Below are 144,179 nucleotides of genomic sequence, written 5' to 3'. Positions count from 1 at the left end.
GTTTTGGTGATTATGAAAAAAGCTACTATAAATATTCATGTGACACTTTTTAACTCATTTGGGCAAATACCATTCAGTTTAAGTTTTTAACTCATTTGGATAAATACCAAGGAGTGTGGTTGCTGAGTCATACAGTAAGAGTATGTTTAGTTTTGTATGAAACTACCAAACTGTCTTTCAAAGTGGCTGTACCACATGAATGACTTTTTTATAGGAGAGATTATTGTGTGGCCTCTTTAAAAAGCAAAATAATACCTTTGTGAAATCTTACCAACTTCCCTATTAGGGATGCAAATCTGATTTTCTCTTCAGGTAGTAGAAGGAAATAATAAAGCAGGGAGGACAGGTAGAGGTGTTCTCTGCTCAAGACACCCCCAAACCTTTCTAGCACAAAACAAAGATTTAATCATAAGTGGGAATTTCTGAAAAGAGCTTAGTGTTTATGTCTGTTTTCATCTTAACCTCAGCTATTAATTAACACCCTACTGGCAAGTAAACTTTGAGACTCTGACCTGAGGCAAATCTTGTATTTCCAAAACTTTGTGAACAGTATTGTTGGTAGTTTCTAAATATATATTCACAGAAAAGAACAGCAGAAGGTAATGCTGCATTGTAGGAAAGGTATTAATTTTCTTCTCCTAGCTTTTCAGTCAGTGAGGATGGATTTTAAATCCTTTTCCATCCTCTTAAAAAAAATCTCTACAAAGAGAAACAGATGGAGGTGGAGTCAAGATGGCGCTGTGTGGAGACACGGAGTTAGCGTCTCCCTACAACTAGGGTGCTTGCTGGCCACTGGTGGGGGACTCTGACACCCAAGGAGATGGGAGGAACCCCAAAGTGAACTGGCAGCTTGCGGGATCTTGGTTCACGAGCCTGGGGTCGGGCTGAAGCTCCTGTGGTGGGAGCTCTGAGTCCAAACCACTGGACTAACAGAGAACCTCAGACCCCAGGGAATATCCATCAGAGTGAGGTCTCACGGAGTTCCTCATCTCAGCACCAAGACACAGCTCTACCAATAGCCTACAAACCCCAGTGTTGGAAGCCTCAGGCCAAACAACCAGTAAGACAGGAACACAATCCCACTCATTAAAAAAAAAAAAAATGAGACGGCAAAAAAATATGTCACAGATGAAGGAACAAGGTAAAAACTTACAAGACCAAATAAATGAAGAGGAAGTAGGCAATCTACCTGAACAAGAATTCAGAGTAATGATAGTAAAGATGATCCAGAATCTCAGAAATAGAATGGAGGCACGGACTGGGAAAATACAAGAAATATTTAACAAAGATCTAGAAGAACTAAAGAACAAACAAACAGAGATGAACAACACAATAACTGAAATGGAAAATACACTACAAGGAATCAATAACAGAATAACTGAGGCAGAAGAACGAATAAGTGAGCTAGAAGACAGAATGGTGGAAATAACTGCCGAGGAGTGGAATAACGAAAAAAGAATGAAAAGAATTGAAGACAATCTCAGAGACCTCTGGGACAACACTGAACGCACCAACATTTGAATCATAGGGGTCCCAGAAGAAGAAGAGAAAAAGAAAGGGTCTGAGAAAATATTTGAAGAGACTATGGTTGAAAACTTCCCTAACATGGGAAAGGAAATATTCACCCAAGTCCAGGAAGCACAGAGAGTACCATACGGGGTAAACCCTAGGAAAAACACACCAAGACACATATTAATCAAAATAACAAAAATTAAATTTAAAGAAAACATATTAAAAGCAGCAAGGGAAAAACAAAAAGTAACATACAAAGGAATCCCCATAAGGTTATCAGCTGATTTTTCAACAGAAACTCTGCAGGTCAGAAGGGAGTGGCATGATATACTTAAAGTGACGAAAGAGAAAAACCTACAACCAAGATTACTCCACCCAGCAAGAATCTCATTCAGATTCAATGAAGTCAAAAGCTTTTCAGACAAGCAAAAGCTAACAGAATTCAGCACCACCAAACCAGCTTTACAACAAATGCTAAAGAAACTTCTCTAAGTGGGAAACACAAGAGAAGAAAAAGACCCACAAAAACAAACCCAAAACAATTAAGAAAATGGTAATAGGAACATACATATCGATAATAACCTTGAATGTAAATGGGTTAAATGCCCCAACCGAAAGACACAGACTGACTGAATGGATACAAAAACAAGACTCATATATATGCTATCTACAAGAGACCCACTTCAGACCTAGGGACACATACAGACTGAAAGTGAAGGGATGGAAAAAGATATTCCATGTAAATGGAAATCAAAAGAAAGCTGGAGTAGCAATACTCGTATCAGATAAAATAGACTTTAAAATAAAGACGGTTACAAGAAATAAGGAGGGACACTACATAACGATCAAAAGATCAATCCAAGAAGAAGATATAACAATTATAAATGTTTTTGCACCCAACATAGGAGCAACTCAATACATAAGGCAAATGCTAACAACTGTGAAAGGAGAAATTGACAGCAACACAATAATAGTAGGGGACTTTGACATCCCACTTACACCAATGGACGGATCATCCAAACAGAAAATAAATAAGGAAACACAAGCTTTAAATGACACCATAGACCAGATAGACCTAATTGATATTTATAGAACATTCCACCCAAAAGTGGCAGACTACACTTTCTTCTCAAGTGCACATGGAACATCCTCCAGGATAGATCACATCTTGGGTCACAAATCAAGCCTCGGAAAATTTAAGAAAATTGAAATTGTATCAAGCATCTTTTCCGACAACAACGCTATAAGATTGGAAATCAATTACAGGAAAAAAACTGTAAGAAACACAAATACATGGAGGCTAAACAGTGCGCTACTAAATAACCAAGAGATCACTGACGAAATCAAAGAAGAAATCAAAAAGTACATAGAAACAAATGACAATGAAAACATGATGACCCAAAACCTATGGGATGCAGCAAAAGCATTTCTAAGAGTGAAGTTTATAGCAATACAATCCTACCTCAAGAAACAAGAAAAATCTCAAATAAACAATCTAACTGCATACTTAAAACAACTAGAGAAAGAAGAACAAAGAAAACCCAAAGTCTGTAGAAGGAAAGAAATCATAAATAAATAAATGAGCAGAAATAAATGAAATAGAAACAAAGAAAACAGTAGCAAAGATGAATAAAACTAAAAGCTGCTTCTTTGAGAAGATAAACAAAATGGATAAACCCTTAGCCAGACTCATCAAGAAAAAAAGGGAGAAGACTCAACTCTATAAAATTAGAAATGAAAAAGGGGAAATCACAACTGACACTGCAGAAATACAAAGGATTATAAGAGACTACTACAAGCAACTATATGCCAATAAAATGGACAACCATGAAGAAATGGACACATTCTTGGAAAGGTACAATTTTCCAAGACTGAACCAGGAAGAATTAGAAAATATAAACAGACCTATCACAAGTAATGAAATTGAAACCATAATTAAAAGTCTTCCAACAAACAAAAGTCCAGGACCAGATGGCTTCACTGGCGAATTCTATCAAACATTTAGAGAAGAGCTAACCCCGATGCTTGTCAAACTCTTCCAAAAAATTGCAGAGGGAGAAAAACTCTCAAATTCATTCTATGAAGGCACAATAACCCTGATACAAAAACCAGAAAAAGATATCACAAAAAAAGAAAATTATAGACCAATATCACTGATGAACATAGATGCAAAAATCCTCAACAAAATACTAGCAAACAGAATCCAACAGCATGTGAAAAGGATCATACACCATGATCAAGTGGGATTTATCCCAGGGATGAAAGAATTCTTCAATATATGCAAATCAATCAATGTGATACACCACATTAACAAATTAAGGAATAAAAACCATATGATCATCTCAATAGATGCAGGAAATGTTTTTGACAAAATTCAACACCCATTTATGATAAAAACTCTCCAGAAAATGGGCATAGAGAGAACCTACTTCAACATAATAAAGGTCATATATGACAAACCCACAGCAAGCATCATACTCAATGGTGAAAAACTGAAAGCATATCCACTAAGATCAGGAACAAGACAAGGATGTCCACTCTCACCACTCTTATTCAACATAGTTTTGGAAGTCCTCGCCACAGCAATCAGAGAAGAAAAAAAAAAATAAATGGAGTACAAATTGGAAAAGAAGAAGTAAAACTGTCACTGTTTGCCGATGACATGATACTATACATAGAAAATCCTAAAGATGCCACCAGAAAACTACTAGAACTAATCAATGAATTTGGTAAGGTTGCAGGATACAAAATTAATGCACAGAAATCTCTGGCATTCCTATACACCAACAACGAAAAATCAAAAAGAGAAATTAAGGAAACACTCCCATTTACAATGGCAACAAAAAGAATAAAAAACCTAGGAATAAACCTGCTTAAGGAGGCGAAAGACTCAGAAAACTATAAAGCACTGATGAAAGAAATCAAAGATGACATAAGCAGATGGAGAAATATACCATGTTCTTGGATTGGAAGAATCAGTATTGTGAAAATGATGATACTATACAAAGCAATCTACAGATTCAGTGCAATCTCTATCAAACTACCAATGGCATTCTTCACAGAATTAGAACAAAAAAATTTTCAATTCGTATGAAACACAGAAGACCCTGAATAGCCAAAGCAATCTTGAGAAAGAAAAACGGAGTTGGAGGAATCAGGCTCTCCGACTTCAAACTATAGTACAAAGCTACAGTAATCAAGACAGTATGGTACAAAAACAGAAATGTAGATCAATGGTACAAGGTAGAATGCCCAGAGATAAACCCATGCAGATATGGGCACCTAAATTATGACAAAGGAGGCAAGAACATACAATGGCAAAAAGACAGCCTCTTCAATAAGTGGTGCTGGGAAAACTAGACAGCTACATGTAAAAGAATGAAATTAGAACACTCCCTAACACCATACACAAAAATAAACTCCAAATGGATTAAAGACCTAAATATAAGACCAGACACTATAAATCTCTTAGAGGAAAACATAGGAAAAACACTCTTTGACATAAACCACAGCAAGATCTTTTTTTTTTTTTTTAAACATCTTTATTGAAGTATAATTGCTTTACAATGGTGTGTTAGTTTCTAAGATCTTTTTTGACCCACTTCCTAGAGTAATGGAAATTAAAAAAAAAAATAAACAAATGGGACTTAATTAAACTTAAAAGCTTTTGCACAGCAAAGGAAACCATAAACAAGACAAAAACACAACCCTCAGAATGGGAGAAAATATTTGCAAATGAAACAATAGACAAAGGATTAATCTCCAAAATATACAAACAGCTCATGGAGCTCAATATCAAAAAAACAAACAACCCAGTTAAAAAACGGGCAGAAGATCTAAATAGACATTCCACCAAGGAAGACATACAGTTGGCCAAAAGGCACATGAAAAGATGCTCAACATCACGAATTATTAGAAAAATAAAAATCAAAACTACAGTGAGGTATCACCTCACGCCAGTCAGAATGGCCATTATCAAAAAATCTAGAAACAATAAATGCTGGAAAGGGTGTGGTGAAAAGGGAACCCTCCTGCACTGTTGGTGGAAATGTAAATTGATACAGCCACTATGGAGAACAGTATGGAGGTTCCTTAAAAAACTAAAAATAGAACTACCATGTGACCCAGCAATCCCACTACTGGGCATATACCCTGAGAAAACCATAATTCAAAAAGAGACATGTACCACAATGTTCATTGCAGCACTATTTACAATAGCCAGGACATGGAAGCAACCTAAATGTCCATTGACAGATGAATGGATAAAGAAGATGTGGCACACATATAGAATGGAATGTTACTCGGCCATAAAAAGAAACAAAATTGAGTTATTTGTAGTGAGGTGGATGGACCTAGAGTCTGTCATACAGAGTGAAGGAAGTCAGAAAGAGAAAAACAAATACCGTATGCTAACACATATCTACGGAATCTAAAAAAAAAAAAAAAATGGTACTGATGAACCTAGTTGCAGAGCAGGAATAAAGATGTAGACATAGAGAATGGACTTGAGGACATGGGGTAGGAGGGGGAAGCTGGGGCAAAGTGAGAGTAGCATCAACATATATACACTACCGAATGTAAAACAGTTGGCTGGTGGGAAGCAGCAGCATAGCACAGGGAGATGCTCGGTGCTTTGCGATGACCTAGAGCGGTGGGATAGGGAGGCTGGGAGGGAAGCTCAAGAGGCAGGGGATATGGGGACATGTGTACGCATATGGCTGATTCTGTTTGATGTGCAACAGAAACTAACACAGTATTGTGAAGCGATTATACTCCAATAAAGATCTATTGGAAAAAAAAAAAAGAGAAATAGATGGTCTACCCCACCCAGCACATCAGTTTTACTGGTTACTCTTAGACAAAGCTTCCAACACAAAAGACTCATGCCGATTTACTAAAAATACTGCATAATTATAATATGCATGTTCCTCTACAAAGTGTAAAGGAACTGAGGTGTTTTCTAGTTTTATTTTAAAGTACCGTTGTCATCAATAAAAGAAGATTTTACTTCAAAACTGAGGCGAGATCAACTGCTTTTTCTTCAAACTATAAAAGTAAAGCATGTTGAGTGTAATAATTTTAAGAATGTGGAAAAATATTAAGAATGTGAGAAAAACCACCCCAGATTTCAACACCTAGAAATAATCACTATTAATATTTTGAGTAACATACTTCCAGGTGTCTTTCAACATATAGGCTTATAAAGTAAGGATAATATTATATAAGTTGTTCAGTAATCTGTTTTTTAAAATCTGTGTTATGTTCTATACTTCTTTCCACGGTAAATACAGACGTAATTAATCATCATCATTTTTTATGGTTGCATAGTATTCCATTGAATGTTTATATTATAATTTATTTTATAAATCTCTTATTGATTAACAATTAGCTTATTCTAATTTCTTAGTTTTATATGCAAATGTTATATACCTATAAAATATTTTTTTAGGATTTATTTTATTATCTTCTTCAGATAAATTACTAGCAGTGTAATTATCAAGTTAAACTTGTATAGTGTATTGAGGTTGCCATATTTTGCCATACTGCCCTCCAAAAGATTTGTACCAGCCTAACTCTTACCAACATGAAAGAGTTGGCATTTTCTCAACAACTCACCAACCATGGGCATTTGATAGGTTAAAAAAGTACTTATAGGTGAAAAATTATATTTCAATGATATGCCTACTTACATTTATTTAAATTTGAAGTGAAGCATATTTTCATTTGCCTGTTGACCATTTGTTTTAATTTTGTCCTTTGCCCATATTCCTATTAGATAATGTTTTTCTAATTGAATGAAGATCTCACTCTATATTAAACTAAGCAAAATGAGTTTATTGAATTTTTAAAGGAGCTGCTTTTCTTACATTTCAGTTTGGAAGCCTCAAATTTTATATTTTATCCCTAACTGTACAGGCAAATTACTAAAATTCTGCTTTAAAAATGCATATTGCTAGGACAAAATGATTCAAAAGGCTTTCGTTTCTACTGTCAAAAGAGAGTTCAGATGACAGTTGTAAAAAAATAATTTCTAATAGTCACTTTCTGACAAATTCAGTTATTCACTAGCGGTGAAAATCAAGGCAAACCAAAGAACACAAAACTAATTTATGTATGTATATACACCACTTTCAGTGTATGGTCCCTGTGAATTCTTTTTTGCACTCTAAAATGATAGCATGTAATGGCTACTCTCTGTATCACTTACAGAAAAGAACTGGAACTCAAGAAGTAAATTAGCACGAGAGCATGCTCCCTTTGTGAAAATCACAGAGCCACCTGTGTCCCCAGTTATGCTTAATTAGGTACTCCACGTCACCCCCGGGAGAGCAATCCACCCTAAATTAATGCTTCTACATTGTTTCCTGAGGAACATGGTAAATTCAGACATCTACTCAACTAAGTCTCCAGGTTCCACATTATTCCAGAGGCCCTAAAGAATGTGATGTACAGGCAGATGAAAGCTTTTCTTATTCTCTCTGAGCCTAGAAAATAAGTAGGTGCCATCCTCCGAGGTCTCTTGAGAAGAGTCAAAAAATAGAGAGCAGAAGTATATCATATGTGGGTTTGTTGCCACTGGATGGATTTTTTGGTTAGTTTTTCAACCTATCAAGGATGTACTACAATATATGCATATTTCCTGTCTGTATAGAAATATTGAGTAGAGATTTAGGCTTATATTCTCGATTATCAAGAAACAGATCTACAACAAAATTTCTTAGCCTTTATTAACTGTAAAGGAACACACCTCATGGAGACAGGAAGCATCTTATTTAATCGGGCTCTGTTTTTCATCCCTTTCCAGTAGAAAAGCTGAGCTCTTTACTCAGTGCATATGCATAGGATCATTCTGCTCTTGAAAAGCATAGGATCATTCATCCTGGTCAAGCCACAAGTAATACAAAATGAAAAATGAAACTGTGAATTTCTTCTTTCTCTAATTGTCTTTTAGAGAAAGGATGTGTGGAGGAGGTGTCAAACGTTTGTATAAAATCAGAAAAAAGAAGTGATTTTTGTGTTTGTGTAAAAGCCTGTCTTATTCATATGTTCACTATTGGTTTTATGAGAATATCTTATTTCCCAGTTAGATTGCAAACTCCTCTTGGGCAGCGACTTTATCTCATAATTTTCTTGTATTCTCTCACAGCATATACAATGAGTATTTGCTTATAGATTGCTTTACAAGGCTTTGGGGAAATGAGCTAAACATGTCTACAGTTATGTGACAGAATTTATTCATAATAAAATAGTATCTTGAAGAAGATATTATAAACTCTATTAAAGAATTCTGCAAGACAGGGTGTATCTCAAAATAATTTAAAAAGACATATTTAATAGTTTTCACAGACTATAGTGAATCTCCACTGAAAAGAGGCCATTATACATTCTTTGTGTATGTGTGTGTCTGCATGCATTCCCTATCATGGTGTAAAATCAATTTTAATCCCAGACATGATAAATAATTAAGGATAGAAACACAGCATTATATAAGTTTGATTCCTAGGTAAAAATACATTATTGAAAACCTTTATTTTTCCTGCAAAAACAGCAATCAAATAGAAAGCTGACCATCAGCTATTTGTTCTTCTATAAAAGGCTGCCATTAGATATATCTCTAAAGCCAAACTGGAATTTCAAGTTTCATTAGCCTCTCTCTTTAACTACAACCCTTTATATTCAGAGGACCCAAGAGCGTTTATGTTCCTGAAATACACACCCACACACCTACACTCGCTTCTAGATAACAGGTGATTAAATGACATTTTACTGCATGCGTTTTTCAAACAGAATTGTTTCATTTAGATGCTTATATAAATCAGTCATAATCTGAAGTTTTCATAATTATTTGCATTAATGTCAGGATCCTATATGGACAATTAATAATGGGTAAAGATGTGGAATGCTCTGTTAAATACATAATAATTTTTAAAATATTTTAATACATTTTTATGCTGTAATAACTATTTTCAATAAATGTATTCATTAGCCTACATAATGAATTATGAGTTAATTTTGCATAAAATATGTCGACTAGATTTGAACACCAACATTCTAAAATAAAAATAATAGACTATGATTCTTATAACTAGTACAGTATAATATGAGCATTTCCAAACATAAGTTTTGGTGGTCAGGATTTTTTTTTTTAATGGGAATCTACAAGACACACAGAGAAAAAAAAGAGGTAGTAATAATCAATGATTTGTATGATCTGCTTTTGCCCAAACAGTCCATTCTCTGTCAATTAAACAAACAGATTCCGTGTTTCTGTTATCTTAGAATAATTATAATGATATTAGTTTTTACTAAGCACTTATGTGCCAGGTGCTATGCTAGCTCATTGAATCCTTAGAATAACACTACAAAGTAGGTATTACTATAACTACCTTACAGGTGAAGAAACCAAAGCTTAGGAAGGTTAAATAACTTGCCCAAGGTCACAGAGCTGGTGAATGGGACACCTGAGATTCAAATCTAGTTGCTCTAGCTTCATAGCCTCTGCCCTTAGCTCTTATTTATTACTTCAGAAAATACTTCTTGGGCATATACTATGTGTCAGGCACTCTACCATATACTGAGGATAAAGTAGTCAACTAGAAAATTCCTGATCTCAATGGGGTTTAGCAGGAGAGACAAACAACAAAAAATTTAAAAGACGAATGACTAAAATAATTACATTTGTGTGAAGTGCTGTAGCACAGGCATATATCTCCTGGGAATGAGGCATTGCTGAGTTAGATGGTTCTCCCTAACATAACTGGGACATCTAGTTTATGCAGTAACAACTCTTTGATATTCTGCTGTCCTGCAATGTCTCCATTCTCAAGGAGGTTGAAGTAACAGAATACAGAAGAGTCTTTAATGTGTATTACTCACAAGTCTATCAGTGGCACTATCTCTCCAACCGTAAGGGAAATTAGAGGAATATATGCCTGGATGGATGAGCCACATTTTATATCAGAAGTTTGCTGCCAGCCTCAGGAGTCACGCCACCCCTCAAAGTGGCCAGAGTGGGTCTCAGATCCACCTGGTAGACTGGGTCAGACTTTTTAAGTTGTACACCAGGACAGATGGCTATCACTCGATGGAGACAACCCAATTACTATCCCATTTATGGCTTATTTTATGATTTTATGGAGGCCTCATTTTGGAATAAGTTCCAGTTGCATCTTGTGGCACTTCTAAGAACACTGTCAGTCAGACTCATGTCTCCATTTTTACCTGAGACTCTTTCCTCACTTGCAGTACACACCTCATGACATACCAATACACAGGATTGCTTTTAATCACTTGACTTGAACGGGTCCCTTATATATGTATTACTGGAAGTCTCCTTATACATAAGTTTCATTAGTAGCCTTAAAAATACCCATTACCACCCAAGGAAGCAAATCCAAATGGTTTCCACATGGGCTCTAGACCTTAGTACCTTTGTGATATTTCAGGAAACAAGTCAAAGCAGTTGTACGCAATTCATCTCTTGAATTTTGTACCACTAGGAAGGTGTATTAATTTGCTAGGGCAGTCCTAGCAAAGTAGCACAGAGTGGGTATGACAGAAGTTTGTTTCCTTACAGTTCTGGTGGCTAGAAATCTGAGATCAAGGTGTCAGTACAGTTCGTTTCTTCTGAGGCCTCTTTCCTGGCTTGTTGCTCGCTGTCATGCCTCTGTGCCTTCACATGGTTTTCTGTGTGTGCGTGTGTATGTGTCCCAATTTTCTCTTCTTATAAAGACACCAGTTATGTTGGATTAGGGCCCACCCCTAATGACCTCATGTTAACTTAATTACCTCTTTAAAGGCCCTATCTCCAAATATAGTCACATTCTGAGGTACTGGGAGTTAGGACTTCAACATGTGAACCTGGAGGGAGAGGGGGGCACAAGAGAGCCCATAACAGGAGAGTTTACAAGAAATGAGAGTGAACCCAGTCCAGTCTACCATTCACTTACAGAGTACAGTGGTTTATGGTAACTCCTCAACTCCTAATAGCTCCTAAGTATGGCCCAAGAGCGACACTGGGATCCTCTCCCTACCCCTCTACAGAGGGCAGCTTCCCCTAGCACAGTGCTTGCTAGAGAGGCGTGTACACTGCTGGACAGGAAGCTAGGTGGTATAAATAACATTGAATCACTTTGTGAAAGTGATTTCATTCCCTTGCAGTTCTTCTGAAGAAGTCCATGGGCAGTCTGGGTTTGTTGGTCACGTTTTTAACGCTTGCTAATTCCTCCCTACCCACTCCCTGCCTTCTTTTCCGTCCACAAACGGAAATCAGGCCTCAGGCTCAAGAGCCTTTGGCAAGCACCAGCATCTAGCCCTAACTAAATACTGTTTTTGTTGCATATTTGTTTTCAGTGAATTCATGAGGTCACCCACCATTGCATTTGTGGCAAGTGATTCTGTTTTCCATTTAAAATCGTGATATGTGTTTTATTTAACATAAAGTATTTAAGTTAAAAAAAAGTGAGTCAGTTCAAAGAAAAACATTAATGATAGCACAGGTGGTAGGCAGATATGAAAAAACCATGAAGGTGGTCTACAAGAGAACTGAAGTCTTAGAAATGCGGCTCTAACATGTAAGATAAGCAGAGATATTGGTCTTACCAACTCTTGAGTTGTTCACTAGGGACACTCCTTAGAAAAATGGTACTTCTAGCTCCACCCTGAGCCTCCACTGCCAGTATTGTGGTCAACTCTTGCTGCCAGGGGCCTGGTCCACTTTCCAAAGTGACATGACTTCTCCACCAGAACCCAAGAGGAGACAGGGTGGGACAGAGCTACCTACCTCTTTTTGTCTCCTAGAAACTCCTCCATATCTAGCATCTAATCAATCTCTACCCACAGGACCGAAGTTCACTCTCTGGATCCTTTCCCTTTTATTTTAGTTCCAAACTTGATGTAAAGCCCTAATCTCAATTAACAAGCAGCTAATAACAGAAGTTTAGTGCAGACACATGTAGACAAAGTATTTTTGACTTGGATCTGAAAACTTCCAGGAAATTCCAGTACATATCTGATTCATAATTCTTTCCCATGCTTGTTTCCTCTGTCACACTTTTGTTTTACAATTTGGAGTTTCATTCCTAGCTTTCCATCTGGATTTCTGGTTTAATACTAACTTTAAGACTCAGGTAGTTCATATAGGAGGCTAGGCTTATGTTTGTGTTGGACATTCTAGCTTTGTAAATGTTTGTAAAATATTTTATTTGCAAGAGTAAACTATCTGCCCACTAGAGACTGCCTAAATGATCTATCGTGTAACTCTATGATGGTTTTAGAAGAATTATTAATACATGGGGGAAGTGTTCATGGTATAATAAACAAAGAAAGCAGGTTACAAAAACAGCATTTCTGGTAAAGTACTACTTTTTAAAAGCATTATATATACATATTACAATTTATTCGTCTATAATTGGAAGACTATGCCATAATGTTATCAATGGTTCTTTAGCTAGAGGGATTATGAGGATTTAAAATTTTGTTCTTTATATGTTTCTATATGTTCTTAGTTTTTTTTTTTGGACTATACTTTTTTTTGCAATTTTGAAAATTGAGGAATAGTTGATGTACAATATTATGCAAGTTTTAGGTGTATAACATAGTGATTCACAATTTTTAAAGGTTATACTCCATTTATAGTTACTATAAAATATCAGCTATGTTCCCCATGTTATACAATATACCCCTGTAGCTTATTTATTTTATATGTAGTAGTTTGTACCTCTTAATACCCTACCCCTCTCTTGCCCCTCCCTTCTTCCCTCTCCCCACTGGTAACCGCTAGTTTGTTCTCTGAATCTGTGAGTCTGTTTCTTTTTTTTTTATATTCACTGGTTTTATTTTTTGGATTCCATGTCCAAGTAACATCATACAGTATTTGTCTTTCTCTGGCTGACTTATTTCACTTAGCTTAATACCCTCCAAGTCCATCTTTCTTGTAGCAAATAGCAAAATTTCATTCTTTTTTATGGCTGAGTAGTATTCCATAGTGTGTGTGTGTGTATAACTATATCTATATCTATATATTTATATAGAGATGTAGGTATATATCTCATATTCTTTATCCATTCATCTGTTGATGGACAGTTGGCAATTGTAAATAATGCTGCTATAAACATTGGGGTACACGTATCTTTTCAAATTAGTGTTTTCAATTTTTTCAGATATATACCCAGGAGTGGGATTGCTGGGTCATATTGTAGTTCTATTTTTAGTATTTTGAGAAACCTCCATACTGTTTTCCACAGTGGCTGCACCAATTTCCATCCTTACCAACAGTCTTTGAAGTTTATATGTTCTCAATTTTCTGCATTGAATTTTTATTTTGTTTAAAATTTGAAAAAGAAATCATTAAATTTTAAATTAGCTCACGTAAAAAAAAAATTCCCCTATTCAAATGTTTCCAAGATGAAGTCTATACAATGTAAAAAGGTGACCACTGCTGGTCAGGGCTTTTTGAGAAATTATTTTTGCCTTATTTTTGAGAAAGGGATGGCAATGCTACAGTTACTCCTGAACCATCCTCTACCAAAGAGACACAGTCTTAGGTGAGATACAGGGTCAACAAAACAAAACAAGTTAGGCTGCTTTCCTTGTCACTAGGTTAGGTGAAATCTGGTTTTTTGCCTTTTTTTTTTTTGAAGAGATTTTTTAAAAAAAACCCAGTAATAGCCTTTATCACGGGATTTGTGAAACCAAAACAGCAAGTGAAAAGAGGCTGACATCAGGATGAAATATGAATAACCAGCTACATTATTTTATTCCTTTACAACCATTTATTTTGGCCCCTCACATTAAGAAGATTTTTCTACAGCCATGGTTCTCAATAATTTTAATGTCTTCATCCATCAGATCCAACAAGGCTCCCAAGAGTAACTAATTTTCAATGGGACAAGGAAGAGAGCCTCATACAGGTGCAAATCAGAATAGGGAAGGGAATTTAACTTCAATAAAAATTGTTTTAGATGCTTCTAATATCCCCCTACTTGGATGATTACTGCTTTATATTGTTTTGTTGCCTTTAACTGAATATTTAGTTCAACACCACAGGCAATTACCTATGAAAAAAAAAGCTTTATTCTGCTAAACATTGTTAGTGCTACTCCATTCTCCATTCTCCCTTCCTAACTGTATCCTATCTTGCTGTCCTGTCTCTGCAAACCATGTGCTTCAGCGAAAGGTGACTTCATCTCCAGCCTCCGGGCTAGGCCTGGCTGGTTGAAAGCTAATCTCAAACTCTTGCAACAGTGTCTGGTTTAGGAATAGGGTATAGACAAGTCAGCTGTGGCATTCCCCTGGCCATAGGATTGTTCAGAAATGAGCCCGAGGGACAGTGTGAGCCCATGAGATTCCAGCTGCTTAAAAAGGAATGTCCTTACTGTTAGGAGAAAGGCCCCCCAAAAAGATGCTGTTTCTCTGGAAATCATTCTGTGTTGTTACAGTCTCTCCCCAGTGAGGGATACTGACCTGAGGATGAAATAACTCAAAACGAAGAGCACAAGTGATGGACTTGTAGGGATTGCACGAACCCTGAAGCTCTCCCTACTTCTAAAGTACCAAGTACAAACATTTCCTTATGCTATAAACCAGTTGGGGTCAAGTTTTCCACTTCTTGAAGCTGAAAGCATACAGATACTTATACAACATATGGAATATTGAAGGATTCCACAACATATTGTTTTATAATTTTAGTGTGAACTGTTTCACTTCATAGGCTGGAATAATAGGGAAAGAGAAGCTGCTTGAGTCTCTGTAATTATCGATTTAAGTTAATCACTTTAAATAGCATCTGAAATATTAATTCTAAAAGTTTCCATTAAATACAGCATAATAATATAGCTGGTTATAAGAGACGAGGGCTTTTAGCAATCACAAAATGCCAAAGATCTTAAAGCAAATCTCAGTAATAGGATTTGTGCTTAAACTATGTTTTACCTGTAATGTCCTTGAGATCTAATCTTAAAACATCAATGCTGATAAGAAGTGATTAAGATACATCTCTTCCTGAATAATGTATGTACCACATCATCAAATTGAAGAATTACATTGAAGAGGGAGTTCAATAACTATTTATAATATTACAAACATAATCCTTATGTTTTTAAAAAGTGGTCCCTTTTCAGATAATTCATTTATTCCTTTAACTTTATTGAAATATTTAAAAATAACATCAAAAATACAAAAATAGAAGCAAGTAACCTTTAGAAATGAACTTAACTTTTTCCTTCTTTGGTGAAATTTCATGTTTTGTTCCATAGCTCGGATGTCTAGGAAATCAGTATTTTTAAGGGTATGAGGAGAGGGGGAGGTGATAAAAAACAGATGCAAGGTAATCCACATGGTTGTTTTCTAGCAGAAATGTAACTGCATTGAAAGTATATGCTTTTGGAGATTACTTAGGTGCCAAAATAATTGTGGAAAACTTGTGCTATATTTTGATAGAAAATCTTCTGACCTTCAAAGATGCTTATTTTGGGGTTTCTATGTTCTCTCCATTAAACTCAGCAGTATTTATTCTGCAGACTACACATCCATAGGCTCTTTGGCATCCATCCTCCATGATTTACCTATACTTAACCTGTTGGATTCATAATTCCTACGTATTATAATAGCATGTGGCCACAGAGGAAATAAAGTATTCAAGCTAGCTAAATACTGATCATGTAGATTTAAATTGATTTCTATTTTGCTGCTATAAGAAAGTAGAAAAAAGATAGAGCTTCATCAAAAGAGAAAGTTCTCAAATTAAGGGAAATGTATTAAATTAACTCTCTTCTTTTTTTGTGTTTGGTGGTTCATGTATGAGATTTTAGAATGGAAAGCAGTATCTGATAAGGTACAAACAGCTAATATAAGCAGGTTCGTAGGTTCTGTTTCCAAAAACCTGTAACATTTTAATCCAATGAGATTTTGTTTTGGGGGGAGGACTTGTAAACAAAATGTCCCAATGACTGAAATTTTGACAAAAGTAAATAACGTATCTGGATGTTATTATCTTTGAATATAACCATGGTTGATTTGAGGGGAGGGAGAGAAAAAAATGTATGGAATAATTGCCTCATTACCGGGTATCAGATTAAATTGTTTGATTTAAATGGATGTGAAGGTAATGAATACAAGGAACTGCTATGAAGTTCTACCTTTTCTTATCAAAATGGTAACATTAGGCACCCATACTCATGAGAACCAGGCTGGGTAGGGAGAAAGCTAACTGATCTAGGCAGAAACCCTTCAGGGGAAAGGACAAGAAGAAAAGAAACCTGGCCACCTGTGTAAGATGAGCACTCCCTAAGCTCTACTCTGAGAAGTGGTAAATTAACTATTTGGATGGGCTGATAATTGGGGCCATTGCAATGCATTTGTTATACCATTTAATACTTTTTAAATGGAAGCAAATTCAAGCCCTGGAATCTCTGCTCCGTTTTGCTAAAACTTAGAAGCTTACTTTAATTCAAAAAAAAAAAAAAAAAAACACCAGTGAACTTGACTGAACATAGATATATGATAAATTTATTCAATTCCTCTGATTAAGTTCAGAGGTAAATTTTCCAAGATAGACGGCAATGTGAATTTGGGTATTTGAAATTTGAAGAAACTCCTGGGAATCTTATGGTTCTGTTTTGGTCAAGGTAAGAAACAGGAGAAAGTCCTTGAAAACTTCTGATTGCTACATTAAAAAAATTGAAGTATAAAAGTTTGACAAAAGTAAGATACTAGCTAAATATAACAAAATAATATTATAGCATTTTATTTGGAAGAAATGAATATTCCAAGAAAATGTTTAACATTTTGATAAATTTACTTTATAATAGAGGATATTAGTCAAATAGGTCATGTCACGTTAGGTTTAGAGTCCATCTACTGGCTAAAATCCGTTGTAGTTTTGTCCATTCATTCAACAAATATTTATTAAATGCCTACTGTGTGCCAAGCACTATTCTAGACCCTGGGGATAGAAAGTAGAACAAACAAGATCCTGTCTCATGGAACTTAATTAATAGATTGTACTTCATTGGCATGTATTCTACTAATATAATGACTTGTTAATTTAAACAAGGATTTGGGATGTGCTGTATCAAAACAGTGTTAACATTCCCAACAAGAAAATAATAGCAAACAAGTAGTAAAATATCTTTTTAACTTCTCCCTGCTGAATAGACATCATTTTGGCATGTACATATTCCTTGATAGAGATGACAGAAACCAGTTTGTTAATAAACACTGCTGGATGGTGGCCAAAACTATAATATTCCATATCTTGATACAATGCAAATGTTGTTTAACTAAGAATTATTAGAACTGGTTGATAAACACATACTTTTTAAAATGTATTTCGAAAATACGTCTCATTGTGTCTATAACTATTGGTTTAAATTCTGCAGAAGTCTAGATTTTAAAATAGTTCTTTTTTCTTATTTTAAGTATCCTTCTCACTCCCTAATGGAGTAATCCTCTTTCCTTGTCAGGCTTCTTGAGAACACTAATGAAACATAGAATTTAATATTATATCTTTTTTTCCTTTTCTTCAATTTTTCCTCTTTCTCCTCTTAACACGTGTAGAATAATCACTTTTTCAAGGGTAACTCACTGACTCTCATCCCTGACGTCCTTGCAAAATCATCTCTTTATTGTCATCTTAGCCTTTGAGCCTTTCCCAAAGCACCACTGTAGGTCTTTCTTCTCTCCTGTAGTCCAGTAAATCATTTCTTTTCATATTGTTAAAAAATTGCTGAAACTAAATGGATTACACAGTGTTTTTAATGTATCAGAGAATGGTTGGTACAATCTGATCAAGAAAATTTCACAGCTACATTCACAGCTACATGTATTCACCTCTGTCCTCTGCACATGTACGAATTACATCTCTATTACTCTCTATCACTGATGCAGATATAATTCTATGATTGTTGTACATTTGGCTTGTTTACTTAATAAGAGTCTATTGAGCCTCTACTACAAATTTACTCAGCACTCTTCCAGGCACTAGCAATAGGACAATGAACAAAATAGACATGTTTTCTAACTTACTGGAATTTACATTAACTGATATTTGGAAGATGGTATATTTCTGGTTACCGTTAGGATAAGCCACTCAATGTTAATGTTGCAGTTTTTAGCCCAAAATTTTTTTTTTTTAAATCACTGCTTTTTACTTTGTAGTCAGCTCTCATCTGGGACATTAATTATTTTTATGATAAAAAAACAATTCACAATTGTGAAAATTAACAAAGTGCACTAATATTCCGTTATCACACTCAACTATCCTAAGAGTACCTCTCAGCTGAAAATGTCCAACCATTTAAATCTGGCGTAACTAGAATATCAAAGTCAACCTTCCTAAGAACTTCATTCACTGCATTGAAATAACAACGATTTCAACATATAATTAGGATGACTTTAATCTTCTCTAACCACATGGAGTGTCATGTGGAAGTAGGATATTACTTCCCCTTGGACATTGTATTTCCTCCTTTCACTATTGCAAACATCTTTAAAGGTGAATCTAGCTCAAGAATGTAAGTGAGGGGCTTTTCAAAGGGTCCACTAAATTACCCACTAACTGGAGAGGAGGGTTAACATGGACGGAGTCTGGGTGGGGTGAAGGCCGACCGTGTAGTCCAAAACAAACTTCTTTGAAGTGTTATGTTCTATCTTTAAAAATCATGCAAAATGTTTATTGTATCCATATAGTTTCATGCTTGTTTTAACATAAAAAACATGTTTTCATTTCTCACCACTGATTAACATTGTTGCCCCACAATGTGATATAGAAATTTCTACTCCAGAGTTCTGGCACAGTTCCATGTTCTCAGGTCATATGTGTACCCCAGTTTGAGAATCACTACGGTAGCTTAACAGAAGCACTCAGAGGACCTGACCTCTGATTGTTATCAAATTGTTCAAGTTATCCAACTTCAGATTTTCCTATCTGTTGAAAAGTGGTAAAAACCCTGCTTTATTCTCCATAATGTTGCTGGAAAGATCAGAAGAGTCAATAGAATATTATTATTATTATTATCATCATCATCATCATCACCATGATCATCATCAAATGACTGGTTTGTTCAACAATCAGAACTTAGGTCAGGGTACAAATATGAAATGGTTCCATTTTTCTCCAGTTACTGCTTTCAACTATGCAGCATTGAGTTTCCTTCTCCCATCCCTTTATGACAGCTTAGTCAGACCCCACAGCTTTCTGATCACTTTCAGCTATTAAAATACCAGTTCAGTCCAATTTGTTTCCAATTGAAAATTTTACCTCACGTCTGTTTGAAATCTCATCTCCTTCCGCCCTGCCTGTTTCAGTGAAGTTTCCATTTAAGTAATTTAGATTGGGAAAGGAATGGGATCAACTGTTCTATTCCCTTTCCTCTCTTTCTTCCTCTCTTTTCTTTCTCCAAAGAATTGGGATCAAAGATGCAGAAAGACTGCAAGTATCCCTAACTCAGCAGATACAGGTGTGGTCCTCCCTTGTCTGTTGCTCTTTCTTGGTTCAAGATCCATCCATCCCTGATGCCCTCTGAGTGGCTCCCGGCTCAATGCTGAGTTTCTCCTGGGACACATGTGTGAGTTCTTGTTATGCTCACTAGAACCTGCTTGGAAAAGCACACATTTATGCAAATAAAAAGTATTATGTTGGCAGCAGGAACACATGCAAAACTTTGGGAAGTATAGTATTGTGATTTATGCAAAATCGCATGGGATAACAGTTTTGTTGTACCACTCATGAAATGGTGTGATGCAGCTTGCTAGCTACTGACTAGGAGAGCTGCTTATGCTATGGCTTAGGGATGTGGGTGAGAAGTTAAGGGAAGCTTCTGTCTTCTCCGAATCCAGGCCATATGTTTAGAGCCTTTCTCTTAATTTAAGGGGGGGGGGGCTGTAATTATTTTTATGTAATTTGTTGTGGTTGGTTCACTCTAACACAGTGAGGTAGGGAATAGTGTTATACGCTTCAGGTGTATTTGTAACATCAGCATTAAATAGAACTTTTGTATCAGGGATATCTTTTAGCACAGAAGACTCTGTTACCATTTAGTGGGGTCAGACTTCTATGGGCCAAACACTCACCCAGAAGCCTGGGGAACTTCTCCACCAGACAGCTGAGTAGGCTGGCACCAGCTCTTCCACCAGTATTGGTTTCAGTTTTTCAAAAGGGAGCTTTTTAGAGAAAAACAAACAAACAATAACAAACCAAAAAAACACATCAGACATTACATAATAGGTGAAGCAAAGTCCCACAATGTCACATAATGTTTCTCAATGTCAGTGTTACTGTGGCGGGCCTTTCATCCCAGCGTTTACCATCTGTTCTATCCTCTACCACTTAAATGGACCCCTGAAAGTCTGCTGCCCCTAGTATGTGGGCACTCTACTGCTGGCATAGTCTTTGCAAAGCAAAACTGAGCAGCATTTTCTATTGGCCTGCAGCCCTTTCCACAGTTCCAAGAGTGTCTCCAGCTCTTCTGTCTCGAGTAGGGGGCATTCTCCCACCCTCTACTCTACACCTTGCCTCAGAGAGAGCCACTGTGACAACATACCATGACAGGGTGGCTCAAAGCTCATCTCAGCCTAAAGTAACCCCGTGAAGCTTACTCCACATAGGAGAGAGTGCCAGAAATGTTGCTTTTCTTTAGACTCTTAACTTCAATCCGAAGCTCCTTTCAACAGCAGAAATTCCATTTCAGTCATCATTGGAGCTCCCCTCATCCACGCACAAAATGTTGTGCAAAGGTGCTAAGGTTCTTACACCGAGTAAATATTGAGGAGGCCTTGAAAATTTTTGCCCTTGCTGGTCACTGTTCAGCTGTCTCTCATCCAAGCCCTTGAAGTCTAGTGAATTTGCTGATTCTATGTGAAATTAGGGGCATAAGAACCTGTGCCAAGGATGATAAATTGGGGCCTAACTCCTCACTTCCCTCCCCATTCCCGTCCCCTCCTGAGGGGTTTGCCAAGAAGCGGAATGTGGGTCCCCACCACGTTCCCCTTCACTCCTCTCCTTCCCAGCCGAAGGCAACCTCTTCTCCATTCCTTACCACTCTCTTTCCGCTGCAGGTCAGGGACAGCTATTAGAACCACCTTCATGAATTTAGGTTGGGAGTGGGGGATGAAGTGTGGTGTTGGTAACTAACCTGTGGCTGGCAGAAGTTTTGGTTTGGCTCCTGCAGTGGGTTTTTTTTTTCTTTAAACTGAAATTAGTTACCAGCATTTAAAAATTGAATCGGTTCACGTAAATATCTATAATGCTAGCTTCTTATGGAAATTTGGAAAATCTGACTTTTACTGCATGACAATACCCAGCTGGGGCAGAGAAGGGCTGTCCTTGCTTCTGCTCAGGCCAGGCCCAGCCACTGCACTAGTTAACAGCACCTGCCTGACATGAGGAGTATCTGACTTTGGAAGGTTCTGTTGTGGTCTTTCACAAAAGGCAAGGAGAGGGGTTGTATGGGGGGATATTACCCCTAGAACATAAATATAGGCATAGGTGGGGGGATATAGAGGATCTGGTTCTTTCTTTTTTTTTTTTTCTAAGGAATTCCTTTATTTTTATTATTTATTTATTTTTAGCTGTGTTGGGTCTTCGTTTCTGTGCAAGGGCTTTCTCTAGTTGCGGCAAGCGGGGGCCACTCTTCATCGCGGTGTGCGGGCCTCTCACTATCGCGGCCTCTGTTGTTGCGGAGCACAGGCTCCAGATGCGCAGAGCTCAGTAGTTGTGGCTCACGGGCCTAGTTGCTCCGTGGCATGTGGGATCTTCCCAGAGCAGGGCTCGAACCTGAGTCCCCTGCATTGGCAGGCAGATTCTCAACCACTGCGCCACCAGGGAAGCCCGGATCTGGTTACTTCTGAAGAACCAGAAAAGGAACAAATCACAAAATAATAGCAGAATAAATTATCCCTCCACATTCACAATAAAAATAGCTGCCATATTCAGAGATTTCATCACATCCTAGGCCCTTAAAAGAGGCAATGCCATTTAATGCTCACAAAAACCATGTGAGGTGAGGACTACTAACCCTGTTTTACTGATGGGAAAACTGAGGTTCAGTGCAAAGTAATTTTGGCTAAGCCACAAGGCTAATAGGTTGAGAAACTTGGAATGCAGGTATGTATGACTCTTTACTATGGGGCTCCATTGTCTCTACTGCCATAGATATTAGTGGTCCTTCTTTAAGGGATTAAAGGCACAGAAATTAATGACCAAGTTTAATGAGATCAGACCCTAGATTGGAAGTCACCTTGACACTAAGTGAGTACTAGTTACTAAGTCTATTCCTGCTCCCTATTCTAGAAGGAGGCTATTTTCTAAGCACCTCTTGAAGGTCAGGGTGGCACCATGCTTTTACAAATAGCAGTTATTCAATAGATATGTTAGTTTTATTAGTCCTTGGAGCTTGCCTTAAATTTTACTAAGTGTGAACGTGTGAGTATGTGGGGAGGGGACAAGAAGAGGCAAGGGGCTGAGGAAGGGGAACACAGCTCATGATCCCTCCTGTGGTGGCCTCAGAACTGTTGATAAGAAATATAGAGACATACTACTAGGAAAGTGGTTTGCTGGGATGTAAAATAGCTACAGAAAAAGAAAGGCTTGAAATGAGTCAAAAATGCTTTGTTTGGTTCTGGGAAATCCCTAGAAATAGAAAGCTACCTAATATGATAAGCTTTTAGGTTGACAAACATGATTTCAGAATCAAGCATTTAATCGAACTTGTTAATTTGAATTTGCATGTTTACAGTGTAATGAATCTCACATGTAACAGACACAAATTTTATATCTTATTAGCACTTATGTATTTTGAAACAGTAGTGATACTTTATAAACTTATAGCAAAATTTTCTCTCATGAATTTAAGCTAAAATACAATGATTTATGCAAGAACTGAAGTTATTACTGCTAAATATCACATATGAGAGGAAACTAGATTGTAGAATAACAGATAAGGAGGCTCTAGATGCTGATAGAATTATAATTCCATTTCTAGGTGGGATAAATGAGAAATTTCATGTCATTAGTTTTGTAGTTGTAAAGACAAAAAAACCATGCCAACTAAGTTGATGACTTTTCATTAGCTGTGATGAGGTGATTTTAGAAGTAATAGTGTTGTTTTGGGGGGAAAATCCAGAGAACGAGAACCATGGGAAAATTTTACCATGTGAAAAAGTTTCTTAGTTTATGTTGATGATTTGTCAGATTTATTTCTCACCTGAGATTATTCTCTGGCATTCAGCGATGGTTTACAATCCAGGTTTTCAGCCCTGGTGGATATCCTAAAGCAAAACAATGAGGTATATTGATGGCAGTTCATAGTTCTTTTACAGCTACTATTTAAGGTCTGAGATTGTTCATATAAAAAGGTAACAACTAAATGGCATTTACTACATTTAAGTCCTAAACTAAGGCATCATCTATGCTACCACTGTATAGCTGAAACTGAGGCTAAAACAGATAAAGTGACTTGCTTAAGGTAACCCAGCACGTAAATTGGCAGACGTAGGTCCCAAACTCTGATCTCTTTCCATTGGAGACCCTTAGTCTCATGCTTTGACCTCCCTTTTTCTAGAGTTTAAGGCTAAGTAGTGTTTTACACCACTGACAACCTTGTATTTTGCTTGTTGTTGTTCATCTGTTTGCTAATATTCTTTGAGTATTGTCAATGTGGACATATTTATTAGACTGCTCAGCAGAGGATATGTTAAATAACAACATTGGTATTGCATCAACAAAATTTTGACAGTGGTAAACTCTATAAAATTACGTGGCCAGTTTCCTCAATGAAGAGTTTCAAAGAAAAAAAAAAAAAAGTGGAGGCGAGTACCTATAAATTAAGAGATAGATCAACCAAATACATTGTGTTTTGGAACTTGTCTGGGTCCTGATTTGAGCAAACCAACTGAAAAAAAGTATGAGACAATCAGGGAAATTTGAACAGTGTATATTTAATTGTATTAAGGAATTATTGTTAACTTTTAAGGTGTAATAACGCAATTGTGGTTAAGTAGCTAATATCTTAAGATATTTTTTAAAAATCTTTATCTTTTAGAGGTACATATTGAAAGAGATGAATTGATTTGATCTTAGGGATTTCCTTCAAATCCCTGCTCCTCTGCAACAGATGAAGATGATTGGTCTTTAGTTGACAATTTCTGAAGCTGCGTTCTGAGTACCTGCTGGTTCATTATATTATTCTACCTACTTTTGAGTCTGTTTGACATTTTCCGCAAGGGAATGTATTGTTCAATGATGAACCCAAAGTAGATCACTACTTTGATTTTATTTTGCATAATGCTTTATATCAGGGAGGGCTCTGAAGGGGCCTGAAAGGGTCTTCGAAGTAGTCTGGTCTCCACATCCTCCTTTTCTTTGGGGCACAAAGCGGAGGTTGGGGTTGAGGGGGGTGAAGGAGTGGAAACTGTTCTCTCTTCCTCCTCCCTCCCACCTATCCCGCCCAAGATACAGTTTCAAACTAGGTGCCCTCCGAAAGATTTCTAATGTTTCCTAAAATAAAGCCTGAAGTTTGTGGGGGAGAAAGGGTAGAAAGGGGAAAATGTCGGTTTACAGCTTTTAGATGCCTTGTTTATTCTGGTCTTGATTTTGCTCATTACTCTGTCGTCAGGGGGTAGAAGAACGTATACCTTTAATTCCCCGGCCCACGTGACAATGTTTTTGTTTTAGGGTAATTTTTACTGGACAGGAAATTCTCAGAGAGCTTACGTCACCGCCAACAGTTTACAGCAATTACCGTATTGACGCTACTTGTTTACAAAGCATGGAAACTTGAGCAGCCGCGGGAGGACAATTTTAGTTGATTTTAGAGTTCAGACTTAAATCATTATTTTTCTGTGACTTAGCTTTTAAGCAGTGTTGACAGTGGGGGCCTGAACAGAGCTAGTTTTTTTTTTTTTTTTTGTAATCTCTATTGTTATATTTCCCAGGCTGTGTCTACGGCGTAAAGCAGAGAACAAATCCACTTTCGTTTCTGGGGAACTTCAGGAAGCGTTTACTGCAGTAGTGCGCCTGCGCAGTTGGTCTCCACCAAATTGCCCGCTTTCCTCCGTCCGGCTAGCAGGGGGCGCTGTGAGGTAATGGCTAGTCTTCTCCTCAGGGCTCTGGAACTTTGCGTAAAAGGGTAGGAGGCGAAGCGGGCTGAGGGGCGTTCTATCCTCGATTGCCCTGGTTTCTATGACCCTTTGTCCTCCAGCCTCGCCCGGGCTGTGGGCCTGCGGGCCTGGTTGCTAGGTGGAAGCGGGGCGCGGCGTCGGCCGCGGCGGCTACCCGGGCGTTTAAAAAGCTACTACGCAGGCGGCAAAAGGTCCTCAGGCGGCGGACTCGCGTCTCCCTGGAAAGAGGCCGGGCCGGGTGGCCGAGCGGCTTTTGAGTCGGGGCCGGGTTGCGGGTGGACTGGCGGCCCGGGGCCGGGGAGCTGGGCGCGCTGCCGGCGGACCGCAGAGCGTGGTCCGGTGTTCCGGGCCGCAGGCGGGTGGCGGGAGCCTCGGCGGGAGTCCACCCGGGGGTCGCGGGCTGCCAGCCACTCACCCGGGCTCCTCTTCCTCCCAGCAGACCCCGCCTGCGGGCCGCCGACCGCGACCATGGTCTCCAAGTCCGACCAACTGCTCATCGTCGTGTCCATCCTAGAAGGTGAGTGGCCCGGGACTTGGCGTTTGCGACTGCTGCTTCCTGAATTTTAACAGAGTAGTATGGGACCGAGGCTTTGTTAACCTGAAAAGCCGTGTCATATTTGCTTGTGCCGTCCCCAGAGACTTCTTCAAAGTTGGACACAGGTCTGTTGGGCAGTTGATTTAAAAATCCCCCAAGGGAGTATGAGAGCTATTAGGGATAGGTGATATTTAGCGTGACTAGCCGTAGACCCAGAGAATGTTGGAAAAACGATTTCCATCAGAGGCAGCACGTTGATGTCTTATATTATGAGCCGAAAATGTGCCTGGAAAGCACGTTCTGTTCAGCAACCTCCTGGTAGTACCATTGGTGAGAACTTTGCTTTGACTCAAATACACGTTTCCTGCATTTTCAGAAATGTTGCGGTGGGTGGCTATTCCCTTTACAGCTCTTGACGGGGGACGTAGAGGACTACAGTTGTCGAGAGGGTCTATTACACATGCCTCGAAGTTTGGTTTGTTGAATGAGTGACATTTATTTATTTGGAGACTCACTGAGTGTCAGGCACTGTGCTGGGAATGGAAGAGTAAAATAGTCCTGGTTCTAAAAGCTAAGGGAATAGCATGGAGAACAGTAAATAATTTAAATAGTTCATCATGATGTGGAAGAGAGAAGGACCACCTCTGTCTGGAGAAGCTGGGAAGGGTTTCCCAGAGGAAGTGACATTTATTTGGGTCCTAAAGGATGATTAGAAATTTGTCAGGCGAAAAAAAAGGAAGGAAGGGCGTTCCAGGCAAAGGGAAGAGCCAGTGGCATGTTTAAGGTATAGAAAAACAAGGCATGTTCTTTGATTGCTTGAATTCAGTGTGGTTGGAGAGCAGGTTGCAGGAAAGTGGAGGGTGTAGGAGTTGATTGGTAAATTGAGGATAGGTTTTGAATAACAGGACGCGAAGAAGTCATCTTGAGTGGTGAGAGGAATGGCTGGGGACCTCTGCCCTGCCATGGGAGGTATCTTGTGGAGGCCTGGCACCATTTGGGTGGTGAGAGGAAAGAAAACATTACAAACCCAAATTTTGAGTTTTGGAAGAGAAGACTGACCAGAAGCTTTAGTGTTGGGGCAGATTTAACTGTTAGATTACTGACTGTTTAAAGACATAGGACTGAAATCCCATTGTAATTTGGTGAACATAAGCTTTTGGACTTGGAACTGTGCCCATGCTATGAGGTAACAGAAATGTAAAGCGCTCTCTCCCTTCAAGGTTGCAGGGTTCTGTCTCCTTGGGGAGATCAAATTAATGTTGCAGGACATATGTTGGTATGTAATATAAATAAAATAAAAATAAATGATACGGGCTGTAAACGCAGGTTTTGGAGGTGGGAGAGGATGATGGCTGAAGTGCCTTGAGTGGTAGGTAAGCTTTAGATAAGCGAGGATAGAAGAAAGTCATTCCGGAAGATGAGACAACCCAGGCCACTGTGGGATTGAGCATGGTGGGTGGAACAGTGAAGAGGTCAGCAAGGTGACCAGACCCAAGGAAGGTGAATATTCAGGAATATTGTGGTAAGAAATAAGCTTGTACAGATAGAGTGAATAGGCCTTGGAGGATCTTGAAAGCCAAGGAATTTAGATTTAATGTTCTAAAAATTAGGGAGCCAGCATATATTCCTAAGTAAGAAAGAGTTTTTTTGCGAATGTAGTTTAGTAGCAGCATGCAGGAAAGAGAACCTGGAGTCAGGAAGGTCGGTTAGGTGTTGCTACAAACATATCTAAAACTGGCCCACAGTCCTCCAAACTGTTCCTCCTCTTGTGTTTGTATTTTCATTCATTGTAACCATGCTGTTGCCTCAAGCCAAGACCCTGGGAGTCATCATCTGCCTGCATTCCCTCTCCATCCCCAACTTATAAATGATCACTGAGTGTTGATTTTATTTTTAAAATAATAGTAGGTGCTTCATATAAACTTTTAAATGAATGAGTTTCCATTGTGGGTGCCTTGCTTTGGGGCCGTCATTATCCACCTAATCTACTGAAGTAATCTTCTCAGTAGTCTGTTTCATGAATGTTTTCTTTTCAGAAAACACTTAGTGTCCACCTTACTGTCTGGGGATAACCTTTCTGAAATGCCAATCTAATTTTCTTAAAATCCTTCGGTGTGCTGAGGGGTAAGGTCTGTACTTAAGAGTGGCGTACATGGCCCTTTGTGGTAGACCTGTTGCCTATCTTTTCAGCCTCATCTCCCCTCCTGCCATATTTTCATGTGTTCCCAGTCCTTCAACTATATTGAGTTGCTTGCAATTTCTTGACTACATTTCTAGAAATGCCCTTTATTCAAAATAAAATGATTGAGTTTCTACTATGAGCAAACTTTGGGCTGTTTACTGGATTCCAAGGACGAAAATGACAGGGTCTCTGTTCTCAAGGTATTCATTGTCTTTGGGACGAGGCAGGCACCTGTTTGTTCTATTGCTTATCCTCTGTTTTCAAGTTTATTGGAGGTTGTACTTAGGATAAGTCTGAAAATACACGGTTTTTTGACATATATGAAATTCATTTGGGAAACTTAGTGATCTTTCAGAGCAGCTGAAAATGAGGTCCAGCGAGAGGCCTCCAATTAGTGCTAATTGGGAGAGCCATGCCACATGTGGTAAGACTCTTAATGGGGAGTTTCAAATGAGAACATCAGGTTGAAACTCACAGGTTTGCAATCAAGCTCTTTCTGGCCAGCTTAATTCCTTACTAAGTGGCTTGTAGCAGGGTGAGTAGCAGCAGGGATGTATTTACTTAACAGTTGTTAAAACTCCCCTAACTGAAATCCCCCTCACCGAAATCCCACTCACCAGACCTGTAAACATGTTGGCTGTAAGATTCTTAGTGCTTCTTTCTTAGTTTTTTAGCTTTCTGTTTTCAGTGTTCTAAGTTTGTCGCTTTCCACTAGACCCTCAATTCCTCAAGAACAAGTACTCTGTTTTACTCTTTTTGCATCCCATTTTCTGGCGTTAATACTCGACTTTTAATATGCCTTCAACAAACAGTAAAGGAATGAGGTCAGGCAGTACAAATGAACAGTAATGTGCAGATAGAATATTTTAATATTTCTTAATAATATACAACATTGTCCTTGAAAATAACATGAATAATAAATGTGTTTATTTTCCTTTGGCTAATTTGTAAGGTAGTCTTAACTGTGTTAGCAGGAAAATTAAGATGCAGGTAAATTTGTTTTTGCTAATTTATTTCTCAACTCTCCAGATGATTTAACTGTTCTATATTAAGTACTGGTATCGTAATATCTAAAATTGGTGTAATCACATTTTTAACTCTTTAATTCTAAATGTTATTAAGATCATTGCTGCTCACAGTGTGAACCAAGGACAACACCATGGACATCTCCTGGGATCTTGTTAGAAATGCAGACTCTCTGGCCCACCCCAGACCTACTGAACCAGAATCTACATTTTAACAGGGTTCCTGGGTAATTCGTTGCACATTAGTGTTAGAGAAGCACTAATTTATTAATTATAGCTTTCAATTTGATAAATGTTTTTTATGAATCATGAATTTGAGTGTATCTGTGAGTATGTGCTAGTGAGGTAGTTTATGGACTATGCAAGTCAACCACTGTTAACATACGTCAGTTTTTAAAACACATGCTAAATGATCATATTTGACTTTTGTACACTTGTGGTTAACCTGTACAGTCTTTTTTTTCTAGGTCGCCATTTCCCCAAACGTCCAAAACATATGCTTGTAGTAGAAGCAAAGTTTGATGGAGAACAGTTGGCTACTGATCCTGTGGACCATACTGACCAGCCAGAATTTGCTACTGAGTTAGCCTGGGAAATTGACAGGAAAGCACTTCATCAGCACAGGTGACTGTTATTTTCAATTTGTTTGGCTCTTTTTCAGTCTGTTATAAATAAATACATATATATCTCTAAGTAGATAATAGTAATATTTGTTGAGTGGTTTTTTAATGTGTCAGGAAATTTGTAAGTACTTTGCAACAGTAATTCATTTAAACATCAGACTAACCCTATGAAGTAGGTATTATTTCCCCCGTATTACAGATGTGAAAACTGAGGCCTAAGACGTTAAGTAACTTGCCTTAAGTCAGTCAGCTGGACAGTGGTAGAGCCCAGCAGGCAGTTCAACTCCAGAGCTAAGCTTTTAACCACTACACTTAGCTTAGCTTGCTTTTTTTCTTTCTTTTTTGGCTAATGTCTGAGAGAATAAATATTCTAGAAGTGCCATCATGATGCCTACCCACTATTAAATGTGGGTTGGAATTCACTGTAATTTTTATTAATAAATTTGTTGTATATTTTACCTGGCTTGCCAAGGATATATAGATATATATATATAGTAATTATATAAAGTATTCTTTCTAATTTTACACTTGATTTTAGACCTTTAAATACTTTATTGGTATATAAAACATATTTAAAGTTACAGCTTCTTATTATTTCATGAACTATGATGACCAGAGCAGGCAAGAACACTAATACTTTTATTTTAAAAATAATTGAAAATATGTTTCCTCTGGGGAACATAGAATCTCTTTAATGTTTGTTCTTTCTTAGTACTAAATGAAATAAAAGTACCAAGTTAAAAAAATGAAAACAAGGAGAAATTTAATTTCTTCTATTGTTAGATTAGTCCATGGACTTATTTGAAAGGGTATCAAATTCCTAGAGGATATTAGAATTTTGTATTTCATCTCAGTGACTTCTGGAATATCTGCTCAGACAGAGACTTGATATATTAGTGCCTGTCTTGGTGGTTGTGTATCTAACTGTGTTAGTGCAAAATGGTACCACTCTGTATTTTGTAGACTGAGAAAATAACACAGATAAATTAAATATAGAAATGATGATTTTTGTGCCAAGTGCAGGTTTCATAGTCGTTCCATTAGATGACAGTGATGGCAAAATCCAATCAGCTTACTATATGAGTGAGCCAGTATAGGGGTTCCAGACTCAAAAGAAGCCATGTTATACCAATGAAGGTCATGCTTATATGACCTTATCATGTAGTACATTGAATTGTTGTTAACTTAATTTTAATAATTTGTGATATTATGGCATTTAATTCTTAAGTTTATTTCATTTTTTTAGCAACAAAAAGAGCTATAAGCACATACGCGTGTGTATTTGAAGCTTTATGTGTGTGTGACAGTCTAAGAAAGACAATTTAAAATCAATCTGGAGAATTCATGGTAATTTTTGACTTTAAAAGAGTTCTGTATGTTACAGAAGCTTGAGAAACATTGATCTAGATGTTAGCTTCTTCGATGAGAGAGACTAAAATTTTTGACATGTTTTGTATATGACTTTAGTTGGTGTATAGATAAGTAGACATAATTAATAGTTCATGCCAGTTGAAGAGTTTTTCAGAAAGTATAGAATAGATATAGGTTATCCAACAAAATTATAATTGTTTTGATAGTAGTAGGCTGCTTTTTCAAAGCTAATAGAAAGTTCAGTATTAAGCAAAAGCGATTTTATTTATCACATAAATTGTTATGTTGCAGGCTACAGCGTACTCCTATCAAACTCCATTGTTTTGCCTTGGATCCTTTATCTTCATCCAGGGAAACTATAGGTTACATTGTTCTAGACCTAAGAACTGCTCAAGAAACAAAGCAGGTACTGACCTTTTGATGTTTTGTTACTGATTATGTAAACAGTTGGTTATATTCAATAGATAACAGATTGATGGAAAGGACATGGAATATTGGACCTAATAGATCATGGGCTTGAGCCAATATGGTAGTTCTTAGTTCTTATGATGAATTTGATTTAGAAAATCCTGACCTTTTGGTCATTCTTTTGGCCTAGAACCATCTTTCTCAAAGAAACTTCTCTCTGAGTTCAAGTCTGTGTTCAAGTTGCTATTACCTTTAACACGTTCAGCTCCTGCACTTCACCTTCAAAGGTGTGCCTCTTTTAGAGTTCCTTGCTTCAGTGGATGGTCACCACCCTCCTACCAGTTAGGCGAGCTAGAAATATAGAAGTCTTCCTTGACACATCCCTTTCCTGGCCTCCTTGGCCACCCTTTGCAGTTGGTTTTCCCTCCTGATCTATCTGCTATTCTGCATTTTCACACTGCCTTCTCAACTTAAGCCACTCTCTGTCCTTCTTACCTTGGCTGTCTTAATAGTAGCGTTCTAACTGGTTTCCCTGCTTCCCGCTCCTTGCATTCCTTATGTAGTAGTTAGAGGAAGGGAATTTCTTGAAAAACACTTGTTATGTAAATAGTACTCCCACCACAGGAAGGAAGAACAACTCAGGGTCTTGATTCCTGTGCGTTTTGTTATTGAAAATGCTTCTTATGTCTTTTAAAATATCTTACAACCTTTTTTGTATGTTATTGACTTTAGAAATTCTAACTTTCAGTTTTTCCTAATGACTTTTTTTGGTCCAACTTTCTTAAGAAAATAAAGTAAAAAAAAAAAATTCTTCTCTTTTATTTTAAAGTCCTCAATTGATTTGAATCTTAAATTGGATTCTGTGAAGAAAAATTTACCTGTTACTAACATTTTTGGTACTGATAGCAATGATAGAGGCATACCTTGTTTTATTGCAGTTCACTTCATTGTGCTTCACAGATACTTTTTTTTTTTTTTTTTTAAACCAATTGAAGGTTTATGGCAACCCTATGTCAAGCAGATCTGTTGGGGCTGTTTTCCAGCAGCATTTGCTCACATTTTGGTAATTCTTGTAATGTTTCAAACATTTTCATTATTATATTTGTTACAGTGATCTGTGGTCAGTGATCTCTGATGTTACTATTGTAAAAAGATTATGACTCACTGAAGGCTCAGATGATGGTTAGCATTTTTAGCAATAAAGTACCTTTTAAATAAGGTATGTACATTGATTTTTTAGGCATAATGCTACTGCGCACTTAATAGACTACAGGATAGTGTAAACATAACTTTTGTATGCACCGGGCAACCAACAAATTCATGTGACTCACTTTATTGCAATAGTCACTTTATTGTGGTGGTCTGGAACTGAACTTAAAATATCTCCAAGGGTATGTGTGTATTTGCAAATGAGCCAGTCAGCCTGGCCCAAATTTGGAATTATTCAAAAGAAACTGAACTGCTTTAAAAGAGGACTTGTTTCTCCTCCATCCTTAGGTACTCATCACCTCTCTGCCCCCAAGTCCTGAAAAAGGTTTTCCTTCTTTAAGCTTAGACCCTGAATACTTGTGCAGTTGCTTTGGTTAAAGAGAAGGTAAATCCTCTTAGGAGGAGGATATCTGACCTGAGATCATGCCTCTAAATGCTTTTGGTGTTCCTTTTCCCCCTGTCTAGTCCTTTAGGGCAGTTTGTCATCGTATTGGTGAACAAAGTTAAGGAGAAATTTTTTTAAATTATGTTAGTTTTGGGAAAACCAAATATTGTCTTGTTTAATGTCTTCTGTTTGCCAGCAGAAGAAATATTTGAAGTTGGATAGTAGAATATTTGAATTTCAAGATAAATTGATTCTCTATAAATAAACACAAACAGAAGAGCTTCGATTTCTTTTTCTGAGTTAATAACAAAAATATATCATAAATCCTGTGAACAGCTAAAAATCTTTTTTTCCAGGCTTATACTTAAAATTAGAAAATATCTGTCATAAGAAATACAGCAACAAACTGAGTTTTTGCCTTTAAAAAAACTTGGTTGTGGATTTTTTTAAAATACCTGTGGGCTAGTTCACTCTGTTTTACTTACAAACATAATTTGAATATAAAGCTGCAGTTTTGGGTTTTGATCACTATAAGCACCAGTTCCTATGCCTTTATATTACAGTGGTCAGAGTAAGAATGCTGTTTACAGGTATTGAAATGGTGCCCCTTCACTAATGATACACGTGGTCTTGGGCCATGAGATTTTGATTTCGGTATGAGAATTCTTGAGGTTACCTTGCGGTTTGGGGGAGGAGGTGGCTATTCAGGTAATTGAGGATACCTCATTCTGTGAGAAACCCTTTATATTTCAGTATCAGTCAAATGCATGGTTCATAACCCAGAACTCTACCATTAGACCTTACTTAAGTATTTTGTTAGTATTTTTATTAACACTAAGCTTTTCTTTTTCTGATTTGATATAAACAGAACAAAGCAGAAATGTGGCAGGCAGAAAAGGTGTAACAGAAAAAGTGAAAAATTAGGGGTTAGGAAATGGAAAATTGATAGTCTTTTTTGTTGTTATAAGGGATGAAGTGAGATTGGGGATATGAGTGAAGATAGAAAGAAATACACGTACTGCGTTTCCTCCTCTTTAATATATTATTACCTGTTGAAGCATAGGAGTAGAAACAAGGAAGGCAATCTAAACTTAATTTTTTCACGAGGAAATTCAGTTAGTTTCCTAAGCAGGATTAATTTCTTTTGAGGAAAATGTGGGGAAAGAAAATACTTTAAAAGAGGAGAAAGTACTGAGAAACTACAGGAAATATATTTAGAACCTTATAAAACTTGCTTTTGTTTTGTTTTGTTGTTACTCTCTAGGCACCAAAATGGTACCAGTTGCTGAGTAATAAATACACCAAGTTCAAGTCTGAGATACAGATAAGCATTGCTTTGGAAACAGATACAAAGGCACCAGTGGATAGTTTTAAAGCAAAGGGAGCCCCTCCTCGAGATGGAAGAGGTTTGTGCATCATCTCTAAGGTTATTCTCTGAGAAGTTATATCTGTGCACTAGAACTTGAGGAAGGGAGGGGAGGAGGTATTATAGGAAAATAAATGCAGGAGTGTAAACTGATCTTACACTAGAGCAGCAGACAAATGTTGGGACATTGTTACACATGAACACTTGTTGCTCTTATCTCTTGTTTACAAAAATTAGAAATAGGGAAAGATTGTCTTTTCTTTATTTGATATGTATAGCAGAACAAAGCAGAATTTTATATTGTTTATAAAAATTGCTATTTAGGAAAATTTTCTTCCTAGGATGAGTGCAGGACAGCCAAAAATGCTTATGCTGGTCTCTGTTAACTCAGCTGTAGTTTAAGAAAACCTTCATTTTTTTCCCCTTTATTTTTTAATTAATAAACCTTTTTTTTAGAGCATTTTTAGGCACACAGCAAAATTGAGTGGAAAGTACTAAGTGTTCCCAGATATCCACACACACACAGCCCTCCCCACCACTATCAACATCTCCCACCAGAGCGGTACATTTGTTGAAATCGATGAACCCACATTGACACATCATTATCACCCAGTATCCATAATTAATATTAGGGTTTGTCCCTGGTATTGTACATTGTATAGGTTTTGACAAATGTGTAATGACACATATCCATGATTGGAGTATCCTACAGAATAGTTTCACTGCCCTGAAGATCCTCTGTGCTCTGCTTGTTCATCCCTCCCACCCCTCTAACCCTTGGCAACTACTGATCTTTTTACTATCTCCATAGTTTTGCTTTTTTCAGAATCTTGTATTGTTGGAATCATGTAGCATGGAGCCTTTTCATATTGGCTTCTTTAACTTAGTAATATGCATTTAAGTTTCTTCCATGTCTTTTTGTGGCTTGATAGGTCATTTCTTTTTACAGCTGAATAATATTCCATTGTTTGGATGTACCACTGTTTATTTAAACACTCAGCTACTGAAGGATATCTTGGTTGCTTCCAAGTTGGGGCAGTTAGGAATAAAGCTGTTACAGACATCTCTGCAGGCTTTTGAGCAGACCTAAGTTTTCATTTCATTTGGGTAAATACCAAGGAGTGTGATTACTGGATCCTATGGTAAAAGCATGCCTAGTTTTATAAGAAACTGCCAAACTGTAAGAGTATATGGTAAGAATATATTTAATTTTGTAAGAAACCAACAAACTGTCTTCCAAAGTGACTGTACCATTTTGCATTCCCACCAACAATGAACAAGGGTTCTTGTTGCTCCACGTCCTTGTCAGCATTTGGTGTTGTCACTGTTTTGGATTTTGTTCATTCTAATAGATGTGTAGTGGTGTCTCATTGTTTTAATTTGCAATTCTCTAGTAATAAATGATGTTAACATCTTTTCATGTGCTTACTTGCCATCAGTATATCGTCTTAAGTGAGGTGTCTGTTCAGGTCTTTTGCCCAATTTTTAATTGGTTGTGTGTTTTGTTTTGTTGCATTTTAAGAGTTCTTTTTATATTTTGGATAACGGTCCTTTATCAAATGTCTCTTTTGCAAGTACTTTTTCCAGTCTGTGACTTGTCTTCTCGTTCTTTTGACATTGTCTTTAGTAGAGCAGAAGTTTTTAAATTTTAATGAAATCCACCTCATCAGTTCTTTCATGCATTGTACCTACAGTGTTACATCTAAAAGGTCATTATCATACCCAAGGTCATCCAGGTTTTTCCTATATTGTCTTTTTAGGATTTAATAAAGTTTTCTGCTTTACACTTTGGTCTATGATCCATTCTGAGTTCATTTTTGTGAAGGTTTTAAGGTCTGTGTCTATATTCATTTTTTTACATGTGGATGTCCAGTTGTTCCAGCACCACTTTTTGAAAGAGTATCTTTGCTCCATTGTATTGCCTTTGCTACTTTATCAAAGATCAGTTGACTGTATTTATGTTAGTCTATTTCTAGTCTCTCTATTCTATTTCATTGATCTTTGTGTCTGTTTCACCAGTACCACACTGTCTTGATTACTGTAGCTTTATAGTAAGTCTTGAGGTTGAGTAGTATCAGTCTTCCGACTCTGTTGTTCTTCAATGTTGAGTTGCCTGTTCTGGGTCTTTTGCTTCTCCATGTAGACTTTGGAATCATTTTGTCCATGTCCACAAAATAATTTGCTGGGATTTTGATTGGGATTGCATTGATTGTATAGATCAAGTCGGGAAGGACTGACATCCTGACAATATTGAATTGTCCTATTAGCATAGAATATCTCTCCATTTATTTAGTTCTTCTTTGATTTTATTTATCACAGTTTTATAGTTTACCTCATATAGATCTTCTGCATGCTTTGTTAGATTTATTCCTAAGTATTTAATTGTTTTGGGTGCTAATATAAATGGTATTTTATTTTATTTTTTGATGGTACATTTTTAAGAAATTTTTATTTTATATTGGAGTATATTTGATTTACAGTGTTGTGTTACTTTCAAGTGTAGAGCACATAGAGCACTTTGTAGAGCAAAGTGATTCAGTTACACATATACGTATATCTATTCTTATTCAAATTCTTTTCCCATTTAGGTTATTACAGAATATTGAGTAGAGTTCCCTGTGCTATACAGTAGGTCCTTGTTAGTTATCTATTTTAAATACAGTAGCGTGTATATGTCAGTCCCAAACTCCCAATTTATCTCTCCTCCCCACCTTTCCCCTTTGGTAACCATGAGTCTGTTCTCTAAGTTTGTAAGTCTCTGTTTTGTAAATAAGTTCATTTGTATCATTTTTTTAGTTTCCGCATAAAAGTGGTATCCTATGATATTAGTCTTTCTCTGTCTGACTTCACTTAGTATGATAATCTCCATCCATATTGCTGCAAATGGCATTATTTCATTATTTTTAATGACTGAGTAATATTCCATTGTATATATGTACCACATCTTTTTTATCCATTCATCTGTGGATGGACATTTAGATTGCTTCCATGTCCTGGTTATTGTAAATAGTGCTGCAGTGAACATTGGGGTACATGTGTCTTTTCAAGTTACGGTTTTCTCCAGATATATGCCCAGGAGTGGGATTGCTGGATCATATGGTTGCTCTAGTTTTACTCCATTGGTTTATTTTTGGTTTTATTTCCATTACTTTAGGAGACGGATTGAAAAAGATATTCCTGCGATTTATGTCAAAGAGTGTTTTTCCTATGATTTCCTCTAACAGATTTATAGTATCCGGTCTTACATTTAGGTCTTTAATCCATTTTGAGTTTATTTTTGTGTATGGTGTTAGAGAATGTTCTAATTTCAGTCTTTTATATGTAGCTGTCCAGTTTTCCACCACTTATTGAAGAGACTGTCTTTTCTCCATTATATATTCTTGTCTCTTTTGTCGAAGATTAATTGACCATAGGTGTGTGGGTTTATTTCTGGGCTTTCTATCCTGTTCCATTGATCTATATTTCTGTTTTTGCGCCAGTACCATACTGTTTTGATTACTGTAGCTTTGTAGTATAGTCTGAAGTTGGGGAACATGATTCCTTCAGCTCTGTTTTTCTTTCTCAGGATTGCTTTGGCTCTTTGGGATCTTTTGTGTCTCCATACAAATTTAAAAATTTTTTGTTCTAGATCTGCAAAAAATGCCATTGGTAATTTGATAGGTATTGCATTAAATCTGTAGATTGCCTTGGGTAGTATAGTCATTTTGACAATATTGATTCTTCCAATTCAAGAATATGGTATATCTTTCCATCTGTTTGTGACATCTTTGATTTGTTTCATCAGCGTCTTATAGTTTTCAGAGTACAGATCTTTGTCTTCTTAGGTAGGTTTATTCCTAGGTATTTTATTCTTTTTGATGTGATGGTAAATGGGATTGTTTCCTTAATTTCTCTTTCTGATCTTTCATTGTTAATGTATAGAAATGCAAGAGATTTCTGTATATTAATTTTGTATCCTGCAACTTTACCTAATTCATTGTTGAGCTCTAGTAGTTTTCTGGTAACATCTTTAGGATGTTCTATGTATAGTATCATGTCATCTGCAAACAGTGACAGTTTTACTTCTTCTCTTCCAATTTGGATTCCTTTTATTTCTTTTTCTTCTCTGATTGCCGTGGCTAGGACTTCAAAAACTATGTTGAATAAAAGTGGTGAGGCGGAATGCTTTCAGCTGTTCACGATTGTGAATGGTGTTAGCTGTGGGTTTGTCATATATGGCCCTTATTATGTTGAGGTAAGTTCCTTCTATGCCCACTTTCTGGAGAGTTTTTAATCATAAATGGGTATTGAATTTTGTGAAAAGCTTTTTCTGCATCTCTTGAGATGATCATATGGTTTTTATTCTTTAGTTTGTTAATGTGGTGTATCACACTGATTGATTTGCAGATATTGAAGAATCCTTGCATCCCTGGGGTAAATCCCACTTGATCGTGGTGTATGATCCTTTCAATATATTGTTGGATTTGGTTTGCTAGTTTTTTGTTGAGAATTTTTGCATCTGTGTTCATCAGTGATATTGGCCTGTGTTCCTCCGTGGGTTTATCCTGCCTGGGACTCTCTGCGCTTCCTGGATTTGAGTGTTTCCTTTCCCATGTTAGGGAAGTTTTCACCTATGATCTCTTCAGATATTTTCTTGGGCTCTTTCTCTCTCTCTTCTCCTTCTGAGACCCCATGTAATGAGAATGTTGTTGCCTTTAATGTTGTCCCACGGGTCTCTTAGAATGTCCTCATATCTTTCCATTTTTTTCCCTTTATTCTGTTCCGCAGCAATATATCCACCATCTGTCTTCCAACTCACTTATCCATTCTTCTGCCTCATTTATTTTGCTATTGATTCCTTCTAGTGTATCTTTTGTTTCAGTTCTTGTATCGTTCATCTCTGTTTGCTTGTTCAGTCTCTGCCTTCATTCTTTTTTGAGATCTTGGATCATCTTTACTATCATTACTCTGAATTCTTCTTCATGTAGATTGAGTATCTCCACTTCACTTAGTAGTTCTTCTGGGGTTTTATCTTGTTCCTTCGTCTGGGACATACCCCTCTGGCATCTCATTTTGTCTAACTTTCTGTGATTGCGGTTTCTGTTGCACAGACTGCAGGGTTGTAGTTCTTGCTTCTGCTGTCTGCCCACTGGTGGATGAGGCCCAACTAAGAGGCTTGTGCAGGCTTCCTGGTGGGAGTGACTGTTTCCTGCCCACTAGTGGGTGGACCTGGGTCTTGACCCTCTGGTGGGCAGGGCTGTGTCAAGGGATTTGTTTAGCGGGAAGCTGTGGGCTCAGAAAGACTCAGCCTGTCTGCTGATGGGTGGGGCTGTGTTCCTGCCCTGTTGGTTGTTTGGCCTCAGGTGTCCCAGCACTGGAGCCTACAGGCTGTTGGGTGGGGCCAGATCTTGGGGAGAAAATTGTAGCCTCCAGGACGGCTCACGCCAATGAGTACTCCCCAGAAGTACTGCCACCAATGTCTCTGTCCCTGCAGTGAGCCACAGCTGCCCCCTGCCTTTCCCGGAGACCCTCCAATACCAGCAGGTAGGTCTGGCCCAGGCTGCTATGAGATCACTGCTTTTTCACCTGGGTCCTGGTGTTCATGAGACCTTGTGTGCACCCTCCAAGAGTGGAGTTTCTGTTTCTTCCGGTCCTGTGGATTTCCTGCGGTCAAACCCCACAGGCCTTCAAAGCCAGTTTGCTCTGGGGGCTCCTCCTTCCCACACCAGACCTCCAGGCCAGGGAGCCTGACATGGGGCTCAGAACTTTCACTCCTGTGGGAGAACCTCTGTGATATAATTATTTTCCAGTTCGTGGGTCGCCCACCCAGTGGGAATGGGATTTGATTTTACTGAGTTTGCGCCCCTCCTACCCTGTCTTTGTGGCTTCTCTGTCTTTGGATGTAGGATATCTTTTTTGGTAGGTTCCAGCATTGTTTTTGTTGATGGTTGTTCATCAGTTAGCTGTGATTTTGGTGTTTTCTTGGGAAGAGGTGAGCTTACATCCCTTACTCTGTCATCTTGTCTCCGTGGTGGTTAATTTTCTGTAAATGGTATTTTAAATTTCAAATGCCACTTGTTTATTATTCGTCTGTAGTGAAGCGATTGGCTTTTGCATATTAACCTTGTCTCCTGCAGCCTTGTTATAATTGCTTATTATTAGTTCCAGTAGTAGGTTTTTTTTGGTTTGTTTTTGTTTCCAGTCTTTCCATAGATGGTCATTCTACAGTTACTTGCAAACAAAGACAGTTTTGTGTCTTTCTTCCCAATCTGCATGACTTTGTTTCTTTTCTTGTGTTCCTGCATTAGCTAGGACTTACAGTGTGCTATTGAAAAGCAGTGGTGAAAGGGGACATCCTTGCCGTACTCCTGATCTTAGTGGGAAAGCTTCTCACCATTAAGTATGATGTTAGCTGTAGATTTTTTGTAGATGTTCTTTATCAGGTGAGGAGGTTACTCTCTATTTCTAGTTTGCAGAGTGTTTTATCACGAATGAGTGTTGGATTTTGTCAAATGCTTTTTCTGCATGTATTGATACAATCATGTTTTTCTTCTTTAGCCTGTTGACGTGATGGAGTACATTAATGGCTTTTTGAATCTTGAACCAGTCTTGTGTACCTTGAATAAATCCATTTGGTTGTGGTGTATAGTTCTTTTTACACATTGTGTTGATTTTATTGGCTAATACTTTGTTGAGGATTTTTACATCTATGTTTATGAGGTATTGGTCTGTTGTTTTCTTCTCTTGTAATGTCTTTGCTTGGATTTCATATTAGGATAATGCTAGTCTCATATAATGAGTTAGGAAGTATTCCCTCTGCTTCTGTCTTGTGGAAAAAAAAATTGTAGAGCGTTGGTATAATTTCTTCCTTAAATGTTAGGTAGAATTCACCAATGAATCCATCTGGATCTGGTGCTTTCTATTCTCTAAAGTTATTGATTCAATTTCATTAAGTGATATAGGCTTATTCAGATTGTTTTCTTCTTGTGTGTGTTTTAGCAGATTGTGTTTTTGAAAGGAATTGTCCATTTCATCTAGGTTATCAAACTTGTGGGCATAGAGTTGTTCATAGCATTCCTTTATTAAACTTTTAATGTCCATGGGAATCTGTAGTGATGTCCCCTTTTTCATTTCTGTTAATAGTAATTTGTGTCTTCTTTATTTTCTTAGGCTGGATAGATGCTTATTGATTTTATTGATCTTTTCAAAGAACCAGCTTTTGATTTTGTTAAATTTTTTCTCCATTGATTTCCTGTTTTCAATTTCATTGTTTTTTGCTCTAGTTTTTATTATTTCTCTTCTTCTGCTTACTTTGGATTTAATTTGCTCCTCTTTTTCCGTTTTCCTAAGATGGAAGCGTAGATTATGGATTTTTTTTTTTTTTTGCCTTTTAGTGTGCATTGTAATTTTTTATTGAAAGATGGACATGATATACTGGGTAAAGGAAAATAGACTTTTAGTAATATAGTGGTAAGGGGGAGGGGAAGCATTCTATAGTCTTGTGATTAGGTTTCTTCAGTCTTGGTGAGGCTGTGTCCCCTGTACTGTTTGGGTTTGTCTGATACTAGATTTTGGTAATGCATCTTTGGCAGGCTTATTAAGATGCTCTGTTCTCATTGCATCTTATCAGGTGGTGCACTATTTTGATTTAGTCTCATTACTGATTATGTTCACTTGATTACTTGATTATGGTGGTGTGTGTCTGTGTTCTCAACTATAAACTTACTTTTGTTTTCTTTTGTAATTAATAAATATTTTGTGGGGAAGAATTAGAAAATTAGAAAAATATTTATTCTTTATTATACCTTCAATTTATTCACTTATTTGTATTGTCTAAGTATGGACTTGACAGTTTTCTCTTTATTTAGCGGGTTATAATCTTTAACCATCATTATTTGTCCCAGATTTGAGCATTGAGAACCCCTTCAAGCTTCTTCTGTTTCCTTTTTACTATCTCGATAATCCTTTGAGCTTTTTAAAAAAAATGTTTATTTATTTATTTGGCTGTGTTGTGTCTTAGTTGCAGCACGTGGGATCTTCATTGTGGCATGCAGGATTTTTTGTTGTGGCACGCAGGCTCTTCGTTGTGGCTCGCGGGCTTCTGTCTAGTTGTGGTGCGGGCTCTAGAGTGCGCAGGCTCAGTAGTTGCGGCACATGGGCTCTCTAGTTGTGGTGCACGAGCTCTAGAGTGCACGGACTCAGTAGCTGTGGTGTGCAGGTTTAGTTGCCCCGCCGCATGTGGGATCTTAGTTCCCTGCTCAGAGATCCAACCCGCGTTCCCTGCATTGGAAGGCGGATTCTTAACCACTGGACCACCAGGGAAGTCCCTTTGAGCTTTTTTTTTTTTTTTCCTGATAAAAGAAGATGGTCCAGGTTCATCTTATACTTTTCCTATCTCATCCCTGGATTCAGCCATTACTTTAAGGAGCCCTGCTTCTTTTTAGAAAAGAATGATGTTTACAAGTCAAGATCCAGCCGCTAGGTGTGCTGTTGGGGTGTTGTTCCCATGTATGTATACATACACACATATATATGCAGACACATGGATATGTATACACAAACACACATATATATATATATATATATACTTTATATATTGATTTGCCCATATATATACTGAACAACATATATTCACATTGACACGTTCAATCCTTTCAATCCTACACCACAGGATTTATCCTAGTGTTCTCCCTTTCTGATAATGCGAGACCTGTCATAGTTAGTATTTTGACCTCTTAAGCTCTGCTGACCTTATTATTTAATGGCTACCTTTATTAAAGTACTTAATTGTCAGGTACTGTGCTAAGTGCTTTTGTTATCTAATTTGATCTTCTCAACAACACTGTAAGAGCTTTGCAGAAGGAAAAATGGAGACTAAAGGAGATCTTATAATTTCCCCATACAACTACTGAATGACAGAACTAGGGTTGGAACTTTGGTCTATGTGAATGTAGTGTCTATACTCTTAACCATTAAACTATTTTTAGCCAGTGCTACTGTAAGCACATTTCTTTTGGCTTAACTCCTGAAGGAGTCGAGGATTGCTGGTTTACAGGGTATGCATATATAAAATTTTGATAAGCCCTGATATATTACCCTCCAAAAGGTTGTACTAGTCTGTACCTACCAACATGGAGAGTGCCAACCTGCTGGCAATCTCCCTGACACTGAATATTGTCTATTATTTTAGTTTTGTGTAGTTTTGTTTTTTTCCTTAATCAGTTTTGAAAAACCCTTGTCCCTCTCCAGTCTCTTCATAACGAAGCCTATTTGATTATATCTGTTCTCTTCTCAAAATTGTTTTATTGTTTTCTCTTATTCTTAGAAAACTATCCAAATGTTTCAGCATGGCGTTCAAGGAGGCTCTTTATGATACGGCCTCTCCCCACTTTCTGTACCTGAGTCCTCACTCTATGATCCAACATGCCACATCTATTTCAGTTCTCTAACCACATGCCTTCTCTTGCTTCTGAGTCTTTGTATATATTGTTTCTTCTGCCTAGAACACCGTTTTCCACTCCCTCATTCTCTATCTAGTCACTTTGCTCCTTTTAGCCAAGTTTTGCTTATTTTTCAGTTCGCAGTTTAGATTCACTTCCTTCAGGCAACCTGTGATACCTTTTCTACGTGGTTTATTAAATTGAAATCAAAGGAAACCTTGCTGAGATATTAACTGTATCTGTGAAAACTGCCAAGTAAATTAAAAAGCATAACCAGCTTTCAAAATCTTATAATGGTTTATGGCAAACTACAATGTAGTTTAATTGTGTTTTTTTCCATAAAGTACCCGCCAGCCTGTCTGGACTTGACGCAAAGGACATTGTGGCGGTGCTGAATGAGGAGGGAGGCTATCATCAGATTGGACCAGCAGAGTATTGTACTGACTTCTTCGTGATGTCCGTGACCATAGCATTCGCCACCCAGTTGGAGCAGGTGAGATGAGTGATTCATGAAGAACTTGAAAACATTTTATTTTTAAAATCTGTCTTTTAGGTATTAAAAAGCCTTGCAAGTAGACTTACAAAAATAATTTAGAAAAATGTTTTCTTTCATATCAGAAAGCATTTTTGTTTTAGGAAAAGAATAAATTGGGATGATCTTGGTAGTAAGAGAATAAATTAAATCTCTTAGAATTTAGAAGAAAGACCATAAATAAGCATTGTTTCACATTGTATTGTGTGACATTGTAAAGACTGTTATGAAATGATTTTTTTCTAAGTGTTAAATACTTTACTTTTTGGAGAAATATACAATGTTGGGAACATTGTCTCAGTCAGACCTTAATAGCTGTCAGGTCTGGGATTAGATTTTGCCTTATTTACACACTAACAAATTAGCCTAAATGCTGCCAGAAGACAGAAGATTCTTTGGTCAGAGAGAAAGGAGCGTATTACTCTCAGCACAGCAAGCAACATGAATATCAGCATATTTCTTTCAGTTCCCCCTATCCCAAGTCCCATGGAGGTGACATAGAGGGTCCCAGGTAGTTGCTCCACACTCACTGGGAGTGTGTCACAGCTGAGGAACACAGAACTTAGGGAATGTACGACTTTTACTGTAAGTAGTCTAGGTCTTTGTCTGGGAAGACACGTTACTTTATCAAAGTTATGAGCTGCATAAACAACGCTGGGAGATGGCCTGGGTAAGAGTGGTCAGGGCCTTGCATTCTTGTTACACTCAGCAAGAATGTGCAGGGATGCTCAGGGCCTGTGGCCGATTGCTTCCTCCCAGCAATGGCTCAACACAAAAGTAGCTGTTATTTCATTGTCCTTTTCAGGATCGAGTCCAGTTTTTTTGACATTATGTTGATCTATAGCACCTGAAATAAATTAATACTTTAAAATATAGAGAATATGGCTTATGACTTTAAAATTTTTATCAGACTATTCACTTTCTTAGAGGTATACATTTCCCAGATAATCCGCATTCATAAGTGAAATATGAGTTAGTGACCACACTAAATCTTAGTAAGATCTATCAGGTAAAGATTTTTCTCAGGAAATGTGTTTAGCTCTGTCACACTGAATTCCTGCCCACTACAAAAAGTACTTTTTATATATACGTATTCTTTGAGCTTTACTCTTTCTCTCCCAATTTGGTACTGTCATTTTCTCATTGACACTATATATATGTGATTTTGTCTCTCTCCATCAATTTCCTTTTTTTCCTCTCTTCATAAAGCTCTGCTTGTGGATTGCCCCGGCTTAATATGCCACGCTGGTTGGGGGGGGAAGCTAGATGTCCACTGTCTGTTCATTAACCACATCAGAACACACATTAGATCTTGAGTCTACTGTGTTTTTACTGTGCTATTAAATACTTGCAAAGTATTTTAAATTGCTACTTTATTTTTAAAAATATTTTTTCAACTCCCTAGGAAGGCATAATTTTACTTGTGTTATGTTTTGTGAAATAGGTATGTATTCACTACTTCGCTAATGTTGTATTTAATCCTAGCACAACTTTAGGGGATTATTATTTTCACTTTTGAGATGAGGAAACCAAGTTTTGAGAAAGTTTTTTAGCTAGTAAATATCCTAGGAATTTCTGGCCATATGGTCACTCTCCACATTCTCTTGTTCCCATATTTTGCTCTCTTGCCTCTGAAGGGGTTTTGGAGTAAGATCAATTTGAGTTGAAATCTAATTCTCACTACTTAACTGGCTTCTTTAACTTAGGCAACCTACTTAACCTTTCTCAGGCTTGAATTTTCTCGGTTGTATGGTGGCAGTAGTACCAGCCTTGCGGGTGTGCATGAGGAATGAGATAAAACTAATGTGCTTAACATGTAGTTTGTATGTGTGAACCTATATTTATATAGTGAAAGCTTGTGGGTAATTGACCTACTGAATCCACAACTAAAACTAACACAGTTCTTGGTAATACAAAGTAACTTTTTAGGAAAAGTCACTCAGTTTAGTTAAAAATAAAAAAACAGATTGATGTCTGGCAAGCTATTTGCTATCTCTGATAAAAATTAAGCCAAGTAGGTTCTTCAAAAGATTAAACAGAATTACCATAGAACCCAGCAATTTCACTACTGGGTATATATCAAAAGAATTGAAAACAAGGTATTCAAATAAAAACTTGCACATAAATGTTCATAGCAGCACTATTTACAGTATCCCAGAATATCACAGAAATAACCCAGATGTCCACCTATGGATGAATAGATTAACAAAATAAATAAATAAATACACACACACACACACACACACACACACACTCTCTCTCTCTCTCTCTCACACTCTGGAGTATTATTTAACTATAAAAGAAATGAAGTACTGATACATGCTACAACAAGGATGAATGTTGTAAACATGCTGAGTGAGATAAGCCAGACACAAAAGGTCACATACTGTTTGAGTCCATTTATATAAAATATCCAGATAGGCAGACCCATAGAGACAAAACGCAGATTTGTGGTCACCAGGGGAGGGAGAAGTTATGGGGAAGCGGAATGGGAGTGGCTGCTCAGTGGTTCTGGTGTTTCTGTTTGGGGTGATGGAAAAGTTCTGGAACTAGGTAGTGGTGATGGTTGCACAACATTGTGAATGTACTTAATATTACTGAACTGTACAGTTTTTAATGGTTAAAATGATAAATTTTCTGTTATGTGTATTTTACAATAATTTTTTAAAACAAAAAATTAAGCCCAATAATTTATTCATCCCTTGATACTGCTTAGTATTACTTGTTTGCTTTTTTCAGTCTTTATGGACAAGCCAAGGATTTTAAAAAATAGCAGTTTAGTTTTTTTTCTTCTCAAGCTAGTCAAAGGTAGTGTGAGAAAGCATATAGCGATAAACAAACATACCTTTCAGATGCAAATAAGTGACTTAGAACATTGATACTGTAAAGTAGTAGAATGCAGGAATGAAATTAGAGTAAGAATACTGGATTGTGATAATCTTGCTTCCTTTTTAAATATTGAAATTAGGGCAAAAAACCTGTTTCTAAATCCAAGGATGATAAAGGATTTTTAAAAGCATCTCTTCTCTTAGTGGGAATTACTTAGAATTAAATGTGCTATGAAATATTAAAGGGCTATCTTTTTTTCTTAAAATTTTTATTGCTTTCTGACTATGGAAGAAAGTAAAAGAAAATGAAAGTCTCTTTTAATTGAACTCCTCAGAAATAATCACCCATAAGGGCAGTATATTCTTTTCCTCAGATATTTTCCCATTCACATAATAGCTGACTATGTGCTAGGCAGACTTGTAGAAGTGAACATGTATTATCTCTTTTAATCCTTCCAAGAACCCTAAGAGAAATGGAGGTACAGAGTGATTAAGTACTTGTCTAAAGTCTCATAGCAAGCCATTGGTGGAACCAAAGTTGAGGGTTGGGGCTTACTCCAGAATTTGTGCTCTCAACAACTAAAAGTGTATAGGTGCTGGCTCTCAATAAATATAAATCTACATGATTAAAATGCACATGATTAAAATCTAATCAAACAAATACATTTTAAAGTATAGGATTAAAGTAATAACTTGCTTTGTATATAAGATATATTTAATATAAAATAAATAACTTTATTGACTATTTACTGTGTGCCCAGTACTGGGTTGTTTTAATCTAAGTGGTTAGTACTTTTATTTTCACAAACTTACAGACTTACAAACTGTCCTGTAAGTTTTTTTGACCTAAAAATATTTTAGATAACTTTCATGTCACTATATCATTATTTAGGAGCCATATTGTATGATAACTATAATATATTTAAGCCATCTCCTGTTGCAGAACATGTCAATTACTTATAGTTTGTTACTTTTAACAATGTGCTAGCAAACATTAAAGGTCTGTTAGAAGGTATTTTGCATTTTATGGGACAAGCATCCCATGTCTTCATGTCATGTGGCCAGGAAACTACCAGCTTTGAGAAGTAACACTCCTAGTATGGAAGACATCGTTTTGTTTTTTTTTTAATTTTATATTAGACTATAGTTGATTTACAATGTTGTGTTAGTATCAGGTGTACAGCAAAATGATTCAGTTATACATACATATATATATATATTCTACTTAATTTACTACAGAGTATTGAGCAGAGTTCCCTGTGCTATACAGCAGGTCCTTGTTGGTTATCTGTTTTAAATGTAGTACAGCGTATATGTCAATCCCAAACTCCCAATTTATCCCTCCCCCCAACCTTTCCCCTTTGCTAACCATAAGTTTATTTTCCATGTCTGCAAATCTGTTTCTGTTTTGTAAATAAGTTCATTTGTATCATTTTTCCCCCCTGCATATAAGTGATATCATATGATATTTGTATTTCTCTGTCTGACTTACTTCACTTAGTACGATAATCTCTAGGTCCATCCATGTTGCTGCAAATGGCATTGTTTCATTTTTTTTTAATGGCTGAGTAATATTCCATTGTATATGTGTACCACATCTTCTTTATCCATTCATCTGTCGATGGACATTTAGGTTGTTTCCATGCCTTGGCTATTGTAAACAGCACTGCAGTGAACATTGGGGTACATGTATCCTTTCAAACCATGGTTTTCTCTGGATATATGCCCAGGAGTGGGATTGCTGGATCGTATGGTTGCTCTATTTTTAGTTTTTTAAGGAAACTCCCTACTGTTCCCCTCTGAGCATATTTGTGTGTGGATGATATACTACCTTTACTTTATGTTTGCCTTTACTGGTGAGCCTTCCCATTTGTAATTTTCTTGTTTCTAGTTGTGTCCTTTTCTACCTAGAGAAGTTCCTTTAGGATTTGTTGTAAAGCTGGTTTGGTGGTGCTGAATTCTCTTAGCTTTTGCATGTCTGTAAAGCTTTTGATTTCTCTATCAAATCTGAACAAGAGCCTTGCTGGGTAGAGTATTCTTGGTTGTAGGTTTTGCCCTTTCATCACTTGAAATATATTGTGCCACTCCCTTCTGACCTGCAGAGTTTCTGCTGAAAAATCAGCTGATAACCTTATGGGGATTCCCTTGTATGTTATTTGTTGCTTTTCCCTTGTTGCTTTTAATATTTTCTCTTTGTCTTTAATTATTGTCAGTTTGATTAATGTGTCTCTGCATGTTCCTCCTTGGGTTTGTCCTGCCTGGGACTCTCTGCACATCCTGGACTTGGGTGACTATTTCTTTTCCCATGTTAGGGAAGTTTTCAGTTATTATCTCTTCAAATATTTTCTCAGGTCCTTTCTCTCTTTTTCTGGGACCCCTATACAGTGAGTCCCCTACATACGAATGAGTTCTGTTCTGAGAGTGCGTTTGTAAGTCCTATTTGTTCGTAAGTCCAACGAAGTTAGCCTAGGTACCCAACTAACACAATCAGCTGTATAGTACTGTACTGTAATAGGTTTATAATACTTTTCACACAAATAATACATAAAAAAACACAAAAAATGAAGAAAACATTTTTAATCTTACGGTATAGTACCTTGAAATGTATGGTAGTACAGTACAACAGCTGGCATACAGGGGCTGGCATCAAGTGAACAGGCAAGAAGAGTTACTGACTGGAGGAGAGAGAGGAGGTGGGAGATGGTAAATCTGAAGGATTATCAGCAATAGGAGACGGAGGGTAAGCTGCAGTTTCACTCATGCCTGACATTGATAGCACAGGTTCTGGTTCCTTGCTGGAACCAGATGCATGTTCGCATCTTTGAAAGTTGGCAACTTGAAAGTTCATATGTAAGGGACTTACTGCATTGCGAATGTTGGTGCTCTTAATGTTGTCCCAGAGGCCTCTGAGAGTGTCCTCACTTCTATTCATTCTTTTTTCTTTATTCTGCTCCGTGGTTGTGATTTTCACCATTCTTTCTTCCAGGTCACTTATCTGTTCTTCTGCCTTGTTTATTCTGCTATTAATTCCTACTAGTGTATTTTTCTTTTCAGTTATTTTATTGTTCATCTCTGTTAGTTTGTTCTTCAGATCTTCTAGCTCTTTGTTAAACATTTTTTGTATCTTCTCAATCTATGGCTCCATTCATTTTCCAAGACCTTGGATCATCTTTCCTATCGTTACTCTGAATTCTTTTTCGTGTAGATTGCCTATCTCCACTTCACTTACTTGTTCTTTTGGGGTTTTATCTTGTTCCTTTGTCTGGGACATATTCCTCTGTCATGTCATTTTGTCTGTCTTTCTGTGATTGCGGTTTCCATTCTGCAGACTGCAGGGTTGTAATTCTTATGGCTTCTGCTCTCTGCCCCCTGGTGGATGAGGCTGGTCTTAGTGGCTTGTGCAGGCTTCCTGGTGGGAAGGACTGGTTCCTACCCACTGGTGGGTGGACTTGGGTCTTGTCCCTCTGATGGGCAGGGCCATGTCAAGGGGTGTGTTTATCGGGAAGTTGTGGGCTCAGGAAGGCTTTAAGCAGCCTGTCTGCTGATGGGTGGGGCTGTGTTGGTTGCTTGGCCTGAGGCATCCCAGTACTGGAGCCTACAGGTTGTTGGATGGGGCCAGGTCTTGGTGAGAAAATGGTGGTTTCTAGGAGGGCTCATGCCAATGGGTACTCCCCAGAAATACAACCACCAGTGTCTTTATCTCAGTAGTGAGCTACAGCCAACCCCTGCCTCTACAGGAGACCCTCCAATACCAGCTATTAGGTCTGGCCCAGGTTCTTATGAGGTCACTGCTCTTTCCCCTGGTGCACCCAAGACCTTGTGTGCACTCTCCAAGAGAGGAGTTTCTGTTTCCCCTGGTCCTGTGGATTTCCTGCGATCAAATCCCTCTGGCCTTCAACGCCAGATGCCTTGCGGGCTCTGCCTCCCGATTCCAGACCCCCAGGCTGGGGATTGTGATTCGGGGCTCAAAACTTTCACTCCAGTGGGAGAACCTCTGAGATATAATTATTTTGCAGTTTGTGGGTTGCCCACCCAGCAGGTATGGGATTTGATTTTATCGTGATTGTGCCCCTCCTACCATCTCCTTGTGGCTTCTTGTTTGTCTTTGGATGTGGGATATCTTTTTTGGTAGGTTCCATCTTTTTTTTTGTCGATGGTTGTTCAGCAGTTAGTTGTGATTTTGGGTGTTTTCTTGAGAAGAGGTGAGCTCATGTCCTATGCTGCCATCTTGTTCCACCCCCAGTAAACATTTCATTTGTGAAGGGCTCCATCGTCCCCCTGCAGCAGCTCCTTACAGTGGGTGGAAGACAGCCTTTTGTAACTTAATTTATAGGTCTCCAAGTTTTGTAAGAGTAGCTACAAAGCTTTTTTTTTCCCATCAAAAGAAGTTATAGTAAATAGCTTGGATTAAGATTTTTTAAAAACCTTCTCTCATTTACGGAGAGGATGGTGGAGTAAGGATATGTGGAAATAAGGAAAGCTCAGTGTAAAATATTTGACCGCTTTCTTCTACAAGAACTTTTATGGAGTTTTCATCGACTAGTTGAATGAAACATAAGCTTTAAAACTACATTAATGTATAAAAATATTTTAGTCTCTTTGTGCTTGTGTAAGATAAACCTTTAAAAATTAAACTAGTGATTTGGTAGTAATTTGGCAGAGATTTAGAAATTTTGAGTTATTAATTTAACGCTTGAAATAAATCATTTTAGCAAATATTTTTGGAGTCTGTCAGACATCTTTAAGGATGTTTAGTGGTTTATAAAGTAATAATCCTTTTTTTTCTTAAATATTTAGTTAATTCCATGTACCATGAAACTTCCAGAAAGACGGCCTGAGTTTTTCTTTTACTATTCTTTACTGGGAAATGATGTTACAAATGAACCCTTCAGTGATTTGATCAACCCAGACTTTGAGCCAGAGAGAGCATCTGTTCGAATACGTAGCAGTATAGCAATTCTTCGTGTTTACCTGGCTCTTCAGTCTAAACTACAGGTAGGTATGGCAGAAAATAGTTTCTTATGAGATGATTTTTTAAACATTAAAGAGGTACCCAAACTCTGTCTTATTTCTGAAGTGGATATCATCTTTCTGCCACATCTTTTAATTTTTTAGGAATTATCCTGACTTGTACAGTCACAGCATGACAGTTATTTCAGAATTTTAGGAGATATATACCGCCTTACTTTGTTACTGTGGAAAGAGGTAGATCAGTTATCGGTCATTTATAATAAAAAGTTGTACCTGGAGCTTAAAGCTGCGGGCACCAGGCAGGTTTTATTATTGTTAGTGGAGATTAGCTGTCACCACACAGATCACACTCTAGATTTCAGAATTTATACACCTTATTGCTATCAAAATCAAAGAGATAAAACAACCTTCTAAAACCTGTTCTTGAATTTGGTAGTTTTGTAAACCAATTTTAAATTGGACTTTATTTAAAAGTGAACCTTATCTAGTCGAAAATTACTTTTCTGTTTGTTATGATTAATTTTAATCAGACTGAAATGGGTGGTGAAGTAGGGTGGGGTAGTCATTTTTTAATAGTAAAGTGATCATTCATTAGACTTTGCTTGCGTTTTGAGTGGATAGTGAAAAGAGGCATTAAGAAATTTTAGTGGAACTAAATTTTAGAGATGGTTCTGCTAAATCCAAGGTATTTAGAAAGTTGAAGGTTATATAAAATGATGAAATGCAGGAAAACACTTTGAATTTTATCTTATAAAATTCCTTACCAAAACTATTGACTTATTTATTAGTTTGATTCTCATGGACATTTAAGTCATAAAAATCCTTTCTCTCCAGCCCATTAAAAATATCACACCTAATAACATTAGGACTGTTATAGGTCATTGCTGATAGTAGAATTAAAAGTATTTTTATGTAATGACTGCATATTGTTCATATGAATACTAGGTTTGCTGTGGCTTCAATGTAGTAAGGGAAAAGAATAGTTACGTGACACATATCTCGAGCAGCCTTTTTTTTTTTGGTAGTTGCAAAAGGTGGTAATGTTGAAGTTTTGATTAGCTAGCAGTGATTAATGGTACATTCCACCACCCCAGAGGTATTCTCTTTTACCTTTCACTGTTAAGCACTCTGTTTTATATATAAAGTTTGAAAAGGAAGAAAAAAGAGAAAGAAACATTCATGGTATTTTGTGGATGAATAAAACAGAATTATTTGAGGTTCTTTAATTTCCAAATAGGGCTGGACCCACTCACTTATTTTTTAAGAACTGTGTTTAATGTTATAATGGAAATAGAAAAGATGCTTGATGTATTTGTTTTCCGTTTAAATTCATATATTGATGATATAATTTGCATATGTAAGATAGCATAGTAAAATATTAAAGTAACCATAGCTCACCAAAGAGAACAGACAAGGTGATAACATAGGAGTGTACAGTACTGAAAGGAACAATGAGAAGAATTAATAACTTTATTATTGAGTTCTGGGTAAATTTTGTGCTTTAGCAACAGTTTTAACAATCATGTGTGAGTATCTTAGTCACTGCAGGTCAATAAGATAATCTGCATTCTGTTTTCCTTCTATGGATCATTTTATAACTTTTTGTTAAGTTTGTATGTTTAGAATAAAGGAGAAAATATAAAGCCTGATTTTGATTTTCCCTTTCATATTAGATCCACCTCTGCTGTGGAGACCAGTCACTTGGAAGTACAGAAATACCCTTAACCGGACTACTGAAAAAGGGTAGTACAGAAATCAACCATCGCCCAGTCACAGTTGAAGGTGCTTTTACTCTTGACCCTCCAAACCGAGCCAAACAAAAGCTTGCACCTGTTCCTGTGGATCTGGCCCCCACTGTGGGAGTGTCTGTGGCTCTGCAGAGAGAAGGCATAGATGCCCAGGCAAGTAGTGACCCTCCTTCCCCTCCTCCAGCTTCTTCGATGTAGTTCATGATTAGTCACAAAAGTTGAGCTTCAGAAGCATTACCCCGCATAAGAAAGTATTTATTACTCTTAGGTAGTGGCCTTCATTATATGATAACCTCCTCTCCAAAAAGACCCTTCTGAGAAGTGCTGTGGCTTCTGCCGCATTTCATAGGTGACACTGTCCAGAGCCCTTCAGTCCAGTCTTTTCATGTAGTGAAAACCATTCCCCACACCCCCAGCTCGTAGTCAGTGACTGTGGCAGAAGAGGGACTACGGTAGAAGAGAATATTTTTAGACCCAGTTTCTGGTAATCTGCGTTAATGGATCCTTTTTGGTTGACTCAGCCTTAGCTAAGATAAGGTTTTTGGCTCAGTGTTTTATAGTCCTCATACTGTCTCTAGGCAATAGAGACATTTATTGAATATATATGTTTTTTGATTATATATAGCCCCAGAATCAACTTTAGTGTCATGTTCTTTTAAAGAACTGATCTTTATGTAGGCTGTGAACTGAAGTGAGAGTTTAAAAAGACATATATGCATGTATTTTTAGAGGATAGTGGAGCAAAGGAAGAAAATCATACTAGACTTCTGGGTTTTTGGTTTTTTGTTTGTTTTTTAGTAATACAGACCTCCTTTGTATTGCTTTGGTAGGAATAACCATTCCCAAGGACACCTATGCCTGACTTCTTTTATTGAATATCCCTTCTTATGCATTAGGATGCATTTTGATGCGGAGCTCTGGATATCATATTTCCTTCCTGTTCATCTTCCTTTTTCTGGTCCTAGATGCTATAAGAAAATTTGCAAATTATGAAGAGAAATAGACTAGGAATATCCAAACTGGGAAAGGAAGCTAATATTTTTTAAAAACAACATCACGATTTTTGCTTAATTATGAAGGAAAGTTCTTTGCAAATTATACTTTATTTAAAAATTGTTTTTAGTCTTTAATTGAATTAAAGACCCAGAATGAACATGAGCCACACCATTCAAAGAAGACAGTTTTCACCCCCACAAAGGAGAAGACACACACTGGGCCCAAGTCTCCACGCGTGTCCCCTGTTCCACCTCACAGTCAGTCACCTCCAACAAGAGACGACGCAACAGAAAGTGAAGTGGAAAGCTTACAGTATGATAAGGACACAAAACCCAATCCAAAGGGTAAGGTATTCTTTTCACAGATCTATCTTTTAGGTATAGATTTTCCAGCCATCTAATAAATGACTGTGCGAGTTTTCATGGGTGCTAAGTAAAAATTGTGAGTTTTTTAAAGAGCCAATGTAAAAAAAAGAATCAGATGAAAGTAATTGAAATTTACTTAACTTCATAGTAGAATTTGCTAAAAGGTAAGAGAATTTTTCATTTATTTTCATACTAGAAATAGTAGCTTATTCAAAAGAAATGAAAGAATATAGTTCTTTCTAATAGATTGTTAGCAAACTCTTCAGTATCTCAATTTCACTGGAATGTTAGAGAAAAGAGATACTAACTGCTTCTTATAGTAAACTTAAAATAATCATTTTTGATCCTAAAGTTGAGACAGTCTGAGAATGCATATTTATCTGGTCTTATAAAATTTTTCCATCTGTTACGTAAGAATCTACAGTTAAATTTAGTAGTACAAGTTGTAAGAGCAGTGGTGGATTAGGAGTTAGAAGTTTGGGTGCAAGTTATAGGTCTGTCACTGAGTAGCTATAGGACTTGGGCCATTCATTAAACATCTCTGGTGTATAATAGGGTTGGACTAGGTACCTCTGTCTTTTCAAGGTTTAGTTTTTTTGTTTGTTTTTAATTTTTGTTGGAGTATAGTTGATTTACAAAGTTGTGTTAGTTTCAGGTGTACAGCAAAGTGAATCAGTTATACATATACATATATCCACTCTTTTTTAGATTCTTTTCCCATACAGGCCATTACAGAGTATTGAGTAGAGTTCCCTGTGCTATACAGTAGGTCCTTATTAGTTATCTATTTTATATATAGTAGTGTGTCTATGTCAATCCCAATCTCCCAGTTTATCCCTTCCCCTCCCCTTTCCCCCTTGGTCACCATAAGTTTGTTTTCTACCTCTGTGACTCTATTTCTGTTTTGTAAATAAGTTCATTTGTACCATTTTTTAGATTCCACATATAAGCAATATCATATATTTGTCTTTCTCTGTCAAGTTTTAGTTTTTTGTTAGACATAGTCTAACAAACTACTTTTTAAACAGTGATGTAATTATATCTGCAGTAAGTCTCAAATACAACCCTTCAAATACTAAGCTATATTCACCTGTCTCTTAGAAATATTAGTGCCTGCCAGGCTGCTATCATACATTACTGCATCGGTACTGTATGCTTTTATGTTTTGCAATATATGTTGAGAGTGAGAGTAAGCTCTTTTTTTTACACAGTTCTATAATGGGAATTAAAGCCTACATAATATTGGACAAGTCACTTTAAGAAGTTTATGCCTCAATTCATATGTTTATATATAAAATCAGATAGTCAAGTCTTTGCTTGAAGGTAAATGAGATGATATCTTTAAATTATCTGAATAAATTAAGAGAAATTGTTAGCAAATGGAATTTTTTTTTTTAAATTTTTATGTTCATTTTAGCTGTCAGTTCTTCTGAACCTGCTTTACTGGCCCAGCCAGTGACTACATCCATTGCTTCAGGAACAGCTTCAGGACAGAAAATTGCTGTTCCTGCAACATCACATCATTTTTGCTTTTCAATAGACTTAAGGAGTATCCGTGATTTGGAAGTTGGTTTTCCAGTCAACTGTATATTAAGGTATGATTTGATTTTGTTTCAAAATATTTTCTGAGGAGAAATGCCTTTCCTCTGTTTGGGGTTTGCAGAGGAGACATGTCACCAAAGAAGTTATGACATTTGTTAAATCAGTGGACTAAAAGGGTGTAAGGCTATTATGTCCTAATGACTTTGAACTTAATCAAAGGTGGCATTGGTAGTATGAGAGGTAACAGTCTTGCTAATAATTGTAGGTATTGATAATAATTTGTTAATGTTCCTTTTTAAAATATAGTGACTCTTGAACTTAAAATGTATTGTTTCCAGAAAAGGTGCCATAGGTCAAAATGATGGGAGTATAGTATCTGACTTTTCTATAAAACTGTGTTATAATGGGAGGTTATAGTCTTAATATCTACCTTTTATACCTATGAATCTAAAAACCATACCTGATGAACTGGAAGTGGAATGTGTCCACACTGTTCAATTTAGAGAATTGAAATATATATTTCAGTCAGTTAAATGGCTTTTACATAATGGCTTGTTTTTTTGTTTTTTTAAAATTTATTTTTGGCTGCGTTGGGTCTTCGTTGCTGGGTGTGGGCTTTCTCTAGTTGTGGCGAGCAGGGGCTACTCTTTGTTGTGGTGCATGGGCTTCTCATTGTGGTGGCTTCTCTTGTTGTGGAGCACAGGCTCTAGGTGTGCGGGCTTCAGTAGTTGTGGCATGTGGGGTCCAGTAGTTGTGACTCGCGGGCTCTCGCACAGGCTCAGTAGTTGTGGCACGCGGGCTTAGTTGCTCCGCGGCATGTGGCATCTTCCCGGACCAGGGATTGAACCCATGTCCCATGCATTGGCAGGCGGGAAGTCCAGGACCAGGGAAGTCCCCATAATGGCTTGTTTTTAATAATATTACACTTCCATAGACTTTGTGGCTAATATATATATTAAATGTAATATAATTATGTGTTTTAGTTTGGAATCTTTAGGTCCTCATAAATTACTTTGGAACAAGCATTAGCATTTGTAATAAAATTTTTGGTCTTTATGTGATTAAAATGAGAAAATCAGAAAATCTTTCCATCATCTTGGATCTTGGATTGCCATTCCCAGGAATGTCAGCAACTTCTCATTGCTTCCTGCTGCTATTTGAGGCATGTCTGCCTTTCAAACGCACAAATCAACTCCTACCTGTATCTAATTTTTCAGTTGTTTGATTCCTTATCAAGTTGTTTCCAAAGTCCTCTGAGCTTTGGTGTGAATAATGGACAGAATCAAAGGGACCCAGCACTGAGTTCACACGGTGAAGTCGTAGAATGGAAGTCTGTTCTCACAGCTTAAGTTCTGCATTTTACCTCATGTTAGAGGCTGAGAATCATGACTAAAATGTTGTTTTTTTAAAAATTGAAAGCCAGGAAAAAGTTTTCTGCTATAGACATAGCTTTTCTCACAGGGTTTATATAACATAGAACCGTTCCTTTTTCTCTCCTGCTGCTACTGGAGAAACTGATCTTAGGACACTTCGAGATGATGTTGGCCAGAAGCACAGGGATGATCTGAGATTGGATGCTGTGAGGGAGGAGCCTTGAACAAGCCCAGTTAGAAAGCACATATTAGTTTTTGTGTTTCCTGCTTGCCATAGGGCCATTTGTTTAATCATTAAGTGCCTACATTATGCCAACAGTTTGTCCGGTATTAGGGCATGGGGCATATAAACAAAGAGCTCAATCTAGTGAAGAAGACAGAGTCAGAAATATGTCAGTACATGAGGGAGGCTACTAGTTCACTTGACAAAGAAAAGGGAAAGAATATACTACCCCGAGGAAATAGGTATGATCCACTTAATACTCTATAGAAATCACTTGAGGACTACTGCTTCTGTCTTTGATTCATTTTAAGGCTTTTTTTTTTTTAAATGCTGGGCATTTTATGTTTGATAGATTTTATGTTATCATGCTCAGCGTTGATATGAAATTGTAGTGTACAATTGTCTAATGGAATTTGTGAGATAACCAATATTAGAAAAAGTTTAATGAGTTTGCTTTTTTTTTTCTTTTAAATCACTACGTCTGTAGTAGGGGGTTAAATTTCTAGGGGGTGAGCTCTCTGAGATGACCTAAATTCAGTTTATGTAATTGTGTAGGAATTGAGTGTATGAGCAGGATTCTTCTTGTAGGAAAAGCAATTTCTACTAGTAGAGTTTAAAGTCTAGTTATTAATGAATAACAAATTATAAAATGAAATTTAAGTGAGCATTACAATATCTCAGTATTTGGCTTTACGTACAAAATAAGTTCAGCAATAGTCAGACATTCTTCTATTTAATCTGGTGTGACTTTTATGATGAAAGAAAGAAATAATGTTGTGTCACTCTTTGATTCATCTGTAGTATATTTGAGTTGCTTTCATGCTTGATTCTCAGTTCAGAGACGAAATACTATGAATGCATCCTTTTGGAGTTGACTGAGGGTGTTTTTAGCCCATAAAAACTCAGGACATTATTATATAAAGAAAAATAGGTTTAGAAATTAAGTTTAGCAAGCACTTCTTGACAGTTTACTATATGATGGAAACTGTTCTGGGAGCACAAAGATGAAAAAGATAAGACCCGTGCCCTCAGGAACTCTTTTTTTTTTTTCCCCCACATTTAAGTTTTAGTATTTATTTTTTTATAAAAATATTTTTGACATATAACATTGTATGAATGTAATGTGTACAACATGTTAATTTGCTACATTTATATACCTCAGGGAGCTCTTAACAGATGGCAGCTCTGTCTTTGTTTAGTGGAGTCATTTTCACTTCTGAATCTTTGTCTTATTTGAAGTGTATCAAAGTGACTGTCTCTTTCTTATTTGGTGTATTGCCTTCAAAATACCAGTGTATACTCCTCCTTCCCCAGAGGATCATTGGAAGATTACTTGTAAAGGAACTTTGGAAACCAGTGCTGTGCAAATAATGCATTTTCTCTGTAATTTCTGTGATTTTTATATCAACACTGAAAATATTTGTATAATTTTAAAGTTGGTGATAGGAGTAAAACCATAATGTATTTGTACCATTTATTTATCTATGAAAAAATTTTTATTTAATATTCATATTACACTTTTTTTTTTTTAAACAGACTATAAATCCCATTTGTAAACTATAGGATTTTGTTTTTTTAAATTCTAGGTACTCATATCCTTTCTTCGGAAGTGCAGCTCCTATTATGACTAATCCTCCTATAGAAGTTCGGAAAAACATGGAAGTTTTTCTTCCCCAATCTTACTGTGCATTTGATTTTGCAACTATGCCTCATCAGCTGCAGGATACCTTCCTAAGGTAATGTATACATGGTGTGTATGATATTATTTTCTCAAATCAACTCTTGAAAATTTGTATCATATTAACAAGAGGAATTCCTATATTTTTACCTCCATAGCTGCTTATGCATTTGCGAATCTAGAAACAAATTTAAAATCTCTGATACTTGTGGTTCCACTATAAAGTTTTATGTGGTTACGAAGGCTCTTTTCAGATTTTCATATCTTGTTTGCCTGAGTTGGGATATTAGAACTTTCTTAAAACAATATATGAATAATGAAGGAACTTTGAAAAGTAATCTTGCTTTTTCCTAATATAATATGTGATGATAAATAAACTGTTTAGTTTTTATTATTGATTCACTTAATGACTGTAATGCATTATTTGCTTTTTCTGTTTTTTCATCTATATAAAATGGAAATGTTGATCCAGCTATCTGAAATGGATTTGTGACGAAAAATGAGATCTGTGAAATGTCTTTTTACTTTCTCAGAGTATCACAATTTGAAAAGAATTTTGAAAGAAAGAATGAAGAGTAACTAAACGTTATGTAACCATTTGAGGGAATAGTAGTGTTCGGAAGGGTTTTCTTTATTGCACAGGAAGAGGTGTAAAAAAAATGTAATAGTATTTTCCATTTGTTACCTGTGGAATTGAGCCTTTACATTCCAGGTAGCAAAAACATCTTTGGCTACATTAAAGGAATTCAAAAATTTTAGTCCAGAAACGCCTTAGTTCAGAGTTGATAGGTATGAACATATGTTTCTCTTTTCCTTTTAGGATTCCATTGCTGGTTGAATTATGGCACAAGGATAAAATGAGTAAAGATTTACTTCTGGGAATTGCCAGAATCCAACTTTCTAACATCTTGTCTTCAGAAAAAACTCGCTTTTTAGGTTCTAATGGTGAACAGTGTTGGCGACAAACTTTCAGTGAAAGCGTGCCTATTATAGCAGCACAAGGGTAATGCATTTCCTAGAGCTGGTCTTAGCTTTGCTTTTTATTCTGTTTAGCTAGCTACAACCTTATCCTTTCATGTCATTTTTTTTTTCTGATCTTTTTTCTTTGACCTATGGGGGTTATATCCCAGTTTGCTCTTTAGCTTTCTGATACGTACTATATCCTCACAGAGTGAATCTGTGCTACTGTAATACTTAAGAGTGTTGAGTAAGTATTTCTCTCTCCTCTCTTTAGACTGATAATTTAAAGTTCAGGATCAGTTTGTTTTTTGTTTTTTTTAGCTTAGTAACTCAGGGTCAAATTTATAATGTATTTTTACATTATTTTGAATTTTTCTACTTGAAAAATATTTAAACTTTTGCCTCAAATATAGTTGGAGAATGTTGCAAATGTTTGACACTTTAAAAAAATGAATATTCTTTTTTTGCCCTGAAATTCACTGCCACAGTGAAAAACTTGAGTTCACATATTTTACACAAAATCATTCAACAGATGTGTTATCTTTTTATATTTAACAATAGAAATTTAAATTGACTTTAACCTTACATATCACATGCCTTTATTTTTAAAGCATAGTAAGAATTTAGAAGAAAATCAGGCCCAGTAAAAAGCTGAGATACAGAAGTATTATTGGAATTTCTTCCCTTAACTTTTCCTCATCCATGCCACTTCCAGAGAGTGAAGGTTTTAGTAAACCTTTATTCACTTGGAGATCTGGGAACAGGTTTTTAGAGAATCAGTTATTCTGGTTAACTGAAAATTCTTTTAAAAATCAGCATTCTTTTCTCTTATTGTAAGTAGAATATAATGAAAATAATCATTACTTGTTGCAAGTTATTTTAATGCTGATTGCTTTGAATAACTTTTATCGTCCTGCTCTGTAGACAGATGTTTTAAGAGATTTACCTAAGTGAAAACTTCAGAGATGATAGCGCTTCATTTTATTTTATTCATTTCTTCTGAAATCTGAGATTAGAAGAAAATGTAAAAGTTGATTAAGATTTCTAATCATGTGGGATCCATTCATTAAAGTTTTGTTTGATTTAAACAAAGCCACATCTTTCTGTTGCCAGAATTTTATTTTTCTCTAACATTTTGTCCTTTTATTTAATGGTAAATGCTGCATTCAGGTTCTGTGATACAGAAAGGTATTCGTTATAATAAAAATAACATAATTATCCCACTTCTAGGATTTAATCCTGAAGCAGTGCTCATATCCAGTAAAAGATTTATGAACAAGGGTGTTCATTCCAGGAAAAGTAGAAAAAGAGTCCAGAATAATATATATATAATTGAGTAGGGGAATTGTTAAGTTTTTAAAATTTTACTACATAAATTCATTAGTGTGTTTTACACGCATTGAAAATTACATTTTTTAATTAATGTTTGTCATTACACAAGAGGAAAATGCAGGAGGATAAATGGGGGAAAAAAGGACAAAACTGTATGATTTTAATGTGCATGAGTACATGTGTATCTACATATCTAAAAAAGAGGAAGGAAACGAAATTTTAGCAGTGATTATATGTGGGCAGTGAGATTTAAAATTTCTCTTTTATACTGTTCATTTTTTTCAAATCTGTAACTGTTGTAGATCATTTTGTAGTGAATGTAGTTATGTACTTAATACTGTGTTTGTGATCAAATAATATCACATATATAGACGGTCTTGAAGTCTGCAGAGGCTGCTGCACTTTGAGCAGCAAGTGTCAGGTGCAAGACATGCTGTCTACTCAGTGCTCTAGCATTGGGGAGGTAAAAGGAAATAATATAAAAGTGTTTCCATGAGTTTGAAAATATTTCTGATTTCATTTGTAGGTCAAATAACAGGATAGTAGATCTTTCTTACACAGTGACTTTAGAAGATTACGGACTGGTGAAAATGCGTGAGATTTTTGTGTCTGATTCATCTCAGGTATATGTCATTGAATCTTATGAAATCATTCTTTAAAACAGACCTAATGTGTATATATGCGTGAGTGTGTTTGTTTCAGTATGCTTCTTTCATTCATATCTTAGGGTTTATCTGCTGTACAACAAAAGCCATCTTCTCTTCCTCCAGCACCTTGCCCTTCAGAAATCCAGACAGAGCCTCGTGAAACCTTAGAATACAAAGCAGCACTTGAGCTAGAAATGTGGAAAGAGATGCAGGAAGACATTTTTGAAAATCAGGTTACTTTTTAAATGTTACTTAAAAAGTTTTTTTGTCTATTTAGTATATTTTCCCTTCTCCATAGTAGGCTTTTCTCTCTTTTCCATGGGTACTCTGTCTAGTCGCTTTGAATTCAAGAATGCCTTACTCTTTAAAAAAATGAAGAATTAAAAAATACTCAAAATGTGACAGCTTCACAGAAGCCACTCAGAAAGGATTCTCCTAAACTTTCTCCATGATTTGTGGGCAAAATTAGCACTGAAGGTTAGAATTCAGAGGTTAAGGACTTGAAGGTTTCTTTTAATTTCAAGATCTCATTTAGCATACCCTCCTGGAAGCTGGAATCATCAGTTGTTAAACAAGAGAGGTAGAAAACAGCTATTAACTTTATACTGTCCTGAATTATACTCATATGGGTATTACTCACCTCAGGCATCCTCTGTTTTGTTTTAAATAAAATGGAATGTCTGAAAGAAATATATCAGTGATCAGTATTAATTATTTAACTGAAAACAGCTGGTTTATTTATTTGAAATATTTAGGGTTTCTCTTTTTTACTTTATTTTTCTTCCTTTGGCAGCTAAAGCAGAAAGAACTGGCTCATATGCAAGCTCTTGCAGAGGAATGGAAGAAAAGGGACCGAGAGAGGGAATCACTAGTAAAGAAAAAGGTAATGACTTTTATAAAAATTGAAGGAGGAAAGAAAGAATATTAATGATAGTATCTTCTATATATATTAAAGAAAATCTCTGGAAGGAATAACTAATTATAGTGGTTATATATTGGCCTGGATAAAGTGAATGAATGGGTCAGGGATAGGAAGAAGGGTTTTCACTGTAAGTTGTTTTGTACTCCTCAGATTTTGAACCCTGCAAATGTGTTACCTGTTCAAAAAGTGAATAAATATAAAAAGTGAATACTTTAGAGAAAAAACCTACCTCTGTATTTAAAAAGAAAATAGAACATTTAAGTATATATAAATATTACATTATAATCTATTAGTTAATAAAAAGGACCAAAAACTCTTAAGCTGTTTTAAAAGATTGAATCATGAAATGTTATAAATCACATCTTTTAAAATGATAACGTGAGACCATCTGATCTTATTCCAGAAAGCCAAAATTTAATATTTATCTATTTATACTCAAGCTATTGAGTAAAACAACCCTGAAAATTAGACTTGTCTCAAATATTCCAAATTCAAGTCTGTAAAAATACTCTCATATTAGTGGTTAATGAAATGTCTATAAATGGGAGAAGACAGTGGCAGGGTAGTTTGCTACAGTAGATCAAGAGACAGGACAGGGTATGGACTAGAAAATTCTTCAAAGTTTTTTCAGCTCTCTGACTTTCGGCCATTTATATTTAATTATTGACGTGCTTGGGTTTAAATCTACTATCTTGCTCTTGGTTTTCAATATGTCCCATATATTCTTTGTTTTCTCTTTCTTTTGCATTCATTGAATTTTTCTTTTTTTTTTATGATTCCATTTTATTTCTACAGTTGCCTTATTAGCAATATCTATTTTTTTTTAGTGATTGCTGTAGGGCTTACAGTATGCATCTTTAACTTATCACAGTAAACCTTCAGATGATACAGCACATTTAGCTTTTAAGACAAGTTAATCTTTGAGCCATTTTTTAATGTGACTGATGGGTTTTTCAGTGTTGATGCTTATATGTAAAAGCAAAGTATATGATGAAAATAACACAAAATATGGAAGTGAGGAAATGGACAAACGCTGTTGTAAAGTTCTCATACTATTTTACTAGTTTAAGCAATCGCAATCTCTTTCCTAGATAACTACGTTTACTTCTTTATTTTATTTTTATTTTATTTATTTATTTTTATTATTACTATTATTTTCAGCCGCACCGTGCGGCATGTGGGATCTTCCCCGCCAGGGATTGAACCTGTGCCCCCTGCATTGGGACTGTGGAGTCTCTGCATTTACTTCTTAAACTTGAAGTAATGTTAAGGGGTCCTCCATTACTGACCCCTGTAGCTTGCAATATCAGCCAAGAGTAGAGGAAGTCAGATTATGTACTCCTCCTCCTTAAAACACATCATACTCCTCATCACATTTAGAATAAAACTCAAAGTTCTTACCAGGACCTACAAGGCCTTTTGTGATCTGTCCCCTCGCTTCCTCTGTGACCTCATCTTCTGTCAGCCTTCTGTTCACACAGTCTATTCTAACCATCTTGGCCTCTATGTATTTCCTCAAACATGCTAAGCCACCTCTCTCCTCAGGATCTGTAGACTGCTTTTCTTTCAGAGATACTTCCTGGTTTCTGCTCAGAGTAATGTGAGCGAGGCCTTCTCTGACCACTGTATCCAAAATACCGCCCTCTTCCCCTGCCCCCAGGCACTAACTGTCCCCTCATTCTGTTTTATTTTCTTCATAGCATTTACTATTACATTAAATATCCACTTCTTTGTTTATAGTTTGTCTTCCCTCAGAGTATAGATTCCACATGACTTTGTTTTGCCCAGCATCTGCTATGTATACGATAAATATTTGTTTAAATTCAAAGGATAATGAATGATTTCAGGTTTTATACAGTTTTGAGTTTGAGATGTATGGGGACTATTGGCATGTTCAGCAGGTATTTGGATTTACAGGTCTGCAACTCTGGAGGGGGGTTTGACTTTGCAGTATAGATTTGGGAGTTCTTCGCATCTGTGATGGTACGTAGATAAGATGTTTGGGTTGCCAGAGGACGAACATATGGTTTGAATACTTCCTCCCCATCCTGTTTACCTGTCTTTCTATAAGGCTTTTTTACATGTGGCACTCAGAATTTGACACACTTATATTAGTGATTTGGTTAAGAATTTAAAGATGAACCAAAAATCAGTGGTAGAGTTAACAGAATTAATAAATAAACGATCTTGCTTGGTTGGTATGTTGGGCTAAATCATCAAAATAAAGTTTAATAAAGACAAATGTCAAATTCTGTAGTCAGAGTGAAACATTCACTTGGACAATGGGTATAGTTATTCCAAGTTTAAAAACAAAGACCTTGGGGATTTTCTTTGACATAACGAACAGCGTGACTAGCATCCTCAGATAGCAAATGCAATTTTAGATGGAGTTAAAATTAGGAGACATTTGTTGACCTGTCTTTGGCAGTGCACGTTCTTTAGTCTCTGAACTAGTGAGATCACATCTGGGTACCATATTTTTGAAAGGACTTAGTTTAGAATGTAGACTCCAGATTAAATCCAAGATATTAGAGGATGTGGAAACAATAACATGTGAATAATAGTTGACGCTTGTGTTTATCTTGGAGAAAAAAAGACTAGGAGGATGTATGATGGCTATCACTGGAGTCAAATATATGAAGATACTTTTTTTTTTCTTCCCAAGGGATAGAAACAGGATTAAAAGGTGGGCTTCTAAGGAGCATCAAACCCAGGCTTGTAAAGAGAAAATCAGGTTGGGGCCTGGGACCTGGAGACTCGTTGGTGAGGAGGACAGAAAAATTTGGTTCAGAAAGTCCTAGTAAATATGATCAGTCTGAACTAAAAGATAGAAAACCATGAGAGAGGATCCTATACAGGCCAAGCAGGTAGACCTCTTATCCTTAATGGGACTCACATCCTTAAAGACAGAGCAGAGCAGGACTTTAGGCTTGTACAAATTGGGGTACTAGGCTAAGGTCCCAAGCAGGAACTGTAGCTTCAGAAGCAATTAAGAAATCAGTTATTTAAACTGTAATAAAGGACTAGATCTCAACAATAGGAGGACTGACTTGAAACTGATTGGTTATAGCTGGCCTATCACCAATATTAGTTCCAGAGAAAGAGCATAAGTGACTAAGAGGGCTTCAGAAGAATACTGGAATATTGAGCAAGGCAGATTTTTAAGGAGCTAGGTTTTTACTAAAACACAAGATTTTACTGGCAGTCTAACTTACTTACCACCTACTGGGAGAAGGGCTTCCTCAGGAGACTGAATATTACTAGAGATACTCAAGCAGAAGCTAGATTGGCTTCCTTCCTTAGAGTATAGTGGAAATAATTTCTGCTTTGAATTGGTATATGTAATTCATGATTTTCCTAGTCTCAGATCCTCTGTTTCAGTAAAATCATAATATATGCATTTTTGAATTTGTGTTTTGAATTTGGGGAAAAGATAAGGTAACTTTTATTATATTTTAGGTTGCTGAATATACTATTCTTGAAGGAAAACTTCAAAAAACCCTAGTTGACTTGGAGAAGCGAGAGCAGCAGCTGGCCATTGCAGAATCAGAGGTACTGTATTCATCTATCATGTCTTTATTTCACAGAATCCATATATTAAATTCATACCATTCATTTGTTTTTCCTTTGTACTGTATAAAGTATATTTCATGGAAATAGTCTTTCAGACATTATGGAGAAAACTGCTATCCAACTAGGTGAAGCATGTTTTATATGTTAGAAGGTGAGGAATTAGGTAGAAAACTGTTTGTTATTTGAAATGGTTAACTATTATTCAGTTAGCTTTGGCTGACTTCTGCAATAGTGGAGATTTTTGGTTACCTTTGCAATTATGTTGAAGGAATGGATAGTTGCACTACCTAGAGAAAAGAGAAAACGTAGCATAGGCTCAGGGTCCTAGAATCATGATTTTGTATTTCACTAAGAAGGGAATATACCTCTTTCTTGCCTGTTAAAGATTAGATCCCAAGAAAGGATAAACTTACATTAGTACCATGCCTAGTTAGCATTTTTGTTAGGTCTTATTAAATTGTTGGGTGTCCTCATATCTTTCCATAGATTCCACATGACTTTGTTTTGCCCAGCATCTGCTATGTATACGATAAATATTTGTTTAAATTCAAAGGATAATGAATGATTTCAGGTTTTATACAGTTTTGAGTTTGAGATGTATGGGGACTATTGGCATGTTCAGCAGGTATTTGGATTTACAGGTCTGCAACTCTGGAGGGGGGTTTGACTTTGCAGTATAGATTTGGGAGTTCTTCGCATCTGTGATGGTACGTAGATAAGATGTTTGGGTTGCCAGAGGACGAACATATGGTTTGAATACTTCCTCCCCATCCTGTTTACCTGTCTTTCTATAAGGCTTTTTTACATGTGGCACTCAGAATTTGACACACTTATATTAGTGATTTGGTTAAGAATTTAAAGATGAACCGAAAATCAGTGGTAGAGTTAACAGAATTAATAAATAAACGATCTTGCTTGGTTGGTATGTTGGGCTAAATCATCAAAATAAAGTTTAATAAAGACAAATGTCAAATTCTGTAGTCAGAGTGAAACATTCACTTGGACAATGGGTATAGTTATTCCAAGTTTAAAAACAAAGACCTTGGGGATTTTCTTTGACATAACGAACAGCGTGACTAGCATCCTCAGATAGCAAATGCAATTTTAGATGGAGTTAAAATTAGGAGACATTTGTTGACCTGTCTTTGGCAGTGCACATTCTTAACCTAAACATACCTAAACATAACGTGTATTTGTTCCTAATACTAAGGCTTTGTTATCTTTTATGTGATTAGGTAAAAAAATAAGAAGTTTCTAAAGACGTAAAGAAACTTGGGCATATTTGCTTACATAATAAAATGGGTTTATTCAAATAGGGGTTTTAAGCATTTAGGGCCTTTTCAATTGAATTTATGCATCATGTATGGATTTTGGGATATACTTTGTATTTTAGGAGTAAATGATGATTGAAAATTTATAATTTCAATACACTTAAACATTAAGTCTCTAATACCTGAAAATGATATAAAAATCACTTCATAAAATATTCTGAGCATTTGACCATATATAAGGATAATAGAATATTGAATAGTATAATGCAGCTAGTAATAGGTCAGCCTCTTAAAGATGTACCTGTTTTAAGATTCAGAGAGAAAGAAGGGAACTGAAATCAGAACGTGAACGGAACCTGCAGGAACTCCAGGACTCTATCCGTAGGGCCAAAGAAGATTGTGTTCACCAAATAGAGCTAGAAAGGTTGAAGATGAAGCAACTAGAAGAGGATAAACAGCGACTTCAGCAACAGGTTGGATGAAAATACCTGTCATCTCTTTAAACTTAGAGTTTATTTGCATTCTAGAAATAATAGAAATCGTTCACTAAGGAGTTATAAAAATTATAAAATAATTTGGATTATTAATCACATTTACTACACTGAGATTCAGATGTAAGTTGGATCTTCTTTTCCTCAAAGCTGAGGACTATATTGGAATAATCTTACTTCCCTCATAATTATTTGTATGAGATTGTGCTATATTTTAGTTAACTCTCATCTTAAAATTTTTTTCCAATAAATCTCCTTTGAGCAAATGTAGATATTCTTCATATATCACTGGACCAAGTTCAGTTAAGAACCAAATTTCATGAGAGAATTGTCTGTGCTCCTTTCCATTTTCTCACCTCTCAACCCATCTCCCTCAGCTTTCCATCCCCATTGCCCCAGCCAGCCAGTTGTCAGAGAAGCCACCAGTGGCTCAGTCACTAAGTTCAGTGGGTGCTTTTCATTTCTCATCTTTCTCAAACTTATTGACAGCATCAACACTATTCTTGTTTTTATATAATTCTCTTCTCTCAACTTCTATAACACCACTCTTCTTGTTTTTCTCTACTTTTCTGGCCATGCCTCAGGTCTGTTGCAGGTTTATTTTCCTTTATCTAGCCATTAAATGTTGGACTTCCTCCAAGCTCCAGACTTACACTGTGCTAAACAATCTTATTCGTGCCTGTGGTTTCAGAGACAATCTGTATCTCTGAGACTTGTGCATTTATATCATCTCAAACCTTTCCTTTGCAGTCTCAACCCATTTATCTCATTGCCTTTTAGACATCTCTACTTGGGTGTCTTAAAGGCATTTAAAACCCAACATGATCCTCCTATACATACTTGACCCTGCTGTAAGTATTCTTTATGTCAGTAATGGACCCCTGTAACCTGTTCTTCCTGTCGCAGCCTGAGTGATATTTTTGAAATTTGGAATCATGACACCCTCCTCTAAAACTGTTCAGGGTTGTCTTAATGCTCATAGAATAAAGATCAGAATTATTACCTTGCCCTACCAGCCTTTGCATAGTTTGGACCCAGCCTACCTCTCTCACCTCATCTCCCACTCTTTCACCTTTTCTGTGCGCTCTCCAGCCACACTCGTCCTCTTCAGGTCCTCAGGCATACCATGCATGCTTCACCATTAGGATCTTTGTGTGTGCTGCTTTTTCTTGGCCTAGTGAACTATACTAATCCCTCAGTTTCCAGCTGAGGCATCACTTTCCCAGAGAAATCTTCCCTGACCCCTGCTGTCCAAGTCTAGGTCAAGTTTTTGTTATATGTTTTCTTGGGGTATTATTCTCTTATTCTATTTCTTTATGATATGTTATAGCAGTTTGTTTTTATTTTCGTTAGTGTGATAATTTGATCAGTGTCTGATTATTAGTTCCATAAAACTGTTTTGGTTTCTGTCTGTCTGCCTGGAGCCCAGCCAGTCTTCAGCAACTAATAGGGGCTTAATAAATATTTGCTGGAAAAAGGAAGGCTCAAGCTGTTAAAAATGAAGCTTATCTGTCTTGAAACATTTCAGTGTAGATTAGATATGTATGATGAATGCCTCTGAAGTCTTTAGTAAATCCTGGCGTGAAGAATAGTTTCCATAGCAGTTCAGGGTCAGTTAAGATCATATTATTTAGGTGGTTATAAATATAAATTTGATTGTTATTGTGGTGGTCTCATGTAAATTTACGAACGAAAAAGTTGTAAAAGTGGGCAATTGTGATGGGATTCTCCAGTAATGCTTCTCTTCTACCACTTATCAGGGAGATTCAGCCATCTAGAGCAAAGGCTTCTAACATGTATTAGAATCACCGGGGGAGCTCATGAAAAAATCCACGTCTCTACCCTGTCCCAGAGTGGTATAATTAGCTTACAACGCTGTGGGAAGAACCTTGGCAGGAAGAACTGGTATTTTGGAAAAATCCCCTGGGGCACTTCTAAAACACAAGCTAAGACCTGGGGAAAAAACTGTGGTGGGCAGCAGAAGTTTCTGGGATGCCCAAATTGCTAAGTCCATGACTGTAAACATTTCCCCTTTTATATATAAGAAAACTTTTTAGGCCCTTACTCTGAACCAGGTTACAATGTACTATACACACAATTCTAACTGGACAGGTAGAAGGGACAGATAGATACACTATCATCAGTGCAAGGTATGAAGATAAAGTATATATATTCAAATATGTAAAGGCAGTTATCAGAACTGAAAAAAACAATGTAGTTTATAGACCACTTAGCAAAGGAAGAAGAACCCAGTATGCCTAGTAGCTTGATTAGTAATTCTTAATAGTAGATTGATAATGTCCTGGTCAAAAAAATGCCAAATATTAAGTTTATTAGTTTTTGTTTAAAACAAAAATGTGAGAGAGATTCTTTAGAGAGGTTTCTATTCAACTTTAAACATAAAATTTACATGTTCAAAGAGGTAAACTTCAGTTATATGGAAAATTTCCATGTATGGAAATACTCATTACCTAAAGATGCTCGATAAATCCTAATTAGAATTATTGATAATTATTAGCATAAAACAAGAATTTATTATTGGTAATTTAAGTTCCATTTTTGCCACCAATTTTCTCAGTATTTCGCATTTAGTTAAGTCTTAGTCTTAAAGAGATAATTGGGTTATCTAAAGATGGCTAGTCATATTGGTGTATGTTTTCAGAAAGCATCTTTAAACAGTGCTTATTTGCATTTGATTAGAAAAATCCCACATTTTAAAAGAATACCTTTATATCTTTTTTTCTTTTTCTTGGTAGTTTTGAAACTGTTCTAAGGGAAATTACAGTGTTTAGTCAAGGTGGTCTCTCTCACTTTTTTTTTTTTTTTTTTTTAAATTTAAGGAACTATTCATTAGAGCATCATTCTAGGGGATGAAAAGATCTGAATTCTCTTCATGCGTCTCCTAGTGCCTAGCTCACTAGCTCTTTGGCACTGCCTCAGTAATTTAGCTCTTTGATCCTCAATTTTCTTACCTTATAAATATGAAGGGACTGGGCCAAATAATCTGTAAGTTGTAATAGTATTGGAATTATGAAATTCATACAGTATCAAATTATAGGAACAATAAATAATACTGCATTAAAATTAAACTTACTTTCATCGATAATCAGGTATATCTATAATGCTCAATCTTACATGTTGCATTTTTAAAAATTATTTTCAGTATTTTTATAAACTGACTTTTCCATTTGCCATCCAAAATTTAACAAAAATGTTCTCAAGATACTGGTTTTATAAGAAATTTCATACTCCTAAAAAGTTTTTGTATATTGTTAATCAGTTGATTTACTGAATTTTTAAGATTACTAGAGATCTTAATTTTCTTCATTATACTTTATGTATTTTCTAAATTTTCTAATATAAACATGCCTTAAAGTAAGAAAATGACACTATTGAATTGAATTCTGTAATACTAAACTTTGCGTACTGCTGTTTTAAAGTGGCTATAATTTTTTTTAATACAGCTCAATGATGCTGAAAATAAGTATAAGATTTTGGAAAAAGAGTTCCATCAGTTCAAGGATCAGCAAAGCAGCAAACCAGAAATTCGGCTACAGTCTGAAATAAATCTTCTCACTTTGGAAAAGGTACCCATGTCAATTTATGGCAATTTAACCAGCCTTAATGATAAATTTATAAAATAAAAAATGATACTTGCATATACAATGTAATAACATTTAAGTGTAGTATTCTGATATCAAATAAGAACATAGAGAATTTGAGGCACATGACATTGTCAATACTTGAATTTCATAGCTTTTATCAGTTATAGCCTATACTAGAGTCCTTGGTTACAGACAACAGAACTGAGTAACACTTGGACTAAAGGAATTCACAAACCTGTCAGGAAAGCTAAAAAACCTGGGGGAAGCAAGTCATGGGCCCATCCTGTCATAAAACAGTCTACTCGGGATGCTACTGTTGGTGCCATGACTGCCGTGTCCCTGGATTCTGTCTCCCCTGATTCTAGTGTTAGGCTGTTGAACTCTCAGTTTTGCAGTAGCCATTGTGAATACCCTCTCTCCATAATACTGCCCTTTAGATTCACTGTCTCAGGTAGGAGCACGCATTTAAATCACAGGTCTGTACTCTACTCTTAGTTTGGAAGAAGGGATAGCCATCCTATTTTGCTTTCTGCAGTTGGAAGCGCCAGGTCCTGACTCTCATTTATATTGGGATTCCCAACAGACAGAATGTTCAAGTTCTAGGCATTAAAAAATGGGTAATACCCAACAGACAATCTAAGTTTGACAATATGAGCTCTTGCATTTTAGAGTTTGATAAATTTTAGGCATTATTTATTAAAAATATATAGCATACTTAAGAAAATAACAGAGTTAATAATAAACAGGAAAATAAGCTTTAGAAGCTTAAGGATTTAATTATCGTGGCAGCCATTGCCTGTCTGTTCCCACTCAGCATTGTATTGAAGGCTTCCTTGCCCTTTCTCTTCTGTAGATTCAGCCACTAGGGGACACTAACAGAAGATTGGTAGATAGGAGTTGGGAAGATGCCAGAGTAGTTCTTTCTCCTCTCTCTTTTTGCCTCTCTACTTCCCTTATTTTCTGTGGCAGTAGTTACATCTTTTTATGGTTCCATCTCCCACCAGGCATCCCTTCTCCAGCTTCCTTTAGGCAGTCTCCGCTGTGGTTCTAGCCCACTGGACATCCCCAGTTTGTGGGTTGCTTGTATTAAGAACTACTATTTCCTGGTACCTTTTTGTAGTCCCTCCTGCCTAGGAGAGGTGGGGGCTTCTTGCTGCTGCTGATCACTGGGTTGCCTCACCATATCCTCTTTGGCCTTTCTGCTCTTCCTTTATCTCTTGAACCAGTTTCCTGTATTAAATTACTTCTGATTTCTAGATTCCTGGCAGGATGCTGATTGATAGAGTTGGTTTTTCATTATCCAGCAAAGATGTATGCTATTTATGATACCATGCTAAATGCCATTATGAATGATTCAAAAACGTTCAGGATACCGTCAAGTAAATAAAAAGTTACAGAAGGAGACAAGGAACATACCCAAATCATTATAGCAAAAGGCAAACAAGCAGATATCGTCTAACTTTCTCTTACTAAATGCCATGAGTCCAAAGGGAAAACAAAGTCAACTTCTGAAATCAACACACTAAGTATAAAGAAGGAATGAGATTGTATATGGAGCCTAAGAATAGGTGAAACTTTAAATAGGTAAATATGTGGGTGAGGTTATTCCAAAAAGAAGTACTGAACAAAAGTATAAAAAAGATTAAAAAGTCTATTGCATATTTGGATAGCTGCTTGACTAGAACCTGGAGTCTAATCATTATAGTAGTATGGTTTACCCTTGAACAACATGAGTTTGAACTGTGAGGGTCCACTTATACACAGATTTTTTTCAGAAAATACATTCTACAGTATCACATGACCCGTGGTTGGTTGATTCCTCAGATGCAGTACCACATATTCAGAGGGCCAACTGTAAAGTTATAGGCATTTTTTTGACAGCATGGAGGATTAGCATGCATACCTCTGCACTGTGCAAATGTCAGCTGTAGTTTTAAAATAAATGTAGGCCTGATAAGAGAATGCTGGAAATAAAGGTAATTTTCAGCCATATGAGGGAAGACCTTAGATGTTTGTTTGCTTAAAGAATTCATATTTCATCCAGTAAGAAAAGTCAAAGATTACTCTCAAATTTATAAGATTGGCTTAATGAATGTTAATATTAATAGAAATGAAGATTTTCAGTGAACTTTTTTGGAGAGATGGAAGTTGTAGAGAATTCAGATTTTAGACATACTACATTTGAGATGCTAATGCAGTAATCTAAGTGAAGGAGTTAACTAAGTGGTTAAAAAATGAGAAGATACAGTAGGAAGAGAAAAGGGCTAGACAAACAGATTTGAGAGTCATTTGAGTAAAGTAACAGCTTACAAGTATATGCAATTGCTTAAGGAGTGTTTAGGAAAGCTAATTGATGATAAAACTTAGGGGGACGTTCAGCTTTGAGAACAATCAAGAGTTGGGGAAGGAGGCTAATGAGATTTAGAGAAATAATAAAAACAGTCTAGTGCTGTGCCCAAAAGGAAAGGGGGAGTTTAAAGAATGAGGAAGTGAAAGTAATCTCTCATGATGGGCAAGTCAAGAGTGGTTGAGGAAAGACCATGTGTTTGGCAGTTAAGAGGTCACTGATTTTTAAGAAGCCAAATTGCAGAAGGTTATAGAAAGTTTGGCTTTGAAAAGAAAACAAGAAAAGGGCTTCCCTGGTGGTGCGGTGGTTAAGAATCCACCTGCCAATGCAGGGGACACGGGTTCGAGCCCTGGTCCGGGAAGATCCCACATGCTGGGGAGCAGCTAAGCCCGTGAGCCACAACTACTGAGCCTGTGTGCTGCAACTACTGAAGCCTGCACACCTAGAGCCCGTGCTCTGCAACAAGAGAAGCCACCGCAGTGAGAAGCCCGCGCACCGCAACAAAGAGTAGCCCCTGCTCACCGCAACTAGAGAAAGCCCACGCACAGCAACGACGACGAAACGCAGTCAAAAATTTAAAAAAATAATAAAAAAATAAATTTCAGAAAACCCCAGAAGACAAGAAAAAATGTAGCCCAAGGGCCTAAAGCTCTTGAGAAAAGCTTATTTAGAGGTAGGAAAATCAGAGAATATTTTTAGATTAAAGACAAATTAACAGCAAGGAGAAATTGAAGCTTTAAGAGAGGAGGGGATGGTTGGAGCATAGATATAAAATTTAGCCCTTGATATGACTATTCAAGAGGCAGAAGGGTGCATATAGAAAATTTGGAGACAAGAATAAGAGTGGTTAAAAAATACTGAGTTGGAAAGGGTATTAACTGCTTTCTTCTAGCATTTCTGAATTCATTAAATGTTTCTGCAGCTTGTCAAATGCCATGCTATTTTTGGTTCCTCTTCTTACCCCGATATCTATTTAATTGCAAAGTCTTGTTGATTCTGCTTCTTACATATCTGGACAATCTCTTCATTCTCCATTTTTGGCCTTCTCATTTCTCTACCAGTGACCTTGAATTTGAATCAAACTGGACATTTCCCACCCCTTTTGATTAAACCAAATATTAAAGTATTTGTTTTTATGTTATGAATTATGTGGCCTGCCAGAGATATTTGAAGCATTCAGACAATATCTCATCAATTCTCGCAAGTTCTCTTAAGTAGGTGTCAAGAGTATTTCCATTTTATCTTGGGGAAATTCAGGGCCAAATAGCTCAAAATTGGAACAGAGGGCTTATCATATTCATCTTTTCTGAATATATACTAGATAATATCACCATAGAAGTAATTGTAAGTGATTTTTAAAAATTTCTTCTTCCAATTACACTTCTACCAAAAGGATAAAAATCACCAAACATATTACAAATATAAACAGCACCATGAACTTGTTGAGGAAAAAAAAAGTGTAATGGAAGCACCTTTATATCAGACCTAATGAATTCATCCACTGTTTTTAAACGCCTAGCAAAACAAGGCTTCTCAGCTCTTTGAACATTCTTTGTAAGTTTTTTTTGGAGCCAGAAGAGGGCAGAATCTTATTTCTTAAGTAACAAAGAGATAAAAGCATAAAAAGGAAGACTTAAGTGAAAAAGTACCTGATTTAGTCTACAACTTCTGGTTATGTCTGATTGAGAGCTTTTTTCTTTTCTGTTTACTCATCTCTTCAGTATAACACAAATATTTCCATTGTCACTGAAATGGTCTAAAAATAAGTTAACATTAAGATACAATTTTACCAAATGCAATTCTTGAATCCCTTAAGAAGTGAATAATAGTTTGATGTGCTTTTAGCTAGGAAATGACTTTCAGATGGCTTAAAAGCAATTGGAACTTTTAAAAAAATAAAATAGGGAAAGCATTATAATTTACTAATGCATACAAAAGATTAAGACAGAAACTAAATTTGTGCATTTAAGAACATTTGGTGAGTATCTACTGTGTCTTAGGACAAAGGGAAAAATGAGAGAAAAGAAAAGAGTAAAAGTATGTTATCCTTTTGGGACCTCACTTTTTTTTTTTTTGATGTGGACCATTTTTAAAGTCTTTATTGAATTTGTAACAATATTGCTTTTGTTTTATGTTTTGGTTTTGGGGCTGCGAGGCATGTGGGATCTTAGCTCCCCGACCAGGGATCGAACCCACACCCCCTGCATTGGAAGGCAAAGTCTTAACCACTAGACTGCCAGGGAAGTCCCTGGGACCTCACTTTTAAAAGAGTTTGTAATATAATTGGGGAGATGACTCAGAGAACCTTAAATGACCATATATAATCGAATACCAGGGAATGTGATAGGAACTCTTTGCAATTCAGAAAGAAGTCATTTGGTGTTCAGAATATAGTAGTTTTAAGACAGCTCCATGGAGAGATAGAATTTGAGCTGAATCTGAAGTTTTAAATAAGCAACGAAGAAAAAGAATCGACAGGCTCAGGAAGTAACTTGGACAAGGTGAATGTAGGGGAGACAAACCCGGTGGTTGGAGTAGAGGGTTTCCTGTTGAGGAATACCAAGAAAGTAGTAGAACAAGTAGGATGGAAATTATATCTCGGAGTGCTTTAACACCTAGGCAGAGGAGTTTAGGCTCAGTCCTGTAGGCAATTAGTAGCTGTTGTAGATTTTTTAGTAGAGAGTAAATTGATGTAATAGTGATTTGCAGGATTTGTAGATAGAATACGTTTGAGGCTGAGCAGACAAGAGATGAGATAAGCCTGAGCTTAGGAAATGGTAGAAAGAACATAAAAGAATAAAACTGGAAAACATTTCAAGGAAGAAATCTATAGTTTTTTGTGACACATTGGAACTGGGGAATAGGAGATTAGAGGCAAAGACAATGCCATGCCTCCAGTAGAGAATTAGAGTTGTGGGTATATCAAGGATAGAAACAGGGACATTGAGAATCAGTGAAAGTCTGTGCTTGGTCTTCAGTAGCCTCTGAATTGACTCTAGGTCCTGAGCCAAGTTTTAATTTGAGTCTATAACTTGGCTTATGATTTAAATCAAAAAAGCCTTCCCGAAGTCTCATATCTACCCACAAAAAGGGCTCTTAACTCGAGGTCTTTGAATGCCCTGAAATTGTGTCAAAATTTTGGTTGTGTACCTTTTTTTGGGAATTGGGTCCATATATTTCTTTAGAATCACAGAGGCATCTGTATCCTTAAAAAAAGTTAGGAATCACTGATTTGGTAGTTTGGGATGATTTAGAAAAATGATGTGTAACGTCTCAGATTTGTTAGCTACAGTTTGTTTTTGGTTAAGAATAAAGACATTATATGTTTTGATTATATATGCATTTTAAATTAGTGTGAACTACTGTGTGAATATCAATGCAAATGTGAGTTATTTTGATAATCATGGCAAAACTGATAAAATCTCCCCAGCTTTTTCTGATGGAGTCAGTTCAGTGGGTATAAGTGATATCTCTAGGTTGTCCTAACCCTCATTCTGAGGCTCGTCCAGGATACTGTACCTTCTCCAAGACCCAGGGACATGATCACTTTTATAATTGAATACTATTCTTTTATCACACAGTTATAAACAGATTTTTGCTTTTCCTCTGACATATGTCCTCTTGTTAAAATTACCAACTAATATGTGTAAGTCTTTAGGGCATAAGTGGAAAAGATCATCTTTGATAATCTCAGAGTATTATTCAACTTAAGATGTATGAGTATAGTTGTGAAATGTCAACACATTTAAATCCAAGCACTAGGGATTTGTAAAGCAGAAAAGACCTTGACTCCATGAAGTCATATATTACTGCAGAGAACATTCTGGTCTTTTGTGAAAGGATTTTGGCAATGTGCTTTTCCTTTCATTTTATTTCCTTCTGAGCTTTCTGAAGTTTGAATTTTTGGATAGTGTCTTCGATTTTATTTTTCTGCAAAACATTAGGAGTTGTGTGTATGGGAAAAACTAGACTTGATATAAAAAAATTAGGCCAGTTTAGATTAACAGTATTTTACTGTAATTCATCCATGTTATTACCTTATCACTTAAATAGTAAAACTGTCTGTTGGCTACATGAATTTGTTTGGTACTTGGTTTGAAACTTTGAGAGAGTGCATTCCAAAACCTAGCCAAGTTGGCTTCAGTTCATACACAACAGATTGCCTGCTGCAAGTATAAATAACCGTATTTTAAAAATCAAATCTATTTCGTGTTTTTCTTTATATATTTGAGGAAAAATAGAAAATAAAAGTTAGATGAGTGTTTTTGGGAGCATTATTTTTCTTACTCTTGGGTTTATTTTAACATTCTTAAAATATTTTTGACTTTGTACTCTTAGTAAACTGCCTTCTGATAAAACAGTTCACTGTTTTCAGCATTCTATGATTTTTGCCAAAATAGAGTTATAAAAGTATCTCTACAAGCTCTCTTCAATGTAAGACAAAATTCCACATAATGATAGGTCTCCAAAAGGAATAATTTGGTTTCAAGGTTGAGAGTGTCAGCTAAATGGAATGCTAACAACTGCTTTTTGTTATATTAAAAAAAAAAAAAATGTATTTTTTCACTCTATGATCTTTATGTAATATATATGTTTTAAATACATTTATAGTAACTGTCTGGAGGTTAAGACTGATTCAGTTCCTTTTAGTATAGGCTGTTAGGCAGTAAAAATACAACTATATTTTAAACAAGAAAATGTTCATGTGCCATAATATTTACAGTAAATTATATAACAGTTTTAGATGATGTCGTATGTTACACTATATAAACTCTTTTCTTAAGCCAGAGTCTTTGTATATATTATCTTTCAGTGATTGTACACAGTGGTATAGTGTTTCACTTGATATGATTTTAATCACTGTTAGGTTGAACTTGAAAGAAAGTTGGAATCCGCAACTAAGTCTAAGCTGCATTACAAGCAGCAGTGGGGACGAGCTTTGAAAGAACTTGCCAGACTTAAACAGGTATGTAGTTTATAGCTGATGATGGATTATTCTTTTTATGTCTTTCTCCCTTGATTTTTTATAAGTTTGCATATTTGGCAATATTTGTTAGGTTCAGATGTCTGTATTTAAATGTCCAGTTCTGTATTTGAGATTAGGCCCCACCCCCCTTTTTTTAATGTGTTACATATAAGATCCTCCTTTATAAAAACTAAAACTTCTAGGTCCTTTTTCTTTTCCTTTTTTTTTTTTTTTTTTTTTTTTAAAGCCAACTATCCTCTTCCCCACAGCAAGTTGGGAATAATTTCTACTTTCACTTTAAAAACTACCATTCTTTTTCTCCTTTTACTTTCACTTTAAAAACTACCATCCTTTTCTCCTTAGTATTAATTTCCTTCTATTGGGAGTGCCTTTGGGGGGAGAATTTTAAGAACATATTTTAAAAGTCATTCCTAGGAAGACACAGTAATTTATTCATTAAAAAAAAGGAATCACGGGATTTTTGCATAATTTTACAAGAATTTAAAAGTGAGAGTAGTTTCCTAAATTCTTTACATTACTTTTGTTTTTTCCTTCCTGGTACCAGGTAACAAATGCTGTTAGCTTCCTGAGGAATTAACCTTAATTTTGGCTATAATGTCTTCAAATTATTAAGATCAAATAAAATATGAGCAAGATTTTTATTTTGAATCTCATCTATTTGATCTAAACTTTTAAGGATCATTAGTGGTTAGTTTATTCTAAGTTTTGCTTTTCTGAAATGTGTCCATTATATGCTGAATGAAATTTGGTACGTAGGGTCTCTCAGATTTGTATTTTTTTTTAATGTGTCTCCCAAACCATCAAATGTCATTAAACATCTTTGTGGTATTGTACTAAATGCTTACCACCTTCATAGAAGAGTATGTACTAGACTGCCTGAGAATAAATAGTGCAGTTTGCCTTAACATAGCTTTTAGATGAATTGAGATCGTAAGCATAAGTATAAAATAATATTACACACACTGAATATGTTTTATAGATGCTCGCAAGACTAAGGGTAGATGAATGAATAATCATATATAGTACTGAGGGCCTCCTGTGTTCAAGGCACTGTCCTAGATTTATAGATATAAGTAAAACATAGGTCTTTGCCTCAGGGAGCTTGCAGTTTAGTAATAGGGAAGAAAACTATAAATATAACATTTACTGCCAAATAGTAAGAGCCCTGAAAAGACCTGTACAGAGTACTCAGGAGGGGAAGTACATCTATTTAATAGAACTTAGGAAAGGTGTCATAGAAGATGAGATATTTGAGATGGATCTCTGGAGAATTGGTTGTGATTTAGGAAAGCTGTGGGGAAAATGTTGTATATACAATGAATAGAATGATTATAGCAAGGAGGCACAAAGTCAGAAAGCATAGACTCTCCATGGAGAACAGAGGAGGTCCCATTTTAGAGGTCATTTCAGGAAATAAGGACTAGGTAGCAGTGGGAACATGACGAGATTATTTTAAAAGACATGGTTTTGGTAGATTCTATACAGTACACTATACCTAATCAGAATGCAGAGTGGAAAGTCAAAGATGGTGTCAAGGGTTCAAGGCTTAGTGTCTGGAAAGAGAGTTTTCCAGGATTGGAATGATGGTTATTAAGACAAGAAGCTGATTGAGGCATGGGAAGGAGATAGGACTTGCAGATTTGAACATTTTAATTTTTACAGAAAGAAATTCAGCAAGCAGTTAGAAATATGGACTGATGTTGGGAGGATGATTGAGCTTAATAACATGAAGGAATCCTTTTGCAGAGGTGATAATTGAAGATGTGGCAGATAGAACTTAGAATTCTTATGTTTAAGGAGGAAGGAAAGCTGATAAGTGCTTGGTATTATGCTAAGCCCTTCATACGTTTTCATTTGATCCTAACCAAGATCCCTGTATAGCAGGTAATACTTCCATTTTATAGATGAAAGAAACAGACTTAGAGATGTTAAGTAAGTTGCACACGATCACACAGGTACTAAGTGATAGAGCAAGGATTAGACTCATTTGACTGGTGTGCAGTCTCAGGCTCTTCCTGCTTTATAATGTTATGGTTTAATTCCATAGAAGCCACATAATGAAAGAATTTCAAATAGAACAAAGTGAGCTGTGGAAGACATTAGGGATTTCTGACAGAGTGAGTATTGAAGCAGAAGAAGTCATGATTTGGCCTATCATAAGCAAGGAAAATGACATCACTGACAGATAGACTAGCTCTGGTAATGAGAATTAAAGTGACTTTGAAAGAGAATAAGCTAATATAAAGTCATGATGGCAAGATATTTAAGTTACATTTAGTACCACAGGGAGGAGTCCCTGTGGAATTGGGAGCAAGGAAATAATGTGGTGAGAGTGGCTATTAAAAATAACAGGATACAGATTCTACCAGAGGCAGCATACATAGCAGTTTAGAACATGGCCTTGGAGTCAAGAGAGCTATACTGAATCTTGGCTATACTTCTTAACTACCTCTGTGACTTGGGGAATATAATTTCTCTGATTAGTCTCCTCATTTGGAAAATGAAAAATCTTTCCTCACAGGTTGTTCTGAGAGTTAAATGAGTGGTCTGTAAAGCATTTAACACAGTGTTTTGTACATAGTGTATGCTCAATAAATGGTAACTGTTGTTAAAAGGATATGAGCCATAAAGCTATTGTGTAGTATTCTTGGTTTCAGTCATTGGGGACCTAATCAGATGGTAGCTTTGGAATATTGATGAATAGAACAAATATTAGAAGGATTTACGACTGAGTAGCTGAAAAATGACAGACACCAACCAAAAATTGAAAAATTTTAAGTCTACAAGATAGGAGAATGTTGTTATATAATAGTAGCAGTGGGGAAGTGAGGTTCAATATAGTTTGAGTAATAACAGTACTTTGTATTTGGATGGTAGGTTTAATATAGATGTTCTGTAGAAACTGACATAAGGGGAAAAACCTATGTTCGGGCTAATTGTGCAGATACGCAATACTGTCAGTCAGTAGGTGAACTTCCTAAAGTTATGTGTAAAGAGATGAGAGTGCATTGAGTCTGAAGAAACATCTATAGTTGTTTTATTTGTTCATTTTTCATTCATCAAGTACTTATCGAGACCCTACTATGCACCTTGCACAGTGGTAGATGCTCTAGATACAGCAGTTCTCTCCCCACAGGAAACTTAAAGTTCAGCTGGGAGGGCTGATATTTAACAAGAACATGGCAGGGTGGTAAGAAATGCAAATGAAGTTAGCAGAAATAATAGAAAATAAGTATGAGAAAAACAAGAGGACAGTGGGTTATCATTGTATTTTGTCATTCAAAGCTGAGGGAGAAATGGTTCAAAAACAGTGTTTCAAATATCAGTATTAGAAAAAGGAATCCAAACTGGAAAAGAAGTAAAAGTGTCACTGTTTGCAGATGACATGATACTATACATAGAAAATCCTAAAGATGCTACCAGAAAACTACTAGAGCTCATCAATGAATTTGGTAACACTGCAGGATACAAAATTAGTGCACAGAAATCTCTTGCATTTCTATACACCAACAACAAAAGATCAGAAAGAGAAATTAAGGAAAGAATCCCGTTTACCATCACATTAAAAAGAATAAAATAACTAGGAATAAATCTAGGAATAAACCTTCCTAAAGACCTGTACTCTGAAAAGTATAAGACGTTGATGAAAGAAATTGAAGATGACACAAACAGTTGGAAAGATATACCATGTTCTTGAATTGAAAGAATCAATATTGTGAAAATGACTATACTGCCCAAGGCAATCTACAGATTCAGTGCAATCCCTATCAAATTGGTAATGGCATTTTTCACAGAACTAGAACAAAACTTTTTAAAATTTCTATGGAAACACAAAAGACCCCAAATAGCCAAAGCAATCTTGAGAAAGAAAAATGGAGCCGGAGAAATCATGCTCCCTGACTTCAGACTATACTACAAAGCTACAATCATCAAAACAGTATGGTATGGGCGTCCCTGGTGGCACAGTCGTTAAGAGTCTGCCTGCCAATGCGGGGGACACAGGTTCGAGCCCTGGTCCGGGAAGATCCCACATGCTGTGGAGCAACTGAGCCCATGCACCAAAACTACCGAGCCTGCGCTCTAGAGCCCGTGAGCCACAACTGCTGAGCCCACACGCCTGGAGCCCATGCTCTGCAACAAGAGGCGCCACCGCAATAAAAAGCACGCACACTGCAACGAAGAACCAGTGCAGCCAAAAATAAACTAATTAATTTAAAAAAAAAAACACAGTATGGTATTGGCACAAAGACAGAAATATAGATCACAGGAACAGGATCGAAAGCCCAGAGATAAACCCACGCACCCATGGTCACTTAATCTATGACAAAGGAGGCAAGAATATACAGTGCAGAAAAGACAGTCTCCTCAATAAGTGGTGCTGGGAAAACTGGACAGCTACATGTAAAATAATGAAATTAGAACATTCCCTAACACCATACACAAAAATAAACTCAAAATGGATTAAACACCTAAATGTAAGGCCAGGTACTGTAAAACTATTAGAGGAAAACATAGGCAGAACACTCTTTGACATAAATCACAGCACTATCTTTTTGGATCCACCTCCTAGAGTAATGAAAATGAAAACAAAAATAAACAAATGGGACCTAATCAAACTTAAAAGCTTTTGCACAGCAAAGGAAGCCATAAACAAAATGAAAAGACAACCCACAGAATGAGAGAAAATATTTGCAAACAAAGCAACTGACAAGGGATTAATCTCCAGAATTTACAAACAGCTCATGCAGCTCAATACGAAAAAAACAAACAACCCAATCAAAAACTGGGCAGAAGATCTAAATAGTTCTCCAATGAAGACATACAGATAGCCAAAAAGTACATGAAAAAAGGCTCAGCATCACTAGTTATTAGAGAAATGCAAATCAAATCTACAGTGAGATATCACCTCATACCAGTCAGAATGGCCATCATCAAAAAGTCTACAAATAGTGAATGCTGGAGAGGGTGTGGAGAAATGGGAACCCTACACTGTTGGTGGGAATGTAGATTGGCACAGCCATTATGGAAAACAGTATGGAGATTCCTTAAGAAACTAAAAATGGAGCTACCATATGATCCAGCAATCCCACTCCTGGGCATATATCTGGAGAAAACCATAATTCAAAAAGATATATGCACCCCAGTGTTCATTGCAGCACTATTTACAATAGCCAGGACATGGAAGCAACCTAAATGTCCGTTGACAGAGGAAAGGATAAAGAAGATGTGGTACATATGTGCAATGGAATATTACTCAGCCATAAAAAAGAATGAAATAATGCCATTTGCAGCAACATGGATGGACCTAAAGATTATCATACTATGTGAAGTAAGTCAGAGGAAGACAAATACCATATGATATCACTTATATGTGGAACCTTAAAAAAAAGAAGATACAAATGAACTTATTTACAAAACAGAAACAGATGCAGACAGAGAAAACAAACTTATGATTACCAAAAGGGAAATGTTGGGGGGAGGGATAAATTAGGAGTTTGGGATTGACTTACACACACTACTATATATAAAATAGATGATCAACAAGAATATAAGCACAGGACTGTATAGCACAGGGAACTGTACTCAATATTATGTAACAACCTAAATGGGAAAAGAATTTGAAAAAGAATGGACATATGTATATGTATAACTGAATCACTTAGTTGTACACCTGAAACTAACACAACATTGTAAATCAACTATACTCCAATATAAAATAAACATTTTAAAAAAATAATAAATATCAGTATTAGATATGAAATCATTTCAAGTTTTAAAATGGAGAGTAGATTGGGAGGAAGTGGAAGACAGTGCCTACCACTGAAGAAATTTATGCAACTTATGAAGGATAAGAGACTAATGCAATGGTAATTAATTACAAGGCATTACCAAAATTAGTAATGAAAAGATGGAAGCCTGTGAGCTGTTGATAGGGCATTTCTTCTGGAGAAATGAGTGATTAATTATCAGAGCATAATTTCATTATAATTGTTATGTTTCTTATTAAGAAATATCCATGCAAAAATTTACTACTTTGAGTAAATTGATTTTTAAGTTACGTTCATATATGTATGTTGACAGACGACATTGTTTTCACTGTTTGAGGTGGTTTTTCAAATGTAAGAAAATAATCTTCTGAACGAAAACCCCCCAGTTCATGGACTGAGACTCTTAAAAAAAGGTTCAGTTTAAAAGGCTCCCACCCAAGCACCCCTCCTTCCTAACATATTCATTCTCATACACTTTTGCTATCTTCTGGATTTTTCCTTTAATTCATTGTTTTCTATTTACCCTTTTATTCCTAAGTGTTTTCTACCTTCTTGCCTAAAAAGCATTGGCAAAGTAATTTTAACTATTTGTGCCTAATAGAGGATGTCACAGAAGTTCAGATGCCTCTTTTAAGTTACTGTAAGTGAATTAAGAAGAAAAGAAAACATAGTGTTAAATTCCTGGTTCAACTCCAGACTTCTACTTCATGAAAGAAAATAGTCTTATTCTTTGAGTGCAGTAATCTTCATTGCAGACCACTTCTATTCCTTATCCCATAGACTTTCTGCTTTAGAAACAACACTGTAAACATATTTCAAGGTCACTAGGAATCACTGATGTTCTACAGACCACATTTGAGATGCAACACTTTAAGAAGAAATTTAATAGACCTTGCGATTACCATAGTGAATTGTGTTCTGCCACTGTTTTTGGAAGATTAAAATTAATACCTTCATCAAATAGGCACAATTTATATGTGTGAAAGTTACTTCAATTTTTTTTCTAAAACTTTTTATTAAAAACACATTGTATTTGAATATAAAATTGGAATCCTCTATCTGCTTTTGTTCAGAGGATTGTTTGTGCAACTTCTTGTTTAAATTGGATTAGTACCATGTTAATTTTACATTGCCTCTGGTGAATAGCCACGGGGCTATAATCTCTGCCAGTAATTTGTCACAGCAAAATCCTCTGGAGGGCCATACAAAACATTTGTGTAGTATGGATTAGACGGCGAAAGCCATATCTTAGATTGTTAATAAATGTTAATGACAAAACCCAGCTGGTAAAGCTTGGAAATGAGACCTAATGCTCCGTGCCTATTGCCAAAAGAATGTTTAAACAGAGATTTCCATTACTCAAAGGTGACCCAGTATAGTCAATTTGTGAATTTAAAAAATCATAATCTTCCAATTATTTGGAAAAAAATCTTTTCTTCTGATTCACAAGCATAAAAGCCTGTGTTTCCATGTTGTAAACTTTTTTGTTCTTGGGTAAGTGGGTAGGCGACAGCTGTAAAATATAAATAAGTGTAACATAAAATGGGTCCTAACTTAGAAGACAAGGAAACGATATCCATACAGTCTGGATTTGCTATCTTTGGTATGATGTATAACACTGACTTTAAAGAGTTCTGGTTGTTAGACATTTAAGGGGTAATTTAGTTTCTCTTTTTCCCATCTCCAAGTTAAGATTGTTACTTTACTGTGTTCTAAGTACCATATTTATTTTAAAACATTTCTTGACACATTAGAATATAGTTAAGGAGGAAGAATAACAGCCACTACTTTTTAAAAACAAATGAATCATTGTTAAAAGGTATGAATTTGTTGTTCTGGGAAATTTAACACTTTTATCATGTCTGATACATTAAAACTAGGTATGTTTGTTCACAGGACAGGAAACAGAACTAAGATTTTGGGTAGGATGTGAGTCCCTTACCATATTTGTGCACAGTAGATCTGTTTAAAACTAAGCTGATATATTTAGTTAAAACAACACAGACTTCATTGGCTGACATCAGCACTATCTTGTCCAGCCTCCTGCTTATCCACTCAGAGTAATTAATTTGATTAATTTACAAGTAATTTAGCCAAGGATGGGATGTAAATCTTTGTTTAAGAAAACAGTTGGAGGTCCAAGTCTTGGTTAAAAACTGTGTCTTGAAACCATCCAGGCCCTCCTACTGACTTGTCAGCTCTGGGTTATTTTCAGAAAACTTGACTTGAGTTCCTTAGTTTAGCTGTAAGTTTTTTCCCACAGACTTACATGGTATGTGTGAGTGGGAGAGTAAGTAGTGGCCACGTTTTAGCCGCTGTTTAGTCTAGTGTATGCATGTTTACATCTCCTCTCTGGATTTATAGGCAGCCAAGGCAAAATAAAGATTATACTCACTTGATTGAGGAGCCTTTAACCCAGAGCACCTGGCAGCAGAGAGGATTTCTTCCTCTAATCTCTAATTTTTGTGTGTGCATGTGTGATTATTATTAATGATGTATACTTGATTTAAAATTCAAGGCATTTAAAGGCTTATGTTTTAGAATTAAAATGTTTCAAGTTTTATAAAGTTACAGTTTTACAAAATAACCTAAAATTAAATAATTGACCATCTTTTTCCTGTTTACAATTATATTTGCTTAGTGTAAAAGAAATCCAAATTTTGCAGCATCATAGCATAGAAAAATAATAGTCACTGGTAACCTTATCACCTCCTCAGCCAGAGATAACAATTTGGTGTATTCTTGTCTGGACTTCTTTTCCTTTCTTTATTTTTTAATAATTACTCTTTAAATGAAATATACATTCCAAAGGGGGGGAAAAAAGAAGATTCTTATGCACTTCAACCCCCACCTTCTAGTGTAAGAAACAGCATTATCAGTGCTCCTTGTGCCTTTTCTAACCTGCATCCTCTCTGCAGGTAACTACTTAGCTGAATTTGGTATTTATTATTCCTTTGCTTTTCTTTATAAGCTTATAAGGTATTAAAAATATCGGTAAACAACAGTTTACTTTTGTATGTTTTTAAACTTCATATACATGGAAATATTCTCTTTGAATCATTCTTCTGTGACTACCTTGTGTGATTCAAAATTTAGCTATTTTGATGCAGTAGCTAAAGTTTATTTTATTGCTTTATAAAACAAACATGAATATTCTAAGTTTTCTCATAATAAGACAACAGTGAAAAATTTTATACATGTAAGAGTTTCTCTAGTGTTTATATCTAAAAGTAGAACTTCTGGTCATAGGGTTCACTCATTTCTTCTGCTTCACTAAATGTTGTGAAATTACTTTCCAAAGTGGTTGTACAAATCTGCAGTTCCCAAGAATGGTGTATAATTGTTATTCTTCACACCATGTCTAACACTTGGCTGTTATCAGATGTATTAACTTTTTCCAGTTTAGTGGGTCTGAAATCATATCACTCTGTGGCTTAAATTTTCATTTCCCTGATTATTGACTTTGAGCATCTTTTCATTTGTTTATTAGATTTGCATGTGGAATGTCTTATTGTCTTTTGCTCAACAGAAATAAATCAACAGATTTTGGAATCACCAGACACAAAGTTAGAGATAACTACTAGAAAATAGGTGATATGATGGAGAAATGTATTAGGGAAGTAGAACCTTTTCAATCATATAGACATTCTGGAACTGAAAAGTATCACAAATGAATTGTAAGATTCAGTAGATGAATTAACAGCAGAACCAAGGATATGTGAACTGAAGATAAGCCAATAAAAAGTATCCAAACTGGAACAGAAAAAAGGATGGAAAATACAACAAAGAACATAAGTGACATACAGGATAGGGTATATGAGACTGACTACTTTTTGTGTAACCACAGACCCCTGTCTTAGTCTGTTTGGGCTGCTGTAACCAAATAGCACAGACTAGATGGCTTATAAACAACAGAAATTTGTTTCTCACATTTCTGAAGGCTGGAAGTCTGAGATCAAAGTGTACACATGGTCAAGTCCTGTGTCTGGAGAGGGCCCACTTCCCAGTTCATAAATGGCCATCTTTCCACTGTCTTCACATAATAGAAGAGCTAGAGAACTCTACTGGGTCTCTTTTATAAATAATTTAAAATAGTCAAACTACTAGAGCTCGTTAATGAATTTGGTAAAGTTGCAGGATACAAAATTAGTACACAGAAATCTCTTGCATTCCTATACACTAACAACGAAAGATCAGAAGAGAAACTAAGGAAACAATCCCATTTACCATCACGTCAAAAAGAATAAAATACCCAGGAATAAACCTACCTAAGGAGGCAAAAGACCTGTACTCAGAAAACTATAAGACACTGATGAAAGAAATCAAAGATGACACAAAGAGATGGAAAGATATACCACGTCCTTGGATTGGAAGAATCAATATTGTCAAAATGACTATACTACCTAAGGCAATCTACAGATTCAGTGCAACCCCTATCAAATTACCAATAGCATTTTTCACCGAATTAGAACAAAAAAATTTACAATTTCTGTGGAAACACAGAAGACCCCAAATAGCCAAAGCAATCTTGAGAAAGAAAAATGGAGCTGGGGGAATCAGATTCCCTGACTTCAGACTACACTACAAAGCTACAGTCATCAAAACGGTATGGTACTGGCACAAAGACAGAAATATAGATCAGTGGAACAGGATAGAAAGTCCAGAGATAAACCCATGCACCCATGGTCACCTAATCTATAACAAAGGAGGCAAGAATATACAATAGAGAAAAGACAGCCTCTTCAGTAAGTGGTGCTGGGAAAACTGGGCAGCTGCATGTAAAAGAATGAAATTAGAACATTCTCTAGCACCATACACAAAAATAAACTCAAAATGGATTAAACACCTAAATGTAAGACCGGACACTATAAAACTCTTAGAGGAAAACATAGGCAGAAACTCTCTGACATAAATCACAGCAATATCTTTTTGGATCCACCACCTAGAGTAATGAAAATGAAAACAAAAATAAACAAATGGGACCTAATCAAACTTAAAAGCTTTTGCACAGCAAAGGAAACCATAAGTAAAAGGAAAAGACAACCCACAGAATGGGAGAAAATGTTTGCAAACGAAGCTACTGACAAGGGATTAATCTCCAAAATATACAAACAGCTCATGCAGCTCAATATGAAAAAAACAAACAACCCAATCAAAAAATGGGCAGAAGATCTGAATAGACAGTTCTCCAAGGAAGACATACACATGGCCAAAAAGTACATGAAAAGAGGCTCAACATCACTAGTTATTAGAGAAATGCAAGTCAAAACTACAATGAGGTATCACTTCACACTGGTCAGAATGGCCATCATAAAAAGGTCTACAAACAATAAATGCTGGAGAGGGTGTAGAGAAAAGGGAACCCTCCTGCACTGTTGGTTGCAACGTAAATTGGTACAACCACTATGGAAAACAGTATGGAGGTTACTTAAAAAACAGCTACCATGTGATCCAGCAATTCCACTCTTGGGCATATATCTGGAGAAAACCATAATTTGAAAAGATACATGCACCAAGTGTTCATTGCAGCACTATTTACAATAGCCAGGACATGGAAGCAACCTAAATGTCCATTGACAGAGGAAAGGATAAAGAAGATGTGGTACATATGTACAATGGAATATTACTCAGCCATAAAAAAGAATGAAATAATGCCATTTGCAGCAACATGAATGGACCTAGAGATTGTCATACTGAGTGAAGTAAGTCAGAGAAAGGAAAAGATCATATGATATCACTTATATGTGGAATCTAAAAAAATGGTACAAATGAACTTACTTACAAAACAAATAGAATCACAGATATAGAAAACAAACTTACGGTTACCAGGGGGAAAGGGGGAGGAGGGGTAAGTTAGAAGTTTGGGATTGACATATACACACTACTATATATAAAATAGTTAACAAATAAGAACCTACTGTATAGCACAGGGAAGTCTACTCAATACTCTGTAATGACCTATATAGGAAAAGAATCTAAAAAAGAGAGGATATATGTATATGTATAACTGATTCACTTTGCTGTAGAGCAGAAACTAACACAACATTGTAAATCAACTGTACTCCAATAAAAATTAATTAAAAAAAAAATAGCCCCAAAGCAAAGAAAATATTTAAAGCCATGGATGAAGAGGGAAACGTTTCCTTCACAGGAGCAACAATGAGATTGACAGATGAACTTTCAACAGTAGTAAAGGAATTCATAAGACAGTGGAATAACATCCTTAAAGTACTCAAAGGAAGTAATGGCCCACCTAAATTCAGTATCCAGTGAAAATGTACTTCATTATTGAAAACGACGTAAGACTTTCAGACTATGAAAAATTGGGAGAAAACAATAATCACAGTATTTGTTGGGTTTAAAATATATAGAGAATTAAAATTCATGGCAAATAACAGTACAAAAGATATGAAGGGATAAATAGAGTTAAAATGTTTAAAGTATGTTGCATTGTCTGTGAAGTTGTAAAGGTCCTAATTTCTATGTAAAAGAAGAGTAAAAATAAGCTGATAGAAGGGAAAAATAGAATGACATAAAATATTAGATTAATCTAAAAAAGGACAAAAGGAGAGAAGCAGAACATAAAATAGATGGAAGAAGTAGAAAATAGTAATATGTAAAGATTTAAACCCATATATATCACCCATTTCTTTAAATATAAATGGACTGAATACCATTATTAAAGACATATTCAACTAAAAACTGAATTAAAAAAACAACAGTATGTGACTTAAATATAAGGATGCTTTAACTATAAGAGTACAAAATGGTTGAATTTACAAAGAGGGGAAATTGTATGTTACATTAATATTAACCCACAGAGCTTAGACTCTAGGGCAAGAGGCATTACTGTAGATTAAGAGAGTTTTCATAATCATAAAAGGGTCAGTCACCTAGAAGTTGACAACAATTCTACATTGAGTGTTCCTGGTAACAGCCACAAATTTATATAAAGCAAAAATTAATAGAACTAAAAGGAGAAATGGACAAATGCATAATAATGGTAGATTTTACCATAACTCTCCTGGGAACTAATAGAGCAAACCAAATAAGATAGAGCAAACCAAACTGATAGAGCAAACCAAATCTAATAACATTTAGAAGATTTAGATGACCTAACCATTGTTATATGTAGAATACTTCATCAAAAAAGTCCCAGGATACACATCATTTTCTAGTGCACTGGAACATTTAGCTAAATTGCTCATATGCTGAATCGAACAGCAATTCTAAACAAATTTCAGAGGATTGTAATTCAGAATATGTTCTCTGAGCACAATGAGATTAAGCTAGAAATTAGTAATAAAAAGATAATAAGTATCCCCCATGATTGAAATAGTACACTTCTTATAACCCATGGCTAAATTGGAGACCACAAATGAAATTAGAAAATGTTTTGAAGTAAATAATTAAAATAAAACATATCAAGACATGAGCTTTAATGAAAATTGTGCTTAAGGAGATATATAGCCTCAGGTTCACTTGAAAAATATCAATAAGAAAAGCATGAAATCTGTTCTCTAAATATCCCTTTCAAACAGTCAATAAGCAAATAGGAAATTAGGAGGAAGGAAATAATCAAAATGAGTAAAAACTGATGAAATATGGGGAAAATGTACAGCAAAATCAACAAAGTTGGCAAAGAGTGTTCAAGGACCAAAACAATAGGCAGTAACACCAAATATCAAGGTTTAAAAAAAATGGGACAGGGCTACAGATCCACAGACATTTAAGGAGATAAGAGAATGGTATGAAATTTTTATGTGAATATGAGACACAGAACTCACAAAACCAATACAAAAAGAAACATAATAGAAGTAGTCATATAGCTAATAGAGAAAATTAATATGTAATGAAAAACCTTCACCAAAAGAAGGCTCCAGACCTAAATGGCTTCACGTTTCAATTTTAGTAAACATTTTAGAAAGAACTAACACTAATCTTACACAAACTGTTTCAGAAACTAGGAAGAGAGAATACTTCTCACTTTTTAAAAAAATGAGACCAGTGTTATCTTGATCCTAAAATCTGACAAGGACATTATAAGAAAATTAATTGGCCAATCGCATGAACATAGATATAAAACTTGTAAGCATCACAACTAAGTTTATTTATTAAACAAAGGGGAAGTTGACTATTTACCCCCTTAAAAAATAAAGGAGGACTTCCCTGGTGGCGCAGTGGTTAAGAATCCGCCTGCCAATGCAGGGAACACGGGTTCGAGCCGTGGTCCGGGAAGATCCCACATGCCACGGAGCAACTAAGCCCGTGTGCCACAACTACTGAGCCTGTGCTCTAGAGCCTGTGAGCCACAACTACTGAGCCCATGTGCCGCAACTACTGAAGCCCGTGCGCCTAGAGCCCGAGCTACGAAACTCCGAGAAGCTACTGCAATGAGAAGCCCACTCGCCACAACTGGAGAAAGCCCGCACGCAGCAACGAAGACCCAACAACAAAGACCCAACTCAGCCAAAAATAAATAAATATATAAAAGAAAAAAAAATAAAGGAGAAGAAATCAAATGCTCCTATCAAAAATGCAGAAAAAGTCAGTACCCATTCATAGTAACAATTCTTAGCAAACTAAGAATGTGGGGGAAATTTCTTAATCTAATAAAACCTACAAAAAAATATTTCTTAAAGGTTTTCCTCTGAGATCAGGAATGAGAGAAAAATGCCCTCTATTATCATTTCTTAATATTGTACTAGAGGTTCTATCCAGTGTAACAGGCGGAGAGAGAAAGGGTCTATCATCTGGAAAGGAAAAAATAAAACTTGTCATTTGCAGATGACAGTTGTTATGTACATAGAAAACCGGAAAGTATCTACAGATGACCTATTAGAATTAATAAGTGAGTTTAGCAAGTTTGCTGGAAACAAAATGAGTATGTAAATATCAATTTTAATTCTCTATACCAGAGACAGAGAACAGAAATTTTAAAACTCTGCCATTTGCAGTAGCATTTAAAAACTTGAAACTCCTAGGCGCACATTCAAAGAAAGATGCTACTCAGTATATAGAGAAGTATAAAATATTGTTAAACAAAATTAAAGAAGACCTGAATAATTGGAGAGGTAAACTATGTTCACTGTTTGAAGAATTAATATTGTAAAGATAATGGTTTTGGCAAATTGATTTGTAGATTCAGCATAATCACAAGCAGTTCCAGCAGGCCTTTTTTTTCAACCCTAGAAACTGATATTTATATGAAAATACAGACGTCAAGAATAACTAAAAGAATTTTGAAGACAGAAGACATACTATCAAATATCCAGTTATTGTTAACAAAAGTTATAGTAATTAAGACAGTGAAGTTTAACGGAAGGATAGAGAATCCAGAAACAACTCATACATAAAAGGACAGAGGTGATGTATAACAGGTGACACTGCCAAGCAGTGGGGGAAAAAGTTGTTTTCCAGTAAATGTTGCTAAGTCAATTGGAGCTCTATATGCGGAGAAGAAGAAACTTGATCTCACCATACACAAAACCAATTGCATATGAATTTTTGATAAATGAAGCTTCAAGAGGGTAATGTAAAGTAGTGTCTTCAAAACAGGCATTCAGGGACTTCCCTGGTGGCACAGTGGATAAGACCCCAGGCTACCAATGCAGGGGGCCCGGTTTCGATCCCTGGTCAGGGAACTAGATCCCACATGCATGCCACAACTAAGACCCCATGCAACCAAATAAATAAAAATTAAAAACAAAAAACTGAGGCAGACAAAAAGAAAGACACATAAATTTGGACCATATTAGAATTAAGTAAAAAACACCATTAAAGTAAAAGGCAAGACAAAGACTAGTGGAAAATATTTACAATTTAAATAATTGACAAAGGATTTATCCAGTATATGTAAAGAACCACACACATATCAATAAGGAAGGATGGACTGCTAAGTAGAGCAAAGGGCCAAATGGTTGAACAGGAACTTTACAGAATAAGAATGCCATTAAAAATATTAAAACATGTTCAACCTCATTAGTATTTGAAAAAATGCAAAATAAAATCATGAGATACCACTACATAAGTTATCAGAATGGTTTAAATGAAAAAAAAAAAAAAAGAAAAAACTGACATTACCCAGTTTTGGCAAGAGTATAGAGCACTGGAATGCTTACATGGGAGTGTAAATTAGTACTACTACTTTAAAAACACACCATATTTACTAATATTGAAATTCTTATACCCAATGACCCAGCAGTTTGAATCACAGGTATATACTCAGTAGAAATGCATACAAAAGTCCATGAATGTACAATAATGTTCACATCAGCTTTATAATACAAAACTGGAAACTAACGCAAATGTCCCTCGGCAGTGGAATGAAAAGACTGTGTATTCATCCAATAGAATGCTATGTAGTACTGTGAATCATCAACTACACATAATACGAACGGATCTGAAAAAATGTTTAGCGAAAGAAGCCAGACATAAACTTACACTGTACAGTTCCACGTACACAAAGTTCAAAGCAGTGAAAACTTATTCATGGTGTTAGAAATTAGTCCTATCTTTGGTGAAGGATGAGTGGTCAGTGACTTGGGCGGGAACACAGAGGGGCTTCTGGGGTTATGATAATCTCCTGTTTCTTGTTCTGGATGGTGGTTATGTGAGTAGTTCACTTTGTAAAATTTGACCAGAGTGCACCATTATGATTTGGTAGTTTTGTTATTATTCAGTAAATGCTTCTTTTTTAAGAAAGATGATGTTACCTATTGATCCAAGCTTTCCCATTTAGGGGTTCTTTCCTAAGGAAAGAAAAGCACTTGTGGTCCCTAAGGAAATATATAGAAAGATTCATGAGCTAACTATGTTAGATGACAGGATGTCTTACTGCAGCATTCCAAAATGTCTGTTATTGAGAGAGTGGTTGACTAAATCATGGAATATCCATTGTGTGGAATGTCACACATTTATATAAAAGAAATTTTATCATGTGCATAGATTTCTATGTGAGCCTGGAGAAAAGAGTGGAAAGGCATATTATTTCTTGAGGTAGGAGTGGAGTTACTAGTACCGGGACAGTTATTGAATCTTTCTTGGTACCTCTTTGTGTAATTTGTATTTTGTATAATTAATTTGTATAATTTACCATTCCTTTATATAATTGTAATTTCTTAGATAATTTTGTATAATTAACCATTTCTTAAATACTACTCTTACTATTGGTCCTGGGGCAACTCATTGTGTTGACAGCAGACTCTTTCTTGCCTCTAACTACTATTAGATCTTAACGATATTTAGCTAACCTCAATCACTGATTGGGCCATGAGTGGTTATGGCTTATAACAAGAAGGGAAATCACAGAAAAGTTTGTAAAGAGAACCTGGGCTTTCTAGATAATAGAAAGAATCTGCAGTGTGTGGCTCTATCATGGTTGCTGTCAAGGAGGATTATAATCATAAGTCAAAGTCATATAAATATATTTATTCCTAACATTAGAGATCTGGCTTGTTTCTTTCAAGCGGGAGCAAGAAAGTCAAATGGCTCGTCTTAAAAAACAGCAAGAAGAGTTGGAACAGATGAGACTACGTTACTTGGCTGCTGAGGAAAAAGATACAGTAAACACCGAGAGACAAGAATTGTTGGATATAAGAAATGAACTGAACAGGTATAATGACTAAAAAATTACTTTTTTTTCCATACAAAAGTTCAAATAGGACAACTTTTTATTTAGTCATTGGTCTAGGGAAAGTACAACATCAGGTCTTTCAAGAATAAGGTACATCATATATAAAATGTGGCTGAGTTATACGATAGAAAATCTTTGCCAAAGACCATTACTCTTAACATTTTTTTGCCATGAACGTAGCCGTATTTAGCTTTTTTGTTTCCACTCATAGCATTAGTACTTTAAATTTTATTCCTGTGTGACTATTTTAGGATTATTGCTATTTCAAGGTAATTGATTACACTGAATTTTTAATTATATAAAGTATAAGAAATTTCAAATATTGTTATATTATTAATGTAAGTAATACAGAATATAGCTCTTAATTATTGCCCTGTGTGTCAGCAGCTATTTTAAATGCCTTATATGCCTATCTCCACTTTTTTTAATCCTCGAAGCAACTTTTTGAGGAAGATATCATCCCCATTTCGAGATGAAGAAACCGAGGATTAAAGAGATTTAAGTACCCTTTCCAAGGTCACACAGCTAGTAAATCAGGGAGCCAGAGTTCATATCTGATTCCAGAGGTTGTATTTTTAACTACTCTGCAACAATGGGCTTCTCTATAGTGTCATGTTCATCTTAGTTACAATTTCAAGTATTTCATGTTAGAAAAGTAATCATTAGGAAGCAGTATTAGAACAAATTACTGTCTTTTTGAGGGGAGTGTACAGGAAGACTTTCTAACTTAGTTTAGCAAGAGACTAGTATTTTTGTTGCAGCGAAGCATACTGTCTTAGCTCAGGCTGGCATAACAAAATACCATAGATTGGGTGGCTTAAACAACAGAAATTTATTTTCTCACAGTTCTGGAGGCTAAAAGTTCAAGATCAAAGTGCCAGCATGGTTAGTTTCTGGTGAGGACTCTCTTCCTGGCTTGTTAGACAGCTGCCTTACCGCTGTGTCCTCACAAGCTCTACTGTGTCTCTTCTAATAAGTGCATAAATCTCATCATGACACCCCCGGCTCATGATCTCATCTAAACCTAATCATCTCCCACAGGTTCCATCTCCAAATACCATCACATTGTGGGCTGGGGCTTTAACATATGAATTTTGGGAGGACACAATGTATACATAGGACATACATTTGACAGAATATCCCATGATATATCCCTATATAAATGGGAAAAATTCAGTCACTATATTAGGTGGGTTTGGAGCTGAATTACACCACTGCATTTGGAGTATTAATGTATAAATATCAGTTGGAAAAGGTCAAGGTCTATAATGCATGCTACAGGGCTCAATTCACACTGTTATTCTCTTTTTCAGCAAATATTTATTTGGTATCTACTATGTCATAGGTTTGGAAGATGTTACAAATTAATTTTAACATGTCCTTTGCCTTGCAAAATTTTGCTATTATATATAGCAATTTGTTTTAGTTTAGCAAATACATATTAAGCACCTACTGTTTGCTGAGCACTGTTTTGGTGGTTTAAACAAAGATAGCTATTTGCCGATAGGTCATATAAAATTAAAACTTATTATTAATGTCTTAATAAATTAAGATTTAGGGAGAACTGAAACCAACAAGATTAAATACATTAGAAACAAAAGCAGAGTTCTCTGTATAAATTATAAGAAAAATCTCTTAAGTGATGGGCAAGACATAATAAAACAGTTGATGTGAGGAAGCCTCAGGGGGTTTAAGTGACTACTACTAAAAATGTGACTTGGCTGCCAAAGAGCCAGTGCAGTTAGGGACATTCATAGAAGGAGTGTTCAATGCACACTGTGGTAAAACCACCTCTGGGTTGTTCTTACCAGTGTGCAACAGACTTTAAGGGAAATCAGCTACCTAGAGAGCTGCCAAAGGAGTGTGACCAAAAAGTGGTTAGGAGAGTGAGGGATATTAATTTGTAGAGAAGTCTTGGGCAAAGTATTAGAAAGCTCTCTTCAGATATCTGGAGGGCTACCATGTTAAAAATAATTCAGTAGGATTTCCTCTTGAACAGAATCATAGCCAGTTATTGGAAAGTATAAAGGCGCATACTGAGTTCAATATAAGAAGGAACTTTCTAACGGAGCAATTCTAAAAGCAGTAGGTTCCTAGTGACACGAAGCTGGGTGAGTGGAGTCCATACATAGTGTTTGTCAGGGAAGTAAAGTTTCCTTTGATAACTTTATGGACTTCTTCAGCCACAGGGTTCTAAAATCCTGTTGTGATCATGAATGTTGATTGCATTTTAGTAAAGACTTGATAGGGATAATCTCTCAGTTGTGTAAAAATTTCATTTGTCCTTCACGCATAAACAGATGAACAGGGAAATGGTTGAACTTCCTGGTACATAGTTTGGCACTGTGTGTCATTAATCTCCCAAGAGGACCTCTTCCTCCAAGAGAGCTGTAAGAGAGTAGGGGAAACAGCTATTCAGAAATCTTCTCTTACTCATCCCCATGTGTTGCTCAGTTTTACTAGTGTCCCATTAATCACTTGATTTCCACCCCAGTCCCAAAGCACAGGGCCCTCACTATTTAGGGTTTTTTTCTTAGAACAGATAGAGGTATTTGGTGTCCTTTTTAGACTGTATACCTCAGTTTCTTGTTCTTTTGTGAGGATCTTAGGAGTCAGTTCAGGCTTCAGAGAGCTATATGAACAAACAACACTGTACACTCCCAGTGCTCCTGCACCCTTTCCGGGGCCCAGCGCTCCTTGTCTGTCAGGGCAGGGCACTCTCCTCCCAGGCTCTTCCTCCCTCTCCCCCCCTCGCCATGTGTAATTGGAGAAGTGGATTTGGTTCTCATTGGCTTACTTACTATGAAGACCATCTAGAAGCAGGGGCTTAGACTCAATTGTTTTTTTATCATCTTATTTATAAAGACAAAGGTTAGGAGTAGTTGCAAATTAAATATTTTCGTAGCCAGTTACATAGAGTATAAAGCTATGTCTTAGTTGTAGATTCCAAATTAAATTAAAACCTACTCTGTGTCCAAACTTAGTATACTTACTAAGTGATAGTAATGCCAAGTATACTCCCCATTTTCAAGGTAAAGTGATAGATGATATTCCATTGTAAAGACCCAAATCCCAGGCTGGCACCTGCTCCCCTTTCTTCATCTCTTAGATAAGATCATCATGAATATAACTTGAAGCTATCCATACAAACTCAAAATGTACATGCCCTTTGAACCAGGCATTCACATCTATAGAATATCACTTTCTATGAATACTTAGTAATATAAGCTCCGTAATAACGGGAACTTTTCTTCTTGATTCAACTGCAGTATCCCCCAAACCTAGCACTGTTTAGTAAGAGTAAATATTTGTGGGATGAATTTAGAAGAAAATTTTATGTTCAAAAAACATAACAAAGGTTTAATAACAACCTAAAGATCAATAATAATGATATAGGAAGATATTCATTATATTAATAAGTGATACATATAATGTACAGAATTGCATATATAGTTTTCTAAAAAGTTGGCAATACTGTGTTTAAAATACATGCATTTTTTAATTGAGAATACAGAAAATTATTACTCAGATTGGTTATCTCTGGTTAAGATTGTGATGATTTTCTTTTCTACAGTTTTCATGTATTTTATAATTAGAAAAACAAGTATTATTTTTAAAACTGTCTTTTATAAGTGTGCTAACTCTGGCCAACCAAGTGGTTTTTGTTTTCTTCCTGAAAATATTACTAAAAAAACGTATTTTACCACTAAATCATTTTGTTTTTAAGTGGTGTTGTTAACCAAAAACCAAAAGAGTGTTTGTTGCTTGCTAGAGTGCTAGAGTGGCATGTGTTCTTGACTTCTCAGGTTAAGGCAACAAGAACAAAAACAGTACCAGGATTCCAGAGAGATTGCAAGTGGAAAAATGGATGGCCCACATGGCAGTGCATTGGAAGAAGGTTTGGATGATTATTTGACTCGCCTCATAGAAGAAAGGGATACTTTGATGAGGACGGGTGTGTATAATCATGAGGATCGAATAATAAGTGAACTTGACCGACAGATCGGAGAGATTTTGGCAAAAAACAATGCCAGTAATTAATAACATTTGGAAAATCTTTACAGAGACTCCAGGTCTAAATTTTAATTTAATAGTAAAGCCCTCAAAAGAAGGGAAAATGGATGTTTTACAATGCAATTTTCAGTTTTTTATAAGCAAAATTTTGTATGTTATTGTATAGTATTTATTCGATTTTATTTACTTTATGCTACCTCTCCCACTCTGGTTTATTTGTAATTGCATTTTATATTCTCATTTTTAATGACTTTTCAGTGTTTCTCATAATTTATAATTTCATGGCTAACTTTCAAAACAGCTTTTCACTAAATTTGTTCTCAGATAAATGACTGTAGTAATTTCCAGTTACATAATTTTTTATGTTGAGCCAAAAGAGTATATGTTGCACTTTAAAAATGCTGTCCTGTTCATTTGAATAGAGGTATCTTAAAAGTTGAGACCACTTGTAAATGCAACTAGTTTTATTTAATTCATTTTAGATGAGCTGTCTTTTTTAACTTGTAACATTTGCAGGTGACAAGTTCGAAAACGGAAAGCAGGATCAGTGCAGAGAAGCCATATGTGATCTATTGAGTGACAGATTAGTCATTTATTCAAATAAAGTTAATACAGATTAAACTTGTTTCAACAGCTATTGAATTTTCAAATTTTTAGTATACTCTTAACTTTTAAGAATATGAAGTAATAGCTTAGTAAGTTTTCTCTGTCAGTCTCCTGCTCAAGATTGCATTGTTTTCTTTTGTTAAAAATAGAGATTTCATTTTCCAGTAATAGTAATACTAGTTGTTAATGTAAACCCTCTGTAATAAAACATGGAAACAGACGCATAAACGCTTTAGCTAAGAAAGTAGAGTGAAAACCTACTATTTTTGACTCCCCCTGAGTTTAATCAGTCTTTTACAAAAGAACATGAGATTAAGTCATTGGATTTATGTAGTGCCATGTCAGTATAAATTTTTAAGAATTCCTTTACATCGTATTCTTCAGAGCCAACATTTTCCCTCAAAGCAACACTCCACTTCCTTTTACAGGGTACTAAAAAGGTTTGATTAGCAAATTCACAGATTAGGTGAGCTTTGAAATATATGTAGTTTAAAATTTCTTATTCCCAAATATAATAAATTTTAAGTATATACTTTAGGAAATATATACTATTTACTGATAACTTCCACAAAAGCAGAATAGGCTATTTGGTGACACTAAATTTTCTGTTGTTTTCAAGGTGGTATATTTCTTGTTTGGGAAATTAAAGTCCCTACATGCTTTATATGTTTTTTCCTCCCCCCTTGTTAACAAGTATTAATCTGAAAACAACCCAACAGTAAATAGAGAAATTACTGAGAGAATAATGAATATGTGAATTATAGCAAGAATGTGAAGTATTAATTATGGCTAGACATTTTCTCTCATTGATTTTTGTGCCACATGAATGGAACAGAAGTATTCTTTTCATTTGGGAAGGTCTCGGGTAAGTATTGTGACTGTGCCTTCAATTGCAGTGTGCTGCATGTGACTGTTTTCAAACGCTAGAGGGGGCCTTAGATTTAAAGAAACAAAAAGGATGTTTCTAAAATGGATGTGTCGTTTGCCTTCTCTAAAGTAATCTTTTGGCTATGTATTTTATCAAATAAAGATGATACTTGTATGCATCTTTGAGTTTCTGAGCAGCCTGTTACTTTTTTGTTAAACGGACTGGGCAAGTGCTTGGCACTTCCTGTATCAAGTTACTTTGTATTTTTGGTTTTTAAGTGCTTACATTGCAGATAGATACTTTTATATGTCCTAAAATTGATGGGGAGAGTCTGAAATTTTAACACCTCTTTGTGGTCCTGTAGCAACAGACATTTCATTTGTAAGTGGCATTTACTGTATTTATACTGATTGCTCTTACTAAATTATCATCGGTGCCTGGGAGTTGAGTTATGACCATAGTAGAGAGATGAGTGAATGAGGAAGTGAGTAGGTGAGTGAATAAGAAGTTTCCTCAGGACTATATGTAACAGCAGACCTTTCATCAGGTATTTTCATGTGAAACAAAGTTTACCTTTAAAATGTTTGTGATTCCTTTTCATGGAGAAAGCCTAGTTTCCACGTGTAAGGCTAGCACATACTGTGCGGGAGGTGTATTACTACGTCTTCCAGGTATGTGTGGTGCCATGTCTGTATAAATTGGAAGAGTTCCTTTACAGGTATATCCCAGTGATTTCTATATAGACTTGGGATCCTGTTGCTTCCAGCAGGTGTGGAAGTTTTGAGTATGATTTAAGGATGTATTAAGGCACTGCATGAACAACTTAAGATTACAACAGGCAAGTCTGATCAGATGACTTTCTCATCCACTTACTGCTCTGTCCAGATACGTCCCAGCCCGACTCTGAGTCCTCATATCGCCCCAGTACATATTGCTTGTCCTCCGCCACCTCAGAATGGACTGACCGACCTGGTTCTTACAGTCTGTAAAAAGGGTCCCCTGGTAGCTATGGATGGACTTTGAAAATTTGGCCTCTCACTACCATTGTGTCTGGCTTGACTGAATACCTGACTTGACATTTTTATTGATATAATTCACGTACCATAGGAGTCACCATTTTAAAGTATGCACTTCCATGATTTTTAGTATATTCACACGGTTGTGCAGCCATCACTGCTATCTAATACTGAAACGTTTTCACCATCCCCCAAAGAAACACCACACTCATTAGCAATCATTCCCCCTTTACCCCTCTCCCCAGCCCTTGACAGCCACTTATCTACTTTCTGTCTCTGTGGATTTGCCTATTCTGGACATTTCATATAAATGAAATTCCAAATTTGATATTAAAATTGGAAACTTTAAGTGTTTTTCTATGCCCAGTTTCTATGGTATATAGCATTTTATCAGATGTTAAATTAAATGAAACAGAGATGCAGAAGGCCCAAATAAGGGCATAACATTTATCAATCAGTTAGTATAGCTCAGCTGTTCTATTATTATCCATTACCTGGTAAAGCAGTGACCTAAAATAGTGAATGGTAGATAATGTTCTGCCATAACACTTCTGAGCAGTCCTCTTATGCTGGAAATGGATTATTGATACAGGGCATGTGTCGTGCCACTGGTATCCTATCAAAATTGCACACTTTCCCACATGATTTCTAGAGTGGGGATAAGGAGAAGCATGGTTAACTAGAATAGAAGGTCCATGAGGACAGAGGTTAGGTCTGTCTTACTTTCTGCCATTTGCCAGGACTAAAATAGTGGCTTCCCCAGGTAGGTACTCAATAGTTGCTGCATTCATGAAGAAATACATGAAGAAAAAATTGTGTATGGTCTGCCAGTCAAAATAGACATAAAAATTAATGACTGAGGTACTGGGAGAATGCGCTTTCCTGGCCTCACTGACCCGGCTCTGTTGAAACTGAGGGATTTGTTTGTTGGATTGTTTGGCTTTTTAAAAGTATGCTTCAATTGCCTTGAGACAGAAGGTAGAATAGAGGTTACCTGGGGGAGGGGGTGCAGGAATTGGGGAGTTACTGCTGAATAGGTACAGAGTTTCTGTTTAGGATGATGATGGTGGAAATGGTTGCATTGTGAATATATGTAATGCCACTGAATTGTACACTTAAAATTGTTAAAATTTTGTGTTATGTATATTTTACTACAATTTTAAAAAAAAGTTTGCTTCAAATCTGCCTACCCAGTGTTTAAATACTAAAAGGGTTTTGCACATGAGCCTCCTGGCAAGCCATTTTTAAAGATACTATCTTTTCATTCCTTGATTGTAGGAGTGGATCAGATACTTCATTATATTGTTTGTAGTGCCTTTGTTGGCAAATTCTGAAATCAGTGAAAATTAATGGCTACTTTTTCATCCCAACCTCTAAAGGTAAAATTGGAGCATCCTTGAAACTTGGAATTGTAATGCCTTCATGTATTATAAAATTAAGGTCTTATTATCCTTTTAAAAAGGAATAATGACAAAATCAACACAAAACAAAACAGTACTGGTTATTTAATTTAGCAGGTAGTCCAGAACACGGACATAAATTTGAGTGACACAGATTTTTCACAGTGGATTACTAGTTCCCTAAATTAGGCTTAATATCTTTTCGATTGAGGTAGTCCTATTGTTGGTTGGTGGTCTTATTAATTGACGAAATGGTTTGTGTGGGAGTGCTGAATAAAGTCTGGGTGGATAATTTTTAACATGGTATGACTTGAAAATTCAAATCCGTCTTTGATATTTGTGTTTTGGCAACTGGGACAAAGGCCTTGGAACCCAGACTTTCCAGCATGCACTTCTTCTGCCACCTGCCCTAGAACACAATCTATGTATCTTCCTATCTGATGGGCCCTCGGCTTCCGTGACTTGGCAGACAAAGACATAACTCACTCCTCCATCTTGGTGTAAATGTGGAAGTACAGTCGGAAGTGTTTAAGCACCTAAATTTTTCACTGAAAGCAAAAGAACTAGAGTGCTCACTGATTTTGTTATATAACCTCTATTTGGCATCAAATTAGAACCCACTATTGTTAGGAATGTAACTGTAGAAAGGCTGCTATATACTTAAATCTCATTTTATTTGCTTCTCTGGGGGTTGTCTTCATGTTTTCATTAGAAATGTTTTTACAGATGTAGGCTCTTCAGATATAAAGTTGCTGAAATAGAGACTCAGAAGTTTAGCTTTCAAATTGAAGGGGGGGTGGAAATCTGTTTAGAAAGATTAATTTATAGATAAATAATTTACTGACTCTGATACGTTAATGTACAATAATCCCTAGAGGCTTTTAAAGATGTAGTCATTATATTCTTAGGGTTTCTAAGAATGTTAAACCTGTCATTCATAATAGGAGAGAACTAAAATAGGGTCCATTTATAATTTCTTCTTGGAAACATTTCATCCACAAATTCACAGACAAATATTTTTTCTTTTCCAAATAGCTTATCTAATAGTTGGACAGCACAACCCTTTTCTTGATTAACATGTTAACTAGTCAAAAGCATGCAGATACACTGGATGAGTGCTGAATTTTCCTCAATATTTTAGATTAAAACTTGGTCAGAGCAAATGAAATATTATTGCAAAAATCCTACTTCGACATTACTGTAAATTTTAGTGAATGCCAACCCAATAGTGAGAGAGTCTGTGCCTAGTAGATTTGCTCAGTTTTTTAGCAAATTCTCATATTAATGAATAGATGGAGCAAGATTAAAAGCATTAAAGAACTCATTTCATTTCTATGACTTCTTTCTGTAATCTGAAAAATTGAGAAAGATTTGGTTACTAAAATTTCCATCTGTTTTCTTGAGAGAAATTCTGAATTTCAAGCAAGGCTATTATTGCATTACTTGAATTCAGTTCAGATTGTGTGCAAAGATGCCCTGAAAATGGGATGTCAAATCAAGAACTTGAGATATTAATATTCGGCACATATCTTGAGTCATCCTGTTTAGATTGGATGAGATAGTATAGCAGACTGGTGTAGTGCCCGGTTGTTGCCTCAAGGAAGGAACTTTCAATTCCTGATTTAGCTTCATTGTTGGCAGATGAGATTAATGGTCTTCTCTTGAAGGTTTCTGGCAGAAGTTTATTTAGGTAACCAACTGAAATTTGTAAAATTTGCACAAAGAGAATAAAGGTACCAAATAGGAAAGTTTTATAAATAGTCTTCAGAAGTGATTTAGCCCACAGACTTTTTTCACCAATAAAAACTGTAATTTGGCCTACCACATTTGGCCTACCACCTCTTTCCCACCTCTTTCCCTGTTATCAATCCACACTTCTTTCTCTCTTATCTCCCTATGAATGTGTAAGTGTTTACCAGGAACAAATGACACCCAAAATTTGTCTGTAAAAGATTCTTTATAAACCCCCCAAAAAAGAAAAGGAAGAAAGAAAGAAGGAGAAAGAAAAAAGGGGGAAAGAAAGAGTGGAAAGAAGAGCTCACACCTCAATTTTCCTCTGGCATACCCTTTCTTTTTCTTCCTAAGGTATATAAAATTGTCAGGTGGGTTCCCTGGTTCGACTACTCTTTACCCCTTATATTATCACTTGAACCTCAGCATCACTGTCCAGATCTGAATATGTCTGTGAATCCAGCAGTATACGTACACATGAGAAGTAATTGCCAATCTAGTATATTCTGGCATGAATCTAAACTTAAAATTTGGAGCACATGTGCAGTATTCATTTCAATGCTCCCTTCAGTGTGTGTACATATTTAGCAATTGCTAGGGGCATGCTGTTCTACCAAGTGAAAGAGAATAATCTGCCTGTTCCACAGAGATCAAACAAATTATAGATTTATATAGATTTATTATATATAATATATAAATACACACATACACACTACATGTAAGTGCTTTATGCAGTATACAGTTCTACATACAGTTGATTCTTGAACAATGCATGTGTTATCAGTGCCAACCCTGGCAGTCAAAAATCCACCTGTAACTTTAGGACAGCCCTCCTACCTGTGGTTCTGCATCTGAAGATTCAACCACAGACCACATAGTTCTGTAGTATATATTTGTGTAAGTGGACCCATACAGTTCAAACCCATGTTGTTCAAGGGTCAACTGTAGTTATATATAAAGTATTACTATTGTTCTTCCTAGTATGTTATCTAGGAAAGAGATTATACCCTTCATGGTTATCAGTAAAAACTACAGGTGACAGTGTGCCTCCAATCCCTTCATGTAATCAACAGCAAAGAATGACCAAAATAGCATTTCTGCATTTTCCTTCTCCTCATCCTTTATCTACACTCACTGTTCTGTTCCTGATAGATTCTGTTACTATAAAGTAGAGTAAGCAAAAGTTTCCAATCACAGCTTTATTAGTAGAAACTTTGCTGATGCATGTTATTTTATATAAAGACTTTTTCTCAGATTTTGTAAGAGTATTTGGATACTAAATTTGATATTAAAAGTAGTATCAAACTTGTTTGAACCAGAGGAACAACTTATGTCATAAACTACATCAGAGTAGTTGCTAGCCACACTAAAACTTCAGAGGTAGGTATAGGGGGAGAATGAGAAAACAACAACAACAAACCAGTATGTTTATAAGCCTGTGCTCCCAAAGCTTAGCTAGCAAAGGGGGGTGTGTATGTAGGCAAACTCAATTGGAATCTAAGATGGCCTTAAAATCCATAGGGTCCAAAGCATTTCCATAGAATGTGTCAATAGCCAATTCTGGGTACAAGTGATAATAGCGGTCAAGTGAGAAAAAGCATTTGTCAAAATCCAACATCCATTCCTGATAAACACTCCCAGCAAACTAAGAATATGAGGGAACTTCTTCAACCTGATAAAGGACATCTACAGGACCCTATAGCTAACATACTTAATAGTAAAAGAGTGAGTGCTTTCCCAAAAGATCAAGAACAAAACAGTATCTGCTCTCATTATCTCTGTTCAAGACTGTATGGAAGGTTCATAGCCAGTGAAATAAGGCAGAAAAGAACAAGATAATGGAGTAGGAGATACCAGCCTTCATTCCTCAAGAAAATATAACAAGTATGCAGCTATTCATGAATGAAAACAGCCCTGGGAGGACTCAAGAGTCCAATTAAGAGCCTATAGCAACACAGTGGAACCAAACTGGAGAATAACTGCACAAAAAGGATCTCCGGGGAGATCAGCATAGCTGAGGTGTCCAGAGACAGCTAGGAACCAAAAAATAAAAAAGGTGAAGGCTATCAGTATCAGCCACATGGCAAAGGCCACCACATTCCCCATGGCATGCTCTGTGGAGAATCCCAACAGACTTTGCCACTGAGGAGTTCAACAGCCCCCATGACAGTATGGACTACTCCATTGTGTTTGTTCGTATGAATCCCAATGGCCCACTCCACAGAGAATACAAGCAGATTTCACTACTGAGGTAAGAAACAACCATTGTCATCATGGACCCCTCAGAGAGGAGATACTGCAACCCCCCAAGAAAGAGTCTGTGGTGTCCTGGGACCAAGGATGCCACCCCTCCCACCAAGCCCCATAGTTACCCCAGACCCCAGAGCCACAGCTGCTCTGCATGTCCCAAAACTTCAGACCCTGACTGTGCATGTGCTCTTTGTGTGCCTGTTCTGTGTGTACCCACATCTTGGGCACTGGAGTCAACACCACTGAGGGCTAGGCAGTGCCCCAGATTCTGGAGTTGCTGTCTCTACAAATGCACCCACTCTCCAGCTCCCAGCTCCTTGGCTGCTCAGCTTTCACCAACATCTCAGATACCAGAGCGACCACCACTGTGGGCAGCCAGTGCCCCAATCCCTGGAGCCGCTGTTGCTCTGTGGACATCCACTCCAGAGCCCAACTTCATAGCTGTTCCATGGTGCCTATGCATCAGACACCAATGCCAACTCTACCACAATGGCACTCATGAGCTGGACATGGATCCAAAAGGGATATCCTTTGCCATGAAAACCCCAGCAGGAGAAGAAAGATCAGGAGTTCCCTAGAAGACTTTACCACCAAAGACCCCATCAGACCCCACCACTGCTTCAGACAGTCATGGCCTGGCCAATGAAGACCCCAGCAATCTTTGTGAACAGTGACCTCAGCTGATGGAGCTGCATGGAGCAGCACCACCAGGACTTACCTGGAGCCAGAACTACACACCCCACTCAGCCACTGCCCTTGTACCACATGCTAATGATCTTTTCCCACCAAAACCTGTCCATAAATTCTGGAAGAGGTGACTGTTCCATCAAATGCAGAAACATCAACACAAGCCTACAGTAAAGGTGAAAAATCAAGGAAACATGACACAACCAAAGAAACACAATAATTTTCCAGTAATCATCTCCAAAGAAATAAAAACTATGAATTGACAGAGAATTCAAGATAATTGGTTTAAGGAAGACTAGTGAGCTATAAGAGAATACATATAGACAATTAAATTAGGAAAACAATACATAAACCAAATGAGAAGCTCAACAGAGAGAGAGAGGAATCATAAAAAAAAACAAAAAACCAAAAACATATTCTGGAGCTGAAGATTATAATGGAATGAAAAAAATGCAAGAAGAACATCAACAGCAGACTTTAATGATACAGAAGAAAGAATCTGTGAACTTGAGAACAGGTCATTTGATATTATCCAGTCAGAGGAGAATAAAGAAAAAAGAATGAAAAACAGTGAAGAAATCCTATGTGAATTATAGGATACCATTAAGTGAAACAATATATGTACTATGAGAGTACCAAAAGAGAGAAAGGGGGCAGAAAGCTTATGTCAAAAAATAATGACTAGAGAGATCAAGATGGTGGAGTAGGAGGACGCTAAGCTTGTCTCCCTTCCATGAACACATTAAAAAAAAAAAAAAAATCTACATGTGGAGCAATTCTCACTGAAAACAAACTGTAAACTGGCAGAAAGACTATAAAGGCGATAAAGAAACCAAGGCTATAAAGAAAGATCCACACAAAGTCAGGTAGGAAGGAAAGAGAAGTGATCATGTCAGGACCTGCACCCCTGGGAGGGGACACAGAAGGGGGGTATTACACAGGCCTGGAGGTACTTCCTGGGAAGTGAGTGGTTCAAACCACATATGGGATGTGCCAGACCTTGAGTCCAATACCAGGAAGATGAGTGCCCTTGGCTGGTTTGAGGACCAGTAAGACTGGTAGGGGGGCTGTGAGAAACTTGGACTCCACTTGTGAAGTGCAAGCACATGCTTCCTTGTTCCCAAAACAAGGCTGAGTAAGCAGTTTGAGACTGCCTGGGACACTGGCCAGTTTCCCATGACACCCCACCATGCACCCTGACCCACACTGAGTGCCCACTCTGGCTCCTCTTGCTCTGTGGGGCAGCATCCCCCTAGGATGAAGGTTGCTGCTGCCAGGGGGAATGTGCAGTTGTGGAGGACGGAGCTGGCTTATACCTGGCACTACATCTGAATGGGTTTGGAGTGACCCTTCCTGGCACTCTTGGAGGCAGCAGATCAGGAGTGGTCTGGAACTCTGAATGGTATATGGGACCAACCCAGTACAGGCCCTGGCCTGCACTGGGTGCCTGATCTGGCCCCTCTTGCTCCAACTCTGCTTCCATCTGGAGCTAAGGTGCCAATGCTGGGGGCAGTGAGGAGCACACACTTAGAAGAGAACCAGCTTGGATCCAAACCTCAGGGCCTCTTCTTTAGCACCTTGAGACCTGAACCCACCCTCAATAGGGTGGTGTTAGGCACTGAACATAGGAGAAGCCCCAGCTCACACCTGGCTCTGGCTCTAGCTCTGCCATCTCTGTGGCCCACCTCAGTGATGGCTGTCAGCATACCCTGGGGGAAGACATGACTTGTGTTCTCTCATCAAAAGCCACTAGACACACACAGACTGTAGATGGACACACTCACATAAGGACACCCCTTCAAGACCAGGATGGGTAACTGTTACATCTAATTTCATAGAAATAGAGAAACTTATGGAAAATGAGAAGACAGGAATTTGTTTCAAATGCAAGAACAAGAAAAATACCTCTGCACACATCCTGAGCTGACGTGTCAGTGCATCCATTTCTCACCAGGATCTCTACCTGAATCATCAGGTAAAAGGCCTCTGCCCACAACACATTATAAACAAGTGAAACTAGACAGAGCACAAAGGAAAACAAAAGCTTTGTAGGGTCTGAGGACAAAAAGGCAGAGTAGAAGGACCTGAGCTCACCTGCTCTCATGAAAACACCAAAAGCACAACTAACTGCTGAACAACCATCGACAAAACAGACTCGAACCTACTGAAAATGATATTCTACTTCCAAAGACAAAGAAGCCACAACAAGATGGGGGCAGACACCAGAAGCAGGAGGAACTAAATTCCTGCAGCCTGTGGGACTGCAAACACAGAAAGTTAGACAAAATGAGATGGCAGAGGAATATGTTCCAGATGAAGGAACAAGATAAAACCCCAGAAGAACAAGTGAAACGGAGATAGGCAATCCACCTAAAAAAATAATTCAGAGAAATGATAGTAAAGATGATCCAAGATCTCAGAAAAAGAATGGAGGCACAGACCAAGAAGACATAAGAAATGCTTAACAAAGAGCTAGAAGATATAAAAAACAAACAAACAGAGTTGAACCATACAATAACTGAAATGAAAAATACACCAGAAGGTATCAATAGGAGAATAAATGAGGCAGAAAAACAGATAAGTGAGCTGGAAGAAAGAACTGTGGAAATCACTGCCGTGGAACAGAATAAAGAAAAAAGAATGAAAAGAAATTAGGACACTTTAAGAGACATCTGGGACAACATTAAATTCACCAACATTCACATTATGGGGGTCCCAGAAGGCGAAGAGAGAGAGAAAGGGCCTGAGAAAATACGTGAAGAGATAATAGCTGAAAACTTCCCTAACATGGGAAAGGAAACAGTCACCCAAGTTCAGGAAGCACAGAGAGTCCCAGGCAGGATAAACCCAAGGAGGAACACACCGAGGAACATATTAATCAAATTGACAAAAATTAAAGACAAAGAGAAAATATTAAAGCAACAAGGGAAAAGCAACAAACAACATACAAGGAAATTCCCATAAAGTAATCAGCTGATTTCTCAGCAGAAACTCTGTGGGTCAGAAGGAGGTGGCATGATATATTTCAAGTGATGAAAGGGAAAAGCCTACAACCAAGAATACTCTACCCAGCAAGGCTCTCATTCAGATTTGACACAGACATCAAAAGGTTTACAGACAAGCAAAAGCTAAGAGAATTCAGCACCACTAGACCAGCTTTGCAACAAATGCTAAAAGAACTTCTCTAGAAGGAAAGGAAAGGTCACAACTAGAAACAAGAAAATTACAAACGGGAAAGCTCACCAATAAAGGCAAACCTAAATGTAGTAGATCATTCACACACAAATATGATATCAAAACCAGCAATTGTGAGAAGAGGAGAGTACAAATGCAGGATATTGGATATGCATTTGAAATTAAGAGACCAGCAACTTAAAACAGTCGTGTATATATACAGACTGCTACATCAAAAACTCATGGTAACCACAAACCAAAAGTCTACAATAGATGTACACACAAAAAAGAAAAAACAATACAAACACAACACTAAAGATAGTCATCAAATCACAATAGAAGAGAACAAAAAAGGGAAGGAAGAAAAAAGACCTACGAAAATAAGTCCAAAACAATGAATAAAATGGCAATAAGAACATACATATTAATAATTACCTGAAATGTAAACAGATTAAACCAAAAACATAGACTGGCTGAATGCATACAAAAACAACACCCGTATATATGCTGTCTAAAAGAGACCCACTTCAGATCTAGGGACACATACAGAATGAAAGTGAGGGGATGGAAAAAGGTATTCCATGCAAATGGAAATCAAAAGAAAGCTGGAGTAGCAATACTCATATCAGACAAAATAGACCTCAAAAAAAAAAGACTGTTACAAGAGACAAAGAAGGACACTACATAATGATCAAGCAATCCATCCAAGAAGAAGATATAGCAATTCTAAATATATATGCACCCAACATAGGAGCACCTCAATATATAAGGCAAATGCTAACAGCCATAAAAGGAGAAATTGACAGTAACACAATATAGAGGGGCTTTAATACCCCATTTATATCAAGGGACAGATCATCCAGACAGAAAATCAATAAGGAAACACAGGCTTTAAATGACACATTAGACCAGATGGACTTAATTGACATTTATAGAGCATTCCATCCAAAAGCAGCAGAATACACCTTCTCAAGTGCACATAGAACATTCTCCAGGATAGATCACATGCTGGGCCACAAAGCAAGCCTCAGTAAATTTAAGAAAATTGAAATCATATCTAGCACCTTGCCTGACCACAACACTATAAGATTAGAAGTCAACTACAAGAAAAAAATTGTAAAAAACACAAACATGTGGAGGCTAAACAATATATTACTAAACAACCACTGGATCACTGAAGAAATCAAACAGGAAATAAAAAATACCTAGAGACAAATGAAAAGGAAAACAGGATGATCCAAAACATATGAAATGTGGCAAAAGCGGTTCTAAGAGGGAACTTTATAGCAATACAACCTTACCTCAGGAAATAAGAAAAATCACAAATAAGCAACCCAACCTTACACCTAAGCAACTAGAGAAAGAACAAACAAAACCCAGAGTTAGCTGAAAGAAATAAATCATAAAAATCAGAGCAGAAATAAAGGAAATAGAGATGAAGAAAACAATAGAAAACATCAATGAAACTAAAGGCTGGTTCTTTGAAAAAATAAACAAAATTGATAAACCTTTAGCCAGACTCATCAAGATAAAAAGGGAGAGGGCTCAAATCAATAAAGTTAGAAATGAAAAAGGAGAAGTTACAACTGACACCACAGAATTACAAAGGATTATAAGACACTACTACAAGAAACTATATGCCAATAAAATGGACAACCTAGAAGAAATGGACAAATTCCTAGAAAGGTACAATCTCCGAAATCTGAACCAGGAAGAAATAGAAAGTATAAACAGACCAATCACAAGCACTGAAATTGAAACTCCCAACGAACAAAAGTACAGGACCAGATGGCTTCACAGGTGAATTCTATCAAACATTTAGAGAAGAGTTAACACTGATCCTTCTGAAACTATTTCAAAAAACTGCACAGGAAGAAACACTCCTTAACTCATTCTATGAGGCCATCATTCTGATACCAATACCAGACAAAGATACTGCAAAAAAAAAAAAAAAGAGAGAGAGAATTAAAGACCAATATCACTGATGAATATAGACGTAAAAGTCCTCAACAAGATACTTGCAAACCAAATCCAACAGTGCATTAAAAGGATCATGCACCATGTAAAGTGGAATTTATCGAAGGGATGCAAGGATTTTTCAGTAACTGCAAATCAATCGGTGTGATACTCCATGTTTACAAATTGAAGAATAAAACCATATGATCATGCTCACTTTGGCAGCACATATGCTAAAATTAGAACGATACAGAGAATATTAGCATGGCCCCTGTGCAAGGATGACATGGAAATTCATAAAGCATTTCATATTTTTACCAGACATAAAGGGAGAAATTGAGAGGAATACAATAATAATAGGAGAATTTAACACCCTACTCACATCAATAGATCTTCCAGACAGAGAATCAATAAGGCAACAGAGATACTAAATGATACACTAGAACAGTTAAATTTAATTGAGATTTTTAGGAAATTACATCCAAAAAAACCAGAATACACATTCTTTTTGGTGCACATGGAATGTTCTCTAGGATTGACCACATACTAGGGCAGAAAACAATCCTCAGCAAATTTAAGAGTAGAGAAATTATCTCAAGCATCTTTTCCGACCACAACAGCATGAAACTAGAAATTAACGAGAGAAAAAGAAATGAGGAAAAATGATTACACAGAGACTCAAAAACATGCTACTAAAAAACCAATGGGTCAATGATGAAATCAAAGAGGAAATTAAAAAAATACTCAGACACAAATGACAATGAAAACACACCACACAAAATCTATGGGATACAGAAAAGCAGTTCTTAGAGGGAAGTTCATAATACAGGCCATCCTCAAAAAAATAAGAAAAATCTCAAATAAACAACCTAACCCACCACTTAAAAGAATTAGAAAAAGAAGAAACAAAACCTAAAGTCAGCAGAAGGAAGGAAATAATAAAGATCAGAGAGGAAATAAATAAAATTAAAAATTTTTTAAATAGAAAAATTCAAAAAAACCAAGATCTGGCTCTTTGAAAGGATAAACAAGATTGACAAACCTCTGGCCTGGCTCCCCAAGAAGAAAAAAGAGAGAGAACCCAAATAAACAAAATGAGAACTGGAAAAGGAGACATAACAACAGATACTGCAGAAATATAAAAAAACCTTAAGGGAATACTATGAACAATTATATTAAAACAAATTCAACAATCTATAAGAAACGGACAGGTTTCTAGAAACATACAGTGAACCAAAATTGAATGACAAAGGAATTAGATAATTTAAACAGACTGATCACTAGAAGTGAAATAGAATCTGTAATTTAAAAAATCCCTACAAACAAAAGTCCAGGACCAGATGGCTTCACAGGAAAATGCTGCCAAACATACAAGGAAGAAATCATACCAATCCTTCTCAAACTTGTCCAAAAAACTGAAGAGGCGGCAACACTCCCAAAGACATTCTATGAAGCCACCATCTCCCTGATACAAAAACCAGACAAAGACACCACCAAAAAAGAAAATTACAGGCCAATATCTTTGATGAACATAGATGCAAAAATTCTCAACAAAATATTAGCAAACCGAATCCAACAACCCATAAAAAAGATCATACACAACCAAGTGGAATTCTTCCCAAGTTCACAAGGATGGTTCAACATAACACAAATCAATCAACATGATACACCACATCAAAAAAAGAAAAGACAAAAAACACATGATCATCTCAATAGATTCAGAAAAAGCATTTGACTAAATTTAACATCCAGTCATGATAAAAACTCTTATCAAAGTCGGTATAGAGGGAACATATCTCAAAATAGTAAAAGCTATTAATGACAAACCCACAGCCAATATAATACTCAATGGTGAAACGTTGAAAGCCTTCCTGCTAAAATCTGGAACAAGACAAGAATGCTTACTCTCATCTCTTCTATTCAACATAGCATTGGAAGTCCTGGCCACAACAATGACACAAGAAAAAGAAATAAAACATATCCAAATTGGAAGGAAAGAGGTAAAACTGTTATTATATGCAGATGATATGATACTATATATAGAAAACCCTAAAGACTTCACACAAAAAATACTAGAACTGATAAACGAATTCAGCAAGGTAGCAAGATACAAGATTAACATACAGAAATTGGTTACATTTCTTTACACCAACAATGAAACATCAGAAAGGGAATGCTAAAAAAAATAATAACTTTTAAAATCACAACCCCAAAAGTAAAATAAATAGGAATAAACCTCACCAAGGAGGTGAAAGACTTATATGTTGAGAACTATAAAACATTAATAAAGAAAACTGAAGATGATTCAAAGAAATGGAAAGATACCCCATGCTCTTGGATTGGAAGAATTAATATTGTTAAAATGGCCATACTACCCAAAGCAATCTACAGATTTAATGTGATCCCTAACAAATTACCCATGACATTTTTCATAGAACTAGAACAAATTATCGTAAAATTCATATGGAACCATAAAAGACCCAGAATTACCAAATCAATCCTGAAGAAAAAGAACAAACCAGGAGCATAACCCTCCCAAACTTCAGACAATGCTACAAAGCTACAGTAATCAAAGCAGCATGGTACTGGCACAAAAACAGACATATGGAGCAATAGAACAGAATAGAGAGCCCAGAAATAAACCCACACATCTACAGTAAATTAATCTTTGGCAAAAGAGGCAAGAATATACAATGGGAAAAAGACAATATTTTCAGCAAGTGGTGCTGGGAAAGTTGGACAGCCACATGTAACTCAATGAAGTTAGAACACACCTTCTTACCATACACAGAAATAAACTCAAAATGGCTTAAAGACTTAAATATAAGACATAACACCATAAAAATCCTAGAAGAGAACATAGGCAAAACATTCTCTGACATAAATCGTACCAATGTTAGGTCAGTCTCCCAAGGCAAAAGAAATAAAAACAAAAATAAACAAATGGGATATAATCAGACTTACAAGCTTTTGCGCAGCAAAGGAAACCACAAACAAAATGAAAAGACAACCCACAGAATAAAAGAAAATATTTTTAAATGATGTGACCGACAAGGGATTAATCTCCAAAATATACAAACAGCTCATGCAGCTCTATATATAAAAAAAAACAGTCAAAAAAGAGGCAGAAGATCTAAATAGACATTTCTCCAAAGAAAACACACAGATGGCCAAGAAGCACAAGAAAAGATGCTTCACAGAGCTAATTATTAGAGAAATGCAAATCAGAACTACAATGGGGTATCATCTCACACTAGTCAGATGGCCATCATCTACAAACAATAAATTCTGGAGAGGGTATGAAGAAAAAGGAACCCTCCTACACTGTTTGTGGGACTGTAAATTGGTGCAGCCACTATGGATAACAGTATGAAGCTTCCTCAGAAAACTAAAAATAGAGCTGTCATATGATCCAGCAATCCCACTCCTGGGCATATATCTGGAGAAAACCACACTTTGAAAAGATACATGCACTCCTATGTTCACAACAGCACTATTCATAATAGCCAAGACATGGAAAAAACCTAAATATTCATCGACAGATGAATGGATAAAGAAGATGTGGTACATATGTACAATGGAATATTACTCAGCCATAAAAAAGAATGAAATAATGCCATTTGCAGCAACATGGATGAACCTAGAGATTATCATACTATGTAAAGTAAGTCAGAAAGAGAAAGACAAGTACCATATGATATCAATTGTATGTGGAATCTAAAATATGACCAAAATGAACCTATCTATTAAACAGAAACAGAATGACAGACTAAGAGAATGGACTGGTGGTTGCCAAGGGGGAGGAGAGTGGGATAAGGATGGATTGGGATATGGAGATTAGCAGATGCAAACTGGCATATTTAGAATGGATAAAAAACAAGGTCCCACTGTCTTGCATAGGGAATTATATCCAATCTCCTGTGATAAACTGTAATGGAAAAGAATATGAAAAAGAATGTATATATATGTATAACTAAGTCACTTTGCTGTACAGCAGAAATTAACACAACATTGTAAATCAACTACACTTCAATTAAAAAAAAAAAGAAAAAAAAACCCATATTATCATCTCAATAGAAGCAGAGAAAGCTTTTGACAAAATTCAACACCCATTTATGATAAAAACTCCCCAGAAAGTGGGCATAGAGGGAACATACCTCAACATGATAAAGGCAATATATGACAAACCCAGAGCTAACATCATACTCAATGGTGAAAAGCTGAAAGCATTTCCTCTAAGATCAGGAACAAGATAAGGATGTCCATTCTCACCACTTTTATTCAACATAGTTCTGGAAGTCCTAGCCATAGCAATCCAAGAAGAAAAAGAAATAAAACAAGTCGAAATTGGAAAAGAAGTAAAACTGTCACTGTTTGCAGATGACCTGATACTATACATAGAAAATCCTAAAAGATGCTACCAGAAAACTACTAGAGCTCATTAATGAATTTGGTAAAGTTGCAGGATATAAAATTAATACACAGAAATCTGTTGCATTTCTATACACTAACAATGAAACATCAGAAAGAGAAATTCAATAAACACCCCATTTACTATCACATCAAAAAGAATAAAATACCTAGGAATAAACCTACCTAAGGAGGCAAAAGACCTGTACTCTGAAAACTATAAGATGTTGATGAAATAAATGAAAGATGACACAAACAGATGGAAAGATATACCATATTCTTGGAATGCAAGAATCAATATTGTCAAAATGACTGTACCACCCAAGTCAATCTACAGATTCAATGCAATCCCTATCAAATTACCAATGGCAATTTTTTATTTTTATTTTTTTGCAGATCTAGAACAAAAATCTTAAAATTTGTATGGAAACACAAAAGACCCCGAATAGTCAAAACAATCTTTGGTAAGAAAAATGGAACTGAAGGAATCAGGCTCCCTCACTTCAGACTATACTACAAAGCTACAGTAAGCAAAACAGTATGATATTGGCACAAAGACAGACTTATAGATCAATGGAACAGGAGAGAAAGCCCAGAAATAAACCCACACACCTATGCTCAATTAATCTACAGCAAAAGAGGCAAGAATATACAATGGAGAAAAGACAGTCTTCAATAAGTGGTGCTGGGAAAACTGGACAGCTACATGTAAAAGAATGAAATTAGGACATTCTCTAATACCATACACAAAAATAAACTCAAAATGCATTAAAGACCTAAATGTAAGACCAGATACTGTAAAACTCTTAGAGGAAAATACAGGCAGAACACTCTTTGACATAAATCGCAGCAATATCTTTTTGGATCCACCTCCTAGAGTAATGAAAATAAAACCAAAAATAAACAAATGGGACCTAACTAAACTTAAAACGTTTTGTACAGCAAAAGAAACCATAAATAAAACAAAAAGAAACCAAAACAAAACCAAAATCCCACAGAATGAGAGAAAATATTTGTAAATGATGCGACCGACAAATGATGCGACAAGGGATTAATCTCCAAAATATACAAACAGCTCATGCAGCTCTATATGAAAAAAAAAAAACCCAATCAAAAAAGGGGCAGAAGATCTAAATAGACATTTCTCCAAAGAAAACACAGAGATGGTCAAGAAGCACATGAAAAGATGCTTAACATAGCTATTAGAGAAATGCACATCAGAACTATACTGAGGTATCACTGCACACTGGTCAGAATGGACAGCATCAAAACGTCTACAAACAATAAATTCTGGAGAGGATATGGAGAAAAGGGAACCCTCCTACACTGTTGGTGGGAATGTAAATTGGTGCAGCCACTAGAGAGAACAGTATGGAGATTCCTTAAAAAACTAAAAATAGAGCTACCATATGATCCAGCAATCCCACTCCTGGGCATATATCTGGAGAAAACCATACTTTGAAAAGATACATGCACCCTAATGTTTATTGCAGCACTATTTACAACAGCCAAGACATGGAATCAACCTAAATGTCCATCGACAGAGGAATGGATAAAGAAGATGTGGTACATATATACAATAGAATATTACTCAGCCATAGAAAAGAATGAAATAATGCCATTTGCAACAACATGGATGAACCTAGAGATTATCATACTAAGTAAAGTAAGTCAGAAAGAGAAAGACAAATACTGTATGATATCACTTATATGTGGAATCTAAAAAAATGATACAAATGAAGTTACTTACAAAAGATAAACAGACTCACGGACTTCAAAAACAAACTTATGCTTGCCAAAGCAGAAATGTGGGGTGGGGGTATGAATTAGGAGTTTGGGATTAACATATACATACTACTATATATAAAATAGATAATCAAGAAGGACCTACTGTATAGCACAGGGAACTCTACTTAATACTCTGTAATAACCTATTTGGGAAAAGAATCTTAAAAAGAATACATATATGTATATGTATAACTAAATCACTTAGCTGTACACCTGAAACTAACACAACATTGTAAATCAACTATACTCCAATATAAAATTAAAAAAATTTTTAAATAAAAAATATAAAAAGAAAGCACACCTCTTGGAGGTAATGTAAACTGGTAAAATATCATGAGAAGGCAATTGGCCATTAATATATATCTATGATATATTTAAAGGGAAATCAGCTTACAGAGCAATATGTGTAATATGATACTATAATGTGTAAACCATATACATGTGTATATATGTCTAATATATATAAATATAAAGGCACACAAACACATATTTTGGTAAATGCATAGAAATGGTTTGGGAAGGATGTGGTATACAAAATCATTAACAGTGTTTATCTCTGGATGAGGAAAGGGGTATTATGGAAAAGGAACACAAAAAGAGCAAATGTCACTCTTCTCCTTTATATACATGTATGTTTTTGCATTTTTATAATGAACATGTTTTCATTTAGGGAAAAAATTACATTATTATGATAAATACACTACTCAAAAAAAGAAAGAAAGAAAAAAACCTCTGAAATAAACAACTAATGAAACAGATAAATAATTTACCAGATACACAGTTCAAAACATTAGCAATAAGAATGCTAACTAGGGAAAATAATAGATGAACATAGAATTTTAACAAGGAACTAGAAAATTTTAAAGAGAACCAATCAGAGCTGAAGAATACAATAACTGAAATGAAAAACACACTACATGATACAGAAGAACACATAAGTGATCTGGAAGATAATAGAATACTGGAAATCATTCAATCGGAACAGCAAAGAGCATATAAATTTTTTTAAAAATTAGAACAGTTTAAGGGACCTGTGGAAAAACATCAAGCATACTAACATTTGCATTATAGGGGTCCCGAAAAGAGAAGAAAGAAAGGGATCAAAAATGTACTTGATAAAATTATGTCTGAAGACCTCCCAAACCTGAAGAAGGAAGCAGATATTCAGGTACAGGAAGCAGACAGTGTCCCAAACAAGATAAACCCCAAAAGACCCACACCAAAACATATCATAATTAAAATGGCAAAGTAAAAGATAAAGAGAGAAATCCAAAGGGAGCAAGAGAAAAACAGAGTCACATACAAGGGAACCCCCATAAGTGTATTAGCTGATTTTTCTGCAGAAACTTTGTAGGCCAGAATGGAGTGACATGATATATTTAAAGTGCTGAAAGGGAAAAACCTACAACCTAGGATACTCTACCCAGCAAGATTCTCCTTCAGACTTGAAGGAGAGATGAAGAACTTGGATAAGCAAAAACAGTTCATCAATACTAAACTGACCCTAAAAGGAATGTTGAAGGATCTTCTCTAAGTGGAGAAAAAAAAAAAGGGGGTTACAATAAGAAGGAAAAATTTACAGGAAAAGAAAAATCCCACTAGTAAAGGCAAATAAATAGTAAATGTTGTGGATCAACCACTTAAATAAGCTAGTATAAAGATTAAAAAATAAAAAACTGTAAAATCAACTATAACTACAATAAACAGTTAAGGGATAAACATGAAGTATAAAATAATACATCAAAAACAGAAAATGTGGGAGAGGGGAGTAAAAAATGCAGATCTTTTAAAATGTGTTTGAACTTAAATGATTACCCATTTAAAACAAGTAGATATAGTTATAGGTCAACATATATGAACCCCATGGTAACCACAAATCAAAAACATACAAAGGTACACAAAAACTAGACAGAAAGAAACATAAGCATACAACTAAAGAAAATAATCAAACCAGAAGGGAAGAAACTGAAAGAAGAAAATAACAGAGAAGAACTACAAAAACAACCAGAAAACAAGTAACAAAATTGCAATAAGTACATACCTATCAATAATCACTTTAAATGTCAATAGACTAAATGCTACAATCAAAAGACATAAGGGGCTGATTGGATTTGAAAAAAAACAACAACAAGATGCATCCATACAGTGCTTACAAGAAACTCACTTCAGAGCTAAAGACACACACAGAATGAAAGTGAGAACAAAGAGAAAGATATTTCATGAAAATAAAAATGACAAGAAAGCTGGTGTGGTAAATTCATATCAGACAAAATAGACCTTAAAACAGTCTATAAAAGAGACAAAGAAGGACATTATATAATGATAAAGAGATCAATACAAGAGGAGGATATAAAACTTGTTAATATATATGCAACTTATACAGGAGCACCTAAATATACAAAGCAAATATTAACAGACACAAAGGAAGAAACTGACAATAATACAATAATAGTAGGGGACTTTGATGTCAGTGGGATGTTAAAGGACAGGTCATCCAGGCAGATAATCAGTAAGGCAACAGAGGTCCTAAATGACACAATAGACCAGTTGGACTTAACAGATGTCTATTGAACATTACATCCTAAAACAGCAGAATACACATTCTTTTCAAGTGCACATGGAATGTTCTCCAGGATAGATCACATGCTAGACCACAAAACATATCTCATTACATTTAAGAGGATATAAATTATATCAAGCACTTTTTCTGCCCACAAGGGTGGTTGGAAAATGGTAAAGAAGAAAAGGGGGGGAAACACAAGGAAGAAAAATTGGAAAAACACAAACACGTGCAAACCAAACAATATGCTACTAAAAATGGGTCAATGAAGAAACCGATGAGGAGATCAGAAAATACCTCAAGAAAAATGAAAACAATAACACAACTTTCCAAAATCTATGGGATGCAGCAAAAGCTGTTCTAAGAGGAAAGTATAGTGATACAGGCCTACCTCAAGAAATGAGAAAAATATCAAATAAACAACATAACCCACCCTCTAAAGGAATTAGAAAAGGAAGAACATACAAAGCCCAAAGTCAGAAGAAGGAAGGAAATAATAAAGATCAGAGAGGAAATAAATAAAATAGAACCCCCTCCCACAAAAAAAGAAAGAAAAAAGAAAAAGAAAATATCAGACAAACAAAGAGCTGTTTTTTTAAAAAGATAAAGAAAATTGATAAACCTTTAGCCAGGCTCATCAAGAAAAAAAGAGGGGACCCAAATAAACAAAATAAGAAATGGAAGAGGAGAAACTACAAGTGCAATCACAGAGATACAAAAAATCATAAGAGACTATTACAAATAGTTATATGCCAACAAATTGGGTAATGTAGAAGAAATGGATAAGTTTCTAGGGACATACAATCTTCTAAGACTGAATCAGGAAGAAACAGACAATCTGAACAGACAAATCAGCAGTAGTGAACTTGAATTTGTAAGTTAAAAACTCACAGCAAAGGAAAGTCCAGGACCAGATGGGTTCACAGTGGAATTCTACCAAACACAGAAAGAAAAGCTGATATCTATCTTTCTCAAAGTATTCCAAAAAATTGAAGAGGAGAGAACACTCTCAAACTCATTCTATGAGGCCACCATTACCCTGATACCAAAATCAGACAAAGATGCAACCAAAAAAAGAAAATTACAGGCCAATATATGATAAATAGATGCAAAAGTCCTCAGCAAAATATTAGCAAGCTGAATTCAACAATATATAAAAAGTGTCATACACCATGATCAAATGAGATTTAGTCCAGGGATGCAAAGATGGTTCAATATCCACAAATCAATCAAGATGGTACACCACATTAACAAAACAAGGATAAAAACCACATGGTCATCTCAATAGATGCAGAAAAAGCATTTGACAACATTCAACATCATTCACAATGAAAACTCTCTCATCAAATCAGGAATATGATTTGACATCTCAACATAGTAAAGGCCACTTATAACAAAACCACAGCTAATGTCATACTCAATGGTGAAAGGCTGAAAGCTTTTCCTCTAATATAAAGAACAAGACAAGGATGCCTACTCTCACCACTTATATTTAGCAGAGTATTGGAATTCCTAGACACAGCAATCAGACAAGAAACAGAAAAGGCATCCAAATTGGAAGAGAAAAATTTAAACTGTCACTATTTGCTGATGACATCATACTATATATAGAAAACCCTAAAGTATCTATCTGAAAACTATTAGAATTCAGTAACTAATAAATGAAATCAGTAAAGTTTTAGGACACAAGATGAATATACAGAAATCTGTTGCTTTTCTATACACTAATAATGAACTATCAGCAAGAGAATGTTAAAAAAAAATCCCATTTAAAATCCCATCAAGAATCAAATACTTAGGAATAAACTTAACCAAGGAGGTGAAAGAGCTATACTCTGAAATGTATAAAACAATGATGAAGGAAATTGAAGATGATACAAAGAAATGCAAATATAAACTGTGTTCATGAATTGGCAGATTTAGTATTGTTAAAATGGTAATACTACCCAAAGCAATTTACAGGTTTAATGAAATCCCTATCAAAATACCCATGACATTTTCCTCAGAGCTAGAACAAATAATCCTAAAATTTACATGGAACCACAGAAAACCCTGAATTGCCAAAGCAATCTTGAGGGGGAAAAAAAACCCAAAAAAACAAAGTTGGATGTATCATGCTCCCTGACTTCAGACTATGCTACAAAGCTACAGTCATCAAGACAGTATGGGGCTTCCCTGGTGGCGCAGTGGTTGAAAATCTGCCTGCCAATGCAGGGGACATGGGTTCGAGCCCTGGTCTGGGAAGATCCCACATGCCGCGGAGCAACTAGGCCCATGAGCCACAACTACTGAGCCTGCGCGTCTGGAGCCTGTGTTCCGCAACAAGAGAGGCCGCGACAGTGAGAGGCCCGTGCACTGCGATGAAGAGTGGCCCCCGCTTGCCGCAACTAGAAAAAGCCCTTGCACAGAAACGAAGACCCAACACAGCCAAAAATAAATAAATAAATAAATTAATTAAAACAAATACAAAACCAAAAAAACAGTATGGTACTGGACTTCCCTGGTGGCACAGTGGTTAAGAATCCACCTGCCAATGCAGGGAACACGGGTTTGAGCCCTGGTCCAGGAGGATCCCACATGCTGCAGAGCAACTAAGCCTATGCACCACAACTACTGAGCCTCTGTTCTAGAGCCTGTGAGCCACAACTACTGAAGCCCATGCTCCACAACAAGAGAAGCCACTGCAATGAAAAGCCCATTCATCACAACGAAGAGTAGCCCCTGTTCGCTGCAACTAGAGAAAGCCCACTCTCAGCAACGAAGACCCAACGCAGCCAAAAATAAATAAATAAATAAATAAATTTATAAAACAAGCAAACAGTATAGTACTGGCACAAAAAGAGACATATAGATCAATGAAACAGAACAGAGAGCAGAGAAATAAACCCACACTTATATGGTCAATTAATTTATGACAAAGGAGGCAAGAATATACAGTCTCTTCAATGAATGATGCTGGGAAAACTGGATAGCTACATGTAAAAGAATGAAATTAGAATATTTTTTACACCATATGCAAAAACAAACTCAAAATGAATTAATGACCTAAATGTGAGACCTGAAACCATAAAACTCCTAAAAGAGAACATAGGGAAAACACTCTGACATAAATTGTAGCAATATTTTTTTTATCTGAGTCATAAGGCAAAGGAAACAAAAGCAAAAATAAGCAAATGGGATCGAATTAAATTTAAAAGCTTTTGCACAGCAAAGGAAACCATCAATAAAATGAAAAGACAACCTATAGCCTGGGAGAAAATATTTGCAAATGATGCAACTGACAAGGGGTTAATATCCAAAATATTAAAGTTTGTCATAAATGGCCTTTATTAGGTTGAGATATAAATTTACACTGAAATACAAAGGACCTAGAATAGCCAAAGGAACTTACCAAAATGAAAAACAAACTTGGACAATGAACACTACCCAATTTCAAGTTTTATAAAGATATAGTAATAAAGACCACATATATACACAGAACTGATTTTTTACCAAACTGCAAAGTCAATTCAGTGAAGAAAGAATTGTCTTTGACAAATTGTTCTGGAAAATCTGGATGTCCTTAAGTAAAAAAACTGAACTTTTCATACTTCACACCATATACAAAAGTTAACTCAAAATGTTTCATAGACTATAAGACTTTTAGCAGGAAACCTTGTAGTTTGGGGTTAGGAAAAAAATGCCCTACATATAATATCAAAAGCACAATCCATAAAGGAATAAATTGATAAATAGAACTTCATCCAAATTAAAAACTCACGCTTCAAAGACATCAGAAAATGAAAAAACAAGCTACAATTAGGGAGAAAAAAATCTGCAAATCACATATCTGATACAGGATTTTTATTCAGAATATATAAACAGCTCTTGCAAGAAAATAATAAGAAAACAAACCACCCAAATTTTAGGAAGGTAAAGCTTTGAACAAATGCCTCACTAAAGAAAGATATATGAATATCCAATAAGTACATGAAAAAATATCAATAGTCATTAATCATCAATAGTCATCAATAGTCATTAAAAAATGCAAATTAAATCCACGAGATATTACTATACAACAATTAGAATGGCTAAAATTAAATACACTAAACAGACTAAATACATTAAATAGTTCATTCTTTTCCTAGGTGTTTACCCCCCAAAAAATAAATAAATAAAAATAAAGCATATGTCCATACAAAGACTTGTAAATAAATGTTCATAGAAGTTTTATTTGTAGCCACATTGGAAACAGCCCAAATGTTCATCAGTATGAGAATGGATAAATTATGGCATATCCATACAATGGAATATTAGTCCCCAATAAAAAGGAATGAGTTATTGATGCAACAAGGATGAATCTCAAAATAATTACAAAGAGTGTATTCATAGGCTGAGTAAAGTCCAACTAAAAGAGAGCACTTAATGAACGATTATACTTATAGAGATTTCTTAAAAGCTAAAATTAATGCATAATAACCAAAAGCACATCAACAGTTGATTTGTATTAGGGTGTAAGGTAAGGAAAGGAACAGTGTGGAGGAATTATAAAGTGATACAAGGAAACTTCTAGGGGTGATGGATATGTTCATTATCTTGACTTTGGTGATGATTTCACAGGTTTATACATATTTCAAAACTTTTTGAATTGTATACTTTGAATATTTGCTCTTTACTTTATGTCACTAATGCCTTAATAAAGCTATTAAATTTGTTAAAATACCAATATTAAAACAAGGCATGCCAAGGCATTCTTGGTTGTTTTTCAATTGTATTCAGTTTTTAATATACTATTTACTATATTGATAATGCATCTGTTTCCCATATTAGGGCATAGACAGTTGACCTTGAATAACATGGATTAGAATTGTGCAGATCTACTTATATGTGGGGTTTTTTCAATAAATACTTACTACAGTACAACACAATGAACAGCTGGTTGATTCCATAGATGCAGAATATCGGATACAGAGTGCCAACTGTAAAGTTCAATTGTGAGGAAGGTCAGTGCCTCTAATTCCTGTATGTTCAAGGATCAACTGTATATTTCCATGTAAGTGGATTTTCCAGATAACTGAGGCTTAGCATTTACTGCATTGAAAAATGCTTATTCTAACCATTTTAAGATAAATATTTAATGTATCAAAGTCATCTTTGCTTTTTGAAACTGAGAATACAGAAACCAAGTAATCTTTACGTCACAGACTAACATTATGACAGCTGCAGCAGAGGTGGAAAAGTACTCTATTTGAAGTTACTTGATATTATGTACAGGTTTATATTTGCTGCCCTTAACAAGGAATTTCAGATGATTTACAAAATTAAATTTAATTCAAAAGGAAATAACAAATAATTGAAGAATCAGTATGAGAGAAAAACATAGACTGGCAAATACTAATGCCAGAGAAAATATTAGTGATATCATCATACTTAAGCCTCTTTCTGTAAGTGACAGAAAATCCAGCTTGAAATTGCCTGGGCACTAAAGAGGATATAATTGCCAAAAAATACAGCAGTAATGAAATGGGAATGGCCTTGAAATTAACATCTTTAGGATTCTGAGTGTTGTTATCTTTGCTTCTCTGTACTTAAAGACTCCTTCCTTCACTACATTAAGGGGTGAAAAAAAGGATGTAGAAGACCTCAATATTATTAACTAGATAGATATAATTTTTATATATGCATTTTGTACCCAGAAAACAATATATAAACCTTTACAAGTTCACATGAAATATGCAAAAATTGAGTATGCTAGGCCATAGAGTATTTTATGACCTAAAAATGTAGAAAGCACAGTCTTGATAAAACTAAAAATTAAACCCAGCAATCCCACTACTGGGCATATACCCAGAGAAAACCATAATTCAAAAAGACAAATGCACCCCAATGTTCACTGCAGCTATTTACAATAGCCAGGTCATGGAAGCAACCTAAATGTCCATCGACAGACAAATGGATAAAGAAGATGTAGTACATATATACAATGGAATATTACTCAGCCATAAAAAGGAATGAAACTGGGTCATTTGTAGAGATGTGGATGGACCTAGAGACTGTCATACAGAGTGAAGTAAGGCAGAAAGAGAAAAATATCATATATTCACGCATATATATGGAATCTAGAAAAATGGTACAGATGAACGTGTTTGCAAGGCAGAAATAGAGACATAGACTTAGAGAACAAACGTATGGACACCAAGTGGGGAAGGGAGGGAGGGATGAATTGGGAGATTGGGATTGACATATACACACTAATAGGTATAAAATAGATAACTGGGGGAGGGAGGGGCAAGATGGTGGAAGAGTAAGACGCGGAGATCACCTTCCTCCCCACAGATACATGAGAAATACATCTACACGTGGAACTGCTCCTACAGAACACCCACTGAACGCTGGCAGAAGACGTCAGACCTCCCAAAAGATCTCCATCTCAACATCAAGACCCAGCTTCACTCAACAACCAGCAAGCTACAGTGCTGGACACCCTATGCCAAACAACTAGCAAGAGAGGAACACAGCCCCATCCATTAACAGAGAGGCTGCCTAAAATCATAATAAGGCCACAGACACCCCAAAACACACCACCAGACGTGGACGAACCCACCAGAAAGACAACATCCAGCCTCATCCACCAGAACACAGGCACTAGTTCCCTCCACCAGGAAACCTACACAACCCACTGAACCAACCTTAGCCACTGGGGACAGATACCAAAAACAACGGGAACTACGAACCTGCAGCCTGTGAAAAGGAGACCCCAAACACAGTAAGATAAGCAAAATGAGAAGACAGAAAAACACACAGCAGATGAAGGAGCAGGGTCAAAACACACCAGACCTAACAAATGAAGAGGAAATAGGTAGTCTACCTGAAAAAGAATTCAGAATAATGATAGTAAGGATGATCCAAAGTCTTGGAAATAGAATAGACAAAATGCAAGAAACATTTAACAAGGACGTAGAAGAACTAAAGAGGAACCAAGAAACGATGACAAGCACAATAAATGAAATTAAAAATACTCTAGATGGGATCAATAGCAGAATAACTGAGGCAGAAGAACGGATAAGTGACCTGGAAGATAAAACGGTGGAAATAACTACTGCAGACCAGAATAAAGAAAAAAGAATGAAAAGAACTGAGGACAGTCTCAGAGACCTCTGGGACAACATTAAACGCACCAACATTCGAATCATAGGGGTCCCAGAAGAAGAAGAGAAAAAGAAAGGGACTGAGAAAATATTTGAAGAGATTATAGTTGAAAACTTCCCTAATATGGGAAAGGAAATAGTTAATCAAGGCCTGGAAGCACAGAGAGTCCCATACAGGATAAATCCAAGGAGAAACACACCAAGACACATATTAATCAAACTATCAAAAATTAAATATAAAGAAAACATATTAAAAGCAGCAAGGGAAAAACAACAGATAACACACAAGGGCATCCCCATAAGGTTAACAGCTGATCTTTCAGCAGAAACGCTGCAAGCCAGAAGGGAGTGGCAGGATATACTTAAAGTGATGAAGGAGAAAAACCTACAACCAAGATTACTCTACCCAGCAAGGATCTCATTCAGATTTGATGGAGAAATTAAAACCTTTACAGACAAGCAAAAGCTGAGAGAGTTCAGCACCACCAAACCAGCTTTACAACAAATGCTAAAGGAACTTCTCTAGGCAAGAAACACAAGAGAAGGAAAACACCTACAATAACAAACCCAAAACAATTAAGAAAATGGGAATAGGAACATACATATCGATAATTACCTTAAATGTAAATGGATTAAATGCTCCCACCAAAAGACACAGACTGGCTGAATGGATACAAAAACAAGACCCATATATATGCTGTCTACAAGAGACCCACTTCAGACCTAGAGACACATACAGACTGAAAGTGAGGGGATGGAAAAAGATATTCCATGCAAATGGAAATCAAAAGAAAGCTGGAGTAGCAATTCTCATATCAGACAAAAAAGACTTTAAAATAAAGACAATTACAAGAGACAAAGACGGACACTATATAATGATCAAGGGATCGATCCAAGAGGAAGGTATAACAATTGTAAATATTTATGCACCCAACATAGGAGCACCTCAATACATAAGGCAAATACTAACAGCCATAAAAGGGGAAATCGACAGTAACACAATCATAGTAGGGGACTTTAACACCCCACTTTCACCAATGGACAGATCATCCAAAATGAAAATAAATAAGGAAACACAAGCTTTAAATGATACATTAAACAAGATGGACTTAATTGATATTTATAGGACATTCCACCCAAAAACAACAGAATACACATTTTTCTCAAGTGCTCATGGAACATTCTCCAGGATAGATCATATCTTGGGTCACAAATCAAGCCTTGGTAAATTTAAAAAAATTGAAATCGTATCAAGTATCTTTTCCGACCACAACGCTATGAGACTAGATATCAATTACAGGAAAAGATCTGTAAAAAATACAAACACATGGAGGCTACACAATACACTACTTAATAACGAAGTGATCACTGAAGAAATCAAAGGGGAAATCAAAAAATACCTAGAAACAAATGACAATGGAGACACGACGATCCAAAACCTATGGGATGCAGCAAAAGCAGTTCTAAGAGGGAAGTTTATAGCAATACAAGCCTACATCAAGAAACAGGAAACATCTCGAATAAACAACCTAACCTTGCACCTAAAGCAATTAGAGAAAGAAGAACAAAAAAACCCCAAAGCTAGCAGAAGGAAAGAAATCATAAAGATCAGATCAGAAATAAATGAAAAAGAAATGAAGGAAACAATAGCAAAAATCAATGAAACTAAAAGCTGGTTCTTTGAGAAGATAAACAAAATTGATAAACCATTAGCCAGACTCATCAAGAGAAAAAAGGAGAAGACTCAAATTAATAGAATTAGAAATGAAAAAGGAGAAGTAACCACTGACACTGCAGAAATACAAACGATCATAAGAGATTACTACAAGCAACTCTATGCTAATAAAATGGACAACCTGGAAGAAATGGACAGATTCTTAGAAATGCACAACCTGCCGAGACTGAACCAGGAAGAAATAGAAAATATGAACAGACCAATCACAAGCACTGAAATTGAAACTGTGATTAAAAATCTTCCAACACACAAAAGCCCAGGACCAGATGGCTTCACAGGCGAATTCTATCAAACATTTAGAGAAGAGCTAACACCTATCCTTCTCAAACTCTTCCAAAATATTGCAGAGGGAGGAACACTCCCCAACTCATTCTACGAGGCCACCATCACCCTGATACCAAAACCAGGCAAAGATGTCACAAAGAAAGAAAACTACAGGCCAATATCACTGATGAACATAGATGCAAAAATCCTCAACAAAATACTAGCAAACAGAATCCAACAGCACATTAAAAGGATCATACACCATGATCAAGTGGGGTTTATTCCAGGAATGCAAGGATTCTTCAATATACGCAAATCAATCAACGTGATACATCATATTAACAAATTGAAGGAGAAAAACCATATGATCATCTCAATAGATGCAGAGAAAGCTTTCGACAAAATTCAACACCCATTTATGATAAAAGTCCTGCAGAAAGTAGGCATAGAGGGAACTTTCCTCAACATAATAAAGGCCGTATATGACAAACCCACAGCCAACATTGTCCTCAATGGTGAAAAACTGAAACCATTTCCACTAAGATCAGGAACAAGACAAGGTTGCCCACTCTCACCACTATTATTCAACATAGTTTTGGAAGTGTTAGCCACAGCAATCAGAGAAGAAAAAGAAATAAAAGGAATCCAAATCGGAAAAGAAGAAGTAAAGCTGTCACTGTTTGCAGATGACATGATACTATACATAGAGAATCCAAAAGATGCTACCAGAAAACTACTAGAGCTAATCAATGAATTTGGTAAAGTAGCAGGATACAAAATTAATGCACAGAAATCTCTTGCATTCCTGTATACTAATGATGAAAAATCTGAAAGTGAAATTAAGAAAACACTCCCGTTTACCATTGCAACAAAAAGAATAAAATACCTAGGAATAAACCTACCTAAGGAGACAAAAGACCTGTATGCAGAAAATTATAGGACACTGATGAAAGAAATTAAAGATGATACAAATAGATGGAGAGATATACCATGTTCTTGGATTGGAAGAATAAACATTGTGAAAATGACTCTGCTACCCAAAGCAATCTACAGATTCAATGCAATCCCTATTAAACTACCACTGGCATTTTTCACAGAACTAGAACAAAAAATTTCACAATTTGTATGGAAACACAAAAGACCCCGAATAGCCAAAGCAATCTTGAGAACGAAAAATGGAGCTGGAGGAATCAGGCTCCCTGACTTCAGACTATATTACAAAGCTACAGTAATCAAGACAGTTTGGTACTGGTACAAAAACAGAAATATAGATCAATGGAACAGGATAGAAAGCCCAGAGATAAGCCCACGCACGTATGGTCACCTTATCTTTGATAAAGGAGGCAAGCATATACAGTGGAGAAAAGACAGCCTCTTCAATAAGTGGTGCTGGGAAAATTGGACAGGTACATGTAAAAGTATGAAATTAGAACACTCCCTAACACCATACACAAAAATAAACTCAAAATGGATTAAAGACCTAAGTGTAAGGCCAGACACTATCAAACTCTTAGAGGAAAACATAGGCAGAACACTGTATGACATAAGTCACAGCAAGATCCTTTTTGACCCAGGTCCTAGAGAAATGGAAATAAAAACACAAATAAACAAATGGGACCTAATGAAACTTAAAAGCTTTTGCACAGCAAAGGAAACCATAAACAAGACCAAAAGACAACCCTCAGAATGGGAGAAAATATTTGCAAATGAAGCAACGGACAAAGGATTAATCTCCAAGATTTACAAGCAGCTCATGCAGCTCAATAACAAAAAAACAAACAACCCAATCCAAAAATGGGCAGAAGACCTAAATAGACATTTCTCCAAAGAAGAGATACAGATTGCCAACAGACACATGAAAGAATGCTCAACATCTTTAATCATTAGAGAAATGCAAATCAAAACTACAATGAGGTATCATCTCACACCGGTCAGAATGGCCATCATCAAAAAATCTAGAAACAATAAATGCTGGAGAGGGTGTGGAGAAAAGGGAACACTCTTGCACTGTTGGTGGGAATGTAAATTGATACAGCCACTATGGAGAACAGTATGGAGGTTCCTTAAAAAACTAAAAATAGAACTACCATATGACCCAGCAATCCCACTACTGGGCATATACCCTGAGAAAACCATAATTCAGAAAGAGTCATGTACCAAAATATTCATTGCAGCTCTGTTTACAATAGCCAGGACATGGAAGCAACCTAGGTGTCCATCATCGGATGAATGGATAAAGAAGATGTGGCACATATATACAATGGAATATTACTCAGCCATAAAAAGAAATGAAATGGAGGTGTTTGTAATGAGGTGGATGGAGTTAGAGTCTGTCATACAGAGTGAAGTAAGTCAGAAAGAGAAAAACAAATACAGTATGCTAACACATATATATGAAATCTAAGGGAAAAAAAAAAAAAAAGAGGTCATGAAGAACCTGGTGGCAAGATGGGAATAAAGACACAGACCTACTAGAGAATGGACTTGAGGATATGGGGAGGGGGAGGGGTGAGATGTGACAGGGTGAGAGAGTGTCATGGACATATATACACTACCAAATGTAAAATAGATAACTAGTGGGAAGCAGCCGCATAGCACAGGGAGATCAGCTCGGTGCCTTGTGACCACCTAGAGGGGTGGGATAGGGAGGGTGGGAGGGAGGGAGATGCAAGAGGGAAGAGATATGGCAACATATGTATATGTGTAACTGATTCACTTTGTTGTAAAGCAGAAGCTAGCACACCATTGTAAAGCAATTATACTTCAATAAAGATGTTTAAAAAAAAAAAAAAAGATAACTAATGAGAACCTGCTGTATAGCACAGGGAACTCTACTTCACTTCGTTGTTTGTTAGAAACTAACACAATATTGTAAAACAACTATACCCCAGTTAAAAAGAAAAAAACCAAAAATTAATACAAAAACTAGATTATAAAGAGGGTCTTCTACTTAAAAATTACTTAAACACTCTCTTTACACTTGCATCAAAGAGAAAAATACAAATCAATACAAATTACAAGACCTCTAGAATATAAAAGTGATGAAAAGTACACTTATTAAAATTAACGTTATAGTGACACAAGCAAGATGGTGGACCAGGAAGCTCCAGGCCCTCACTCCCCCATGGAAACATCAAGTAAACAACGGACTGACTAGAATAATTTTGGTGAGCTCTAGAAATCGAAGTTATGCAGCAACCAAGTGAATAACAATTTTAAAAAAGTCACACACAAAATCACACAAAATGATAGGAAATTTTGTGGCATTTTTTGCTCACATTTACCCCTCCCCATCCTTGATGTGGAATAGTGCAGAGTAAGGCAGTCAGGAGAAAGCTCCCAAATCCCTGGTCCTCTCCTCAGGACAGAAGGGAAAGAGTAGAAGTTGCTTGCAACATTTTGGCTTGTCTGAAAAACCCTGAGGGACTAGTTTCTGTTTCTCCTGACTTGAATCTCAGACAGGAACAGTGGCATAATTTGATTATCAGGTTGGAGGCTGCTGAGAGCAGTGGCAGGCAAAATGACACATAAAAACTACAGGGGACTGCGGACCTGTGGGTGCCTGGGGGCAAGACACTACAGGCTGAAGAATACAATAAAGCCTTGAAGACCTGAGAAAAAGCAGGGGTAAAACTCAGGGAAATTAACAGATTTAAAAGCAGGCATGTATACTGGGGAGTTAGGGGGAAACACACACACAGGCTCAGGGAAGACACATGCCCTGAAAAGGTCTGAAAAGAATTAAACCTTCAGGCCAGTTGAATTAGTGAAATTCTTCCTTTGCTCAGAGCCAGTCTGCAAAGACTTGGAGAGGTGGCTCATTCCTCCTGTGCCCAATTTTCAACAAAAGATCTCAAGTCATACAAAGAAAAAAGGAAACATGGCCTATTCAAAGTAACAAAATAAATCTCTAGAAACCAACCCTACAAAAACACAGGTTTCAGTTTTACCAGACAAAAATTTTTAAATAATTATATTTAGGTGATCAACTATATTGAGCACCTAAATACATAAAGCAAAAACTAACAGAGCTAAAAGGAGAAATAAACAGCAATAGAATAGCTGGAAACTTTAATACCCCACTCTCAACAATGGATATATCATCCAAAAAGAGAATCAATAAAGAAACAGTGAATTTGAACAACACTACAGACCAAATGAACCGAACATATATAGAACATTCAATCTGAGAACCAGTGAAATACACATTCTTCTTAAGCACACACAGAACACTCTCTAGGACAGACCAAATGTTAGACCACAAAAGAAGTCTTAGAAAGCTCAAGAGCATACCATATACATATCTTCTCTGACTACAATGATATGAAACTAGAAATCAATAACAGGAGGAAAACTGGAAAGTTCATGAATTCTTAGAATTTAAACAATATCCACCTGAACAACCAAAGGATCAAAGAAAAAAATTAAAGAAATTAAAAAGTTTCTTGAGAAAAATGAAAATGGAAATACAACATATCCAAACTTATGGGATACAGCAAAAGCAATACTAAGAGGAAAGCTCATAATAATAAATGTGTACATTAAGAAATAGGAATATCATGGGGACTTCCCTGGTGGTGCAGTGGTAAAGAATCCACCTTGCAATTCAGAGGACACTGGTTCGATCCCTGGTCAGGGAACTAAGATCCCACATGCCGCAGGGCAACTAGGCCCATGTGCCACAACTAGAGAGAGAAAACCTGCATGCCACAACTAGAGAGCAGCCCACATGCTGCAACAAAGAGCCCACGTGCCACAAGGAAAAGATCCTGCGTGCTGCAACTAAGACCTGATGCAGCCAAAAAAAAAGAAAGAAAGAAAGAAAAAGAAATTTAAAAAATAATAAAAAGATAAAAAAAGAAATAGGAATATTGTATGATATCACTTATTTGTGGAATCTAAAAAAATGATACAAATGAACTTATTTACAAAACAGAAATAGACTCACAGACATAGAAAACAAACGTATGGTTACCAAAGGGGATAGTAGGGGGGGCTAAATTAGGAGGTTGGGATTAACATATACATACTACTATATATAAAATAGGTAAACAACAAGGACCTACTGTATGGCACAGGGAACTATACTCAATATCTTATAATAACCTATAATGGAAAAGAATCTGAAAAAGAACATATATAATATATATTATATTATTAAAATATAAATATTAAATAATATTAAATATTATATATTCTTTTTCAGATTATATATATAACTGATTTCATATTTATATATATATATAAACTGAGTCACTTTACTGTACACCTGAAACACAACATTGTAAATCAACTATACTTCAATAAAAAAATAAAGAAAAACAATTCTTAAATAAATAACTTAACTCTACACCTCAAGGACTACAGTAAGAAGAACCAACTGAGCCCAAAGTCAGTTGAAGGATGGAAATAATAAAGATTAGAACAGAATAAATAAAATAGAAAACAGGAAAACAATAGAAAAGATTAACCAAACCAAGAGTTGGTTCTTTGAAACGATAAATAAAACTGACAAATCTAGCTAAACTAACCAAGGGAAAAAAAAAGAGAACTCAAATTAACAAAATTATAAATAAAAAGGAAGAGTTTACCAACTGACATAACAGAAATACAAAGAATCCTAACAGGCTACTGTGAACAATATATGCCAACAAACTGGACAACCTAGAAGAAATGGAAAAACTCTTAGAAACATACAACCTACCAAGACTGAATTAGGAAGAAACAGAAAATCTGAACAGACCAATTACTAGTAAGGAGATTGAATCAGTAATCAAAAATCTCCCAACAAAGAAAAACCCAGGGGCAGTTAGCTTTACAGGAAATTTTACCAAATATTTAAAGAAGATTGCCAATACTTCCAAATCTTCTGAAAATTGAAGAGGAGGAACACTCCCAAAGGACAGAATTACTCTAATAACAAAATCAGAAAAGGACATTAAAGAAAACTACAGGCCAAAATTCTTAATGAATACAGATGCAAAAATTCTCAATAAAATACTAGTAAATTGAATTCAGCAGCACATTGAAAGGATCATTCATCATGATCAAGTGGGATTTTTCCTTAGGATGTAGAATGCATCTATGCATATGCAAATATATGCATATCAATAAATGTGATATATCACATAATAGAAAGAAAAAAATCATGATCATATCAAAACACAGAAAAAGCATTTAAAAATTCAACACCCATTCATGATAGAAAATCTTAACAAATTAGGTATAGAAGGAATGTACCTCAACATGGCCTGTACAATGTACAGGCCATATATGACAAGTTCACAGATAATATCATATTCAGTGATGAAAGGTTGAAAGCTTTTCCTCTAAGATCAAGACAAGACAAAGTCTCAACTCTCATCACTCCTATGGAACACCGTACTGGAAGTTCTAACCTGAGCAATTAGGCAATGAAAAGAAAAAAGAGGTATCAGAATTGGAAAGTAAGAAGTAAAATTTGTGCTATTTACTGATGACGTCATTTTATATATAGAAAATCCTCAAGACTTCACACACACACACACACACACAAAATCCTGTAAGATCTAAACAACGAATTCAGTAAAGTTTCAGGACACAAAATTAATATAAAGAATCAGTAGTGTTTCTATACACTAGAAACTAATTATCTGAGTAGAAATAAAGAAATTGATCCCATCTATGAAAGAGAAACAGACTCACAGACGTAGAGAACAGACTTATGGTTGCCAAGTGGGAGGGGGGATGGGGGAGGGATGGATAGGGAATTTGGGAATAATAGATGCAAACTATTTTACGTATGTATAACTGAATCACTTTGCTGTACACCAGAAACTAACACAACATTGTAAATCAACTATACTTCAATAAAATAAATTTTTAAAAAAGAAATTGATCCCACTTCCACTAACATCAAAAACAATAATATTCTTAGGAATAAATTTAACCAAAGAGGTGAAAGATCTCTATACTGAAAACTACAAGACATTGATGAAAGAAACGGAAGAAGACACAAATAAATGGAAATAAATGGAAAGATAATCCAAACTCACAGATTGGAAGAATTAATATTGTTAAAATGTCAATATTACCAAAAGCCAATGCAATCTCTATCAAGATTCCATTGGTGGGGAACCTTCAAGATGGTGGAGGAGTAAGACGTGGAGATCAACTTCCTCCCCACAAATACACCAAAAATACATCTACACATGGAACAACTCCTACAGAACACTTACTGAACGCTAGCAGAAGACCTCAGACATCCCAAAAGGCAAGAAAATCCCCACGTACCTGCGTAGGGCAAAAGAAAAAACAGAGACAAAAGAATAGGGATGGGACCTGCACCTCTGGGAGGGAGCTGTGAAGGAGGAAAAGTTTCCACACACTAGGAAACCCCTTCACTGGCAGAGACCGGGGGTGGGTGGGGGGAAGCTTTGGAGCCATGGAGGAGATTGCAGCAACAGGGGTGCAGAGGGCAAAGCGGAGAGATTCCCACACAGAGGATAGGTGCCAACCAGCACTCAGCAACCTGAGAGGCTTGTCTGCTCACCTGCCGGGGCAGGCGGGGGCTAGGAGCTGAGGCTCGGGCTTCGGAGGTCAGATCCCAGGGAGAGGACTGGGGTTGGCTGTGTGAACACAGCCTGAAGGGGGCTAGTGTGCCACAGCTAGCCGGGAGGGAATCCAGGAAGAAGTCTGGACCTGCCTAACAGGCAAGAGACCACTGTTTCAGGGTGCATGAGAAGAGGGGATTCCTTCCCCGCCTGCCCACAGAAGGCAGAGCACCGCCTAAATGAGCTCCAGAGACAGGCACGAGCTGTGGCTATCAACTCAGACCCCAGAGACGGGCATGAAATGCTAACGCTGCTGCTGCAGCCACCAAAAATCCTATGGGCAAGCACAGGTCACTATCCCCACCCCCTGGGAGCCTGTGCAGCCCGCCACTGCCAGGGTCCCATGATCAGGGACAAGTTCCCTGGGAGAACACACGGTGCACCTCAGGCTGTTGCAACATCACGCCGGCCTCTGCCATCACAGGCTCACCCCACATTCCAGTTATAACTACTGTACCCCTCCCTACCCTTGGCCTGAATGAGCAAGAGCCCCTTAATCAGCCTCTGCTTTAACCCCATCCTGTCTGGGCGGGAACAGATGCCTGAGGGTGACCTACACGCAGAGGGGGTCCAAAACCAAAGCTGAACCCCCCAGGAGCTGTGTGAACAAAGAGGAGAAAGGAAAATTTCTCCGTGCAGCCTCAGGAGCAGTGGATTAAATCCCCACAATCAACTTGATGTACCCAGCATCTGTGGAATACCTGAACAGACAATGAATTGTACCAAAACTGAGGCAGGGGACTTTGGGAGCAACTGTAGACTTGGGGTTTGCTGTCTGCGACTGATTTGTTTCTGATTTTTATGTTTATCTTAGTTTAGTTTTAGTTATTGTTACCATGGGTGGATTTCTTTATTGGTTTTGTTGCTCTCTTTTTTTAAAATTACTTTTAAAAAAATAATTAAAATTTTTAAAAATTTTAATAACTTTATTTTATTATTTTTTTCTCTCTTTCGTTTTTTTTCTTTTCTCCCTTTTCTTCTGAGCTGTGTGGCTGACAGGGTCTTGGTGCTCTGTCTGGGTGTCAGGCCTGAGCCTCTGAGGTGGGAGAGCCAAGTTCAGAACACTGGACCACCTGAGACCTCCCGGCCCCACGTGATATCAATTGGCAAGAGCTTCTGCAGAGATATCTGTCTCAACACTAAGACTGAGCTCCACTCAATGACCAGCAAGCTCCAGTGCTGGACACCCAATGCCAAACAACTAGCAAGACAGGAACACAACCCCACCCATTAGCAGAGAGGATGCATAAAATCATACTAAGTTCACAGACACCCCAAAACTTACCACCGGACGTGGCCCTGCCCACCAGAAAGACAAGATCCAGACCCACCCACCAGAACACAGGCACCAGTCCCCTCTAACAGGAAGCCTACACAAGCCACTGAACCAACCTCACATACTGGAGGCAGACACCCAAAACAACAGGAACTACAAACCTGCAGCCTGTGAAAACGAGACCCCCAAAACAGTAAGTTAAGCAAAATGAGAAGACAGAGAAATATGCACCAGATGAAGGAGCAAGGTAAAAACCCAGCAAACTAAACAAATGAAGATGAAATAGGCAGTCCACCTGAAAAAGAATTCAGAATAATGATAGAAAAATGATCCAAAATCTTGGAAATACAATGGAGAAAATACAAGAAACATTTAACAAGGACCTAGAAGAACTAAAGAGCAAACAAACAATGATGAACAACACAAAAAATGAAATTAAAAATTCTCTAGATGGAATCAATTGCAGAATAACTGAGGCTGAAGAATGGATAAGTGACCTGGAAGATAAAAGAGTGGAATTAACTACTGCAGAGCAGAATAAAGAAGAAAGAATTAAAAGAATTGAGGACAGTCTCAGAGGCCTCTGGGGAAACATTAAACGCACCAACATTCAAATTATAGGGGTCCCAGAAGAAGAGAAAAAGAAAGGGTCTGAGAAAATATTTGAAGAGATTATAGTTGAAAATTTCCCTTACATGGGAAAGGAAATAGTTAATCAAGTCCATGAAGCACAGAGAATCCCATACAGGATAAATCCAAGGGGAAACATGCCAAGACACATATTAATCAAACTATCAAAAATTAAATACAAAGAAAAAATATTAAAAGCAGCAAGGGAAAAGCAACAAATAACATACAAGGGAATCCCCATAAGGTTAGCAGCTGAACTTTCAGCAGAAACTCTGCAAGCCAGAAGGGCATGGCAAGACATATTTAAAGTGATGAAACGGAAAAACCTACAAGCAAGATTACTTTACCTAGCAAGGATCTCATTCAGATTCGACATAGAAATTAAAACCTTTACAGAGAAGCAAAAGCTAAGAGAATTCAGCACCACCAAACCAGCTTTACAACAAATGCTAAAGGAACTTCTCTAGGCAGGAAACACAAGAGAAGGAAAAGACTTACAAAAGCAAAACCAAAACAATTAAGAAAATGGTAACAGGAACATACATACTGATAATTACCTTAAATGTAGATGGATTAAATGCTCCAACCAAAAGACATAGACTGGCTGAATGGATACAAAAACAAGACCTGTATATATGCTGTCTACAAGAGACCCACTTCAGACCCAGGGACACATATAGACTGAAAGTGAGGGGATGGAAAAAGATATTCCATGCAAATGGAAATCAAAAGAAAGCTGGAGTAGCAATTCTCATATCAGACAAAATAGACTTTAAAATAAAGACTATTACAAGAGACAAAGAAGGACACTACATAATGATCAAGGGGTCAATCCAAGAAGAAGATATAACAATTGTAAATATTTATGCACCCAACATAGGAGCACCTCAATACATAAGGCAAATGCTAACAGCCATAAAAGGGGAAATCGACAGTAACACAATCCTAGTAGGGGACTTTAACACCCCACTTTCACCAATAGACAGATCATCCAAAAAGAAAATAAATAAGGAAACACAAGCTTTAAAGGACACATTAAACAAGATGGACTTAATTGATATTTATAGGACATTCCATCCAAAAACAACAGAATGCACTTTCTTCTCAAGTGCTCATGGAACATTCTCCAGGATAGATCATGTCTTGGGT

General features: G+C 36.3%; 1 protein-coding gene and 1 non-coding gene across 6 annotated transcripts; both read left to right on the top strand.

Moving 5' to 3' along the window:
• Positions 1 to 25,413: 25,413 nt before the first annotated feature.
• Positions 25,414 to 102,257, top strand: CEP120 (centrosomal protein 120). 5 transcript variants are annotated; one of them, XM_061188097.1, is made up of 21 exons: positions 25,414 to 25,590; positions 26,066 to 26,146; positions 29,839 to 29,995; positions 31,657 to 31,771; positions 34,632 to 34,773; positions 44,497 to 44,645; positions 52,310 to 52,507; positions 54,157 to 54,384; positions 55,355 to 55,571; positions 57,010 to 57,187; positions 60,317 to 60,466; positions 61,229 to 61,411; positions 63,227 to 63,323; positions 63,428 to 63,580; positions 64,141 to 64,230; positions 67,729 to 67,821; positions 69,425 to 69,586; positions 73,069 to 73,191; positions 80,424 to 80,522; positions 97,780 to 97,925; positions 101,753 to 102,257. In XM_061188097.1, exons 2-21 carry the CDS (start codon positions 26,098 to 26,100, stop codon positions 101,985 to 101,987), a joined length of 2,964 nt encoding a protein of 987 aa, XP_061044080.1. In that variant the 5' UTR covers positions 25,414 to 25,590; positions 26,066 to 26,097; the 3' UTR covers positions 101,988 to 102,257. The 5 variants fall into 5 exon arrangements, with proteins under 5 accessions (XP_061044080.1, XP_061044081.1, XP_061044082.1 ...); XM_061188095.1 differs by lacking the exon at positions 25,414 to 25,590 and adding an exon at positions 25,696 to 25,820 and having other exon boundaries at positions 26,069 to 26,146; XM_061188096.1 differs by lacking the exon at positions 25,414 to 25,590 and adding an exon at positions 25,696 to 25,820.
• A 13,600-nt stretch (positions 102,258 to 115,857) lies between these two features.
• Positions 115,858 to 115,964, top strand: LOC133091555 (U6 spliceosomal RNA). Its single transcript, XR_009700900.1, has one exon. It is a non-coding gene; the product is annotated as a U6 spliceosomal RNA (small nuclear RNA).
• The last annotated feature ends 28,215 nt before the right edge of the window (positions 115,965 to 144,179 follow it).

Source organism: Eubalaena glacialis, chromosome 4 (genome assembly GCF_028564815.1).
Source record: "Eubalaena glacialis isolate mEubGla1 chromosome 4, mEubGla1.1.hap2.+ XY, whole genome shotgun sequence".
Taxonomy (NCBI): domain Eukaryota; kingdom Metazoa; phylum Chordata; class Mammalia; order Artiodactyla; family Balaenidae; genus Eubalaena; species Eubalaena glacialis.
This window is presented reverse-complemented; position numbering and strand designations above follow the sequence as displayed.

Excerpts from the sequence above, each read along its gene's own strand:
- CEP120 (XM_061188097.1), top strand. The coding sequence starts at position 26,098 with ATGGTCTCCAAGTCCGACCAACTGCTCATCGTCGTGTCCATCCTAGAA. Across the intron at positions 26,147-29,838 it reads CGTCGTGTCCATCCTAGAAG|GTCGCCATTTCCCCAAACGT; the intron begins GTGAGTGGCCCG and ends TTTTTTTTCTAG. Across the intron at positions 67,822-69,424 it reads TGGCCATTGCAGAATCAGAG|ATTCAGAGAGAAAGAAGGGA; the intron begins GTACTGTATTCA and ends ACCTGTTTTAAG.